Below are 144,179 nucleotides of genomic sequence, written 5' to 3'. Positions count from 1 at the left end.
AAGCATCAATTCTTCGGTGCTCGGCTTTCTTCACAGTCCAACTCTCACATCCATACATGACCACTGGAAAAACCATAGCCTTGACTAGATGGACCTCTGTTGGCAAAGTAATGTCTCTCCTTTTTAATATGCTATCTAGGTTGGTCATAACTTTCCTTCCAAGGAGTAAGCGTCTTTTAATTTCATGACTGCAGTCAGCATCCGCAGTTATTTTGGAGCCCATGGGGATGGCAACATGTGTGGTTTACAGAAAGGACCTGGTAGGAAGAAGAGAGAGAATAGGCTAAGAATTGACATACTCACTAAGTCTCATGGCACCACTCCATAAGCAGAACTGATTCCAGAAGAAAATAAACAAAACCCTGTGAAGAGGGTTAAGGCACTCTCTTCCTTGGGTTCTTTTTCACCCTATTATCCTCCCATTCATAGTTCTTTAGTCTCCCCACCTGAACTTCCATTGTTCATACTTCCCAGTCCCCAACTCCCATGCCTTGGAAACATGAAAACATATTTAGTCAAACAACTGAAATTAGATATTCTTAACCAGAGGTTAATACATAGAATCAAGTGTCTGGAAGTCACCTTAAAAGTCTTTTTCCCCTAATTTTCCACCCTCTGCCTCCATTCTCCTATAATAACCCCCACACATGGACTCCAGTCTCTAAGTAAACACCTCCCCTGGTTGTAAATCAAGACCTCCTGGAGCAGCTCATTCCATTTCTGGACTGCTCAGATCATTAAAGGTTCTCAGTCCTGCTAGCCCAAATTAGCCCCCTACAGTTTCTCCTCACTTGAGAAATATGAAACAAGTCCTTCTCCTCCGGGCAGCCTTTCACTTCGTTTGAAGGCAGCTGTCATTTCCCCACTGAGTGTGATGTCCCTGCAGTCTGCATATGCCCAAGTGCTTCTCCTAGGACATGATTTATAAGCATCTAATCATCTTGCTCATCCTCTCTTGGACATGCCACAGCTCTCAATAAAGTCCCTCTTCAAAAGTGTTGCCCAGAATGGAACTCAGTATTGCAGGAATGGCCTAAATATAGAATGAGAATCTTTGTCTATGTTAGATCTAAAGACAGCAAAGATCGTAAGGACAGAAGGACTTCTGTTGTAACTACCAAAGTTTGGTTTGGTTTTTTCATTTTGGGTTTTGTTTATTTGGAGTTTTTTTTTGTTTGTTTGTTTCGGAGAGGGGTGGCTGTGAGGCAGGTGGGGAAGAGTTCACATTGCTTATTTGATGATTCTAGAACTCAATTTAAAAATACAGATGAGACTCTGCTATGTGTTTGGCTCTCTGCTAGGGACTTTTGGAGAAACAAATGAATAAGATCCAGCCCTGAAAGAGTCCACATATTATTGCCTGACCCTTGTCATCTATCTTTCAGGCAAATCACAAGTACACAGAGCTTTCTGATGAGGTGGGCTTGTATTAGTCATCCATGGTAGAACCCTGGTTGGGAGTAGGGGACCCTCACAAAGACGTATTTGACCTGGCCTCAGAATAGCTGTTGATAGTTGTCAGAATAGTTGTCTGTTCCCTGGAACCATGGAAGTACGTCATATACTTGCATCACTAGTCCCAGTGACACCCTCGCCACACCAACCTGGCTCTTTTGCACACTCTGTCCTTTCTTCCCAGTTTGAGAGCCCTTCCTGCTTCTCAAAACACAGCCTCTTCCCTTTTCCTCTGCTTAGATTTTTTTTTTTAATGCAACAACTTTATTGAAAGAAAAGTACAATGTAATTTATCAAAAGCTTAAAAGGGAGAACTTAAAACACCTCCCCTCAAGCACAGGACCAAGTGCAGAGTGGACTCTTTCTGGATGTTGTAGTCAGACAGGGTGCACCCATCTTCCAGCTGTTTCCCTGCAAAGATCAACCTCTGCTGGTCTGAGGGGATGCCTTCTTTGTCTTGGATCTTGGCCTTGACATTCTCGATGGTGTCACTGGGCTCCACCTCCAGGGTGATGGTCTTACCAGTCAAGGTTTTCACGAAGGATCCATTCTCCCTGACTTTGAGGTCAGGAATGGGCTTCTCCAGTCCCTGCCAATGAGAGCTCCTGAACAGAGAGCAAGTCTTGCCACCACACTGGCCCAAACACCTCTAAATCTCTTTGCCACAGTGACTGCTGCCAAAGGAGTGGGAGGTTTGCAGCCATCACGTGTGATTAAGAGTGCACAAACTGAGGCTGTTCATCACTACCAGACTGCCTTTCATAAAATCACAGAACTGAAAAGTGCTGGAGATCATCCATCCTACAGTTGACACAATGAGGGAAGCCCAGAAAGTTTCCTGACGTGTTTGAGGTAACAAAGGGACTCTGCTTCTGAGAGTGTGGACTGCCTTGACTCCTGACTCAGTGCCCTTTCCACTGGAGGATGGTTTTGAAATCTAAATACTTTCTGTGTATTTAAAGTGGCCTAGAACTGGATGCAACCCTATCTCTTCTTCTTGATATTTTAATAAAGACATTTTTTAAAAACTGAACACCCACCACACTTAAAAGATATTTCCCTTCTTTGCTGTGTAGCAAAAGCTGTGACAGAGTACTGGTCTACCACCTCGTCCTTGTCCAGAGAGCAGGGAATCGTAGCATGGAATTTGGTTGTCTTAGATTTTCTGCTCATCTGGGCCAGCCAACATCCTGGACTCACTAGCCTTAAAACCAGGGGAAAGGGTTAGAGGGGCAAAGTTGGGTCTGACAGCCTGTGGCCATGCCCTTCTTGCGTACCCGAACCAGCCTTTCTAGGGATAAAGGAACACACTAGTTCAGGAAGGACCTTGGAGCTCTGACTTCACCCAGGGGACATGCACTGGGTAAGGAAAGAGGCTGAGCCAAAGGACCCAGGACCAAAGGCCTCCTGCCATACCCATCCCAAGCCCCGTCCCTGAGTTCGAGCAACTTAACCCTCCTTCCCCTACCCACCCTGCTCTCCTGCTCTTGCACTCATTCCTGCCCTATCCTTCCTCCCCCAACCTGCAGTACTCCCCTCTCCCAGTGTTATCCCACACTCCCCAGATACTCCCTGGCCTCCCCTTCTGCCTCCAGGCCGAACAAAAAGGGTTAGAGAGCCCCACCATTGGTACTGTACTGACAAACAGGAAGTCAAACTCTGCTCTGAAAGTTTTTGGTTTGAGCCCCTTGTGATAAAACATTTGTACCACTGTGAGTAGATAGATATAATAATATGAGCTAACAGAGCTTAATAGGTGCCAGACTCTGTTCTAAGTAAATTGCCAGTATTGTGCCTACTTTACAAACTGCGAGACTAAAGAACAGCATGGGCTAAAAGTTTAAGATCTATGGATAAAACAGAAAGTTGTAAGTCCATACAATGGGATACTACTGAGCAATAAAAGGAACAAACTACTGATACACTCAGTAACATGAATAAATCTCAGAAACATCATGCTAAGTGAAAGAAATCATACCCAAAAGAGAACATATTCATAATTGCATTTATGTGAAATTCTAGAAAATATAAAATAATAGCAACAAGAAGCACATCGGTGACTTTAGTGCTAGAGATGGAGCAGGAAAGAACTTTGGGGAATGATGAACCTGTTCCTAAACTTTATTGTGATAGTGGTTGTACAACTGTGTACATTTATCCAAGCTCATCAAACTGTATACTTAAAATGGGTGATTTTTGTGATATGTGTATCTCAAAACACTGCCCAAAAAAAATCAAGAAGGAAGAAAGACAAACAAGTACCCTGGACAACACCAAGGATGAAGAGACAGGAAACAGGGAAGGTAGAGAGAAGTATGAGAACTCAGAAAGAAAGATGCCCAGAAGCCAAATGGAAGGACTAGTGCTTGGTGTCTGGTAGGTGCCCAGTGAATTCTTATTGAGTGAAAGAACAGCAGGATCCAGAAGGAATAAGTATCAACAAGCTACAGAGAGGTCATGAAGGATGAACTCTCTAAAGATGCAGTGAAGGTTGAGCTGGAATTAGGGGGAGCAGCCTCAAGAGGAAAAGTCCTCTGGTTTTCTCAGCTTCAGCGTTCTGAGCCTTTCCAGAAAGAGAGATGTAGAAGCTTGTTGTTCTACCAACAGATAACCCACCCTAGAGTTCAGTTCATCATACATAACAGAGTTGTAAGAAAAAGAATGGAGGTCTTCCCTGGTGGGTCAGTGGTAAAGAATCCTCCTGTCGATGCAGGACACAGGTTCAATCCCTGATCCAGGAAGATCCCACATCATGCAGAGCAACTAAGCCTGTTGTTGTTGTTTAGTCACACTAAGCACGTGGCCACAACTATTGAGCCTGTGTTCTAGAACCCAGGAGCCTCAACTACTGGAGCCCGCGTGCCCTAGAGCCTGTCCTCCGTAACAAGAGAAGCCACTGCATTGACAAACCTGCACACCACAACTAAAGAAAAGCCCGCATAGCTCAGCCAGAAATAAATAAATAAATAAAAGTGCTTAATATGTTCAAAAATGGAATATTTGGCTCATTTGTGGTTTTTCTGTTTACACAATACATCATAGTTTTTATCTATTTATTTTATTTTATTTATTTCTTTTTAGGCCAGGCTGTATGGCAAGCAGGATCTTAGTTCCCCAACCAGGGATCACACCTTCCAATGCCCCCTGCATTGGAAGCGTGGAGTCTTCACTACTGGACTGCCAGGGAAGTCCTCCTCATAGTTTTTTAAATGTTTGAAACGTTTATATAATACAGTTCAATTATAAGAAAACAGTTTGAAGTATTTTTAATACTCCTTGACCAGTGGCTTGAAAAAGGAGTTAACAATGATCAGTCCCACATTCTGACCTTTTGGGAGACAGGCTCAAGGCCTTTGAAGAGCAGCAATCATAGAGTCCATGACCTCTGTGGTGTGACGTTCCTGACACCGGTTTGCATGGGTAGGAGAACTGTGTGTTGTGGTATTCAGCAAAGCCAGCCCCCAGTGTTGGCTTTCCAAACCCCATGCTCTGGCTTGCAGGACTTGAACCACAGTGACTGATGGGAAGAGGGTGTTGCCTGAAGGTCAAGGGCTGGTAGGCTGATTAATGGCCTCAGCATGAAGCTGTGGGCCTCTAACCCTGGCATATCATTAGCTCCCAGAAAATGTTCAGCCTCTGGAGGTCATGGTTATTATTACAAACTAATAAATACATGAAAACATAAAGCAGAGCAAATGGCCTTTTTATATGCTGGGGATATTTAAAAGCTAAGCTGCATGTTCCATGCATACAGATTCCTGTTGATAGCATAAATCCAACCTTAGCTTTCACAGAGCAGGAGCAGGGACCATTAGAAGAGCCATACTTCACCATTAATGTTGCATTAAATTTGAACCATTATGGTCATGGTTAAGAAGGTCCTGTCATTATAATCTGGTATTCTCAGGACTTTACAACTTAACCTAGTTCAACAGTCTTTTTCAGCAAATTGATTACATGCATGTTGGTTTCTCACTCAAAGGATGTCTTAACTTTGATAAAAATAATCAGTCTTTAAGATTATTTAAATGATAAAAAGGATAAAAGCCTTAGATGCAGAGTAATAAATATTATATGGGAAAAATATTAAACCCCTGTAGGAAGGAAACATTATTTAGTCACTGTTTCCTTGTTTTTAAGTACAATATGTTCCAGTAAAAAATATATGAATAGTACCTCTATAAAATGATAGTATAAAAAAAGGAAGCTAGTGAAGGGAATCATAGTCTAGTTCTTTAATTTCTGCTTTATATCTTCTTGAAAAATAAATATAAATGGGCTAACATAAAAGCACAAAGGGTAATGGGAAAAAGATCAAGGAAAAAAGGGGCAGAAGGGGAAAACCACCACAATATTGTAAAGTAATTAGCCTCCAATTAAAATGAATAAATCAATTTAAAAAAATTATTCCAATAAGAGGGTTCACTTCAGTTATTGAGATGGGCCCAGGGATCTGTACTCCCTATACGAAGGCCCAGAAGGCAACTAGATAACTGAGCAACTGTCACCAGAAAGAAGAAAATGTGAGTGGAGTCTTCCAGAAAAACAAGCGATTAAATTGTAGAAACCTGTGAAACGTGAATCGGGTCTCATTCTCTTTGGCCATTATACTATATCTCCCTAGTGACACTCTGCTATGAACTGAATTGGGTAACCCCCCCCCCCAAATTAATGGGCTTCCTGGTGGCTCAGAGAGTAAAGAATTTGACAATGCAGGAGACCTGGGTTCCATCCCTGGATCAGGATGATCCCCTGGAGAAGGGGATGGCTACCCACTCCAGTATTCTTGCCTGGAGAATCCCAAGGACAGAGGAGCATGGTGGGCTAAGTCCACGGGGTCACAGCGAGTCGGACACAAATCAGCAACTAACACTTTCACTTTCTCTTTACCCAAATTAATATTCTGAAGCCCTTACCCTCAGTGTGACTATACCTGGGTAGTGTCTTGAAAAGGTGCATGCATGTGAAGTCACTTCAGTTGTGCCTGACTCTTTGTGACGTTATGGACCATAGCCTGCCAGGCTTCTCTGTCCATGGGATTCTCTGGGCCAGAATACTGGAGTGGGCTGCCATGCCCTCCTTTATGGGATCTTCCCAACCTAGGGATAAAATCTTTGTCTCCAGCATCTCCTGCATTGGCAGGCAGGTTCTTTACCACTGGCGCAGCCTGGGGAGCCCCTTGAAAAGGTAGTTAAGGTTAAATGATGTAATAAGACTGGGGTCGAATTCCAAAGGACTATGGCCTTATAAGAAAAGAGAGAGATTTCCCCCACCCTTCTCTCTCTTCACCATGTAGGACACAGCAAGAAGGCAGCTGTCTGCTTGCCAGGAAGAGAGTTCTCACCAGCATCTGACCATGATCTCAGCCTCTAGAACTATGAAAAAATACATTTCTGTGGTTTAAGCCACCCAGTCTATCGTATTTTTGTTAGGCAACCCAAACTGACTTTGGCCCTAACACTTTGGTCCTAACCCGTGCTATCTCCCTGAAGACATGAGAACACAGCATGCAATCAGGTGTCAGGAAAACTGGATCTGATCCTGGCTCTGTATCTCCTTCCAAGACTTGTCAAAGTTGAAGACAGATCAAATCAGGCATTTTCACTTGTCCAATAAACTATAAAATAATAATAATTGATAAATAAATAAATTTGACTCTTCCTCAATGTCATGTAGTAAAGTCATGAGTTTTCTTTAATAAACTATATGGTAAGTCTATTTGTATCAGTCTGTTTTTAACAAGTTTAAAAAAAAGCAGGGAACCTAAATAAATGTTCAAAAATAGGAGACTGGTGAATTAAATTATGGTGCTTTGACTACACAACAATGAACTCTTGTTTTAGGAAATTTTGAAAACTATTTGTAATGTAATAGTAAGTAAAAAATTAAAATAAAAAGATACTATGATTCGAATGACATTAAAAACTATAAGGCTAATGTAAAAATGAGAATAGTAACAGAATAGTAACGGGTGATTGAAACATGAATCACTTTTGCCCTACATTTAATTTTCTGAAATGTTGCTAAATTTATTATTTTTAATTATTTACTGTTTCAAAAATAATTTGAAAGCACCTATGGGTATCTTCTGTGGGGAACTGTATTTTATTTCCAAACTGATTGTGCCTTTTGTTAGTTATTGAAGATTCCAATTGTGATTAAAGTTTCATTTGATTGATAGGAGTACTATTATTTTAAATACAGAGTCAAAAATTACTAAATTGAAACAACCAAATATTTCAATTTTAATGAGCCCTGAGAGCTCTAATTTAGCTAAAAGCTTTCAAAAGACAAAGTCAAGATGAATGTTGTGGTGATTAGATATATTCATCTCACTATAAATATCAAGACTGGCCAATGTTTCAAGATGAAAATGAGACGGTATTCTTAGAAACATTGAAAGCATTCAACCACCACCAAAGCAGGATCCTGTTCACTAAGCATGAATGAATAACAACGGCCTCTTATGATGTATTCATTCATTTAGTCAATTAACATTTACTGATCACTTATAGGGTAGTGATTTAAAGCAAGGGCTTTAAAACAGACGGTCTGATATTAAAGCTCCACTCCATTACCTGCCAGAATTCTGATCCTGTGTATTAGTCAGGTTAAGTTAGGTTTCTTACCATGTTTGAGCATCTTTGGGCTGTCATAACAAAAATACCATAGACTGGGTGGCTTATAAACAAAAACTGTGTCTCAGTTCTGGAGGCTGGGAAGTCTAAACTTGAGATACTGGCAGATTCAGTGTCAGATGGGAGACTGCTTCCTAGTTCACAAACAGCTGTCTTCTTGCTGAGTCCTCACATGGCAGGAGGGACAAGAGAGCTCATTGGGGTACACAGCCCTCCTCTGTAAGGGCAAAAATCCTACTCATAAGGGCTTTGCCCTCATGACCTAATCACTTCATAAGGATCCTACCTTCGTATAACATCACGTGGGGGATTAAGTTTCAATATACGAATTGGGGAGGCAGGTATGCTACCAATCTCAGTCTGGAGCAATTGTAACAGATCAAAAAGCAAAGTCTCAAAGTCTCAGTGGTGTGAATCATGAGGATTTATTTCTCATTCGTACTACATTTCCATTGTGAGGTAGAGAGAGCTATACTCACAGAATCACTCAGAGATCAGAATGATGGAGATTCTAGTGTGTTGTAGCTGTGTATGCACTTCAGCTTTTTGATCACTGAAGAGTCTCATGGTGTTGTTGTTTAGTCCCTAAGTCATGTCCAGTTCTTCTACGACCCCGTGAACTGTAGCCGACAAGGCTCCAAGGTCTGTGGAATTTTCCAGGCAAGAATACTAGAGTGGGTTGTCATTTTCCTCTGCAGGGGATCTTCCTGACCCAGGGATCAAATGCACCTCTCCGGCATTGACAGGCAGATTCTTTACCACTGAGCCATCTGGGATGCCCATACCACCTGGGAAGGGTCTCATGCCAGCAGTTAAATGCTTCAGCAGACAAGTGACCCACAGCAGAAGAGTGATACATATCAATTCTATTCTTAGCATATTGACCCTTTCTGAGCTTACTCCTTGGAAGGAAAGTTATGACCAATCTAGATAGCATATTAAAAGGCAAAGACATTACTTTGCCAACCAAGGTCTGTCTAGTCAAGGCTATGGTTTTTTCCGTGGTCATGTATGGATGTGAGAGTTGGACTGTGAAGAAAGGTGATCGCCGAAGAATTGATGCTTTTGAACTGTGGTGCTGGAGAAGACTCTTGAGAGTCCCTTGTACTGCAAGGAGATCCAACCAGTCCATTCTAAAGGAGATCAACCCTGGGTGTTCATTGGAAGGACTGATGCTAAAGCTGAAACTCCAATACTTTGGCCACCTCATGCGACGAGCTGACTCACTGGAAAAGACTCTGATGCTGGGAAAGGTTGGGGGCGGGAGGAGAAGGGGACGACAGAGAATGAGATGGCTGGATGGCATCACCGACTCTGTGGACATGGATTTGAGTGAACTCCGGGAGTTGGTGATGGACAGGGAGGCCTGGCGTGCTGTGATTCATGGGGTCGCAAAGAGTCGGACACGACTGAGTGACTGAACTGAACTGAACTGAAGAAACTCCAGTGTTCTTGCCTGGAGAATCCCAGGGACGGCAGAGCCTGGTGGGCTGCCATCTATAGGGTCACACAGAGTCGGACCCAACTGAAGCGACTTAGCAGTAGCAGCAGTCACAAAGCTATCTAACTGCAAGAAGATAGGAAAATGATTCTCCCACAAGCTTAGGAAGGTAAGAGACCAAGGAAAGTGGCCACTCAAAGCTTCTGTGACATCTTGGGTAAACTACTTCATCTCTGTGGCTCCATTTCTTCATCTATAGAATGAAGATAATGATAGAATCTTGCTTATAACATTGTAAGGATTCAGGTAATACACAAAAAGCATATTTAATACCTAATATTCCATGAATACTATTATTAAGTACCAATCATTGTGCTAAGAAATAGAGTGGAACGTAGGCTGTGGAATCAGGTTTTTCTTGGTTTGACTCTTGTCTTGGCACCTACTGGATGTGACTTAGACAAGTGGCTTGATCTCTCTAAGCCTCAGCATCCTTCTTTTAAAACTGCGAACTCAAAAACATTCACCTGCAGGTAGTCACGAGGATTAAATGTGAAGCAGGTAGCATAATGGATAATACATAGTTCAATTAGTAGGAATCATTATCTAGAACATACTCTTCAACATCCTAGACAGAAACTGTTTCTACTGTTCTATTCATTTCATCGATAAACATGCACAAGGTACCTATGTGCTTACCTAGATTCACTGGGGAAAATTAACTTAGCTAGCTTGTCTTTTTCAGATTACATCAGTTTAAAGAAAAAATGAAAAATGAAACAAACAAAGCCTTACATTATCCAGAGCAATACATTTCTGAGCCAACCCTCCCCCTTCTTTACTTGCACTCATTCCCTCCAAAATCCAGCCCCACTCAGATTTTTCCCAATCATTTTTCAAGACCCCAAAGGGCATCCTGTGGTTTCCCCAATAATTAGTCCTCTTTCCTTCATCTCTTTTGATCTTCCTGCATTGAACCACTAGAGAGGGCTCCCCGGGTCCCACCAGCCTCATTCCAAACTGGCAGATATGAATAAGATGGTGCACAGAGGGCATATTCTGTTGTAAGTCAGCTGATTTGCAAACAATAAATTCTCAAGCCATACACCATATTCCTATGACTACCTGTCTTCAGTCAAGAATATTCACTATAATCAAACTTTTCTTTTACATAGTAGTACAGATCTTAGCACAATCAGGATGAGCATTCACTGTTAACTAAAAGTTAAGTTACAAATCTGCCCAACCAGCTGACCCCACTTCTACTACAGGTTCAGAAAAACAACTTCAAGTACCACAAAAAGATAGACAGTTGGTATTTTCCTTAAATATGAATTCCTAATAATTATCTAGATACTTTTCTAGTGTTTCACTCTAATATCCTACAGACAATCAATAAATACCTAGTGACAGTTTATATATAGTGGTGGCTGAGAGAGAAGTTTATAATCTCCCCTAGCTCTAACCCTGGGCATTGATACACAGCAAAAGACCCCACATGTTGCTTCTGCCTGGTGTCCTTGGCTACCCTATCCACAGCACAGTGCTGCTCTGGGGCTGCACTGTGCTTAATCTGGAGAGGACCCCAGGCTTCCCTGGTCTCAGGAACCTTGTGTGTCCCAGGAAGGTTTACCTGTCTCTCTGCCTTTTCAGTGTCAGCCAAATTCACCGTCGTTCTCTTCTTGTCTGTGAGAGGCAGCGTGGAGGATCCTCCAGGAGAGAGGAGCCCCAGTGTACTTGGCTAGGATGAGGCTGTGTCTCCTTCAGTTGGTTGGTGACCAGTCTTCAACTACTCAGCCACCTGATCTAAGATATTTTCTGCTTCCTTCCTAAAAAAAATCTCTCTCATTGGGCCTGCAAATCTTTTCTTTTCATCTTGTGTGTGTGTGTGTGTGTGAAGAGATATAGAACATGTGTGTGAGTGTGAGGTTCTATGTACATGTGTTTTAATTTAGGGCAATGTCTAGTTCTGTTTCTCAGTATTTATATTATGTTCACTTAAAATATGAACTCATGATTGAATTTTCCCTTTTGTAACACACACCTTTGATTTTTTAAATTATTCTTATTTATCCATTCAACAGATATCTATTCCTGCCAATACTGTGACAGTGATGGGTAAAATAGGTCTTATAGAAGTTATATTTTATTGGGGTTAATAAACATTAAATGACTAAACACGATTATTTAATTATAGTTATGGTAAATATCAAAAATGAATTGCTAAGAGAGAATATGACACAGCACCTAAGAGGGAGGAAAGTCTTTCTCTCATTGGGAGAAAGTCTTTCCTAAGGGTGTACTGATGGAGCTGGACTCTGAAGGGTAAGCAGAAAATAACTGGGCAAAGAAAGCTTCTGGGGTGAGGAAAAGTGCAGTAGCAGAAAGCATTCAAGGAAGTTGAAACAGCATGTGCAAAGACCCTGGGGGAAGGGAAAAGCTGAATCCTCTCAGAAATTGAAAGAATGTGGCTGAAATGCAAAGATCTAGGAGCAGAGTGCCCAAGAGGAAGCTGGTAAGCAGGGGCGAGATCATGAGGGGCCTGTTAGTTACACTAAGGACTCTGGTCTTTACCTTATGGGCTGTGGGAAGCATGAAAAGATTATAAGCAAAAAAAAAAACAAACCTAGCATGATTCTTTTTTAAAAAGATTATTCTAACAATTGGGTGGGAAAGATATTGCAGGAAGGGAGTAGAATTAAAAGCTATTTCACTAATTCTCACAAAGATGATAGCCTGTGGCAATGGAGATGAAGAAAACTAAGCTGTTTTGAGATATATTAAACAACAATTAAGGCTTGAAAACTAAACGTAGTAGATATTTAAGTTGAAATTTAAGTGCAACGTTTAAAAGGGGATGGGGAAACAAGTTTCAGGATGTCCTTATTTAGAAAGGGTGGCTGGATTACTTCAAGAGAGTAACATTTATACAGAAGCTAAAGGGTACAATGGCAAGGTCAAATTATACATATGTATATTATATATAAAACATAAACATAGATTACACATTCATATCATATATCTTCCTATATATATGAAAATCTTTTCATATTATATTGAGAATATGTATATTCAAATATGCCCTTAAGAACAAATAAGGAACTCTGAAATGTTCAGGTCATACTCCTGTAGAACACTGGACTACACAGAATGTATCACTCAGCCCAGCTGGTTTACTTGAGAAATAATGGATGAAGTTAGAGTATGCATTTATATTACATAATTTAAATTGTGCCTACAGACTTAATGCTACTCTCCCTCTTCTTCATTCCTGAAAGAAGGATTTAAGGCCATTGAAACCACGGGTTTTGGGGAAGCCAGGCACAGACACAGCAGCTGGAGAGAAAAACCTCTAGCTGTCTTCATTTCCTTCAGGCTTCTGGAATCAGAATCTTTCCTGGCTCTTGAGAAGGTACGAATAATGAAAGATGATTGTGACCATCTGCTAATTCTGGGAAAGTGCCATCGGATTGTGAAGAAAGCACTGAGCTAAGAGTTAGGAAATTAGAGTTCGCATTCCAATTCTAGACCTGGTCCTGGAGGGCCTTGGGCAAATTACTTGCCCTATCTGGCCCTTGGTTTTCCAGCTATGGAATTTGAACTAGTTTATGTCTGGGGTCCCATTCTCCAAGCCAGGCTTCAGCAATACATGAACCGTGAACTTCCAGATGTTCAAGCTGGTTTCAGAAAAGGCAGAGGAACCAGAGATCAAATTGCTAACATCCGTAGGATCATCGAAAAAACAAGAGTTCCAGAAAAACATCTATTTCTGCTTTATTGACTATGCCAAAGCCTTTGACTGTGTGGAGCACAATAAACCTTGGAAAATTCTGAAAGAGATAGGCATACGAGACCACCTGACCTGCCTCTTGAGAAATCTGTATGCAGGTCAGGAAGCAATAGTTAGAACTGGACATAGAACAACAGACTGATTCCAAATAGGAAAAGGAGTACGTCAAGGCTATATACTGTCACTCTGCTTATTTAACCTATGTTCAGAGTACATCATGAGAAACACAGGGCTGGAGGAAGCACAAGCTGGAATCAAGATTGCTGGGAGAAATATCAATAACCTCAGATATGTAAATGTCCCCACCCTTATGGCAGAAAGTGAAGAACTAAAGAGCTTCTTGATGAAAATGAAAGAGGAGAGTGAAAAGTTGGCTTAAAGTTCAACATTCAGAGAACTAAGATCATGGCATCTGGTCCTATCACTTCATGGCAAATAGATGGGGAAACAGTGGAAACAGCGGCTAACTTTATTTTTGGGGGGGGACTCCAAAATCATTGCAGATGGTGACTGCAGTCATGAAATTAAAAGACGCTTACTCCCTAGAAGAAAAGTTATGACCAACCTAGACAGCATATTAAAAAGCAGAGATATTACTTCATCAACAAAGGTCTATCTAGTCAAGGCTATGGTTTTTCCAGTGGTCATGTGTGGATGTGAGAGTTGGACCATAGAGAAAGCTGAGCACAGAAGAATTGATGCTTTTGAACTGTGGTGTTGGAGAAGACTCTTGAGAGTCCCTTGGACTGCAAGGAGATCCAACCAGTCCATCTTAAAGGAGATCAGTCCTCAGTGTTCACTGGAAGGACTGATGTTGAAGCTGAAACTCCAATACTTTGGCCACCTGATGCGAAGAACTGACTCATTGGAAAAGACCCTGATGCTGGGAAATATTGAGGGCAGGAGGAGAAGGGGACGACAGAGGATGAGATGGTTGGATGGAATCACCGATTCAATGGACATGAGTTTGGGTAAACTCCGGGAGTTGGTGATGGACAGGGAGACCTGGCATGCTGCGGTTCATGGGGTCGCAAAGAGTTGAACCTGACTGAGCGACTGAACTGAACTGAACTGATGTCTGGTGTCCCATTTTATGATTTGAGGAGACAAAATGAAGCATCCTACCTAATATTTCACAGACAGTTTCTCTAATCATTCATTAATTCATTTGACAAATGAAAACCACAGACTTGTGGTATTATCAGAAGCAATTCAACAGCTTCAGGTATACATGCTCATGGGATTTAGATTCTAGTGTCTGTAGTGGCTTTATACAAATCCTGGCGCATTAGCAATAGCATCTTTAATAAACAGTTGAGAGAACTTTCTTGTTTGTTTTGTTTTTTAACATTAATGGAAGAAGGTTTGTTCTTTCAGTACTTATCTCAGACTTCACCTCCTTACTCCAGGAAGTCTTTTGTCTGAAGACTCAAATGGAGCTGAGTAGCTTCTTCTGTAAGTCAGAGCATTTTGTGCTGTGGGATTTATACATAACTTGTACACGTATTCATATATTAATAGACGTCATACCTATTGAAATTCTACATTGGTGTTAGTCATCTCAATCAGACCATAAACCCCCTTGCAGAAGTGACCTTTGGACCCACAGCACAGTGCTGCGCCCTTGAAGGTGCTCGGTGCACACTGGCTGATCTGCTCTGAGCTGCGGAAATACAGACGGGCTGAAACGCTGAGGCCTCACTGACTTGCTCAGAGAGTCCTTAGAGAAGGATTATGGCCCCAGTTCAAACTTGACTTCTAGGCTTTTGCTAGGTTTTCTTGCTCTTCCTGACGCTTTCCACCATCCCAGGGCTCAGCATTGCTAGGGTCTTGCTTGCACCACTATAAGCTCTCCATTGGGTCGGTGCTTCTATTCCTGGAAACGCAGCCCCCAGCATAGCTGGCCCCAAGGTGAGAGCATACATTCCAGAGAATACCCTAGAAAACACCTTGAGGTGTGAGAAAAAAATAGAACACACACACACACCTACATATTTACTTTTTATCCAAAAAATAAGAAAAATTAAGATTTACTGACTTGCTATGTGTGGGTGACATGCAAACCTGCTCTTGACTCCCACCTCTGATGGCCTCTCTGCACGTACTGTACCTGGGTCACTTGGAGGAGTTGATAAGGGGAGCTGCCACAGCAGAGAGGGTCACTGAGGGTTCAATGAGGTAGGTTTGTAGATCATGTTATTGGTTTTAACTAATCTGCCCTCACAAAATAGAAAAGTGGCTTCAAAGGACTCCTACAAAAAACAACAGTGGGAATATAATGACAACAATATCAAGCACTTACCTGGCATTTACTACACACCTAAGTGCTTTATTAATGCATTTAACCCTCACAAAAACCCTGGGAGGAAGGGATGACTTTATTACCATTTTAAATTTGAAAAAAAAAAGTACAAGGTCATAGAGAGTTTAAGTAAGTTGCTAGTCAATAGCAGAGCCTCAAGTCATCCCAGGCAATCTATCTCTAGTACCTGTTTCAATGTGATGGTCCTTGAAAACATGACCACACAAGAGGATGGCAGGTCAAACATTTTTCCTCTTCCTGGTACAGCACTTCAGACATATTAGGAAGCTAGAAGATTGACCAGTGTAATCATCAAAGGTATTTGAAATACAGATTTCCGTTGACTATCCTTATTGATCAACTTTGCTTTAAGTTGTTTATTTATTTATTTATTTTTAAGCTTTCTGGGAGGATTCAGTTTTAAGCAGGCTCTCTTGGTTTTGTCTTCCTGTTTTGTTTTGTTTTTTAATTGGTTTTGCCGTACATTGACATGAATCTGCCCTGGGTACATGTGTTCCCATCTTGACCCCGCCCCCACCTCCCTCCCCATATCATCCCTTCAACATAATAAGTTGTTTTTTATGTCTTAGGATATCAGTCAATAATACTAGGATGTCAAGGAGCAACAGTTAGAAGTGGACATGGAACAATGGACTGGTTCCAAACTGGGAAAGTAGTATGTCAAGGCTGTATATTGTCACCCTGCTTATTTAACTTATATGCAGAGTACATCATGCGAAATGCCAGGCTGGATGAAGCACAAACTGGAATCAAGATTGCTGGGAGAAATATCAATAACCTCAGTTATGCAGATGACACCATCCTTATGGCAGAAAGTGAAGAGGAACTAAAGAGCCTGTTGATAAAAGTAAAAGAGGAGAGTTGGCTTAAAACTCATTCAAAAAACAAAGATCATGGCATCTGGTCCCATCACTTCATGGCAAATAGATAGGGAAACAATGAAAATAGTAAGAGACTTTATTTTCTTGGGCTCCAAAATCACCACAGATGGTGACTGCAGCCATGAAGTTAGAAGACGCTTGCTCCTTGGAAGAAAAGCTATGACAAACCTAGACAGCATATTAAAAATCAGAGATATTACTTTGCCAACAAAAGTCCATCTAGTCAAGGTTTTGGTTTTCCAGTTAGAGAAGGAAATGGCAACCCACTCCAGTATTCTGCCCTGGAGTATTCCATGGACTATCCACGGGGTTGCAAAGAGTCGGACATAACTGAGCGACTTTCACTTCAGTTCATGGTTTTTACAGTAGTCAAGTGTGGATGTGAGAGTTGAACTATAAAGAAAGCTGAGTGCTGAAGAACTGATGGTTTTGAAGTGTGGTGTTGGAGAAGACTCTTGAGAGTCCTTTGGACAGTAAGGAGATCAAACCAGTCCACCCTAAAGGAAATCAGTCCTGGGTGTTCATTGGAAGGACTGATGCTGAAGCTATGATACTTTGGCCACCTGATGTGAAGAACTGACTCATTGGAAAAGACCCTGATGCTGGGAAAGATTGAAGACAGGAGAAGAAGTCGATGACAGAGGATGAGATGGTGGATGACATCACTGACTCAGTGGACATGAGTTTGAGCAAGCTCCGGAAGTTGGTGATGGACAGGGAGGCCTGGCAGGTTGCAGTACATGGGGTTACACAAAGAGTCAGACACAACTGAGTGACTGAACTGAACTTAAATATATAAATAAATAAATATCAACATGTATTAGTGCTTTATTAAATAAGCACCAGGTTAAAAGGAATTTGGAGATCATTGCCTTATAGACTAGCAAATAACTACTTGCTCTGAAGACCCAGAAGCTTACAGTCCAAATTGTTCGTTATAGTTGCTTTCTAGGAAACAAGATTGTATACACAAACTAGTCATAAGATAAAATTTCTGTATATTACCTTTAGACTTAAATATTATTGGAATTTCCCAAACTATCATCTAATACTGTATAAGGAAAAGTTAAAGAACAGAATTTATGTCTTTACCAATAACCCCAAAAGTGCCTAACTTCTTAGCATGGGACTTGATCTTCCATGACGTTTCTGACCCACTTTTCCAGCTAGAAATGCCACCTCTTGGTTTTGTTTTCCAGGAATCTCTTCTCCCTGAGGTCTCTATTGGGCTCTCAGCACTCAGCTTCCTCTTTGGTCATTGTATTAGGCACGTGACCCAGTCTGGGCCAGTAGTAGACAAAGGGGCTTTTTTTCCCTCGGTTTTTTTCTCATCCTATCAATCATCTGAGATCAAATGCCATGATCTGGGGGAATCTACTTCCCTAATCACTCAGGACTTTATGCATAATCTATTATATCTTTTTACCATTTGTTTTAATTATGAACAGGGCTGCCACATACAGTTGTGCAAGTTATTCACACGGATGTCCAGCGAAGGGTGAATGGAGGCTGAAGTCTGCCCATGCACTGCTCACCAAGCTCTGAGCCCCAAGAAAACTCCCTAGGAGTAGAGAACATTCTTGTTCATCTCTCTGGCACAACTCCTGGCAACACGCCTTGTCGGAAGACTCTCAATAAATATCTGTTGAATTGAATTTCAGAGTACATTTTCAGACATAAAACTCTTACATGCCCCATCATTTTTAATCTTCATTACTCAATTATGCAGGAAATCAGTCACCACACTGACTGTATACTCTCCTAAGCATCTATCATCATGTCAAGCACCTTAGGGATATTTAGTGGGGGTTAATTTATTATGATAAATGACCCTTGCTCATTTTATGTTCTTTTCATTGCATTTAAAAAATCTATTTTATGATCTACTTTCTAGGTTTTATTTATTATATTTTATCTCCCAAAGAGACTTGTATGATTGTAATGCTCAAACACATCATAAATTTTTAAGTTTTTGTGGTTAAATCAGATGAGACGTGGAGTCTGGTTAAGAATTTTGCCTTCCTCATAAACTGCTTTGTATAAAGCAATGCCATGTACATTGCAGGAACCCAATAAATGTTGATTATTGACAAAAAGTCTGATGATTATTGAGGTTAAAAATTTACACTCTGTCTGCAGTTAAGTAAATGAGTAAGTAATAGTTGAAGTTTCTGAATTGTTTTTAAGTTAAAAAAAAAAAAGTGACCTAATCCATGCATGTAGAAAATTCTATCAACAACTAACATCCAAGTATCAATTTTAATTTTGCCTTCCAAGGGACTCATGTAAAGCAACGAGAAAATATTTCTTTACTCACTTGTACTGGTCTTTGAAAGGTCTTGATAGACAAATCTTGATGAAAAACTACCTGCTCTATAAAAAGAGAAAAGAAGAGGGAAAGTAGGAAAAGAATAGCTGCTTTGTATCTTTATTTGGGGGCTGGGGAGAGGAATGGGGGTGAAAGCAACGAATCCTAACCACTGGATCCACCAGGGAATTCTACTTATCTTTTTAAAGAAAAGGTTCAGTTTTAGTATTTGTAGAAAGAGATTGATAATCTTTAAGGAAAGAACAACTACAAGGATTAAATAGCTAAATTTAAAAAAAAAGATTAGAAAGTGGAATCAATCTAGTGAAAAATCATTAAATAATTGAAAGACCAGTTAAAACATTTAAAATGTGAAAGATCAAGCAGCAAAAATTATTTGCTGAAAAAATTTTTTAAAGGCCCAGAGACTTTGAATTACTAACTTAGTTAAAAATTAAAAGTAGATTGAGATTCCCTGGAGGCTCAGTGGTAATCATCCACCTGCCAATGCAGGAGACACAGGTTTGATCCCTGATCCAGGAAGATCCCACAAGCTGTGGAGCAGCTGGGCCTGTGCTTCACAACTACTGAGCCTGTGCTCTAGAGCCTGGCGGCCACGACTACTGAGTCCACGGGCCACAACCACTGAAGCCCACACATCTAGAAACCATACTTCATGACAAGAGACTCCACCACGATGAGAAGCAACTATTGATTAGCCCCCAGTTGCCACAACTAAAGAAATCTGCCTGTGTGCACCAACGAAGACCCAGAGCAGCCAAAACAAAAAAACAGAAAGCTGGTGATTCATTGCTTTGTTCCACTAAAGGTAAATTATACTTATTACTTAACCATGAACAAAGTTAAAATATATTCTATTAAAATATTTCTCTGTGTTAAAATATACTCTATAGTATCTACAGAAGCAAGCTTTACTTGTAATGAATGACTTTAGAGTCAGACTTCTTGGGTTGGAATCTTGGGTCCACCATTTATTAAACTAGTGACCTTGGCAAGTTACTTAACTTCCTGGTTCTTTCTTTAATTGTTTGTAAAATGGGGATGGCAGTTGGACCCAACTCAGAATGTTCTTGTAGGGAGTAATGCGATATTAATACTATGTGCAAAGTATTTAACACAAAGCCTGGGCCATGATTGGAGAAGGCAATGGCAACCCACTCCAGTGTTCTTGCCTGGAGAATCCCAGGGACGGCAGAGCCTGGTGGGCTGCCGTCTATGGGGTCGCACAGAGTCGGACACAACTGAAGTGACTTAGCAGCAGCAGCTGGACCATGATAAATAATAACAATTTGTGATTGTTATAGAGATATAATAAAGGACTCATGAACCAAAGCAGACAATAAAAGATCATAAAAGTTTTCAAGCATTGAGCATCTACATTGTTTTAGTCACAATGTTAATCAATTCCATACCTTATTTTTAATTTAGTTGTTTCAAAATTATATAAGACAAACATGCCCCACCCTGGTAAAAGAATTAAAAGAACACAGTGTGATTTAATGTGAAGGTGAAAAATAAAAGATCCCAGCTAAACCTGACATTGCCATTGACAGCCTTTACTCTAGGCACTCAGAGATAACTAGTATAAACTTCCTTTATGGTGGGGTAGGATCATACGCTACTAGAGACTTTGATGTCTAAATAGTATATATATATATATATATATATAGCCCCCATCTTTTAGAATACAAATGCTGTATGTATTATCTGCAACTCGGTTTTTTTTTCATTTATTTTATCTTGATTTTCATTCTATACCACTTTTTTAAAAACATGAACTTTTCATGTTTTTGGATTTGTAGAAAGTTATAATATGAGCTTACATGAAGCATGCGGTGTTAAACATAAAGTGTGAGAATATTATATAACCCAGATACATTTGTCAAAAATAAGAAATTAACATTGGTACATTAATATTAACTAAACACTAGACTTCATTCAGATTTCACTAAATTTTTGCTAATGTCCTTTTTCTGTTTAGGATCTAGGCCAGTACACCATGCTGCATTTTCCATATCAATTTAAATTCTCCACCCTACTTTAACAACTACATAATATTTTACAGTATGGGTGTACCATAATTTACCTATACTACAGGCAGATTTTCATATTGCTTCTCATTTGGAGTTATTACAAACAATACCATAATGATTATTATGTGTATAGCTTTAATAATTTGTGCTGTAGGAAAATCTTACAAATAGAATCGCTGAGTCAAAAGATGTACACATTTTGTCTATAATATATATGTATTTATATAGCCATATTTCCTTCAAATAAGTTTACATTAATTCACATTATACAAATTTAAGAGAATTCTTCAGTTCAGTTCAGTTCAGTCGCTCAGTCGTGTCCGACTCTTTGCAACCCCATGAATCACAGCATGCCAGGCCTCCCTGTCCATCACCAACTCCTGGATTTGAAATAGCTCAACTGGAATTCCATCACCTCCACTAGCTTTGTTCGTAGTGATGCTTTCTAAGGCCCACTTGACTTCACATTCCAAGATGTCTGGCTCTAGGTCAGTGATCACGTTTATCACGATTATCTTTGTCGTGAAGATATTTTTTGTACAGTTCTTCTGTGTATTCTTGCCACCTCTTCTTAATATCTTCTGCTTCTGTTAGGTCCATACCATTTCTGTCCTTTATCGAGCCCATCTTTGCATGAAATGTTCCCTTGGAATCTCTAATTTTCTTGAAGAGATCTCTTGTTTTTCCTATTCTGTTGTTTTCCTCTATTTCTTTGCATTGATCGCTGAGGAAGGCTTTCTTATCTCTCCTTGCTATTCTTTGCTATTCCTTGCTATTCTTTCGAACTCTGCATTCAGAGTTGCATGCAAGTACTGCATTTCGGACTCTTTTGTTGACCATGATGGCTACTCCATTTCTTCTAAGGGATTCCTGCCCACAGTAGTAGATACAAGGGTCATCTGAGTTAAATTCACCCATTCCAGTCCATTTTAGTTCACTGATTCCTAGAATGTCTATGTTCACTCTTGCCATCTCCTGTTTGACCACTTCCAATTTGCCTTGTTTCATGGACCTAACATTCCAGGTTCCTATGCAATATTGCTCTTTATAGCATCGGACCCTGCTTCTAACACCAGCAACATCCACAACTGGGTATTGGGTTTGCTTTGGCTCCATCCTTTCATTCCTTCTAGAGTTATTTCTCCACTGATCTCCAGTAGCATACTGGGCACCTACCGACCTGGGGAATTCCTCATTCAGTATCCTATCATTTTGCCTTTTGATACTGTTCATGGGGTTCTCAAGGCAAGTATACTGAAGTGGCTTGCCATTCCCTTCTCCAGTGGACCACATTCGGCTGTGGTCCATGTGATCAGATCAACTAGTTTTCTGTGATTATGATTTCAGTGTGTCTGCCCTCTTATAGGGAATTTTTATTTCCCTATAAATCTTGCTAATCTGAGAGTAAAGATGGCAGTTTGTTACATTTGCTATTCTTTAATGATGAGTAAAGTAGAATATCTTTATGGACGTTTATTGGCAATTTGTATTTCACTTTTTATTACCAATTTATCTTCTTTATGCATTCTTCTGTTGGACTGTTCACCTTTTCCTTATTGATTTATAAGAACTCTTTTATATTAGAGAAATTAGCCATTTATCATATTTGTTGCAGATATTCTTCCAGCTTATATTTTGTCTTTTGACTTTATGTTAGTAGTTTGTTATTCACAGGTTTAAATGTTTAATGACCATCTTTGTACCTCTGAGTTTTGTTTTTGTTTCGTGACAATATTATAAAATATTCACCTTTGTATCTATTATTCTTAATCCTCACAATTCTGTAAATTACAACAATGAGCCCCTGAGATTCTCAAAGAATATTGAGATCTATTCAAACACCAAATTTATAAATACTACTCTGTTGCAAAGAGCTTATGAAACTGATGCCTAAAGCTCAGCTTCTGTGTTCACCAGTGCCAAATCAAATCTCAGTGAAGTTGAAAAGGATAGCTTTATTCCTTTGTCACGAAAGGAAGACACTGTGGGTTCATGCTCTCAAAACCATGTGTCCTAACTTGGAAAAGATGGTGAGAAGTTTTATATTAATTGTTCAAAGAGGGCATGATCAGTTCATGGACATTCTTCAGATGGATTGGTGGTGCGGTAAGTAGAAATCAGCATTATCAACCTTCAGGTCCAGCTGATCTGGGGTCTACATGTTTGTGGGCAGCATACCATTATTAACTGCTAACTTCTCCCACCTGGAGGGGGTTTCCGTATCTGCTAAATGGCTCCAAGATATTTTTGTGTGACTCTTTTGATGGGGAAACAGGACCCTGCCCCAAGGCTTTTTCTCTTTGGTCTCCCAATCCCTTCCTTCTCTAATTAACAACTGTTTGAATCTGCCCATTGGAACTCAGGGAAGGTCATGGAGTCTGAGTGAAGGCTGTTTCCTATAATCAAAGAAATGGGGGACACAAAGGCCATGTGCCCTGCACACCTCCAGAATCACTTCAAAAGATTAATGCCATCGCTTCAGCTTCATGAGATTCCTCCTTTTTCTTCGACCTTGAAATCTGAGCATTTGCAGGACCCTAGAGAAAGTTTCGGAGAAGGCGATGGCAACCCACTTCAGTACTCTTGCCTGGAAAATCCCATGGGCGGAGGAGCCTGGTGGGCTGCAGTCCATGGGGTTGCAGAGAGTCGGACATGACTGAGCGACTTCACTTTCACTTTTCACTTTCACGCATTGGAGAAGGAAATGGCAACCCACTCCAGTGTTCTTGCCTGGAGAATCCCGGGGACGGGGAGCCTGGTGGGCTGCCATCTATGGGGTCACACAGAGTTGAACACGACTGAAGCGACTTAGCAGCAGTAGCAGCAGCAGCAGAGAAAGCTTGGATATATCATGGGCAATTTGTTTTTGCTTGTTGTAAGCTCTGATATTTGTGTCTCCACCTTCGACATGTTTGTCAGGGTGTTTTCTGTTGATGTGAGTTTCTTTTTATGCTGTTGAACACATTGACCTATAAACCTTTTCTTTTATAAACTTCCTCAGCTTAGAAAGAAACAAGCACTTCTACGGCAGTAATTCTTTTTTAGTTTGTGTCAAAGGAAAATGCTACTTCAAGCCCTCGAACAAATCTTTCTTTGAGGTCAAGGTAGGTTGAGAGCTCCACTAATGTCTTTACAGTATTACTTAATAGAAATATTTGCAAAAAATATATATTTTTCCTAGGTTTTTTTCTGGGTTACATTTTCTAGAGCATCATGTTTCCTGCACTTTTTTAATAATAAGTTTATTTTATGTATTTACGGCTTGTGCTGGGCCTTTGTTGCTGCGCAGATGTTTCTCTAGCTGCGGAGAGCAGGGGCTGCTCTCTGGTTGTGGTGCACAGGCTTCTCACTGTGGTGGCTTCTCCTGTTGCAAAGCACAGGCTCCAGGGTACACAGGCTTCAGCAGTTGTGACTCCAGGGCTCTAGAGCACAGATTCACAGGCTCAGTAATTGTGGCACACAGGTCTCTTCGCTCTGTGGTACGTGGGATCCTCTTGGATCAGGGTTCAAACCTACATCCCCCACCCTGGCAGGCAGATTCCTCACCACTTCCCTGAGCCACCAGGGAAGCCCATCTGCTCTTATCTTTACACTAAAAGTTAGTTATCTTTTCAGTGTTTACTACATTTCTTACTCAGTTGATGACTTTTTCCCCATAGTGGTGCAAACAGTCACTGAAATAAGTTCCAAATTGCTTTTTCATATTTCTTTAATGATGCTGTAATTTTCATTACAAATATAAGCCCTGGACTTGGAACAACAGATTGGTTTCAAATAGGGAAAGGAGTACGTCAAGGCTATATATTGTCACCCTGCTTATTTAAATTATGCAGAGTACATCTTGAGAAATGCTGGGCTGGATGAAGCACAACCTGGAATCAAGATTGCCAGGAGAAATATCAGTAACCTCAGATATGCAGATGATACCACCCTTATGGCAGAAAGTGAAGAGGAACTAAAAAGCCTCTTGATGAAAGTGAAAGAGGAGAGTGAAAAGGTTGGCTTAAAGCTCAACATTCAGAAAACTAAGATCATGGCATCCGGTCCCATCACTTCATGGCAAATAGATGGGGAAACAGTGGCTGACTTTATTTTTCTGGGCTCCAAAATCACTGCAGATGGTGACTGCAGCCATGAAATTAAAAGACGCTTGCTTCTTGGAAGAAAAGATATGACCAACCTAGACAGCATCTCAAAAAGCAGAGACATTACTTTGCCAACAAAGGTCTGTCTAGTCAAAGCTATAATTTTTCCAGTAGACATGTATGGATGTGAGAGTTGGACTATAAAGAAAACTGAGTGCTGAAGAACTGATGCTTTTGAACTGCGGTATTGGAGAAGACTCTTGAGAGTCCCTTGGACAGCAAGGAGATCTGACCAGTCCATCCTAAAGGAGATCAGTCCTGAATATTAATTGGAAGGACTGATGCTGATGCTGAAACTCCAAAACTTTGGCCACCTGATGCGAAGAACTGACTCATTTGTAAAGACCCTGGTTCTGGGAAAGATTGAAGGCAGGAGGAGAAGGGGACAACAGAGGATGAGATGGTTGGATGGCATCTCCGACTCAATGGACATGAGTTTGAGCAAGCTCTGGGAGTTGGTGACGGACAGGGAGGCCTGGCATGCTGCAGCCCATGGGGTTGCAAAGAGTTGGACACGACTGAACAACTGAACTGAACTGAACTGACTAGTTTAACATTTCACTCTCTAACTTAGCCAGATAACCTAGTTCATGGCTAAGACCCATCACTTTATTAGTTTCTTCAATCTCATTGCTAAAAATTGAATTTCTTTTCAGAGTCTTTTTTCCCTACACAATGCAGCTTGCAGGATCTTAGTTTCCCTAGCAGGGATTGAACCTGGGCCATGGCAGTAAAAGGGTCACGTCCTAACCACTGGAGTGCCAGGGAATTCCCAAGGTGGAGCTATTATTATCTTTATTTTACATAAGAAAACTGAAGCTTATGAATTTAAGAGATTTAGCCAAGGAAGGCCATCAGTTAATATTCATAGAAGTAGGATTCAAATTTAGGTAAACAATTTTCAACTTCATTCTTTCAATCATACAGCTATACTGTCTCCTCTCCTTGGCTAATGTATAAAATCCAAATTTCCTCTTTGGCTCAATTATAAAGTGCTACATGTCATGAGGCCTGGAGTGCTGTGATTCATGGGGTCGCGGAGAGTCGGACACGACTGAGCGACTGAACTGAACTGAACATGGTCATGAACTTTTCTGATCAAAACTGCAAATGTTAAATTGGTAAATGCCAAGAGTCTTCTTTATTCTCTCATTTTCTAATTGAGAACAGAGAGGTTCAGGGAGGCCTTATATGGAGAAAGTGACAGAGCTTGAATCTCAAAACAGATCAGTGTGGCTCCAAAGTCACATCACACTGACTAAAGATCTTTTTACCCCATTAAAACAGAATCAAGGCGAAAACCTCCTTTCACATTTACAAAATACATTTAACTGTATTACTAATAGTTCTAGTTATAGGAAACATTATCACTAGCTCTTAAATTGTATCATATGATTTTGACCTTAGGGCTTTTTAAAAGTCATTTAAAACATAGAAATGCTCACACATGGTCTTGAAATATGAAAGAGGACAGAAATACCTTAAGTATTACCGTGAACATTTTTAAATACACTTTTTATCTTGGAATAATTTTAGAATTGCTGAAAAGTTGCTCGGACAGAACAGAAAGTACACATATACCCCTTCCAGCTTCCCCCATGGTTAACATCTTATGTTACCATTGTATATTTGTCAAAACTAAGAAACTGATATTAGAACATTAATAACCAAACCACAGATTTTATTTGCACTTCACCAGTTGCCCACCGATATGCCTTCGGTTCCAGAAAGCTAGCCGGGGTATCACACTGCATTTAGCTGTGATGTCTCCCCAGTCTCCTCTGGGCTATGACAGTTTCTCAGTCTTCCATTGTTTTTCTAAAGCTTAACTGTCTTGAAGAATGCTAGCCAGATATCCTGTAGAGTGTCCTCCCATCTGGATTTTTCTGATGTTTTTGTCATGTTTTGACTGGAGTTACACTATGAACATTTTCGAGTGACTGGAAAAATAATCCAAAAATGTTATAAAGAAAACAGTATGTTTTTAAAAACATGAATCTCATGTAAAAAATGTTATTAATTCAACAAAAATTTATGAAGCACCTATCATGTGCCAGGTACTGAAGAGTGGTCATTAAAGACCTCTTTGAGAAACTGAGAGAGCCCCAAATAACAAGGTAGAACTAGGTAAGAGCAAAGACTTGGGGGAAGAACATCTTAGAGAAAGGAAATAACAAGGCAAAGGAGTTATAGCAGAGGTAGGCAATGTATTTTAAAAGCTTCGATAAAGGCAGAGTGGCTGGGTCACTGGTGAAAGACAAAGAATGGTAGATGAGATGAACAAGGCAGACAGGGCTAGATAACATTGGTTTTTACCATGACCATAGCAAGGAATATGGGTTTTATGCTGAACGAGATGGGCAGAGAAAGATACCATCTAATAAATTTTTAAAAGATCACCACTGTGGAGTGCTGCATGGAGCATAAACTCTTGAGGGAGTGGGGGCAGAGTAGAAACCAGGAGCCAGGAGTTAGGAGACAAATGCATTAGTTCAGGCAAGAAAAGATGGTGACTGGAGTGAGATGGGCAGCAGGAGATATAAAGAGAAATGGTCAGAGGCTACCCTGGTGTTCCAGCGGCTGAGACTCCATGCTGGATTCAATCCCTGGTTGGGCAACTAGATCTTACATGCTGCAATAAAGACACACACAGCCAATTTAAAAAAAAAAGGTTGGATTGGGATACATTTTATTTCAGAGTGGGAAGCAATAGCACTTAGCAATGAATTGAATATAAGATGAAGATCCTCAAGATTTTGGTTTGATTGAACTGAGGATGGTGTAGGCTATTGAGATGGGGAGAACTGACAAAGTAAATATTGTAGGAGGTAGGTGGGAGACTTGGAAATCAAATGTTTCACTTCAGTCAAGCTAAATGTGAGACACTTTGAGTCATCAAAAAGGTAGATGGATGCATGCATTTGGAGCCCCTGGGAGACGTCAAGGCTGGAGACATAAAATCTATATGTAAAACAAACAAACACATATACATGTAATAGCAATAAGTTTATTTACTAGGAAGGTGGCCATACCTATTTGTTCATTTATTTATTAATCAATTCTGCATTCATATACTTATCCACAAATGTTTATTGTATACATACCAAGACATCAGGCTCTAGTACATTCATGCCAATGGCATTTAAAGAGAAGAGTGTGAAACCAGAAATGGTGGGTGATGGAAAGAAAATACTAAAACTTTTTAAAATATTTATTTTTTATCTAAAAACAAAAAAGTTAAGTCTTTCAAATATTTAATATATAGATTGACACTGGCATCTCACTACTGAGTGAAAAGTGTGAGACAACGTGGAGAATAATTTGGAGATTTCTTCATTTTCTTTTGTCTTAATATATTGTGATTTCCTCCAGTTTAGGTGTGCTGGGTTAAGTAGATTTACCAATTATATTGTTATTTCATTAAATTAACCCTCACAAAAATGAAATTAGCTAAAAAAGATTTCTGGAAAGAAAACATGAGTTGGAGATAATAAAGCAGGAGTAAAGGGGAAGATGATAGAGATGACATATCTGCTTCTAGCATGAGCTCTACAGAAGCCATCTTACTAAGCAGTTGGCATGACATTTTGAAATCAGAGATTTGAGAATATTTCCATTATGTGATTTTGATGTAAAATGACATATTGTGTGCTATCCAAGGCTGGGGCTATAGTGAGGCAAGTGAGGCATTCACTTTGGGCCCAAAATTTAAGACAATGCCCCAAACTCAGCAATCAAGATGAACAACTACATGCAATATTTTAAAAAGTCAAAATTAATGAAAAAATCTATGACACACAAAATATCAAAAATTTAAATACTCACAAGATCAGTATCCAAAAGAAAACACCATATATATATATATACTAAAACTTGAAGGCATAATTTTCCAAACTGTTAGAAGAAATCTTCCAAGCAATGCATTCCAAAGAGTTTTGAAAATATATAAAAATGAACCATCTTCTGACTGACATCAGGGAAGATAGAAAGTTACTAGTGGAATTTCAAACAAAAACTTTTCATGGTTGGTGGATGGAAGTGACAAAAATGGATATGTATTAGTAAGAGCAGCCAAAGATATATTTCTTCCATTAGGATCTACATATCTTTGTGAGTTATCTTTTTCAGCTTATGATAGCAGTTAAAATGAAGTACAGAAATAACCTGAACGTTGAATCAGATATTTCAATAATTGTTTCATAAAGTATTGCAAATTTTTAAAATCACTGAAATCTAGTCAATCATATTGCTTTCACTATTTTTAGTGGAAATAACACGGATTTTTAAAAAGATGATTAATATAGAAAATAACTTAGCTACTTCAAATATTTATTTCATCTTTATCTTTTACACTTGAAAAAGGCTTTACATCACACACAACAGGACGTGTCTAAACTTACATAAGTATAGAGACTTTTTTTGTAATAAGGAAGCGCAATAAAAAAAAATGTTCGGAGAGCACACAGTTTAGACAGGTAGTTGATACTGTGGGTGTTAGGAACGTATCAAAATTATATTATCTCAGTGCGAAAACATCGCTGTACCACAGAAGTCTTCGAGAAGGACATCCCACCAGGTTTTCATAAGGGGAGGTTTGAGGAATGAGCAGGATTTGGAAAAACAACCATCGGAAAATTTGCTGCCCATAAAACAGTACAATGCTTACTGCCAGAGGAGATTAACGTACTTTAAAAACATTTTTAAAAGAGGATCCTAGGTCTAAACTGCAGCGCTACTCTCTGAAGCTATCTCAGCCCCAGACTTGAACCTGTCCGAGAAGGAAGTTCCCCGAAATGGCCCAGCAGTGTTGGTAGGAGGGCCAGAGGTGAGGCTTTAGGGTCGAGTGGTGGGCGGGAGAGTGCGAAGAGCCCTGAAAGGCACGGAGGACCTGAGGCCTGGTCCTTTCCCTGCCGGCAGAGGGAGTCCCGAGATGGACAGTCTGGAATCCCTCTCCGAAAAGCGTTTCCTCGGCCGCTCAACCAGTTTGATACATCTCGAAGCCGAGTGAGAGCTGAAGTAATCAGTTGCGAGCGACAGCTGTCTGGGCACCTTGGGCGCCAGGCGCCGGGCTCGGAGCCCGACGACCGAATTCTCGCGAGAGCGGCCGCCGCCATCTTTCCATTGATTGCAGCGGGCGGGGGGAGGGGCCGACGACGAAGGCGACGGCGGCGGCGGCGGAGCCTCGGGTCGGTGTCTGCGCGTTGGTTTCTGAGGCCTCCGCGATAGCCCGAGCGCCGGCGGTGGAGAGGATGACTTCCGCTGCCGTTTTTCTCCTCAGCTAGAGAGGCGCCGCCACCCTCCCCCTCCTCCGGCAGGGCGGAGAGGAGCGGCCGGAGTCTGAGCAATGGTGCCCGGTGAGGAGAACCAACTGGTCCCGAAGGAGGTGAGGGGCCGGCGGAGGAGGCTAGGCCCGAGGCCTGCGGCCGCTGCGAGCAGCGCAGGCCGGGGGCGAGGGGCGGGCTGCGGGCCCGGCTCGAGGGCTGGCCCGGCCTTGGGGGAAGGAGGTGTGAGGTACGGGGTTGGGGGGTGGTGCGTGGTGGGCGCGGCGAGCAGTTGGGAAACCGGGCTGGGTCTCGGGGGCCGGGGGAGCGGAGACCTCTCCCCTCGGATTTGTGGTGCTGGACAAAAAAACGGAGCGGACTGGAAGGAATCTGGTCCTGCTCTGGGGCGAGAAGGTAACTTAAGTATTTAACATATTGAGCCACGGTGGAGAGGTAATTTCTAAGAAAAAATTCTGCAGCGGTGGCCGATGTGCACGACAGGGTGACGGTGCTGCTTCTGGTTTTGACAGTGGCACAGCTCTCAGGGCTTGTGAAATCGACGCCCAACTTGAGCTTTGTGCGACGGCAGTTAACTGTTGCGACTTTTTTGAACTCCTGTTTCTTTCTTGGTGGTACTATGGGCCTGCCTAAATGGGGCCTACCGAAGATCGTTGATAAGTATTAAATGTGACTTTCAAGTAAAGGTAAGAGGTAGCGAAGCATTACCATATGGAGAGTTGAACTACTTTTTGTAGTTGGGTTGGGTATGCCAGTTTGGGTGACTTCTTACATTCTTAAAAGCAAGTGATACGAGAAGGCTTGACTTCTTGGCTTCTCTTGAATAGCAGAAGATTAATGATAGAATCCAGCACTGGCCAGTGAATTTCAATATATTAATAGTATCTGTGTTGGCTTTATAAATATCTTAAGGGTGTCCAAATGTGTATTTTTAACTGGCTGATCATCAGGCGAATGCTTTGGATTTTTATTTCTCATATACCTCAAATAGATGCAAGTGTCGGTTGAAATTAGCTATATCAGATCTTGATAGTTTTGGGTGATGTTCTTAAAATTTTTTAATTCTTTTTTTTTTGCCTTTTTTGATTGCTTTGTAGCTGTTGTTGCTACTTGAGCAAGCTCTGACACTGCAAAAGTATTACTGGAGTTGTGTATAAGTGATAGGAATATTTCCCCAACTTTATCAGATGATTCTTTTGCAAGGACAGTTTTTTAAAACTCAGTTCTTATGTGTCATTATTCATCAAGCACCACCTGCACAGAAAATAATAAATAGATGAATTAATCAGAATTCTTGCCTTGGGATCTTCTAAGGCTACTAAGAAAGGTAGCACCAGTATTCATTGAGCTCCAAGTAGGGACTAAGCAATTTTCTACAAAAGTAACTCTTAAGCAAGGATGAAAGTGACAGATACTGTGAGATAGATATTAAAAATGAATTTTCTTTTAGAGCTACACAGTGCTGGTTTTAATTTCCATGAAAAGCAAAGTTAGTCCTTAATTTTTTGAGCATTAGAAAATATTGGTGGAACTTTGCTTTATGAAAGCTCAATATTAGGTTTATTTCCCTAATAATTTGGTTTATAGAAGACATGATATTTATATACACTTCTACAGGAGCATCCCTGCAGTGCTGCTTTTACCTTTGGATTTTAGAGGTTAAGTGCCTCACTGATGGGTGGGAAGGGATTTGGTGGGCCGGAGGGAGATCCAAGAGGGGAGGGATATATGTATACATACAGCTGATTTACTTCCCTGTACAGCAGAAATTAACACAATATTGTAAAGCAACTATACCCTAATAATTTTTTTTTTTTAAGATTAAATGCCTCTCCTTTAAGACTAATTTGTTTACCTGAGGCTTCAAACTCATCCTGAGTTCTGACTTTTTTATTTCTTACTCCTTCTGGATCACGTGCCTTTATTTTTCTATTCCCCAGACTCATCTTCAGTCTTTTCTTTTTCCCTAACTCCTTTCATGACTCCTGGGAGCATGCACAGTACTCTCAAATCTCAGGTCTGTCATTTTTTTTCACTAGTTCAGTGGTTCGTTCTTTTTCATGGCCATACTCCCTGCCATACTTCTTGCCTGCTTCTCTTCCTTGAGTTTTCTTTTGCATTTGATACTTTAAAAAAAAATCTTTGCTTTTAGTAATACTGTATTTTGGGGCCTTTTCCTATACCTGTTTGTCCTATCTGGTTACTCATTTGGTCAGTGTCTTTGTCTTTTTCTGTGTCTTTAATTATCACTTTTGTCTGATCTTTGTCATCTTCTGTCTGGTAGAAGTAGAATTGTATACTGTTAAAGCTGAGAGAGCACATAGTGATGTGATCGTCTAGTATTATGCTCCTTCACTTTTACAGATGAGGAAATTAGGGCCAGAGGATTGAAAAGGACTTGTTCAGGGTCACATAATGAGTAAATAAATGACAGAGCTAGGACTGGAACTCACATCCCCTTGATTGTACTCTTATTTTACACATCCCTCCATGTAACCTAGAGGCTCTGTAAGAATGGTTTGTAACTCTCTATATTTATTATGTGAAAATAAATTACAGAATTTTTAAATGTCTTGGTTCTGTTCTAATGGCTTATTACCAACTATGCTGCTAAGTCACTTCAGTCGTGTCAGACTCTGTGTGACCCCATAGATGCCAGCCTGCCAGGCTCCCCTGTCCCTGGGATTCTCCAGGCAAGAACACTGGAGTGGGTTGCCATTTCCTTCTCCAATGTGTGAAAGTGAAGTTGCTCAGTCATGTCTGACTTGTAGCGACCCCATGGACTGCAGCCTACCAGGCTTCTCCATCCATGGGATTTTCTAGGCAAGAGTACTGGAGTGGCTTGCCATTGCCTTCATTACCAACTATATGGAGAGCTTTATCTTTTTTTTTTTTAAAGGGAACCTCTGACCCTTACTAGATTTAGATATAATGATAAAGTATATGCATTCATGTGTGTGCAGTTGTTGAACGAATATTATTCTGGTCCTAGAAGCTCAAGGACAAAACTGTACCTTAGACTGCTGAAGAAGGCAGCTAAGTGTCATACAGGGCTTGGCAAACTACAGTCTCTGGGCCAAATTCAGCCTGTAGCCTGTTTTGTTTGGCCCATCAGTTAATAATGATTTTTACATTGTCAAATTGTTGAAAAATATCAAAATAATAATAATCTGTGATACATGGAAGTATGTGAAATTTAGATTTCAGTATTCATAAATAAAGTTTTATTGGAACACAGCCATGCCTATTTTTTTTCTATTGTCTATGGCTATAGTAGAGTTAAGTAGTTGATACAGATGCTGTGTACAGGATACATTTGAAGTTACTTAGCCTGGTGTTCAAGACCTAGTATTGATACCGTTTGATTCTGGCCACAATCTGCCCTTTCAGAAAGCTTATCTCTTCTCCTTCAAAGCAAGTTTTTAATGTAGCCAAACAGGTTTTTCTTTAACTTGCTTTTCACTTCTATTTATGCTGCCTCCTCTTTCCTGCTTCTGCCCACCAATTCAGAACATTCATACACATCTTTCCTTAAGTAATTCATATCTCATTTATTCTTAAAAAACTTTTCTGACCATTTAACCTTAAGGATTTCTCCTTCTTAGAAGACTTATATATGAACAGAATTCATTTGCCAATTAGTAAGTAGTGCTTTGTGTCATCTATTATGGGCTTCCCTCGTGGCTTAGACAGTAAAGCATCTGCCTGCAGTGCGGGAGACCTGGGTTTGATCCCCGGCTTGGGAAGATTCCTTGGAGAAGGAAATGGCAACCCACTCCAGTACTCTTGACTGGAAAATTCCATGGATGGAGGAGTCTGATAGGCTACAGTCCATGGGGTCGCAAAGAATTAGACGTGACTGAGCAATGTTACTGGTTCACTGGTCATCTATTATAGTCTCAGCTGTATTTATTAGCATTCATTATGGATGTCTTGACAGCAGAGATCTTTATGTGCCTCTCTCACCCGTGCTTCTTTTTTTTAATATAACTCTTGAGAGTCCCTTGGACTGCAAGGAGATCCAACTAGTCCATTCTAAAGGAGATCAATCCTGGGTGTTCATTGGAAGAACTGATGCTAAAGCTGAAACTCCAATACTTTGGCCACTTCATGCAACGAGTTGACTCACTGGAAAAGACTCTGATGCTGGGAAGGATTGGGGGCGGGAGGAGAAGGGGACCACAGAGAATGAGATGGCTGGATGGCATCACTGACTCGATGGATGTGAGTTTGAGTGAACTCCGGGAGTTGGTGATGGACAGGGAGGCCTGGAGTGCTGTGATTCATGGGGTCGCAAAGAGTCGGACACGACTGAGCGACTGAACTGAACTGAACTATAGGTTTAAGTTTGTCTGGGTTGTGAGGATATCGGTTAGTACCCTGTCTAGGTTTGTGTAGGTCTGGTTTGTCTAGGTTTGACAGACCTAGACAGTGTATTAAAAAGCAGAGACATCAGTTTGCTGACAAAGGTCCATATAGTCAAAGCAATGGTTTTTCCAGTAGTTATGTATGGATGTGAGAGTTGGACCATAAAGAAGGCTGAGCACAGAAGAATTAATGCTTTTGAATTGTGATGCTGGAGAAGACTCTTGAGAGTCCCTTGTACAGCAGGGAGATCCAACCAGTCAATCCTAAAGGAAATCAATCCTGAATATTCATTGGAAGGACTGATGCTGAAGCTCCAATACTTTGGCCACCTGATGAGAAGAGCCAGCTTATTGGAAAAGGCTTGGATGCTGGGAAAGATCAAGGGCAGGAGGAGAAAGGGACGACTGAGGATGAGATGGTTGGATGGCATCACTGATGAACATGAGTTGTGCAAACTCCAGAAGATTGTGAAGGACAGGGAAGCCTGGTGTGCTGCAGTCCATGGGGTCCCAAAGTGTCGGACACAACTGAATGACTGACCAACAACTACTGTAGGTCTAGGATAGTGTCCTTTCTGAAGCAGATCTTCAGTAACATTCATTGATCTGATTACAGGGTTGCACGGAAACCAGTTTCTAAGCAGTTTCCCCTGCTTGGATGTTTTCCATAACATCCTTGGCAAGCTGTTTTCCAACCTTAGCTTGAATACCTTCATGACATCTCGGGTAACTTTGTCTTTTAAGAGATCTGTTTTTAAGTTTTTGAGCTGAGAGAAGTCTAAATCTCTATAACTGCCATCTTTCATTGTTGGCTCTGGACAGCAGAAATTTTAAATCTTTTCCAAAGGATAGCTTTTTTCCATTGTTGAACATGGGGGAAGGGAGTAGGAGGACCAAGCTCTGTTCTAAAGTCTGAGCATCCTCAGTTCTTTAAGTGTTTCTCAGCTTGCTCTGTTTTAGACATAATCCAGTGTTTTTAGTATTTCTCCTAATTGTTATACCCAGAGGAGAGCAAAGAGAGTGTGGTCTATTGTGTGGTTAACAATAAAGCTTTTCCCCTCACCTTTTCACTCTACTCTATGTCTTTGAATTGTTGTATATTGATGTTGACTTTGAGATCTTTTGCTTTTAATATCATTCCAATTTTTATTTATTGCTTTTCTTCTCTTTCCTTATAAGGAATTTGTGACATTAATATTTGTTGAGTACTCACTGTACATTGCTGTATGCTGCCATACAGGGAATATTTAGAAAAAGTAGAAAAAAATTATTTTTTCCTCAAGTATCTTATGGTATAATTAAGGATATTACAATGTACCTGGTGGTTTTAAAATAATACTTAACTGCAATACTTAAAGTGGTGTCCAAGGAGAATATAAATGTAGAAAGGATGGAAAAGTGAAAGAATAGGTGGTTCCATATCTCAGTGGATTTTTTTTCGGCCTCTCTTTTCCATGTAATAATCACTACTTCTCTTATTGTGGAGCACGGGCTTAATTGCCCCACAGCAGGTGAAATCTTCCCAGACCAGGGATTAACCCATGTTTTCTGAATTGGCAGGTGGGTTCTTAACCAGGGAAGTCAATAAACACTGCTTCTATCTGGAACTAATGATGATACTAATAATCCAAAATTTATTGAGCATTTATTAAATATCACATACTGTTGTATGTGCTTTGTGTGTTAACTCATTTGAACTTCACAATGACCTCATACCTCTATCAGGACCATTGATATTGAGAGGCCCCAAAACATAAAAACAGCTTGTTTTTCATCTCTATTGTCTTTTTTTTTTTTTTTTTAACTTTTTTAAAAAATCAATTCCATCAGTATCTATTATGGAGCATGTCAAATGAATACTCTTTTAATTTGTATGGCTTCAACCTTTGATTGTAATTTACATGTTTTTAATATCTCAAGCCCTGACCTCTCTTCCAGTTTCAGATTTCCACATGTATACTGGATATCTGTAGTTGGTTGTACTCTAGGACCTGTAGATTAAATACGTGTAGTATCAACCTCATTTCTCTTTCCTCTCTTCTTAGTCCTCCTCCCAGCATAATTCTTTGTATTCCCTTATTCAGTTAGTGTCATCATCTTCTGTTTGCTTAAGTTAGAACATTTTTTTAACTCCTCCTTTTTGCATATATAGTTAGACCATCACTTGCAAAATGTCTCTTGTATCCTTACCTTTCTCTTCATGATTCTGCCTCTATCTATTGTCTCATTCCAATTTAGGCCTTTTAAATGGTCTCTGTGCTTCTAGGCTCTTGTCTTCCCCACAGTAGCCATTACTTTCTAAAACACATGAGATTATGACTTGCCTGTTTTAAAATTTATAATTATTACCCTCTGATTGCAGATCAAATACTAGATATAATTTATAAACACTTTGTGCCAGACACTGCTAAACAGTTTACACTCTTTTCTCATTTAATACATATAAAGCTCTTTCAGGCAGCTCTTTCACCGTGTATTTTGTAGATAGATAGAAAGTATGCTTAAAGAGTAAGTAACTTCCTCAAAGTTATATAGCTGTTGGTTTCTGAGTCACTGTGGCCTTAACCAGTAGGAAAGTCTTTCATAATATAGTCTCAACTGATTTGGTTTTTACAATTAATTTTTATCAAAGTTATACATGCACATATTTAAAAGAGTTGAATAGCTCTGCTGTACAGATTCCCCTCCCCTTCCATTTTAGGCTCTCCAGAGGCAACCACTTTCAACTCTTTCTTCAGATATTTATCTCCATATTTCAAAGTAGTGTTCCTGTCGTTTTCCTTTGTGATTTTTCAGTTGAAGATATTGTCTACTGACTTCCCACGGTGGAAGTTTGGGCTTAACTACTATCCCCAAACACAGAGACACACTTCTCATTTCTGCCCAGTCACCCCAATATTGTCAGATTGCAAGTTGTTCGGATACATAAAATTTCAAAGTTTATGTCAGTGTGACTATATACATAGTTGAGCTTTGTAGTTTATAGTGATTATTTTCCCTTCCTATGTAGTATTTTGTGTTTTCCATGAATTAATATTTTGTAAAAATTATGCTTTTGCTTAGTTTTCTGTGTACTTATCATTAATTTCACCAGGTGCTTCTCAACTAAGGATATTGGCGATCTTGGGTAGGTGAGCAAGGGCGGGAGTGTGCGTCTGATGTCTAGTGAACAGAAGCAAGCTATGCTGCCAAGCATCGTCCTAACTGCACTAGACAGCCTCCCACAGCAAAGATTTTTGTGGTCCAAAATGTCAATAGTGCTACTGTTGAGAAACCCTGAGTTAGTCCAAACTCTGAAGTGTATAAATCTTCTCCTTATTATGTTCAAACCTACCAGTTTCTTTGGATGAGTTTTCTTGAATTGCAGCTCTTGTCTTCGATTTACATTTATAATCATCTTAGTTTCCCTCAGGTCTCTCTAGGAGTTCCTGGTTCTGTATTTGATGCCTTCATCTTTCTTTGTGTTCTCATTTTGGAGGACCACCTTCAATAGCTTTCAGGATGGACTGTAATTTTTTTTGAGACTTCACGTGCCTTAAAATGTTGTTTCTATTCTCTTTGTAGATAGTTTGGTGGGCAGGGAATTCTCGGTCAGAAATATTTTTTCTCAATTTTGAAAACATTGCTATCTTTTTTTCAGTGTTGCTGTTGAGACATCAGATGCCTAGAAGATTTTGAATCTTATTTTTCCTCTGGAAGCTTGGAGAATCTTTTCCCCTAGAGTTCTGAAATTTCTGGATTATGTGTAAAGGTCTGTTTTTCTCCATTTCTGCTGGATTCAGGGTAGTCTTATTCAATCTGAAATTTATCTTATCAGTTCTAGGAGATTTCCTTAAGTAATTTCTTTGGTTTCTTCCCCTTTGTCTTCTCTGTTTCTCTTGAATTCCTGTTGTTTAGGTGTTAGGCCTACTGACTGACTTCTCATTTTCTTCTGGGTTTACATCTGTTTTTCATTTCTTTCTTTTTCCTCTGCTTTCTGGGAGATTTTTCTCAACTTTATCTTCTAATTCTTCTAGTAAGGTTTTACTTCTGCTATTATGTTTATAATTTCCTAGTACTTTTTTTTTCCTAAAAAAGTTTAAATGATAATATTCTTTTGTTTCATGGATACAGTATCTTTTCTCTCTTAGGGAATTATTGATATGTTTCTTCTCTGAATATTCTCTCTTTTCTCCAAATTTCCTTTTTCTGTTTGTTGGCTTTGGGCTTTGTCTTTTATATTAGATGTTTTTTTTTAGATGTCTGGTATTCCTTGGAAGTCAGTGCTTATTTAGAAGAGGGCCCTTAAAAAACTGAATGGAGGCTCTGCCAGTGTGATTATGGTTTTCCTTGTTCATTGGATATGTCTGGATAATTTCCTTGCAGACTCCCAGTGACAGGTTTTTCTCTTGTGCTGACTTATTTCCCAGAAAAGATTTCTGGTCTGTTCCTTGAAGAGAACAGGTTTTGGAGTTGAGTAGGAAAAGGGAATGTGGGTTTTATCATGAAGTACACAAGTACACTTTCATTTAATTCTGCAGTTTTCAGTATGCATGCCTGCTGAGTTGAGTCTGACTCTATGACCCTAGACTGTAGCCCGTAAGGATCTTCCTGTCCATGGAATTCTTCAGGCAAGAATACTGGAATGGCGACTCAGGGATTGAACCCAGGTCTCTTCAGTCTTCTGCATTGACAAGTGGGTTTTATACCACTAGAACCACCAAAGCCACTTTCCAGTATGGCAGCCTTCAAATTCAATTGCACCTGGCGTCCTCTTGTCCAGAGATACCGTGTTTTATACTCTCCTGAGATCATTTAGTCGCTTGCCAAGAAGGGGTCAAAGAGTAGAAGAGAGAGGATCTGGAAGTTTTGACTGTTTCTTAAGCAGACTTTGATCTCCTGTTCTAGCTTGGACTTCACTCTTGCTCCCAGAGTATCTGAAACAGCTAGTTCCTGAGCCTTTTAGGTTTTTCTTTTTAATGGAAGTCTTGAAAAAAGAATACACGGAGTTCCCATATACCCATCACCAAGCTTTTCCTTATGATAATCTCTTTATATAAATCATAGAACACTTATTAAAAGTAAGAAACTAACCTTAGTACAGTACTACTAAAACTATACTATAGAATTTATTTAGATTTAACTAGCTTTCCACTAATGTTTCTTTTTATTCCAAGGTCCAAATTCAGAATACCTCATTAAATTTTGCTTCCTTAGTTTCCTTTATTTGTGACACTTTCTCAGACTTTTCTTCTTTTTCATGACTTTGACATTTAAACTAGTATAGTCATATTTGCAAAATGGCTCTCAATTTGATGTTTTCTAAAGGTTAGACAGAGGTTGTTAAAGAGAATGATGTCACAGAAGTGATATGTCCTCGGTGCATCATTTGGAGGGGGTGGAGGTGACATGATGTTGACGTGTCCTACTGGTTATAGTAACCTTTGATCACTGGGTTCAGATGATTCTGCTCGGTTTCTCCACTGTAAAGTTACTATTTTCCTCTTTAATAATTACTAACTACTTTGAGACCACGCAGATATCCTGTTTCTGCTTAATCTTTTGCCCTCTAGTTTTAGCATCCATGTATAGATCTTGCTACTGGTACGATTTTCTCTTTCCCTCATTTCTATGTTTATTAATTGGAATTCTTTTGTGAGCAGAAGCTGTCCCTTCTCCCCCATTTATTTACTTATTTATATCAGTATAGACTTACATATTTTATTCTTTGTATTATAACCCCAAATTATTGTTACTAATTTTGTTGCTCAAGCTGTTCCAGTCTTGGCCAGGGAAGCTCTTTCTGATTGGCATCTGTGCTCATCCTTGCTTTTTGAGCACGTCTTTACTTTGTGGCACCGCATAATGCTTCAGCCCATCTTCTGTTTACGCTGCCTCAACACTACGATCAACCACTTCTCCAAAACCACTTCTCCAAAGAGTTTAGAGGTCTTTGGCTGTAAATGTAAATGTGGTATGTGCTGTAAACCAGGTGTCTTTGTTTTTCGTCTAGGCTAATATAGGTTTCAACCTTCTCTGGTGTAAGAGTCATTACCACGTGTTCTGCTTTCCAACTTCTAAAATCATGTTTTTGGTTTCCTATGGATTTATGCTCTTTAAAAATTTTCTTTATTCTTGTTTCAGAGAGATTTTGGGACGGTTTAGAGCTAAATGCTTTCATTCAATCTGTCCTCTTTAACCAGAAATTCTTAATGTTTTTGTTGTCTCCTGCCCCAAGCCGATTTTGTTTTAGCCACATTCAGCTACATTAGTGGCTCTTCTCTGATGTGCTATATGCTCTCGTGTGTCACTTGCCCTGAGTGAATAATACGAAGTATTTTTTTTAACATCTGGTTTTTCGGAAGTTTTAAATGGGTGAACTTTGATTTTTACATGAAAACTACTATTTAAGTACTTTCTTAAGTACATTGTTAGGATTGTTGCCTCTCTTTAATTTTCTGTTCTCTGAATTAGTCACATAAATGTTTTGTTTCTTAGTGCCAAATATTGTAATATTTTGCCAAAACAAAGGGCAGAAGCACAATGCGTTTCCAGAGTACTTGTGTACCATCACCACTCTAGCCCAAATTGAAAGAAAAGATTGGGTTGAAAATAGGGAGTTGTGAAAAACACAGCTTTAAATTTATTTTCGAATACCTATTGTAAATTAAGGTTCCAGAAGACGTCTACTTTAAAAACCAATTCATTGGTATTGAGGACCTTACTTAGTTAAGACGGCGTGATAGGTGTCATGATATGCAGAGGCATGTTCTTTTATGAGGCTTATTGCACAGATTTTAAACTGTTCTATCCAAGTATTGCTGCTTACAATCTAATTTTCTAGATTTTCTTCTCTGTTGTTAAAGTCTTAGCAGGACTTCTCTTGGTGGTGCAGTGGCTAAGACTCCGAATTCCCAATACAGGAGACCCAGGTTCAATCCCTGGTCAACGTGCTAGATCTCTGCATGTGGCAACTAAGACCTGGCACAGCCAAATAAATAAAAATCAACATTGAAAAATAATTTTTTTAAGTCTTTGGCAAAATAATTGTGACTGGCAGTGATGGCAGATGATTGGCAAAAATGATGTGATCTTTTAGATCAAGATTTTTAATGTATATTTTTCCTGAGCCTGGTTTTCTGTTCGTATAATGGAAGAAGGGATGGATATAGTTGTAGTGAAAGTAAACGGATATCTCCTCTCTACCGCATACTTCTGTTTACTTCGTCTATTGCCCTATTCTTTTGTTTAATGAAACTATACTGAACCAAGCATACATAAAGTAGACATAGAGGGAATTCCTTGGTGGCCCAGTGGTAAATACTTTGCCTTCCCATTAATGTAGGGAATGCTGGTTCGATCCCTGGTTGGGGAGGTGAGATCCCAGATGCCTCATGGCCAAAAAAACAAAACGTAAAACAGAAGCAATATAGTAACAGATTCAATGAAGACTTTTAAAAAAATAAAGTAGCCATGGATATGAACATTTTCATTGGTATAAGACTTGTCACTGAAACCTACTGTTGAGAGTGTTGAGAGATTACTCTTTGTATGGACATTACTCTTTGTATGAAATTTACTGAGATCTGTGTCTTGAATTTGTTGCCTTTCTGGTTGGTTTGTTGTCGTTGTTTTGGCTATGCCATGCTGCTTGCAGAATCTTAGTTACTCTTCTGCTGCTGCTGCTAAGTCGCTTCAGTCGTGTCCAACTCTGTGCGACCCCATAGACGGCAGCCTACCAGGCTCCGCCATCCCTGGGATTGATTCTCCAGGCAAGAACACTGGAGTGGGTTGCCGTTTCCTTCTCCAATGCGTGAGAGTGAAAAGTGAAAGTGAAGTCGCTCAGTCGTGTCTGACTCTTAGCGACTCCATGGACTGCAGCCTACCAGGCTCCGTCCATGGGATTTTCCAGGCAAGAGTACTGGAGTGGGTTGTCATTGCCTTTTCCTACCAGGGATCAAAACTGGGCCCTGTCAGTGAAAGTGCTGAGTCCTAACCACTGGACTGCCAGGTAATTCCCAATACATTTAAATTTTATTTTTAAAATTAAAAAAAAAAAAAGTTTTTTGGCCATGCCATGCAACTATCTTGAATTTTTTTTTGCTTTTTAAAAGCGAGCTGTTAAAATGCTACCTAAACAGCAAAATCTAGCCCTTGTACTAGTATAAGAAACCTTTTCTGATTTTCCTCTTCCAATCTAATACCATTTTACAACCCTGAAATGCCATAATGCTGTAGCTTTTGATATTTGAAAAATTACACCTCTTTATTATAAGTTAATTCAAAGTCAAGACACAACAGGCAGAGTGCCTGGGTTCAAATACCAGTTTTGTGACCATGGTCAAGTTATTTAACTTCCCAGTACCTAAGTTAAATGCAGATACTAGTATCTACCTCCTTGGGCTTTTGGGAAAATTGAATACGTTAATACATATAGAGTGTCTTCTACTTAATAAGCACTCTTATAGGTGTTATCTGTTACAATAAATGTTACTACCTTCATTATTGTTATTACCTTCATCCTGTATTGGTATAGGGGCCAGCATAATACTCTATATATGAATATGTATTGATTAAATAAAAATGAAGTCATGTTTTAGTTATTAAATATGCTTAGTTGTTTGAAGTCATGGATCTGATATGACCTATCAAGTAAGACCTGTTTTTACTTCTTTTCAATAATTGAACCATGTAACAAAGTACAGCTTTTAAATGAAACTTTTTAGTCTAATAAGATCCTAAGAAAAATTGATTTAGAATATATAGATGGTTGTTGAAATATCTTTCTAGATTAACAAGTTATTTGTTTATAAGATTCAGTGTGAAATGTTACTTTAAAGCAGGATTCATGTTAAGAATGTCTGTTTCTGGGAGAACTTAATGTGTTTGATAATTCTGACTTTCGAAAACTCTATAACCAGTTGATGTGAATAGAAGAACCAATTAACTTGTCTTTTTTGTCAGTTGTATTACTGATTGTGGGCTTCCCAGATGGCTCAGTGGTAAAGATTCCACCTGCCAAGCCGGAAACATAGCTTGGATCCCTGGGTCAGAAAGATCTCCTGGAAAAGGAAATGGCTACCACTCCAGTATTCTTGCCTGAGAAATACTCTAGCTAGAGGAACCTGGCGGGGCCACAGTCTATGAGGTTGCAGAAGAATGAGACACAACTTAGTGACTTAGTTCGGTTCAGTTGCTCAGCTGTGTCCAACTCTTTGAGACCCCATGGACTGCAGCACGCCAGGCCTCGCTGTCCATCACCAACTCCCGGAGTTTACTCAGACTCATGTCCATTGAGTCGGTGATGCCGTCCAACCATCTCATCCTCTCTCGTCCCCTCTTCTTCCTGCCTTCAATCTTTCCCAGCATCAGAGTGTTTTCAGATGAGTCAGTTCTTTGCATCTGGTGGCCAAAGTATTGGGAGTTTCAGCATCAGTCCTTTCAGTGAATATTCAGGACTGATTTCCTTTAGGATGGACTGGTTGGATCTCCTGCTGTCCAAGGGACTCTCAAGAGTCTTCTCCAACACCACAGTTCAAAATCTTTAGGTCTTCGGTGCTCAGTTTTCTTTATAATCCAGCTCTCACGTCCATACATGACTACTGGAAAAATTATAGCTTTGACTAGATGAACCTTTGTTGGCTACACAACAACAACATAACTGTGCTTTAGATTTGATGCTGTGTGATTGCTGTAAGACTTGCAGAGCTGCTCACATATTAGCAGAAATACATTGGCTTTTCGTAGAGAAAAATTAATGGCTAAGTGACATAGTTAAGAAAAAAGATCTAGACTTAAATCTTTCTGTACAGCAGGGGTCCCTAGAAACTCCAGGCCAGGGACAGGTACCAGTCTGCTGCCTGTTAGGAACTGGGCCACATAGCAGGCGGGGAGTGCCAGGTGAAACACAGAGTCTCCCCCGTACACCCCTGCTTCCGTCTGTGGAGAAATTGTTTACCATGAAGCCGATTCCTGGTGCCCAGAAGGTTGGGGACCACTGGTATACAGTGAGTCTAGCACCTTTGGTTTAACTTTGGGAAAACCATGCCCTTCATTTATTACCTAAGTGAAATTTTCTAGTGTAACCAAAGCGTTGTAGTTTGACTATAAATATCTTTCTTGTTTCAGATGATATTACCTGTTTTTATTTCATCATAAATATACTTTAATTTTTCTTAATGTAGATTTCTATAGCTCCTAATACTGTCGAATTCATTCAGTTAAGCACTGAGTTAGTAGCTGCCATGGATCAGAGAATCAAAGATGAATAAGAAATCTGACCTAGTTCTAGATGCTACTCTAGTTTAGTTTGGGAAACAAAAATTTGTAAAGAGACAAATGTATAATGTGGAAATAAAGTGGGACCCTAAGGGAGGGAGCCACCAGCTTTACTTAGGGGATTCCGTGAGAACACCTAAATTGGGTTGCAAAAGATGACTGCCAAGTAAAGAGAAGATAAGAGATTTTAGTTAAGAAAAATAACATTTCAAATACTAAAGTCTATAATGCATTTTAAAAGTGACAGAAAGTTTGGGGTAAATGCATGGCGTGCCTGGGCTGAATGAGAGATGATAGTTCTGGCAGATTGTGTCTTAAAATTCTAAAGGCTTTGTGTGCGTAAAGGAATTTAGGTTTTTATTGTGTGGACATGAGTGGGCAGGAATTTTTTTTTTTTGGCAGAAAAAGTTAACAGATTTGTTTATAATTGTTATAAGCAAATTCATTGAAACTGGTTCGTTGAAACATTGTTTACTTGCATGAATGTTTTGTGTCCCTTTATTAATATTAAACATTTACACACAAATGAAAATGGGGCAATGTGGAATTTGCTATAATACCTATTCTCTCACCTGGTTTTTTTTCCCCCTCATTTGCAGTCATATAACTAGGTACTTTTTTTTGGTTGTTTGTTTTTTATAAGAATAAAATGTTTGCCTTTGTAATGCATCTTAAGTGCATTCTCCACATATGAGTCATGCTGGCAGCATATCCTTTGGCATAGTAGTTACATATTTGATATGGATAACACACAGGTAGGCGTTTTCAAATAGGTTAACTAGATAGGTCTCATTTGCCTCCAGAAATATGAAGGTATCTGCACTTAGGTAGTGCAGATCTGGTTTGAAGTCCTGACCATTTTCTCACACTTGATGCTGGAAGGGAAGTTTGCAAGTGAGAAGTTACATGTGCTTCCGATTTTCAGCGACAGCCACTGTATGATGCTTATGAAAATGTTGTTTCTTCACCTTTTCAGTATAAGGCATGTTCTTGTGAACTGTGTTTGTAGCCGGTTGCTTTCTTGAGTGCTTTACAGGCATTTGTCTTGGTATGTATGTATGTGAAAGTCGCTCAGTCGTGTCCAGCTCCTTGCGACCCCAGGGACTGTAGCCCGACAGGCAACTCCATCCATGGGATTTTCCAGATAAGAATACTGAGTGAGTTGCCATTTCCTTCTCCAGGGGATCTTCCCTGTCCAAGGATCGAACCCAGGTCTCCTGCATTGCAGGCACACTCTTTACTGTCTGAGCCACCAGGGAAGCTCTAGGAGCCGTAGTATAGAGTACTCCCTATTTACCTAGCTTTTTTTCATCAGGTTTAGCAGGCTAGAAGTGGTACTGATACTAGACTGTTGACTGGCAGCAGACCCTACAGCAGCAGCTAAGAACACTAACAAGGAGTGTTTTTAATTAGGGAATTAATTAAATCTTCCCAAGGGTTTCCCCAATGCTCCAAATAAAATTTTACCAGAAGGAGCTCTTGATTATAACCCCAGTTCCCGGTTGCATTAGAAAGTAGAATTTTTGTATGACTTACCTGATAAAAGATACGTATGGCTTTTGTGAATATAGAAAAACTCTATGAATTCATGTACATTTCTTTCATTTTATAGCTAAAAATGTCTGCCCTTTTAGGTGTGTAGGTATTTTAATTTTGTTGCCTTCAAGTTTACACAAAGTTGTGTAATTTATTACTTTATTTATAGCACTTTGTGATAATGAAAGGAAATAGGTGAAAAATTATATACATAACAATGAAATCTCTTATTAAAAGACATATAAGAAATATCTTTGCTTTAATTTTGACATTCTAAATTCACATCTTGAAATATTTGTTTACTATTACATTATTTACCATTAATATAACCCAAATGTGATTTAAATAATTCTAAGAAAAATAGACATTGATGCAGAAAATTCTTCTACAACTCAGAATAGGGTTTAACATTGGAAGGGCGGTAATAGTTAGGTATTATAGATCCTTCATTTTTAGGAAAAGAAGCATGAAGGCTATAAAAGCTCTATAACGTAATGTCTCAGGTAGTGGAAGAGCTACAATGAGGCTTTTTAAAAAAAGTCAGGTTTATTAATGTATAATTTATACACAGTAAAATTTTCCCCTTTAAGCTTACACACTTGTATAATCGTCATCACAATCAAGATATAAAACATCTCCATCACCTTAAGTAAAGTTTTCTCATGCCTTGTACTCAGCCCCCTCTGCCACCTCCAGGCCTTACAACTGCTGGTGTGTTTCCTGCCCTCATGTTTTACTTTTCCTTATGTAACTGGGATTCAAGTAGTATGTAGCATTTTGGGCCTGACTTCTTCCTAGCATAAAACTGTGAGGTTAATCACTTGTGTCAGCAGGCTTCCTTTTTATTGTCCAGTGCCACAGTTGTTTATCCATTTATTAACTGATGGACATTTGGGTTATTTCCAGTTTGGGGTGATTCTGAATAAGCTGCTACAAATATTTGTGTACAGCTTTTTCTTTTGGTAGACAAAGGTCTTCGTATGGTAAGTGCATGTTTAACTTTGTAAGAAACTCCCAAATTCTTTTCTGAAATGGCTGTACCATTTTGCATTCCATTCAGCAATGTATGCATGTTCTAATTGCTCTGCCTCCAGGTTGGTACTTGGCAATGTCAGTATTTTTCAGTTTAATTTTTTAACCATTCTAGTTAGTGTGTAGTGATATCTCTGTGGTTTGAATTTGCATTTCTATAATGACTAATGACTAGACGGACCTTTGTTGGCAAAGTAGTGTCTCTGCTTTTTAATATACTATCTAGGTTGGTCATAACTTTCCTTCCAAGGAGTAAGCGTCTTTTAATTTCATGGCTGCAGTCAGCATCTGCAGTGATTTTGGAGCCCAAGTTTGAGTGAACTCCGGGAGTTGGTGATGGACAGGGAGGCCTGGCGTGCTGTGATTCATGGGGTCGCAAAGAGTCGGACACGACTGAGTAACTGAACTGAATGACTAATGATGTAGAGTTTCTTTTCTTGTGCTTGAGGTTTCTTTACTAATTCTGAGTTTTTAAAAAAATCATGTTTTAATTATTACATATTTAAAGTTTTGCTAGTGCTGCTGCTGCTGCTAAGTCACTTCAGTCGTGTCCGACTCTGTGTGACCCCTTTAGACGGCAGCCCACCAGGCTCCCCCGTCCCTGGGATTCTCCAGGCAAGAACACTGGAGTGGGTTGCCATTTTCTTCTCCAATGTGTGAAAGTGAAAAGTGAAAGTGAAGTTGCTCAGTCGTGTCCAACCCCTAGTGACCCCAAATGGACTGCAGCCTACCAGGCTCCTCCATCCATGGGGTTTTCCAGGCAAGAGTACTGGAGTGGCTTGCCATTGCCTTCTCCGGCTAGTACTGCTGCTGCTAAGTCACTTCAGTCGTGTCCGAGAGGCGTAAAAAGAGTACCTATTCTTAAGAGAGTTGGTAATTTACATAGAGAAAACTAGTCGTTGTATTAAAAGTACGACTGTAATTTTGATAGACTCCTTAAAGAGGTTCATATGTTAGCTTATTGGTGGAGAGGATAACAGTTTGGGAATCAGAAAATTCATTGGTATGGCTTTGCCTTATTAATTGCTTATCCTTTCTGGGCCTTTTTTTCTTCTTTTTTCTTCATCTCAGAAATGAGAGATTTGTCTCTAAATTATGGACTTCCCTGCTGGCACAAATGGAGAATCTACTTGCAATGCAGGAGACCCAGGCCCCTGGGTTGGGAAGATCCACTGGAGAAGGGAATGAGGGATTTGTCTCTAAATTATAAATCAACATAAACTTTTTGGTAGTAGGGTTTTTTTGCTGCTTTTTTAGCAGTACATTTTTAAACTTTGTAAGAAGGCTGTGCAATCAGAAAACAAAAGATCTTTGGAGATTTTCCCTGTCTGATGAAATTTCTATTACTCAGAAAAGATCTTCTGAAATTGTAAATAATATAAATCATAAGTATTTTTGTTCTTGAGATTATATAGTAAGTCTGTTATAAGGATGGTAACTGATAGTTCTAGGATAATATATTTTGTATGATTTTATGATATATTTTATTATTATAATTTATAGAGCATTTTCAACATATTCTTTTGATTTTTGGTAAAACTCTTTGTGGACCCTGTGAGTCAGAATAAGTGACTTGCATAGGATTACACAGCTAAAAGGAAAGTAGCCACCTTGACTTAAGGGTTCTAGACTAGCATTTTTGCATCTGCACCACATTACTCTGCACTGTAGACTAGTCCAATAGGAAATAGTCTTTAAATAGTATTAAATAACCTTAACTTTTTTTTTTAGTTGAAAATTTCATGTTCAGAGTATTATAAAATTTATTATCCATGCTTCTGAATAAAAAGCATGATTATAGATAATATAAACAAACTACTTTGATTTAGTAATAATGCAGTAGAACATTTCAAGACTTGTAAACAAGTCAGTTGTACCACAAGCTGAGTCACTGCTTATCAAAACAGCCTACTCACAGAAGAAAACTTAGCTGTAATCAAAAATAAAGATAACAGGAATAGTAAAGGACATACTGTACATCCTCCAGAGAGTAGTTTGTTTAGTTTCTAAGTTTAGACACCTAAACATTAGTGGGTTACCAGTTAACAGTAGTATAGCAACAATTAAATGAGTATGGCAAAAGTGGGAATAGTTTAGGATAAAAGCGAGAGGAAAAATAACTATTATTATAATTTTAATGACACAAATATTTCAACATTATGAAGTCACCAGAAAATTTGTATTTCTTAAGATATGTGTTCGTATGGGACCTTAGGCATGTCACTTAAGGTTTCTGAATTTCTTGTACATCTATAAAGTAAAGAGCTTGATCTGATGTCCAAAGGTCCATCCATCTTTAAATATGTATTGTAGTTCCATGTCATGTGTGATGAATCATCTGACTGATTGCTTCTTAACTGTCAAATTAAATATATTATCAAACTTCCTTTTAAATAGTTAAAAGCCCTTGCAGTAAATAAATTTTTTTACATTTTTTAAATTTATTTATTGTCTTTTTAAATCAGTTTGGAAACATTTCAGAGTTTACAAAATCAATTCAACTTTTAAAAATTTACTTAAAAGTTTTAAGAGCACACTGTGCTGCCAAAAGCATCAGCTATAATATATTATGAAGTTATTTTCCTGAATGAATATATTTTATTTCGAGAATTCCCTAAAGGACTTAGAATAGGAAATGTGGTATATTTGAATGATAGCTATTAAAAGTTTCAGAATACCTATATATACATGAGAAGTTGCTGAAGAACTCAGCACAGTTGTTAGGCATTTGAAGCAAATTGGAAAGGTGAAAAAACTTGATCAGTGAGCTGACCTGATGAGCTGATGGAAAATTAAAAAAAAAAAAAATGCTGTTTGAGTTGTCACCTTATTCTGTGCAACAGCAGTGAACAATTTCTTGATTGGATTGTGAAGTGCAGCAAAAAGTGGATTTTATATGACAGCCGGTGGTGACCAGCTCAGTGGTTGGACTGAGAAGCTCCAGAGCACTTCCCAAAGCCAAACTTGCACCCAAAAAAGGGTCATGGTCACTGTTTGGTGGTCTGTTGCCCATCTGATCTATGACAGTTTTCTGAATCCTGGTGAAACCATTACGTCCGAGAAGTATGCTCAGCAAATCTCTGAGATGCACCAGAAACTGCCAATGCCTGCAGCTGGCATTGGTCACCAGAATGGGCCCAATACCTGACTGCATGTTACACAACCAATGCTTCAAAAGTTGAATGAATTGGGCTGCGAAGTTTTGCCTCATCTGCCATATTCACCTGACCTCTCACCAACCAACTTCCATTTTTTCAAGTATCTCGACAACTTTTTGCAGGGAAAATGCTTCTACAACCAGCAAGAGGCAGAAAATGCTTTCCAAGAGTTTGTCAAATTCCAAAGCACAGGTTTTTAATGCTATAGGAATAAACAAACTTATTTCTTGATAGCAAAATTTGTTGATTGTAATGGTTCCTATTTTGATTAATAAAGATGTGTTTGAACCTAGTTATAATGATTTAAAATTCACGGTCCAAAACCACAGTTACTGTGTCACCAACCTAAATATTGTTGTTAGTCATCAAGTCATGTCCACCTCTTTTGTGATCTTATGGAGTGTAGGCTGCTAGGCTCCTCTCTCCATGGGATTTCTCAAGCAAGAGTTCTGGAATTGGTTGTCATTTCATTCTCTAGAAGAATCTCCCATCCAGGGATCAAACCCACGTCTCCTGCATTGCAGTAGGATTTACCACTAAGCCACCAGGGAAGCCCTCCATGTATGTATATATACACTCAAATTATTTAAAAATCCTTAATCAATAGGCAAAAATGATTTTTTTGTTTAAAAGAAAAAAAATAGGAATTAATTTCATGTTCATATATATATTTACATATATCCATAGTATATTTCTGGAGAAGGCAATGGCAAGCCACTTCAGTACTCTTGCCCGGAAAATCCCATGGACGGAGTAGCCTGGTAGGCTGCAGTCCATGGGGTCACTAAGAGTCAGACATGACTGAGCGACTTCACTTTCACTTTTCACTTTCACTTGTTGGAGAAGGAAATGGCAACCCACTCCAGTGTTATTGCCTGGAGAATCCCAGGGACAGGGGAGCTTAGTGGGCTGCCATCTGTGGGGTCGCACAGAGTCGGACATGACTGAAGTGACTTAGCAGCGGTAGCAGCATAGTATATTTCATGCATATTGTGTGTCTGTAATACAGAACCATTGGAAATCCAATTTGCAGACATTTTTGTTGCTTCCACAAATCATAGTCATAAGTTCTCTTTTAATTCTTATATTTTAAAAAATTGTGGTAAAATATACATAAAATTTCCCATCAAACGTTTTTAAGTGTACAGTTCAGGGATATTAACGTCATTGTGCTACTTACCATCATCCATCCACAGAAATCTTTTCATCTTGCAAAACTGTGCTCATTTAACAATAACTTCTATTCCCCTACCCGCTTCCCCTTCTCAGTCTCTGCCAACCACCATTCTGCTTTCTCTCTCAATGAATTTGACCATTCTAGGTACTTCGTGTAAGTGGAAACATATTGTATTTGTCCTTTTATGACAGTTATTTCTCTTAGCATAATTTCCTCACAGTTTGTCCATTTTGTAGGATGTGTCATACGTTTTTTAAAGCTTAATAGTCCTCTGTTCATATGTATTGCATTTGTTTCCACTCATCTACCGGTGGGACTCTTGGGTTGCTTCTACCTTTTGGCCTTAGTGAATAATGCTGCTCTGAACATGGGTGTGCAAATATCTGAGTCCTTGCTTTCAGTTCTTTTGGTTATATACGCAGAAGTGAAATTACCAGATCAGTAGGCAGTTTTAGAACTCATAGAAGGTCACATTTTTGAAAAACTGTGTGTGAACCAAAATGGTGTAAGTTAAATTTGATTTTGCAGCCTAGATAGTGGAATGACAGGAGACTTGACATTCATGATGTCTGGCTTTTTATGGAAACAAGCCAACCATCACATTGAGTCGGTTCTAAATTATTAATGTAGTTTAGAATTTTGCATGTGTGTTGGCAGCACTAGTGGTAAAGAAACCACCTGCCAATGCAGGAGACATAAGAGGCTCGAGTTTGATCCCTGGGTCAGGAAGATCCCTTGGAGGAGGGCATGGCAACCTCCAGTATCTTGCCTGGAGAATCCCATGGACAGAGGAGCCTGGCAGGCTCCATAGGGTTGCACAGAGTCAGACATGACTGAAGCAACTGAGCATGCAAGCATGTAATCAAGGTAATACTCTAATTACTTATATAAAATAGCACATATGTTATCATAGAATATGATATTCATATTTTAAATACAAAATGACTTCTTAATATTCTAATCATTTCTGTTTAGAGAATTTCCTTTAGCAGTTCTTCTAGGGTAGGTCTCTCAACAATAAATCCCTTAGTTTTCCTTCATCTGAAAATGTTTTGGTTTTCCTGTCATTCCTGAAGGATATTTTTGCTGGAAACAGAATTCTGAACTGGCAGTCCTTTTCTTTCAGCACTTGGAAAATGTGTCTCTGTAATTTCTGATGAGAAACATTCTACATTTGATTATTTTGCCCTCATAGATGATGTTTCTCTCTCACTACTTTCAAAACCTTCCTCTTTGTCTTTAGTTTTCAAGGAGCTTGATTAAGATGTGTCTTTGTGTAATTTTCTTTGGGTTTATCCTCTTTGGGATTCACTCACCTTCTTGATTATGTAGTTTTATGTCTTTTGCATTTTTTCATTTTGGCCATACTGTACAATTAATTCGTGGAATCTTAGTTCCCCCAACCAGGGACTGAATCCAGGCCCAGGCAATGAAAGAGCCAGAATCCTAACTATTGGACCACAGGGAACTCCCTGTCTTTTGCAAATTTGGGATGATTTCAGCCATTACTTCTTTGAATGCTTTTTTAGGCTCACCCTCTTTCTTCTTTGCTTACAGGACTTGGGTTATACAAGTATTATTAGATATTTTGTTTGCAGTCCTGCAGAGACAGATCTTTTTTCTAGAAGTTCTGTTTGATGCTTTTATAAGTCTGCTAATTATCCATTCATCTGATGATGGAGATCTGCATTGCTTCCATGTCCTGGCTATTGTAAATAGTGCTGCAGTGAACCTCAGGTACATGTGTCTTTTTCAACTATGGTTTTCTCTGGGTATATGCCCGGTAATGGAATAAAGAAGTTGTGGTATATGTATGAAAATGGAGTATTACTCCATTTATAAAGAGCTGTAAAGAGGAACAAATTTGAGTCTGTTCTCATGAGGTGGATAAATCTGGAGCCTGTTACACAGAGTGAAGTAAGTCAGAAAGAGGAAGGCAAGTATCATATATTAACACATATCTATGGAGTCTAGAAAAATGATGAACCTATTTGCAGGTTAGGAATAGAAATGCAGACATGGAGAACAGACTTGGGGACACAGCAGGGAAAGGAGAGGGTGGGACAAATTGAGAGAGTAGCATTGAAAAATACATATTACCATATGTAAAATAGAGAGCTAATGGGAAGTTAGCTATATAACATAGGGAGCTCAACCCAGTACTCTGTGACATCCTAGAGGTGTAGGATGGGGTAGGGAATGGGAGGGAGGTTCCAGAGGGAGGGAATATACATATGTATACTTATGACTGATTTACTTTGTTGTATGGCAGAAATGAACACAACATTGTAAAATAATTATCTTCCAGTTAAAAATAAATTTTAAGAAAAGTCTGCTAATTGCTAATGTGAGAGTCGGACACGACTGAGCGACTGAACTGAACTCATGAATTCAAAGGTCTTTGTTATTTCTTGAAACATGTTATACATGTTTCTTTTTATAATGTTGCTGATAGTTTCAAACTTTCTTTTTTTTTTTTAAAATTTATTTTTTGGCTATGCTGGGTCTTCATTGCCACATGGGCTTTTCTCTAGTTGTGGTGAACAAGGGTTACTCTTTAGTTGTGGTGTGTGGGCTTCTCATTGCAGTAGTTTCTTTTGGGCTCTAGGGTGCACGGGCTTCAGTAGTTGGGTCATGTAGACTCAGTAGTTGTGACTCCTGGACTGTAGGGCACAGGTTCAGTAGTTGTGGCACTCAGGCTTAGTTGCTCTGTGGCATGTGGGATCCTCCCAGACCAGGGAAAGAACCCCTGTTTCCTGCATTGGCAGGTGGATTCTTTACCACTGAGCCACCAGGGAAGCCCCTGTTGCTGATAGTTTTAATATTGAAAATCTTTTTAATATCTCATTGCTGTGTTTTATTCTTTGCTGATCCTCATGATTCATTTTTCATTATATATTTAGTGGTTTAAAATTTTTTTGGAGCTGTTCATTTGTCTTGTGATTGTGAGAATACTTTTAAAAAATTTCTTTATTTGGTTGTGCTGGGTGTTAAGTGTGGCGTGCAGGATCTTTGATCTTTGTTGCATCAAGTGGGGTCTTTGGTTGTGGCATGTGGGATCTAGTTCTTTGACCACGGACTGAACCTAGTCCCCCTGCATTGTGAGCACAAAGTCTTAGCCACTGTTTCGATAGGGAAGTCCCGAGAATAATTTTTATGGAAATTATTTGAGCTTTGGAATACAGATAGCTTCTTCCAGAAGAAAATTGTGACTGTTTCTGCCATTTATCTTGGAGTACTACTATCCTAGAACCATTTTCAAAGTTGTTTTTTTTTTTTTTTTTACTGCCCAGATAGTGTGAACTGGGATTGTAACTAGCCTGAGGGCCAGTCTGTGGCTACATGTTCTCAGGAATAAGACCCCTGTGCCACTCCAAGGTATAAAACAGGCCATCCTCTTTTAGTATCTAGGAAAAGAGAGGTAGAAGAGTAGTAGAATAGGCAGGTGTATTATTTTTAAATTAAACTTTCAATTTAGAGTTAATTATAGATTCACCTGTAGTTCTGAGAAATAAAAAGGAGACATTGTGTGCTCTTTACCCAGTTCCCTCTAATGGTAATATCAAGTAAACTATAGTACAGTAAAACAATCAGGATATTTGCATTGATACAGTCAAGATACAGCACATTTTCATCTCCACAAGGATCTCTCACGATGCCCTTTTATAACTACACTCACCTTCTCTCCCACTCCCAGCCCCTCTTTAATTCCAGGCAATCACTGATCAGTGTTTTCCATTTTTATGTTTGATCATTTAAAAAATATGGTATAGGCTTACAGTTGCTTGCCCTTTGTATTTCTGTGGTGTCAGTTGTAACTTCTCCTTTTTCATTTCTAACTTTATTAATTTGACCCCTCTCCATTTTTTTCTTAACTAGTCTGGCTAAAAGTTTATCAGTTTCATTTATATTTTCAGAGAACCAAGTTTTAATTTCATTACTCTTTTCTGTTGTTTTCTTTGTCTAAATTCTTTTATTTTTGCTTCATCTTTATGATTTCTTTCCTTCTGCTAACTTTTGATTTTGTTTGTTCTTTCTCTAGTTGTTTTGGATAAGGTTAGGTTGTTGATTTGAGATTTTTCTTATTTCCTAATGTAGGATTGTATTGCTATGAATTTCCCTCTTAAAACTTCATTTGCTGTGTTCCAAAGTGTTTGGATCACTGTGTTTTCATTTTCATTTGTCTCTAGGTATTTTTTTATTTCCTCTGATTTCTTCAGTGACCCATTAGTTGTTTAGTAACATGTTGTTTAGTCTCCATGTGTCTGTTTTTTTCTGCGGTTTTTTCTTTTAGTTGATTTCTAATCATTAGTGTTGTGGTCTGAGAAGATGCTTCATATGATGTCAGTTTTCTTAAATTTACCAAGATTTGCTTTGTGGCCCAGAATATGGTCTATCCTGGAGAACGTTCCCTGTGCACTTAAGAAGAATGTGTATTCTGCTGCTTTTGGATGGAATGTTTTATAATTATCAATTAGTCCATCTGATCTAATTCATCATCTAAAGCCTGTTTTTCCATATTGATTTTCTATTTGTATGATCTGTCCATTGATATAAAAAGCCCCCCACTGTTACTGTGTTACTGTCAATTTCTCCTTTTATGGCTTGCCTTATATATTGAGGTGCTCATATGCTGGTTGCATAGATATTTATGATTGTTATATCTTCTTAGATTGATCCCTTGATCATTATGTAGTTTCCTTTTTCTCTCACAGTAGTCTTTATTTTAAAGTCTATTTTGTCTGATTTGAGTTTTGCTACTCCAGGTTCCTGGAGCTTGTTCTTTCTTGTCCCTCTGGTGGGTATGGCTGTGTTAGCAGGTGTGTTTAGAGGTGGCTGTGCATTCAGGACAGACTTTAGGCAGCCTGTCTGCTAATGAGTGGTGCCATGTTCCCACCCTGTTGGTTGTTTGGCTTGAGGGGTCTCAGCATTGTAGACTGCAGGCTGTTGGATGGGGTCAGGTCTCAGGGCCAAAATGGTGACCTGCACGAGAGTTCACACTGATGTATATTCCCTGGGGCCTCTGCTACCAGTGTCTTTGCTCCCACAGTGAACCACAGTCAACCTGCACCTCCCCAAGAGACCCTTTAATATCTGCAGGCATATCTGGCGCAGTCTCCCAGGGAATCATTGCTTTGCCCTGTTCTGCTGCTGCTGCTGCTGCTAAGTCACTTCAGTCGTGTCCGACTCTGTGTGACCCCATAGACGGAAGCCCACCAGGCTCCCCCGTCCCTGGGATTCTCCAGGCAAGAACACCGGAGTGGGTTGCCATTTCCTTCTCCAATGTGTGAAAGTGAAAAGTGAAAGTGAAGTCGCTCAGTCATGTCTGACTTGTAGCGACCCCAAGGACTGCAGCCTACCAGGCTCCTCCATCCATGGAATTTTCTAGGCAAGAGTACTGGAGTGGCTTGCCATTGCCCTAGTGCACGTGAAATCTTGTGTGCACTGTCCCAAGAGTGGAGTCTCTGTTTCCCCTGGACCTGTGCAGCTCCTGCACTCAGGCCCTGCTGGCCTTCAAAGCCAAATGCACTGGGGAATGCTCCCAATGCCAGACCCCCAGGCAGAGAAGCTTGATGGGAGGCTTAGAACTCACTCCTGTAGGAGAACCTCTGAAATATAATTATCGTTCAGTTTGTGGGTCATCACACGGTCGGTATAGGATTTAATTACATTGTGAAAGCACCCCTCTTACCATCTCACTGTGGCTTCTTGTTTGTCTTTGGATGTAGAATACCATTTTTTTTTTGTAGGTTCCAGTCTTTTTCGTTGATGGTCACTCAGCAGTTAGTTGTGATTTTGGTGTTTCCATGAGAGGACGTGAGTGCAATTCCTTCTACTGTGCCATCTTGTCTCCTCCTGAGTTGAATCTTTAATATATCTTTCATTTGTTTCCTTTTACATACTTCCGTCTGCCTTCTTAAAATATAGAATATAGTTTAAAGATATTGATTTTTCTACTCATTAGGGATGGGTCATCATTTCCTACTTTGATGCATGCCTGTTAATTTTAAATCGAATGGCAAACACTGTGATTTTTATGTTGATGAGTGCTAGGTATATTATTTCCATAGATATTCTTGAGCTTTGTTCTTTGACAATGTGAATTTACTTGTAAATATTTTGAGCCTTTTGAGGCTTGCTTTTTAGTATTTTAAGATTGTCCCAGAATAGCGTTTATTTTATTTTTATTTTTTTATTTACTTTTGGCTGTGCTGGTACTTTGTTACTGCTCTGGCTTTTCTCTAGTTGTGGCAAGCAGGGGCTACTCTTCATTGCAGTTTGTGGGCTTCTCATTCTTGTTGCGGAGCAGGGATTCTAGGACACGTGGGCTCAATAGTTGCGGTTCCCAGGCTCTAGAACACAAGCTCAGTAGTTGTGGCACACAGCCTTAGTTGCTCTGCAGCATGTGGCATCTTCCTGGACTAGGGATTGAACCTGTGTCTCCTGCATTGGCAGGCGGATTCTTTACCACTGAGCCACCAAGGAAACCCCCCAGAATAACCTTTAGATTAGGCCTAATTTGGTTCCACTACTGAGACAATACTCTTCTGTCTGCTCTTATCTGATGCCTATGTATTATGATTTTCTTTTCACTGTGGCTGGTGGTAAGTGAAGTGAGCTCAGGGATTCTTTCCTTGGTTCTTTCCCTTGCCTCGGTAGTTTCTTCACATGTATATGCTGATAAGTACTCAACTGAATATGCAGGGAGGACCATTACATATCTCTGGAGCATGCTATTTGCACATCTTTCTTCTCTTCAGTATTCTGCTCTGTAAATTCTAGCTGAATTGACCCACTTGAATTTCTAACCTCTTTTCAGCTCAGGGAGATTGCTGAACTCTAGCTGCGTTCTTCTGCCTACATTGTAATCTGGAAGGTAGCTTACCTTGTTTGTTTCTATTTCCACAGTGATCACTGTCCTGTGTTATCTGTTACTTAATATTTTTAAACTATTGTTTCATATATTTCATCTCTTCTTTTTAGTTGTTTAAGGTGGAGAAGGTAAATCCAACCTGCTATTTCATTTCGGCTCATAGTGGAAGTTTTTTGGAGTTAACAATAAATAATAACATAAACAAATATATCAGGTGGCTAAAGTGCTGTGGAGAAACCTGAAGCCAGAAAGGGAGGTGAAGTGGATTGCAATTTTAAATTGAATGGTGAGAAGAGAGTTTGAGAAATTGGCTCTTTTGATTATCTTTTGTGTACCCACACACTTAATGACTTCTGCTCATGGATGTGCAGTTTGGGCAAACCTGGACAGGGTCGGCTTGTTCTGCTCTGCATGGCGTCAGTTGGGGCATCTGAAAGTCTGGGGGCTGGAATCATCTGAATGTTTCCTCACATGTATGGTGCTTGATGCTAGTTGCCAGATGGCATCTCAGTTGGGTTGTGGTTAGACCATCTACACATGACCTTCTCATATGGCTACTTGGCTCCTACACAGCATCGTGGCCAAATTCCAAGGATGAGCATCTGAGGGAAAGCCAGGAAGAAGCTTTATTGCCTTTTCTAACCCAATCTTGAAAGTAATGTTATGTATCATAGAAAGTCACACAGGCTAGCCCATATTAAAAGGAGCTGGAATTAGACTCCTAATCTTGCTGGGAGGCATGTCAAAGAATTTGTGGACACTTGTTTAAACCACCACATATCACTTCCTGGCCTTTCGGCTAAGATCAAGTGTAAAGCCACCACAATGATAATTTGTGAAAAGAAGGTAAGGATATCTAAAGGAAGAGCATCACATGTACAGTGTACAGAAATGGAAAGATTCTGAGGCTAGTGGTTACTTGATGCCTTAGATTTGTTTATTGCTGAATTCCCTTGTGCAGTGTCAGCTCCTTGAAGGCAAGGGCTTTTATTCACCACTATTTTCTTAGTACCTAAAACAGTGTTTGACAGATAGTTGTAATTTAATTCTTATTTGTGGAAGAAATACTCAGCCTATTGGTGCCAGGTAATCAAAAAATCATAAAAATGAATATGTAATCTTTGATATACTAATTCTTTCTTTAGGAAATAATCTTCAGGGAAAACTGTACAAATAAGCAAAGCTATAGCAGAAATTTGAAAGTGTCTTAATGTCCGTTAACAGAATAGTTAAATAAATTTTGATTGGACTGTATAATGGAAAACTGCAGTTTTCAAACTCAGTGTTTTGGCCCAGAAAGATGAGTGAGTGTTGAGGGGAAAGGAACAGAATTTAAATGATGGTGTTCACAATGATTCTTTTGCATAGAATGGAGAGGATCTAATAGGATGTATATCAAATTGTTAATAAGTGCTATCAGAGAAGGCAATGGCAAGCCACTCCAGTACTCTTGCCTAGAAAATTGCACGGACAGAGGAGCCTGGTGGTCTGCAGTCCATGGGGTCGCTACTAGCCTGAGCAACTTCACTTTCACTTTCACACATTGGAGAAGAAAATGGCAACCCACTCCAGTGTTCTTGCCTGGAGAATCCCAGGGACAGCGGAGCCTGGTCAGCTGCCGTCTATGGGGTTGCACAGAGTCGGACATGACTGAAGCGACTTAGCAGCAGCTATAGGAGTTATTAGACTTGCTTGTCAAAAAATATGTACTACCATTATAGTAGAAACACATTTCTATTGTAAAAGAAAACTGTAAAAATTTTTAATTGATGTAGAATAGTATCTAAGCTACTGTGAATGCCTGACTCTTTGCGATCCCTTGGACTGCAGCCTACCAGGCTCCTCTATCCATGGTATTTTCCAGGCAAGGATACTGGAGTGGTTTGCCATTTCTTTCTCCAGGGGAATCTTCCCAACCCAGGGATCAAACCTAGGTCTCCTGCACTGCAGGCGGACTCTCTACTGTCTGAGCTACCAGGGAAGCCCGTGAATGATAAAAAGCACCTTTTAAATTAATATGTTGGTTTCCTTTTATTAATTAAAGAAGGTGGAGAAAAACAAAATTTATACAGAAAAAGTGTGGAATGTTAAACCAAGATTTTTCAAGAGATTATGTCTTGATTATAGGTTATCCTATAGATAACTGGTATAGACTTCTACTTATAAGTTCTGAATGTAATATACAGTGTGATGACTGTAGTTAACAATACTGTATAGTGGAAAGTTGTTAAGATAATAGGACTTAAAAGTTCTCATCCCATGGACAAAAAAAACTATTGTCAGATGATAGGTGTTAACTAAACTTATTGTAGTAATTAATCATTTTGGAATATATACTTTAATCAAATCATTATGTTGTACACCTTAAAACTATTACAGAGTTATATGTTAATTATATCTCAATAATACTAGGAAAATATGTGACTTAGAACATTTGATTTATACACAGTTCTGAAGCTACCACTCTTTGTTAAAATGTGGTTGTTTTCCATGTTAATATCATATTTATCACCATAACATAGGCTTTCCGTAACTTTCAAGAGTAATTGAGGTTTAAGGTTAAAATTACAAATATAATTTATGCATGAAATCTTAGATGGTGTAATAATACTTAAATTCACACATATTTTGTTGCAAAAATGCCTTTAGGTTAATTGTTCTCATTTCACTGTCTTATCTCTTTATTCTAAAGAAATGATTTGTAATTTATTTTGTTCTTATATACCATAGGATGTGTTTTGGAGATGCAGACAAAATATCTTTGATGAAATGAAGAAGAAATTTTTACAGGTAGACTGCTGATGTAATTGCTTTAGTGTGATAATCAGCAGAGCAAGTAACAGCATGTTAGTATTTTTGTTTAATAACAAGGCATGTCTTAAGTTTTATGGTTGTTTGCCTATTTTATTTCTACCTGATTTTAATAATAAGTCACCTGAAATGAATATATGTCTGATAGCACCTTGTCTTTAACAAATGAATGAGGTGGGAAAATGATGTAAAACACTATAGAACACTTTGTTTTGACTTTTGGGTATAGTAGTTGTCTATTTTATAAAGATATATTTATTTTATGAAATATTAATTGTTCTGAGATTAAGTCCTTTAATAATTTACAGAGTCAAGACCCACAAGTCTTAACTTGAAAAATTAAATAGAAATTAAAAACAACCTGTATGCACTAGAAACTTAAACATTCCTCTGATGTAACATCCCATTCTAACCTTTACTTAATACCTCATTTCACCCAGACCCCTTGATCTCTAGGCTCAGGTTCTTTATTTAATTTCTTCTATTCTCTCTAGGTGATCTGTGGCAAGAGACCACTTAGAAAATACATTAGAGTTTGGTGGGGAGTTGGAATAAAATAGAGGGAGGGTCTTAAAAATAAAGTAATCTTTTTCTCATTTAAGTTAAGACTCCCAGGACTACCCCAGGAATTGTTACTTGTTGAGGTACAAACGGACAATCTGAAGAGGCTGATAAATTTAATAAATTTCAGTCAGCAAAAATGTTTACACCGTCAGTTGTTTTTTCCAGTTTGTGGCAGTGTATTAACCATGAACTGTGGATACCCAGAAGGGTAATTTTCTAAGGCCTCATTTCTTGGTTCATAGCAGTTTCTTTATCAAGAAGTAGATAAAATGGACTGTGTCTGTCTGTGTGTGTGTGAGGGGATGTATTTTTAAGTTTATAACCATAGTATTATTTATAATAACATTGAAAAGAAAGTCCTGAGAGAAAATGAGTTGACAGATTTAAGAGGTGAAGAGGTCCTTTCTTAATGTTTTAAAATTCTTCTTAAATTAGTTTTTTTCTTAGAAAAATCTTAATCTTGATCGCTTTGATTTTGTTTGATATTAACCTTTCTGCGTGTGAACACCGTTTTAAATATATGCATTAATTATGCACCTTGTTTTGTGTTTCTTTAGTAAGAAATACCTAGGAATTTTTTTTTATGAAACAAAAGTTATGATATTAACTTCAGAGAACACAGATTTGAACTTAAAACTGTTCAGAATACCAAAAATAGGAGATAAGATGACTTGAGAGGCACACATCCCTTTAATCAGACTCAGAGACTTCTTAGGCGGAAGGACCATCTGTGTCGACCACTTCTAGATGTTCCAACAGTGATCCTATCTTTGGGCGGACCATATATTTGCAGTGTTTTTATCCCAGTATATTTTACCTTTTGTAAATAAGACTATCATTTTTTGTTTGTTTTTTCAAGGATTCTTTTTTTCAGGATTTGCTAGGAAATCTGTTTCTATGGAGAGCATAAAGACAGATTACTCTCTTAGCTTACGGTGTTAATATAACTACTGTTGACTGTCCCCTTTTTCTCACAAATGTAGTATTACTGTGAGTTGCCCACAAAGTAAGTAGTCTTAATTTTATACTTTGTACCTTTTTTGTAATTGACTAGATTTTCTTTATAGAGAATTTTATGCCCTTCTAATAGCTCACCAAATATAGATTAAATATTTTCTCAAGTGGGACATGCTTTAGGCTTTTCTAAAACTTTGCACTTTTTTTTTCTTAACTATTGTCTCTTATTCATTATAGAACTTTAACTAACTTGAAAATTGTGCTCACTTCCCTAAATTAAGATGTATATTCAGATGCTTTACCTTAATGTTGGATGTAATATTTAAATGGACACCCTCCCACTACCAGCCACCATCACTAATGCTATCACATATTTTTTCCAACCAGCGCTTGCATGTGCTTGAATGTGTTTCTGTTATCTATTACTATGGAACAGTTTACCCCAGAACTTTATGGCTTAAAACAGCTAGTTTATTTGTTCACAATTCTTTGAGATGGGATTTGGGCAAAGGCTTAACCAGTCAGTTTTCCGCTCTACATAGCATTATCTGGGATCATTACTTGGCTGCATTTGGGTGGTGACTAGCTTTGGATGGAATGTCCAAGAAGGCTTTTCTCACTTATCAGGCACCCCAGTGCTCCACTAAGTGGTCATTTTCTGTGTGGTGGTCCCAGGGTAAATGAATTTTTTTTGCTTGGCTGAACATTCCAAGAGATCCAAAAGCAGACGTTTGCTGCTTTAAATCACACAGAATCACTTCTGTCACATTCTGTTGGTCCTAGTTGGTCACAAGGCTGGCCCAGATTCATTGGAAGAGGAAAAAGAAAAAGAATAGCAAAGAATTTGTAGCCATCTTTAATTCACCTCAGTATGGTGGTGTTTTTTGCTTTGGGCATAAGTAAGATCAATCAGGGGTAGAGCTCCAAAGAAATTAAGGAAAAAAAGGACACCCCTATTTTCCTAATTCTAAGAAATACTTTTTACCTTTTAAGTGTTTTGGAAATGTGTATGATTAGTATAATATTGTAGAGTTTTGTTTTTTTTATCCCTCTTGGAAAGCTAAGATTGGTACACCTTATTGATGAAACCTTAAAATTGGGGAAAAGATTTTATTTTCTTATTAGTTCCTAAATTGGGAGGCAAGAGGAGGAAAGAGATTTTGCTTCAGTGTAATTAGTGTTGGCATTCATGGTAACAAAAATTCACATGTAATCCATGGATGATAGCCATATAATAGATTAAGTTTGGACTGAAAAATGGGTCAAGAGGTTGAGTATAAAGTAATAGAATTTACTTGTGACTGTCTTAGAACCTTAAAGAAAACCAAAGCTTGTTTAAGTTATCCTAGAATTGAATTTAAGAACAATATGTGATTGACCCAGAAATTCTTATAGGAAGCTTAAGAAAACAGAAAAATGAACAAAATTTTATATAGGTATTCATCACAAAATTACTGCTAGAGTGTAAAAAAAGTCAGTAAAATAAAATTGATGGAACAAATTATTATTAATCCATGTAATAAAATACTATTGTTAAAATGATGAGTTAGAAAAAACTTGACAAGGAAAGATTACTTATATGTATATAAGTTAAGAAAGACATTTCAAAACAGCATATATATTCTATCTGAACATTTGTGTTTTAAAAGCATGCATGTATATATCTGTTTGTGTATGTGTAGTAAAAATATTTGGAAAAATATAGACCAAAATGTTCAGTTACCTGGGTTATGAATTACAGTTAATTTCCACTTTTTCCTTTGTGCTCTTTTTTTTTTTTAAAGGAACAAACATTCTTAACATGCAGTGAACAGAAAAGAAAGTTGTTGTTATTAAGAAGAATAAAAGACATATATAAAATTAACTTTTGTGTTTACTACAGTTCATTTTGCCTTCAGATGAGATTCCATTGGGGCTAATTTTACCAACATCTGGATGTGGGAGAGGAGGCTGGAGTGCCTGTAGCTTGTACTCACTTATTTAGGGAAAGAACCAGGAATTGCTGATGGCCATATAATGTTGTCATATCACCATTCTTAGGTATACTGCTATGCCAGTGCTTCTGATTCCTGAATCCTTAGGTAGAGTTCTCTTCCTTGGACCCCTAACTCGAACTTATCTGAAGCTTTAAAATCTGGCCACAATGGTGCTTTTCACCTGGAAGACTTGAGTCTACTTCTGAAGTATACTATTGAAACTGTAAAAGCAGATCTTTTGTAGTTGAAATTTATTTTGAGTTTCTCCTTCCTTTATTGTAAACCAGAGTTTAAAAAGGGTCTATTTTTTATTTCTCAGTTTGACATTAAAATGTGTAAAACCATCTATTGCAAGTGTTAATATAACATCCTAAGTTTTCAGCTAAAGACTTTTTTATTATCCTGTTTATTTGATTAAAAATGTATTTTTCTTTGTTTTTAAAGGGGTATTATTGGTAATTAAATATCTTGCTTTGTGTGAAATATAGTGCTAGCCAATCTTAAACAATGAACTTCTTTTATGGCAACTTCTGTTCTAAACTATCTGGATTAACCTTAGTTTAAGTAATCTTTTACAAATCCTAAATTGTATTGATATATGGCAGAAACTAATTACCATTATATTACCTTGCCAAACAAAAACTGTGGCTGTTCTGTCTACAGTACTCGTCAGTGATAATAAGTATTCTTATTTTAAAATGGATAATCCAGAAGCAGCAGAAGACTGAGGTTGATATTATTGTGTTTTGTTTTGTTTTTTTTAAGAAGGAAAGAAATACATTCTTGTATACAGTACCAGTTCATATGGTTCACGTTTGTGCAAAAGCCTTTTGTGGGGATGGTGAAAGAAAATGACTGCCTCACTAGACTTGGAGGGAAAGGAAGAGATTTACATAATCAGACTTGCATATTAAAATGTTGTTCTGGATGGAAGGAAAATAAGAGTGAGAGAAACTATTGCCATATCTTAATGTAAAATTCTGATTACTGTAGGCAGGAATAAAGAGGAAAGGAATAGTTCAGGAGATATTCAGATGGTAGAAATGATAGAATTTGGTAATTATGTGAGATGAAGAAGAGGGAAGAAGTGAAGAATATGCTTACCTATCTGGTTTCGGCAGTCTGTAGATGATGGTACCATTCGTTGAGTTGGGCATAACAGGAGGAGGGAAAGAGCTTATTTCACTACAGTGTCTGATGTAGCCAACTATCCCTGTGGAATATAGGAAAAAAGTCTCTAACAGCTTGAGGGAATGCATAGCTTCCTTGAGAAAATCTTTTTCAAAATTTTTCTTCTCAGATTTATGGGCTAGATGAAAAAGAATGAAAAAAATTTGCGATCCTAATTCCTTGTACATTGATGAAAGAAAAGTATTTTTTTCCTGGCTTACCTTTACCCCTCTGCTGGCTAGTCTGTTTGGGTAAGCTTGTTAGCTCCTAACACACTGATAAATGGGGTAAATGGGGTTTTTGGACATTCGATCTTCAGGTATGACAAGGACAACATAAAGATCAGGATACTTGATTGCTTATATCCTTTAGTTATGGATTTTTTGGTCTGAGATAATCCTTATTGCATTTCTATACAGTTCCCTTTCGGTTTCCTCAGGAAACCCAGAAATGCTAGATATAACTGTGCTAGCGTAGTAGTGACACATTTTTAAGGATCAAATTTTGTTGTTTTCAACTGAAAATTGCTCAGGTAAACTATCTTTATGGGCTTGTTGGTCATTGATTTGCATCCTTAAAAGGTGAAAGCAAATATCCATAAGAACAACAGCTGATTCTTATATATTCCCCAGTTTTCCCAAAACAAACATACATGGTGCTTTATATGTTTGACATATCCAGTAGAGTGTATTTCAGACATAAAACAGTAATATTCACACAGAATAGTATTTTGTGTTGTTTTGCATTTAATGGTAGAAAACAATAATTATATTTTTACTTTAAAGATAAAAAATATATTTTTTAAAATTTCAGATAGAAAATGCTGCTGAAGAACCAAGAGTCTTATGTATAATACAAGATACTACTAATTCAAAGACGGTGAATGAACGGATCACTTTAAATTTACCAGCTTCTACTCCACTCAGAAGGCTCTTTGAAGATGTGGCCAACAAAGTAGGCTACATCAATGGAACCTTTGATTTGGTGTGGGGGAATGGAATCAATACTGCTGATATGGTAAAACTCTAAACCGAAAGCATCTTTTCTTAAGCTGCTAATAATATTATAGTTGCTGTTATTATTAATGAGTATATTAAATTCTGGAACCCTTCTTGATATCATAAGCAAAACTCTAGAGTGTTTGTGCAATTCATCCCTTTACCTTCATTTGGAATTCAGCATTTGATTATCTTAAAGTCTGCACAGTGTTATTTTGTTAGTTTTTTTTATTCGTGTGAGTTGATTATCACAAGATTGTGTCATCTCTGAAAAAATTTCCAACATTTACTGAATTGGATAATACTCATTTTAAATATTTAAATGCCTCTATAGAAGAATAAGAGGTGTGGGATATTGCTTGATTTGCCTTTAAAATTGATGATATTTTGCCTTCTATTTCATAATGTATTTTTTTAAAATATAGAACTAGTGTTTTTAAGAAGGCAATGGCAAGCCACTCCAGTACTATTGCCTAGAAAATCCCATGGATGGAGGAGCCTGGTAGGCTGCAGTCCGTGGTGTCGCTAAGGGTTGGATATGACTGAGTGACTTCACTTTCACTTTTCACTTTGACACATTGGAGAAGGAAATGGCAACCCACTCCAGTGTTCTTGCCTGGAGAATCCCAGGGACGGGGGATCCTGGTGGGCTTCCGTCATGGGGTCACACAGAGTCGGACACGACTGAAGTGACTTAGCAGCAGCAGTGTTTTTAAATGGGAAAAGAATCTGAAAAAATAATAGCTATATATGTGTAACGAATCACTTTGCTGTATGCCTGACACTAACACATTGTAAGTCAGTTATACTCCAATATAAAATAAAATTGTATTTCAATGTGTACTTACAGAAAAACCTAGTGTTTTAAATTAGCCAGCCTTTCCCCTGTGAAATTGGTCAGTAAAATGAGAAACGATATTTAATCTGAAACTTTGAATACTATGTTTTACATTACTATGTAACTTACAGTGTTGCCTGTTTTTCAACTTAAAAGAGTCCTACACTACCATATATGTTTGCCTAAGTCCTGTTTATCTTTTACTTTTAAGAAACTTTACTTGATGTTTCCCCATGCCACTTTAAAAGTAATCTTTGTCTTTGTCCTCTTACTGTGCTTTTTCTTCTACTATGCCACTTATATAGGCTTTTTATTATGATTGTTATTCATTTGTGTTTTCCCACTTGATAGAATGTAGTTTGATGGCTGGGACCGCAGTATTAGTTTGTATCCTCCAAAGATACTATCCCTAAGCACTCAAAAAGCATTTGTTAACATCTGCAGTAGTTGCAAATAGCACTGTTCCAGGATTAACTATTTTTCTTTTTTCAACTGTGACTGTTTTTAAGTAGTTAGTTTTTGTGTTTTAATTTGCCTACCGGGCATTTCTACAAGTATACTCTTACCTTACTGTGCAGTGCCGCATGTATACTTCTCTAAAAACCTAATGCATTTATCTACTCTCCCTTTTATACACACAGACTCATATTTATTACGTTAAACCCTCCCTCCCCATGTGTTCTAGCTATATCACCTCATCTATTATGCCTAAGAGGTGCTGAGCATTCTGGTTCCTGTCAGAATATAAAGGAACCAAAGATCCCTTTCTTTCTTTCTTTCTTTCTTTCTTGTGGCTTCTCTTAGCTTCTAGTTCTCTGTGTCATATTTTTCTCATGGATTTCTACATGTGAGCCAAAGTTAAGTGAGTTTTGATAAATTTATTTTATTTAACTATTTATTTACATAACACTTACTTTGTGCTTATTATGTGCCTAGTTTTGTTCTGATACTAGACTTTATACAAATATAACCTTATTTAATTCTTTAAACCATCCTATGAGGTAAGTACTATCACAGCTTTGTATTAAGGGTGAGGAAACTGAGTCATGGGGAAGGGAAGTAACTTGTGCCAAGTCACACAAATAATAAAGTGGCAGAATCTCTTAGAGTAAATTTTTTTGTCCTTAATACCTATACTTTTGTATAATGTTAATTTTCTAAGAAATAAAGGCATCTCCATAAAATAAGGCCTTCTGAAGAGAGAATCCTCATGTCTTTGAAACATTAAAAACATCTCTTAATGAACAAAACAGTTTTTTTTTTTTAATTGGTGGATAATTGCTTTACAATTTTGTGTTGGATTCTGCCATACAACAACGCAAGTCAGTCATAATTATATTAATATATATATCCTTTCCCTCCTGAGCTGCCCTCTCCTCCCCATCCTGCCCCTCTAGGTCATCACAGAGTAACAGGCTGGGCTCCTTGTGTTATTTAGCAACTTCCCACTGTCTGCTAATATTTAACACATGATAGGTATACATATCAACGCTGCTTTCTCAATTTGTCCCACCCTCACCTCCCCCCATTGTGTCCACAAGCCCGTTCTCTACCAGATTCTCAAAATAGTATTAAAACAAAAGAGTAGGGCGTTCATCCTGTCCTTCATTTTTCTCAGCAGTAGACTGGAGTGTTGGGTTAGTAGGGCTTGGGGCATGCAGAGTTCTAGCTCTAATCTACTAACGAGTGTATCAGAATGACAGCTAGCATTTAAATTGCCCTGCCAGATAAAAGAGGTAAAGAATAAACATGTTAGATGTTTATTTTTCAGAGGATTGATCACTTCTGTCTCCCTGGGATCCTCTGAATCCTGGCAGTAGACTTGAAGTGTAGGTATCATTTATTAGGACAGGCTTTTCCGTCATTTCTAAAAGCGCCCTTTTTTAAATATTACATGATTATGTAAGTTGGGTTGCTTGTGCATAGTGTTTCCTTATATGGGAATTCTTATTATATTCCTATATCAAAACAGGTTTTTAGTTATATAAAATATTCTTTAGTTAGTTTTCATGAAAACCCATTGAATACTGTTTTGCATACATTTTAGAGAACATCGAAACACAAACGCTTATAATTCCTTTGTGTGTGGCACTTCAGTGTTTTTAGACTTTGGGAAATGTGAACAGATGGGATACCTGTCAGTATGTACCCTGTCACTGGCCTTAGCCATCCCAGTTCACGAATAGATGAATGAGTTCAAATCTAGATTGACAGAATTTATCAGAATCTTCATTTTTAAAAAATACTGCTTACGCCCAATAATTGTAGATACGTGTCTATTTACATGTTACTTATTTTATTATTATCATTAATGTTTCACATTATCTGAGTTGTTTTTTATTTTTTTTTAATACCTGTAGGCTCCACTGGATCATACCAGTGATAAGTCTCTTCTTGATGCTAATTTTGAGCCAGGAAAGAAGAACTTTCTGCATTTGACAGATAAAGATGGTGAACAGCCTCAGATACTGCTGGTAAACTATTTAGAAAGCCCTATACTCATAATTTTTGTGCACTGTCACCTACTATTTGTGAAGCAGTTTTTCAAAGGAGAGAGGAGAGATGTGCTTTATATAACTTATGTATAATAAATAATTTTTATGTTTTCTTTTGGTTTGTTGTAAATATGTATGTTAACATGGTTGCACTGGGTGTCCATAGCACCTTTGTTTGTGTGCAGTCTCTTGCCACACTGATAATCACCACTACAACAAGTATGGCGATGGGTCTAGGATCTCTTACTGCATTTCAGTGGCTTTTTCTTTGGTTAAGCATTTGCTTGTCTGCTGTAAATCTTTGGCAGTTTTGCCAGGTTTTCTGGTGTTTTGGTAGAGAAACAGACCCCCAGAATTAGCTACTCTGTTGTTTTTGCCCCCACTCCCACCCCTCCCTTTTTTAGAATGACTAGTTTGTAAAGTTATGATTTATTTCTGTTCTCTTAGTGTTTGCTGCAATTCATATTTCAATAGGATTTCCTGTCTAGTTCAGTGACTTTAGTGATCATTGAATCTAGTAACTCCTAATTTGAGAGGCATTCACTGAAAAAACCTGGTCTGATTTAACTTGCTGCTTTACAGACTGAGTAAACTAAGGCTCACAGAGTTTATGAACTTTTTCAGATCCCTTCTCTTTAATGAAACTTTCCTCAGGAAAAGTTCTTCTGTTTGATGCTTTTCATTTAGGAGTCTGTTGTGAATTAGAGTGCCTCTCTGGATAGTAGACAGTAGTTAAACATAGGGCATCCATTTCAAAGCAATACCAGAAAATGTTCTAACCTACCTTAATCTCACTGTTCATCTTTATGACATCATGAGAAGATTTAGATTAGTCTGAGTAGCATTGAAACTAAACTAGCTATTAATTTGGGGATTCTTGTTTTAAAATTCTTAGTAATTACTCTTCAACTCTGTCTTAGTTGCTTGTGCTGATTTTATATCCTTTATTCCCTTTGCACATTTTCCTCATTGATAGAGGACGTTTGTTACTGGAGATAATAGGAACCTTTCCATTTCATTCAATACTTATTGAGTATTCACTACCTTCCAGGCCTACTTAGCAAGGATGATAGAAAAATAAATGATAAACTCTGTCATCAAGTAGTTTATAACTGTACTTTTGATTGATTAGTAAGAAATCGCTCTCATTTAAGCAAAATTGAAAAAGAATTAAAGAAATTTGAGAAAGTAAGAACTTTGGAAGGAGACATAAGCATTTCTGTAAAGTGTTTTATATTGGGCATGTTTCAGACCTTCCTGTGGAAAATAGTCAGGGAATGTCTTGATGGTGCTGGTAATGCCTTGTCTTTTTTTCATTGCCTCAGGAATTCGTATGCCTTTTTTCATTGTTTTAGCAGTATTTACCACTCAGTAAATATTGGTTATGCTGTATTTTAGGAGGATTCCAGTGCTGGGGATGACAGTGTTCATGACAAATTTATTGGTCCACTTCCAAGAGAAGGTTCTGTGGGCTCTACCAGTGATTATGTCAGCCAAAGCTACTCCTATTCATCTATTTTGAATAAATCAGAAACTGGTAAGATTTATGATTGTTGTATTTTCATAAAATCATAGGGCAGTAAACCTAGAATAATCTTAGCCATCTAAACCTTATCTTCTCATTTTATGGATTAGAAAACTCAGACCCAAAACAAGATCACTAGTGAGCAGAAGCAAAATTAGAGAAAGGATGGTTTCCCTTTCCCTCATCTCGTTGTTATCTTTATTGTTACTGCTGCTGCTGCTGCTAAGTCGCTTCAGTCGTGTCCAACTCTGCGATCCCATAGACGGCAGCCCACCAGGCTCCTCCGTCCATGGGATTTTCCGGGCAAGGACACTGGAATGGGGTGCCATCGCCTTCTCTGCATTGTTTAGTAAAAAAAAAAAAAAAGATTTTGAAAGAAATAATTTCTTTTTGATAATTTTTCATCTTGAATTTAATCTTAAGTTTTTCTCTGGAAAGGAATGTATAATATCTGTCAGTGTGGATTACAGTAGATTTATGGAGATAACTCATCTGGAAACAAATGGGTCAGGCTTATTTTATTAGAACTACTGTGTTATCTTCTGCTTGAATCTAATCATATGTTTGACATTAATCATGTAATTTAAAAATTCCTGCTAACTTATCTCTCAATATGTTATTTTTAAAACTAACAAATTTTTGAATTTTTTTCAATTTTTTGAGCTAGTAGAATTGCTTTATTTATGCAATTTTTATTAATATATAAGACTGGTTAATTGCCTGAAAATGTAATCTGAATCATTTTACTTATCATTTTGCTTTTGCTTGTATAGCTAGTTAATGTTATTTCATGCTAGGTATAGTTTCAGAGTGTTTACTCTTAGAACTTCAAGACAGAATTGATTGTAAATATAACACACAGTTATCTAGTATAAGGGCTTCCCTGGTGGCTCAGCTGGTAAAGAATTCGCCTGCAATGCGGGAGACCTAGGTTCGATCCCTGGGTTGGGAAGAGAATGGCTACCCACTTCAGTATTCTGGCCTGGAGAATTCCATGGACTGTATAGTCCATGGGGTCGCAAAGAGTTGGACACAACTGAGTGACTTTCATTTTCATCTAGTATAAAAAGAGAACTATATAATTACATGTAGGTTTTGTTATAATGTGTTCTGGAGTTTTCCACTTACTATATTTTGTAATTGCAATATAGAATAATGTCCTCACAGCTAAGCATTTGTACAAGCTTAATGGCATATTTGTTCTGGAAATAGTAAAAACTTGTCAGGTTTGGTATTTACGATCAATTTATATAAATAGAACTTTTTGTAGCTAACTACCAAGAATAAAAGAGAAAGCAGAAGTATCTTTTATTTCAGATAATAGCAAATAAGAAAGTTGCTTCTCATTACACTGTCAAGAGTAGTGATTCTCAAAATTTTATTTCCTTAAAAATCATTTTGGGATACTTGTTAAAAATGTAGGTTCTGAGGCATTAGTCCCAAAATACTGATTTAGTTACTCTTGAGTAGACTGGATAAATTGCATTTTGTTTTAAATAAGTTCCCTTAGATTTTTGTAAGATAGTTGAAATACTTTGAGAAAGTTCCAGATTTAACAAGTCAGGATTCTTGAAATTTTTGCTATGTATTCTGACAACCAGCTCAGTCCTTATGCAAGAAGTATTTACAGAACTCCTACTTTGTACTGAATAATGTATAGCTCTCTGATGCCTGTAAATTCCTAGAGACTAAAATATCCTTTTAAAAAAATGGTCTCTGATTATTTGAATGTAATACATGTTCATTGTCATATTGTAAATGAAGAAAGTGGAAATTTCTGACAGTACAATTAACAGAAACTGCTTTAATGATTTTGTTTATTTTTGTCTTCTCTCCATCTGAATACTTTCAAGAAAATGAGGAAATTGTTGTGAACAGAGTTTTAATCTATATTTTTCATGTAATGTATGAGGAGCATTTTTCAGTATTAAGTAGTATTTTAGTATGGGTTTTAAATGGTTAAAAATTAGTGTTTCATTATATGATTTAGATATTTAACCTATAATTATTAATGATGTTATAATGAACATTATTGTAAGTTTTTATTTTCATTTGTGATTATTTCCTTAGGGTAAGTTTCTAGAAATTGAATTACTGAGTTGAAATTTACTAAAGATATTTTTATAGGACTCTGATATACATCGCCATGTAATCACAGTCTTCATTGCCGACTATCGTTCCTCACACAGTTCTACTGCACTCTTCTCCCTACTTGTACATTTTCCTCAGTGTTCTGGAGTACTGCCTTTCTGAATTAAAACAGTCTGTATACATCCAAACGAATTGGTGCTCAAAAACTGTTAGTGACTTTTGAATTGGCATTTTGCTTCAGAATTTATTGAAATGCACAAAATGTTTTCATTGAAAAATACTTTCATGATTTCAACTCAAAACTGCAGGAACACTTCTCTCCATAATTCAGTGAGGTTGGGTACTTATTCTTTTCTGTCTTCTTGCCTACTGATTCCTTCTGGTGGCCAATTACTGTTAATTGGAGATGGTTGGAAGTGAGGTGCACTTAAAAAATGAAGGAGTGGATTGAAAGCTGATTGGACTCGCAGGTGATTAAAAATCACATGACTGAAGTGTTCTATCATTTAAATCTGAGATATCTTTCCTTGGCCAGTTTCTTTAACAGTTCTTTTCTTTATATCTACTTCGAGTTGGCCAGTTTCATTCTACTTCATTTGGTCTCGTAGAGTTCTTCATTTCTTATTGGTTCTGTTCAGGATTTCTTTCTGTGTTTGCTGTTATTGTTCTGTACAGAATGGCATATGTTCTTATGTTTTCTTCCCTTATTTACTTATACTTATGATATTGACTCATGACTATTTGAGATAGAGGGCCACTTGATAATAGTTCTCATTTGAAATTTTTTGATTTAGACAGTTTTTAATGACAGATTCTTATTAGTTCTGTAGCATTTTATCTTTTTAATCTCACTAAAACCTTCATACTTTTGCAAAATAATAGTACTTTTATTTGACACACTGGTCATTCTGTTAAATATGGTGCTAAATGAAGTACAAAAGACCATACATTTCTATCTGATTGTTATTGCTAGTGGTAAAATAAAGAGCAGTAGAAAAATTGTTATTACTCCCTCCTTCCCTTAAACCCCTCCCCCTGCCACTTTTTTTTAAGCCCAGGGAAGGGAAACAAGGTCACAAATAAATGGTGTATGATTGATCTTCAGTTCAGTTCAGTTCAGTTGCTCAGTCGTGTCCGACTCTCCGCAACCCCATGAATCACAGCATGCCAGGCCTCCCTGTCCATCACCAACTCCCGGAGTACACTCAAACTCATGTCCACAGAGTCGGTGATGCCGTCCAGCCATCTCATTCTCTGTCGTCCCCTTCTCCTTCCGCCCCCAACCTTTCCCAGCATCAGAGTCTTTTCCAGTGAGTCAGCTTGTCGCATGAGGTGGCCAAAGTATTGCAGTTTCAGCTTTAGCATCAGTCCCTCCAATGAACATCCAGGATTGATCTCCTCTAGAATGGACTGGTTGGATCTCCTTGCAGTATAAGGGACTCTCAAGAGTCTTCTCCAACACCACAGTTCAAAAGCATTGATTCTTCGGCGATCAGCTTTCTTCACAGTCCAACTCTCACATCCATACATGACCACGGGAAAAACCATTGCCTTGACTAGACGGACCTTGGTTGGCAAAGTAATGTCTCTGCTTTTTAATATACTATCAAGGTTGGTCATCACTTTCCTGCCAAGGAGCAAGCGTCTTTTAATTTCATGGCTGCAATCAGCATCTGCAGTGATTTTGGAGCCCCCCAAAATAAAGTCTGACACTGTTTCCACTGTTTTTCCATCTATTTCCCATGAAGTGATGGGACCAGATGCCATGATCTTTGTTTTCTGAATGTTGAGCTTCAAGCCAACCTTTTCACTCTCCTCTTTCACTTTCATCAAGAGGCTTTTGAGCTCCTCTTCACTTTCTGCCATAAGGGTACTGTCATCTGCATATCTGAGGTTATTGATATTTCTCCCAGCAATCTTGATTCCAGCTTGTGCTTCTTCCAGCCCAGCGTTCTCATGATATACTCTGCATATAAGTTAAATAAGCAAGGTGACAATATACAACCTTGACGTACACCTTTTCCTATTTGGAACCAGTCTGTTGTTCCATGTCCAGTTCTAACTTAGGGTACACAAAAGACAGTAGTACCTTGATAGTATCTTGCCTTTTAAGGCTACTGGTAGAGTGGTTGTCCCTGACTATTGAGGAATTGGGGAAGGAGGTGGAAAAGAAGCAGGGGCAGAAAACTGGGTCTCCTTGCTCAAGTGCTGTTGTTTGTGGGAAAGAATCCATTATCAGTTCAAGTAGCTTATAGATTTGTGTTGCTTGTAAGTCATACTCACTTCTCCCTCATAGGTACCTGCTACTGTGCTAAGTAGTAGGATAGAGAGATAAATTAGATTCAACCCCTCCTCTCACTGTTGGGGAACATATACAAATAAATAAACAATTATAGAACAGTGAATTAAAAGCTCTAATAAGGATTAAGGACAGTATGCTGTAAGAAAAACTCAGGTGACACGTGTTGATTAGGAATTGAAGCAGTTTATAATTATATAACAATATAGAGTAAATATATAGACATGTGTTCACAGTATTCTTAAAGATGAAGGCATTAGAAATCAAAGCTTGAACCTTCAGTTCAGTCGCTCAGTCATGTCTTGACTCTGCGACCCCATGAATCACAGCACGCCAGGCCTCCCTGTCCATCACCAACTCCCGGAGTTCACTCAAACTCATGTCCATCAAGTCGGTGATGCCATCCAGCCATCTCATTCTCTGTCGTCCCCTTCTCCTCCTGCCCCCAATCCCTCCCAGCATCAGCGTCTTTTCCAGTGAGTCAACTCTTTGCATGAGGTGGCCAAAGTATTGGAGCTTCAGCTTTAGCATCAGTCCTTCCAGTGAACACCCAGGACTGATCTCCTTTAGAATGGACTGGTTGGATCTCCTTGCAGTCCAAGGGACTCTCAAGAGTCTTCTCCAACACCACAGTTCAAAAGCATCAATTCTTCGGCGATCAGCTTTCTTCACAGTCCAACTCTCACATCCGTACATGACCACTGGAAAAACCATAGCCCTGACTAGACGGACCTTTGTTGGCAAAGTAATGTCTCTGCTTTTTAATATACTATCTAGATTAGTCATAACTTTCCTTCCAAGGAGTATCTTAATTTCATGGCTGATTTCAGCATCTGCAGTGATTTTGGAGCCCCAAAAAATAAAGTCTGACACTGTTTCCACTGTTTCCCCATCTATTTCCCATGAAGTGATGGGACCAGATGCCATGATCTTCGTTTTCTGAATGTTGAGCTTCAAGCCAACCTTTTCACTCTCCTCTTTCACTTTCATCAAGAGGCTCTTTAGTTCCTCTTCACTTTCTGCCATAAGGGTGGTGTCATCTGCATATCTGAGGTTATTGATATTTCTCCCAGCAATCTTGATTCTAGCTTGTGCTGCTTCCAGCCCAGCGTTCCTCATGATGTACTCTGCATAGAAGTTAAATAAGCAGGGTGACAGTATACAGCCTTGACGTACTCCTTTTCCTATTTGGAACCAGTCTGTTTTTCTGTGTCCAGCTCTTAACTGTTGCTTCCTGACCTGCATACAGGTTTCTCAAGAGGCAGATCAGGTGGTCTGGTATTCCTATCTCTTTCAGAATTTTCCACAGTTTATTGTGATCCACACAGTCAAAGGCTTTGGCATAGTCAATGAAGCAGAAGTAGATGTTTTTCTGGAACTCTTGCTTTTCCATGATCCAGCGGATGTTGGCAATTTGATCTCTGGTTCCTCTGCTTAGTCCTCTGCTAGAACCTTACTCCAGAGTAAAAGATAGGCAACTACTTGGTCTCTTCTTAGAACTGTACAAGTGCAGATAGTGTGGAATCTGTTCCTCTTTTCCACAACTGAACCAAAGGTCATTCTGCATTTGTTGATCTTTTTCATCACCTTAGTTAGCAATATCGTTTGTCTACAAAGTTTGCCACTATCTTACTCACAAAAGATATTTTTGTTAATTCTTGGAAAATTGAAAAATGTATTTCAGAGAGCTTCAGTGAATGCCTTTGGCATGTATTGACAAAAGATTTAAGTTTTTTTGAGATAGCTAAGTCTTTCAGTATAAAGTGGGAGTAAATAAATTTAATTATTAAGCAATGTGTTTACCACATTTTATTCAAATAATGAGGTATAATAAAATAATGAGGCTGATATGTTTGTGTGTGTGTATGCATACCTCATAAACTGGGCCTGAAGCCTACTTCAAAGGAGAAGTTCCAAAAATATTCTCAACAGTGGGAACCATTTCTAATTAGGTATATAAAGTTAAGTACTTAAATAGTTCATTTGAATTTTTAATGCATCTAAACTACTCCTTTCCTTTTCCCTTTCTCTCAATTCTCTTCTTGCATCTCTAAGTTCTCTTCTTACTTTAATAGTCACTCTTTGCATGGTGTGCTGATCTATAGGGTTTCATACTTCATGGGTGTGTACAATAGTGGAAGTCCTCTGAGTTTGTATACAGTGAATTTACGTTATTGATTATTGATAGAAATTGGTTTATTGGGCCTGGTGAACTGGTTCAGTACTGTCTTCATATTTTGGGTGTATATGATATTTAAACTGAATATGTATATACATTTTCCATTTTAATACACAGCTTTTAGATTTGGGGAACAAAGATTATTTTTGTTACAAAATACTATATTAAATGTAACTCTCTTAAAATTTTATTAAATGCTATGTAATATCTATGTATATCTCTGGACATATAAGAGCATGTCCAGAGATCCTGACTTTCTCTGAGAAATAAAGTTTACATGGTGCATATATTGACCAAAGATGTCTTTCTTAGGTATTACTGAAAAAAATTGAAATAATTTCCAATTATAACCTTAACCTCTTAATTTTTATTGTGTATTAAATTCTTGTTAAGTTTTCTTTTTATTAATTTTTTTACATAAATGCTGATTTATGTTTGTGTATTTGTTTTTTTAAGGATATGTGGGATTAGTAAACCAAGCAATGACTTGCTATTTGAATAGCCTTTTGCAAACACTTTTTATGACTCCTGAATTTAGGAATGCATTATATAAGTGAGTATTCAAAAAAAAAATTCTATCAATAAAATTGATTTAAGAATGAAATACAACTTTTAACTAATTAAACCTATTTACCTTGCACTTCTTTGTTAAGTTTGGGGCATTTCTCACTTGTTAAAACATACCTTGAATAATAAATAAGAAAAGGATTTTATGAGAGGCAGGCATGTGAAAACTTTGTGGGGAGAGATAATCAGAAATGTATAGACAGCAACAGGATAAAATTGATAAGATTTATGTTTAAGATAAATTATTATATTTGTTATATTTAAGCTTGCCTTGCTTTTAGCTTCAGTGCCTTTATGAAGAAGTATGTTATCTACTTTTGGAGATAATCTGAATTTGTAAACCATATTCTTTTTTTCCTCCACATCTCACCTTAAGAAATTAAGTTGCCTTTTTAAACTTGCAAATTTTGTTTTTAATTAAAATATAATGCAGGTGTTCTGTGTTTTGTGTGTGTGTGTGTATTTTAAAAGACTGTGTGTATATATGTTTGTATATATCCATATTTAAATAAACCCTAAAGTCAGACATTTGTTTTTATGAGTATCCTATTATAATACATTTAATACACTCTTGTATATTTCTTTACAGTATCCATAACTTTTATTTTTTGGCATTTTAAAGTACAGATAAACTGATTTTTTTCCTCCTTTTTGTGTTACTTTTGAGAAACACCTTTTAATTACTGTAAATATTTACAGTAATAAAGTACTAAATAAATACAGTATCTAAAGTACTTTTGAAACTTTTGATATTACAGGCAACATTATATTACCATTAAATTCAAATGTAAACTCACTGTCTGAATTTATTTGAAAATGTCGACATGTTTTTCATTCAGCAAGTATTTGTTACCCAGTGTTTATATGTGGGTGCTTGATAGATAAAGTTAGAAATAAGGTCTTTGTTCTTAAGTAATTCACAGATCTCTTCACAGTAGCAATATGTGTATATTTTAAAGTAGTTGAAATAACATTTAAGTATGGCTTAATGCCGTGAGAGTTTAGAGAGAAGAGAGATTAACGAAACTTAGAGAAATGGCTTAGCAGAGCAAGTAGAACTTGAGGTAGTCATGAAGATAGGTGTGGTTTGCCCAGGTAGAGAAGATTAAGAGGACGTTATAGACAGGAGGACTTTCAAGAGCAAAAATGAGTAAGTTTATCATGTAGACCTAAAGAAGGAATGGCTCCCTTAGAAGGCTGGACTTTGCTGGACTACAGACAGGATAGCAACTAGCGTGAAAGATAGGGTTCCATTTGTTTATTCTCTTCACTTGTCATATAGCAGCCAGAAAGAACCTACCACTTTTAGGTATGTAGGCATGAATTATGGAAAATTTCCAACATACTAAAAAAAAGTAGTGAAATGGTATAATGAATTCCTCTGTACCCATCACCCAACTTTGGATATTATCAACTCATGGTCTGTCTTTTTTGTCTATAATCCCAAATTCTGATTATTTGGAAGCACATACCTAATCATACCACCTGTAAATTATATCTTAGGTCACTGCTAAAATTTCCCTGATTGCTTTATAATTTCTTTTTTAAACAGTTCAAATCAGGATCCAAACAAGATCTGTGCATTGAAATTGACAAGACTTTTAACCTATTTAATCTGTTTTTGATCCCCTTTGATCTTTTTCCACGTTGCAGTTTATTCCTTGGAAATATATATGTGTATCAAAAACTGATGGCATTTGTCCTGTAGTTTTCCACAGTTTGGATTTTGAAGGTCAAATGCCATAGTGTCATTTAATATTTTGTTACCTCTATTATCTGTGAGTTAATAATTGGGACAAGAATCTTGACCAGGTTCACGTTCAGCAATTATTCTTAAATAACCTTTGCCTTTTATTCATGTTGCCTAAATTGCTTTCTAAATTTATGAATTAGAATATTTCATTAGATATTAATTGCTTCATTTAATTCCCAAGCTCCATAAAATCCCCAGTTAAAAATTTACATTTGTTGTGGTCTTAATGTTAATTATGCTTAAAGAATAAAAATATGTTATGAATAATTTTCAAACATTTCATTCCAATAGGTGGGAATTTGAAGAATCTGAAGAAGATCCAGTGACAAGTATCCCATACCAACTTCAGAGGCTTTTTGTTTTGTTACAGACAAGCAAAAAGAGAGCAATTGAAACCACAGATGTTACAAGGAGCTTTGGATGGGATAGTAGTGAGGGTACTAATTCTCTTATAAGTATTTGCAATAGTCAAAGGAATTCTGAGAGACTGTATTATAAACAGCACATTAACATCTTTAAACCTTTTCATTGCTTTTTGGTTGGTGTTTAAAAATAGCTTATTTTTAAAATTTAAGCTCCAAGGCATAAGTTTTTGATCTGTTAAAACTATCTTGTAAAATAAGTTTGGTTATACTCTGTTTTCATGCACTTAAACTAAAATTTTTTAAATGTGTTAGCTTAGATTTTTATTAACGTATTTCTTGACTCTCCAGTGAAAAATAATAAAAATGGCAAATATTGTAGCACCATAAAGCGTATGCTACTTATAAAGTGTTGAGCTCTCTTGGTTCTTTTTCATATGATTGCCTTTTTATGACTCTAATATATATTTTGTGTTCTTTTTAAATCTAGCATTATTTTGTGTAGATTTTCCTGTATTTCTGACAATTTGCTTTTAAACAACAAACTAATATTTCATTACACTAAGTTAATAGCTTTTTTTAATTAAATTTTATCTTAAAATAGCTTGGCAGCAGCATGATGTACAAGAACTGTGCAGAGTCATGTTTGATGCTTTGGAACAGAAATGGAAACAAACAGAACAGGTAATTTATCTCTCAAGTTGAGTGGAGTATTTTCTAATAAATTATTAATTCCTTAAAGTGACTTTATTTTATTGGAGTGTTTTAAAACTTGGGCATTAGTCCAGTTGTTAAGGTACTGAGAGTTTCCTCATCTTTAAGGAAGTTGGGCCCTGTGATCTAAATGGTCTCTTTTTAGCTGAAAACTGTGTAATTCGTGTGTGTGTGTGTGTGATGATTTTTGAACAGTATTTTCAGATAGATGCTAAGTAAATTAGATGTCTCATCTGTAATTTCACACTTAGTGAAAGTGAGATGTTCAGTCATGTCTGACTCTTTGCAACCCCAAGGACTATATACAGTTCCTGGAATTCTCCAGGCCAGAATACTGGAGTGGGTATCTGTTCCCTTCTCCAAGGGATCTTTCAAACCCAAGGATCAAACCCAGGTTTCCCGCATTGCAGGCAGATTCTTGGCCAGTTGAGCCACCAGGGAAGCCCTTTCACACTTAGGATCCTTGTTAATCTGACCCTATTCTTATCCAGTGGAAGGAAGAACAGATTAAAAGTGGGAGACCTTTAGATATGTCACTGGAATGAGGCCTTTTTTTCAAAAAGGAATAAAATAGAAAAATATAAGAGAAGCATCTCATAGTAAGGGTAAGTATTGTTTTATGCCACTTTTGTTACAGTTATATGTACTAGGTTGCAGTATAAATTATTTTCTTACTGTGGGTTGCTAGCAAAACTCTTTGAAAAATGCTGGATTGAAACACTTGGCCCTCTCAGAGAAGACAATCAGATATAGCTGGAGTAGGTTAATGAAGAAGGCTTCATTAAACAAATAGTATTAACATAGACAGTTATTGTGGATCCTAGTTTGAAGGCTTATAAATCCTCAATACTTGAAGAGGTATAAATTTATGAAAGAGGCAAACTGTGATTTCCCTCTTAACCTATTCTTACTTAAATATTGAAAAAAAAACTACATTCATTTAGTGATCTAGATTCTTTATCTATAGGATTGTATTTTTGTAACCTTATGCAGATGGTATTAGGGGATATTTTTTTTTTGTAGGTCTGAAAGTACCCTTTGTCCTCATTAACATCCGTTTGTGGGTCAACAATTTTATTAAGACCAGCTGGGGCATTCCTTCTGAGTTCCCAAGTTTTGGTACAGGAATCTTGAGGCAAGACATTCACATGCAGGGTCCTTATTTAGGAAGTTACCTGTCTCCTTTGGGTCAGAGTAGCCCCCAGTTGACTTAAATTTGGGGAGTAGGTGAGAGATTCATTCTTTTTAGGTGAGGATATCTTGAGGGAGATGGAGTGTAAGGTTTCTTTTTTAATTTCTATTCATTTAAAGTATAGTGTATTTTTCCTTCAAATTATTTTATGTGTATTACTGAAAAAAGTTTTATTTGTACTTTGAGATAGAGGATATGATTTTAAAAATCAGAATATATTATTGTGAAAATAGTGATATGTATATGTAAAGCTATAGAGCCAGTTATTTAGCTGTGTGATTATCCATATGCCTAAAATGATAGATTGTGATCTATTCCCATCCTAATTAAATACAATATGGGGCTTAGTAGTAAAGTTAGTTGGTAACTGATTTCAACGAAACATTGTAATAGTGGGACTTTTAGTGATATGAGAATTGAAATAGTTCATTTTTGCACGTTCTTAATTTATTTTGTCTTTGTTAAGCTTTGATTTTTTTTTCCTATAGAATTTTAGATAAATCGTAAAGCTTTCTAAAACTTCAATGATAAGAATCAATATCCTTTTGAAACTCATTCTGAAAGGCATAAAGTATTAACTAATTTTAAAGAAACCCTTTAAAAATTCGAATGTTCTTATTTTTAGGCTGATCTTATAAATGAACTGTACCAAGGCAAGCTGAAGGACTACGTGAGATGTCTGGAATGTGGCTATGAGGGTTGGAGAATCGACACATACCTTGATATTCCATTGGTCATCCGGCCTTACGGGTCCAGCCAAGCATTTGCTAGTGTGGTGTGTACCTTTCAGCTGATTGCTTGTGTATCCATACACAGAATACATAATAGCACAGTGATATAATATATCCTAAGGTAAGTATCATCCTAGATACACCTTCTTGGGTTGTTAGTCATTCCTGCATTTAAACTAGCAAGATCTAGAAGATTTTTGACCCTTCAGTGAGTCCTAATAGTGCATGTTTAAGAGAAGAAGTATATACAAATGTACTGCCTCATGGCTCAATCTTTTATTCTTTTGTAGAAGGGACTAGATTATTTCACTTTATCTTTTTGTAAGCCTCTATAAACAGTCTATTTTATAAATGCTGCTTTTTAACATTTATTTTTGGGGGGACTTGCCAGGTGGCTTGTGGGGTCTTAGTTCTACCAGTTAGGGATTGAACCTGGGCTCTTGGCAGTGAGAGTGCAGAGTCCTAACTGCTGGACTGCCAGGGAATTTCCTATAAATACTGCTGTTGTTACTTTTTTTTGGAAAGTATTTTTTTGTTTTGAGAGCACTGTTTTGTTCCATATACTTTTGTGAGAAGAATAACCTCCAGTTATTAAGACAAACACAGACCGTATTTTTTGAAAAAGCATTCCTCCTCTAAAATTTAATTTTAAAATGACCCAGGCATTTTATAAGCACAGATAATTTGAAGAATCAGAATTATATATAATTAGCTTATTTATATATCATCAAATTGGGTGATTAAGATTTTCTCATTTCTCCTTTTGTTCTCTGTTTTTAATTGCTTTTTGGTAATTTTATTATTGTATTTTATCCTTACATTTGTGTATTGCTTACACAAGAGGAGAGTCATGGAAGGAGTTCAATTGACATTTAAAATTAGAATTTATAAACATTTATTCAAACCTATTATGAGTCAGGGGAAACTTTCACAGCTAAGATATCTGAAAAAGTCAAATTTCATCATGATGATCTTACTTATGCTGCAGTCATGCTGATGGTGGCTTGTAGGTAAAATCATTGTTCTTAAAATTAGTCCATACTGTAGCCTCTAAAATAGCGTTTCAACTGTGCTTTAGTATTCTCTAGGACAATTGATACCCTTTGCTTTTTTCTCCTATTTTTGTATGACTGTCAGGCAATAACAGCGAGAAGTTATGGGATCAGTCAGTGGGAATCCAAAGTAAAAGGCCTTTCCGAGATAGGGGAAGATTTGGCCTCCTTTGCTCCATTTTTTTTTTTTAAGTGCATGTTTTTCTTTTTATTGAAGTATAGTTACTGCCCAATATTATGTAAGTTACAGGTGTACGATATAGTGATTCAGTCAGCTTCCTGAACAGATTTGAAAAATTCTGTTAAGTACGTAATAATACCCTTGTAAACTGCCATTACAGGTATATGAGATTGGCCTTGGCTTGAGTGGCTGGTTTTTTGTTTTTTCTTTCGTTTCTGTTTTGTTTTTGCTTTTTTGGCAGTTTAAGGTAGAAGAGACATAAAAATTGTTAAGATTTATCTGTCAGTGATTTATCTCCTAACTCATTTTAAAACTTTGGTATTTCTTTAAGGAAATGTACTAGGGAAGTGTTCCGTAGTCCCAAGTGATGTACACTGTTTTTTCTACTTTATTTATGAAAATATTTTTTATGTAAGATTTTTCATGTATATGTTTAGTTTTTTTCTTACATATTTATTGACTTTTGAGGAAGTTAGTTTTATTCGTGTTATGTTGGAATGTAATATTTTGAGTATTCAGCAATAAAAAAATAGCTAAACCTTTTTCATTATTTGCCTGCTGAATTGTTACCACTCTCCTCAGTACGTTACAGACACAGCACAGTGAAGTGAATTGGAGGATATTTTTGGAGAAGTGAAAAAAGTCACATTTCTGAATGGAATTCTCCAGTTCTTTCCTACATTAATATATGGATGATGGTGGTGGTGATTATTCAGTGGGAATTGAAAATTACAGCTATGAAGCAGGTTTATACACACATGCGCTAATAGGGCTTGCAGAAGGGAACCTAAAACTTCCTAGATTTTGCTGGAGTCTCTTGAGGAAAATGACAGCAGGTGAGACTACCCAAGATAGGGGTTCTAAGGAGGATACTTCCTTCAGAGAACTTTAGTTAGAGGTAAGTGATTTCCCTTTATTTTCTGAATTCAAACTGAAAACCTACACTTCTTAAACTGCAGAAATCACCATATAACATCTAAATTTAATGTTATATCACTGCTTGCCATTGTGGATTTTGTTAGTGCTATGTGTTTTAAAAAGAATTCAGTATAAATGTGGATTATAAATATCTAGTTAAACTAAGCATTAGAAAATCTTCAGACTATTATAATATTTGGCCTTAGTTTAAGTTGAATTCTTTTAAAGTTTATTTTCTTACTCTTACTAATGGTCTTAGTATATTTGCCTTATTGGCTATTTGTACATACATACACAAACATACTTGACTACGTGCACACATATATACACACTATACACACATATACTTACCTTCATACACAGCATTGTGGTTATGTGTTTTGCTTATTACGTATTCTGTTTACTGAGCCACAATACTATAGTTATGTGTATTCACTGTGGTTAACACTTGGTATTTAATTTCAGATCAGTAAGTATGAAATTCTGTTAAAAATAAGAGGTTTTTTGTTTGTTTGTTTCTTAATTTCATCATCTGAAACATCCAGTTTCTGAATTGTTTTATCTCCATATTTAAATAAATTAACTTGAGAGTAATATTTAAAATTAAATAAGAATGGAGTTGCCACTTAGTTAATTTATCATTATAACATCTATATATAACTTTGGTTATTTTTCAGCATGATTGATAGCAGACCCGATTTTTAAATAAGTGCTAAAAATTGCCTATATAGTTTTTTAAAATAGCTTTTCATCCTAATGTTTTCTTTATTGAATTATTTCTTAGTTGTTTGTAATATTTATTAACTTTCTAGTCTCCATTTTATCTGTCCAAGTAATGTACAGATTCTGCTGCTATTCTGTCTCTCAAATTGAGTTTTGTTCAGCACTAGTCTCCAATAGGTTTAATAGATGTTTGGAAGAAGGCTTCTGATTAAATAAAATTGGGAAACTGTATAACTGTAATTCTCTTTGGGAAGTTTACAATGCATATTTACTTTTAAATGCCCTCCGTGTTCCTGTAATAGAGAAATTAACCAACCTTGTCTCTGTGGGACATCTGTTAGTATTTCAAAGGACACTAGGATTTTGAGGAACATATTCACAAAATATTCTAGGATATTTTGTGGAGCTCTGCATTAGATTAAGGTGATTTAAGGAAATCTCTACTTTGTTACATTAACATTTATGTCCTTGTAATGTTGAAGGGAGTGAGAATACTAAAATAATACATTTCTAATTTCCTGTTATTTTACATGCCTTATTATTAATCCTGAAAAAATAATATCAGCCAAAAGATTACTTATATTAATATTTTAAAAAACTTGATTCTCACTGATTTATTAGGTAATTAGAACTGTCTATAAAAAATCAGTCTCTCTGAACTTTATAATCAAAGAAATCTTGAATCTGCTTATTGCCAAGCATATTTGAGAGTGTATTATTGTAAGAAGATCCAAATGGTGTAACCTCATATGTTTGACATTAACTAGAGGAGAGCATTATACTTAATAGTAAGTTTTAAACACTTATCTTTTTATAGGTAGTTTTACTGAGTTGCTTATTCAGTGGTAGATATTATTCTAGGCCATTTTTATTAGTATAGTTTTATTCTCTTTTGCGGTAAGTACATTTAAATAAGTGTTTATATGTCAAAATGTGTTCAAAAGTCTAAAACTGGATTTGGCTGTATGGTTCCTTGTAGTGTCTTGGGAAAGATCAGATTAGGTGAAAGACCTTTGTTCCCTAAGTAAACACAGTTTAATGATTATTTTAAAGTTTTGAATAGAAAATTGTTAAATTCATAAGCATTTGTGAAATCATAAGTGTTCCAGATATTTAGTTTATACACGTTTATATCATAAGTGCTACCCTGATTTAACAGGTAATTTGGACATTCTTATATGGGTGGCTTGGTCACATAACTCATTTGTTGGTAGAGTAGTCCAAATTTGTCCAAATATTTAAACATCACATAAAGAAAACTCTCTTCCATGGACTCTACCCTCATTTTTCCAGGAATTTGTGTGGTTGAACATAGTGGGAACCAGTTTAAAAAGTGGGGACTTTTGCTTTCAGGATGATGGAGTAGATGTACATTGCCCTATTCCTCCCGCTTAAACAACTGAAAATCTTGAACATTATATATAAAATAAACATAAGAAGACTCTGAAAGGTGGAGAAAAGGCATAAAGACTAGGGACCTCAGGACTCAAGGAATGACATGGGGTGAGTTCCTTGGGTTTTCTTTTTGCCTAATGTATCCCAAATTTGGAGCTGAAGATGCTGGCAGGCTGGAAATAGCAAATAGCACAGACTAAGTCTGCTGTCTCTAGCCAAAAGACTGGGGAAAGGACAGCCTGGCAAGGCAGAAAACTTAGCCAGTAACTGCTATGCTGTAGCCAGACACTGCCACAAAGATTGGGCCCTAACCCTAAACCCATGTCAGCCAAGACTGAGTAGGGGGCCTTGAAGTTGTAACAAGGCGCTCCAACCCCCTGCTGGGGTGATTTCAGAGAAGACTGACGAGGAGCCAGAAGTTTCTTCCCTCCTGGGCAGTACTGAACGTCTCCACTGCCATTCTCCTTTTACTGTGGTTAATTGTTTTTAGAGACCATGTGGGGAGCCTAGCCTTACACTCCCACCTAATAGTAAAAAGGTGTTCCTTTCCCTTCCCACTGGAGTAATGATAGAGGAGTCCTAGATGAGAGTCAGGACTTTACCACTTCCCACCTCCCAGATAGGGAGGCTATCCCCCTCCTACCTGTGGAATCAGTGGAGGCCACAAAGGGAGCAGTGACAGATGTTAAAATTATCTGACAAATATTTTAAAGCAACCATCATAGAAATACCAATACATCAGTGTAAGTTCCTAAGCCCACTTGAAACAAATGAGAAAATAGACAGTCCTGAGGAAGAAATAGCAGATATAAAGAAAAATGAAATGGGAATTTAGAACTGAGAAATACAGTAACCAAAATTAAAAAGTTAATGGATAGGCTCAACACCAGAATGGAAGAGACAGTGTATAGTGAACCTGACAATAGAACAATATAAATTGCCCAGTTTAAATAACAGAAGTAGTACAGTGGGCAGTGAAAATCCTTAGGGACCCATGGGACTATAACAAAAGGTCTAACATTGGTGTCATTGGTGTCCTGGAAGGAGAGGAAAAAGAAGACAGGGCTGAAAAAACACTTGAAGAAATAATGACTGAAGACTTCCCAAATTTGGCAAACGGCATAAAGCTGCAGATCCAAGAAGCTGAGCAAACCACAAACAAGATAAGCCAGAAGAACTTTACATCAAGTTCAATTATAATTAGACTTGAAAAGGAAAGACAAAATATCTTGGAAGCAGTGAGTGAGAAAAGTACCTTTTTTATGGGGGAAAAACAATCTGGTTTCTCGTAAGCAGATCTGTCATCAAAAACTGTGGAGGTCAGAAGGAAGTAGCACATTTTTTCAAGTGTTGAAAGAAAAGAGCTGTCAATTAGAGTTTTATCCACAGTGGAAATATTATTCAGGAATGAAGGGGAAATGAAGACCTTCTTGGATGAGGGAACCCTGAGAAAATTTGTTACTAGTAGACCTACCTTAAAAAAAATGGCTAAAGAAAATTCTCTAAACAGGAAATGGTAAAAGGAAGGCATATTGGAACATTAGGAATGAAGAAAGAACATGGTAAGCAAAACTTAGGGTAATACAATAGGCTTTCCTTCTCCTCTTGAGTTTTCTAAATTATCTTTGATACTTGAACCAAAATTATAACACTGTCTGGTGTGATTCTAAATATATTTAAAGGAACTATTTAAGACAATTATATTACAAAATTGGAAGAGGTAAAAAGACAGAGGTAAGATTTCTGTACTTGAACAGTTAAAAGAATGGGACCGATAGACTAAAAGTTTTGTGTATGAAATGTAACATGTAGAGCAACGACTGAAAAAGAGATACAGTCAGTTCTTTTCAGTTCAGTTCAGTCGCTCAGTCGTGTCCGACTCTCTGTGACCCCATGAACTGCAGCACTCCAGGCCTCCCTGTCCATCACCAACTCCCAGAGTTGGTACACTCAGAAGCACTATCAATAAATCGAAGTAAAGTTTAATTCAAAATTTTTTTTAAAGTTATCCATAGGAAGGCACAGAAAAGAAAGCAAACCGAAACATTAAAAAAGCAGACTTAGTTGCGTGTAAGTAGTCTAACTATAACAAGTAAAGGGCATCCCTGGTGGCTCAGACAGTAAAAAATCAGCCCGCAATGCAAGAGACCTGTACTCGATTTCTGTGTCAGGAAGATCCTCTGGAGAAGGGAATGGCAACCCATTCCAGTATTCTTGCCTGGAGAATTCTGTGGACAGAGGAGCCTGGCAAGCTACAGTCCATGGGGTCTCAAAGAGTTGGACATGACTGAGCGACCAACATACATACCAAGTAAAAGGAAGAGATAAGCATGTTAGATTAAAAAAATGTGACCCAACAATATGCTAGGTACAAAAAACAGCTTTTAGTATATTGAAATAGGTTGATAATAAAAGGGTTGAAATTTATATATCATGGAAACATTAAGAGAAATGATGGCTATATTAAAAGATAAAGCAGATTTTAAAGCAGAATAACTGGAGACAAAGAAGGGCATTGTCTAATGATTAAAAAAAGGTCAGCCCATCAAAAAGACAGCAATCTTAAATGTGTACAAACTAAGTTACAGAGCTGCAAAATATGTGAGGCAAAAGCTGTCCAAAATGAAAGGAAAAATTGATAAATCTACAGTTACAGTTGGAGACTTCAGTGCCCTTATCAGTAATTGATCGGTAGAATCTCTAGACAAAAAATTAACAAAGATATGGAACTTAACAATATCATTAGCCAACAATTTCTAATAGATATAAAACCATGCACTTGCCAACAGCAGAGTACACATTCTTCTCAAGTGCCTATGGACTACATACGAGGATAGACCATATCCTGGGCCATAATACAAACTTCAATTTAGAAGAATTAAAATCAGAGAGAGTGTGTTTTTCTGCCACACTGGAACCAAATTGGAAATCAATAACAGTTAACTGGAAGATCACCAAACATTGGAAAAATAAACAATGCACTTCTAAATAATCCATGAGTCAAAGAGGAAATCTCAAGGCAAATAAATACATATATATATATATATATATATAGAATGGAAATGCAGATGTGTAACATATCAGAAATTTTGAGACACAGCTGAAGCAATTCTACAGAGAGAAAAGTGTCAGTCGCTCAACCCCATGGCTTCTCTGTCCATAGAATTCTCCAGGCAAGAATACTGGAGTGGGTAGCCATTCCCTACTCCAGAGAATCTTTCCAACCCAGGGATAGAACCCTGTTCTCCCACATTGCAGGCAGATTCCTTACCATTTGAGCCACCACGGAGAGGAAAATTTATAGCTTTAAATGCTGGCCTTTAGTATAAATTCCTCCATAAGAAAAAAGGGAAAATGTCATGAATTAATAATGTTAGCTTCCACTAACCTGGAAAAAGAGCAAAAGAAACACAAAGCCAGCAGAAGGAAGGACATAATAAAAGAGCAGAAACCAGTGAAATTGAAAACAGAAAATCAATAAAAGCAGTTATTTGAAAAGATCAATCCAACTGATAAACCTGTAGCAGGACTGACAGAGGGGAAAAAGATAAGAATTTCCAGTATTAAGACTGAAACTACTACTATTACAAACCTTGTAGATAACAAAAGGATAATAAGGGACAATTCTGCACATATAATTTGATGACTTATTTGAACCAGTGCCTTGAAAAGCACAAAGTACTCATCTTATATGACTTAGATAATTTTAGTAGCCCCATAACTGTTAGGATATTAAGTTCATAATTTAGAATCTCTTAAAATCTGCTAAGTTGGAAAGTTTTCACTGGAGACTTGTACCACATATTTTAGCACAGTGAGCACCAGTTCTTTACAACCCCTTTTAAAAAATAGGAACCCTCCCCAATGTGTTTTATGAAGCTCCTCTTATCCTCCTGCTAAACCAAAAGCAGTTAAACAAACAAAAAACACCTCAAAATTATAACCAAGCCAGTTTCCTTAATGCATATAAATGGAAAAATCCTTGTCAAAATATTAGTGAATAGAGCTAAACAATATATAAGGAGAATTACATACCATGGCGAAATAGAGTTCATTCCAGGGATTCAAGGCTGGTCAGTATTTTAAAAATCATTGACTGTAATCTACCATATTAACAGAGACAGGAAAATTGACATGATCACATTAATTGACTTAGAAAAAGCTCTTAACAGAGTTCAATAATCCACTCATGATAGAAACCCTAAAAACTGGTAATAGAGGATAATTTTTCTTAAACTAACAAAGAACATATTCAGAAACCTACAGCTAACATCGTACTTCATGGTGAAAGACTGAATGTTTTCTGCCTAAAACGTCAAGGTTATTTCTGCAAGGATGTCTGCTCTTACTCATTTCAGTACTGGAAGTCACAGCCAATACAATAAGGCAAGAAGGACAAATATAAAGTATACCAATTAAAGGAAGAAATAAAATTGTTCCCCCTTTTTAAATAATTTTTTTTTTTTGGTATAGAAAACCCAGGGTATTTGTCAAAACAAAGCAAAACCCTGGAAAACTAATAAGTGATTTTAGAAGGTAGCCGGATATAAGATAAACATACACAAATCAGTTGTGTTTCAAAATATTAGCAAAGAGGGGAGGGCGGATGGACCGACTGACGGGAGGGACAGGAGGCGAGCAAGATGGCGCATACTCAGGGCACCAAGAGGAAAATCTGTTACTATTACGACGGGGATGTTGGAAATTACTATTACGGACAAGGCCACCCAGTGAAGCCTCACCGAATCCGCATGACTCATAATTTACTCCTTAACTATGGTCTCTACCGGAAGATAAAAATCTATCGCCCTCACAAAGCCAGTGCTGAAGAGATGACCAAGTACCACAGTGATGACTACATTAAATTCTTACGCTTCATCCGCCCAGATAACATGTCCGAGTACAGCAAGCAGATGCAGAGATTCAACGTCGGTGAGGACTGTCTGGTATTTGATGGCCTGTTTGAGTTCTGTCAGCTGTCTACTGGTGGCTCTGTGGTAAGTGCCGTGAAACTTAATAAGCAGCAGACGGACATCGCTGTGAATTGGGCTGGGGGCCTACACCATGCAAAGAAGTCCGAGGCATCTGGCTTCTGTTACGTCAGTGATATCGTCTTGGCCATCCTGGAACTGCTAAAGTATCACCAGAGGGTGCTGTATATTGACATTGATATTCACCACAGCGATGGCGTGGAAGAGGCCTTCTATACCACAGACAGAGTCATGACTGTGTCCTTTCATAAATATGGAGAGTACTTCCCAGGAACTGGGGACCTACGGGATACTGGAGCTGGCAAAGGCAAGTATTATGCTGTTAACTACCCTCTCCGAGATGGGATTGACGACGAGTCCTATGAGGCCATTTTCAAGCCGGTCATGTCCAAAGTAATGGAGATGTTCCAGCCCAGTGCAGTTGTCTTGCGGTGTGGCTCTGACTCCCTGTCTGGGGATCAGTTAGGTTGCTTCAACTTGACCATCAGAGGGCATGCCAAGTGTGTGGAATTTGTGAAGAACTTCAGCCTGCCCATGCTGATGCTGGGAGGAGGTGGCTACACCATTCGTAATGTCGCCCGGTGCTGGACGTATGAAACAGCTGTGGCCCTGGACATGGAGATCCCGAACGAGCTTCCATACAACGACTACTTCGAATACTTTGGACCAGATTTCAAACTTCATATCAGTCCTTCCAGTATGACTAACCAGAACACTAATGAGTACCTGGAAAAGATCAAACAGCGGCTGTTTGAGAACCTGAGAATGCTGCCCCACGTGCCTGGGGTTCAAAAGCAGGCCATCCCCGAGGACGCCATTCCAGAGGAGAGTGGCGATGAGGATGAAGAAGACCCTGACAAGCGCATCTCAGTCTGTTCCTCGGACAAACGAATTGCCTGTGAGGAAGAGTTCTCTGACTCTGACGAGGAGGGAGAAGGTGGGCGCAAGAACTCCTCCAACTTCAAGAAAGCCAAGCGAGTCAAAACAGAAGATGAGAAAGAGAAAGATCCAGAAGAGAAGAAAGAAGTCACAGAAGAGGAGAAAACCAAGGAAGAGAAGCAAGAAGCCAAAGGGGTCAAGGAAGAGGTCAAGTTGGCCTGAAGAGACTTCTCCAGTTCTGGCTTCTTGCCAAATCCCCACCTTTATCCCACAACCCTTCAGATTTTATATTTTCTATTTCTCTGTGTATTTATATAAAAATAAATATAAATATCCCCAGAGACTAGACAGGAACCAGGGCCCTGAGGTCAGGGCACACATTACTTTTCTAGTAGCTGCCTTGCAACCCATTCCTCCCAAACTCTTGAAACCCTAATGGGTACTGGGTAAAAGGGATCTGCTACAGCAGCCATAGGACAAAATCTTGAAGAGCCTGCTTCGTAGCTTTGAAAAAGTACCCTTACTGAGCATTTGAGAAGGGGTGGCTGGGTCTTCAGGGACTCCCTGTTGTTTTTAGGCTCTTAAGGTAACATCAGCCATTTTTAGATTGGTTCTGTTCTCACACCTGCCCTCTCTGTTTTCCCCCAATTCCGTAGGTGAAGATTGGTAGTCTAGTTTCCATTTTGAGATACTATATTCATTTTTGTGAGAATCTTTGTAATAAAATGGTACATTTCTATTAAAAAAAATATTAGCAAAGAACATGTGGAAACTGAAGTTAAAAATACAGTACCGTTTACAGTTGTGGGGGGAAAAAAAACCCTTAGGTGTAAATCTAACAAAATGTGGTCTGGACATATGTGTTGGAAACTATAAATTCTGAAAATAATATTTAAATGGAGAGACATACTCTGCTAATTGATTGAAAGATTCACATGTTGAAATGTCAGTTGTCTCCCAAATTGTGTAATTTTAATGAATTCCTTTCAAAATCTGACAAACTTTTTCAGCCTCATTCTAAATAACATAAAATAGCTAGAATAGCTAAAAGAATTTTGGAAAAAGAGTAAAGTAGGAGAAATCTGTCTAGTTGATTTCAAGACTTATACTTACAGTAATCAAGGCTTTCTCATATTAGAAGAATAAGCAATAGATCAGTGGAACATAATAGAAAACCCAGAAATAAATCCACACAGATAGCCCAGCTGATTTTTTAGAATTGCACAGTGCAATTCAATACAAGAAAGATGGTCTTTTCATCAAATGATGTTAAACAGTTGGGTACTCATATTTACAAAAATGAACCTCTACTTAAACCTCACAGCTTGTACAAAAATTAGCTCAAAGTGGATCATAGACTTAAAATGTAAAGTTATAAACTTCTAGAAAAAAATGTAGGAAAAAATTCTGTAGATATAGGGTTAAACATTTAATTCTTAGATTTGATACCAAAAAGTACAGTCCACAAAGGGAAAAATTGGTAAGTTGTATTTCAACATAATTTTTAAAATGTTTGCCCTTTGAAAGCCAAAGTGAGGAAGATAAAAAGAGAAGCTACAGACTGGGAGAAATTATTTGGAAAACACGTATCTGACAGAGGACTAGAATTTAGAATACATAAAGACATCTCGAAACACAGTAATAGAAAACGCAAACAGTCCATTTAGACAGTAGGCAAAAGACAAAAACATTCCATCTAAGAGCATATACAGATACCAGATGAATACAGGCAAAGATATTCAGCATCTCTAGGGAAATGCAAGGAGCCGGACATAACATAACCTGAACAGCAACAAAACAGAAATGCAAATTCAAACCTTATGAAGATAACACACTACCAGCAGAATGGCTAAAATAAAAAATAATAGCAGCACAAAAAACTGGCAGCTGTGGAGAAACTGGATCACTCCTGTTTTTGGTGGGAATGTGAAGTATTACAGGCAGTTTCTTATGAAGCTAAACATGAAATGACCATAACCTCCAGTAGTTATACTCTTTTGACTATTTATCCCAAAGAAATGAAAACTAATTAGGTGCTCATAATGTCTTTATTTTTAATATTCCAAAACTGGAATCAGCCCAGATGTCCTTCAGCAAGTAAATGGATTAACTGGGGTGCATACAAACCATAGTATACTACTTAATAAAAAGGAACAAACTGCAATACACACAGAAACTTGAATGACTCTCCAGAGAATTATGCTGTGTGACAGAAGCGAATCTCCAGAGATTACATACGATTTCATTTACATAACATTTTTGATACAACACAGTTTTAGAATTGAGAGATTAATCATTGCCAGAGCTTACAGAGTAGCTGAACCCAGGGGAAGGATGGGTAGGCGGCTACTGTAACAGGACAACATGAGTGATCCTTGTGGTGTAGAAACTGTTCAGTCTCTTGACTATGGTGGTAGATAGTGAGCCTGTACAGGTAATAACATTATATAGAACTTACTGTACACACATGCACAGACAAATGAGGACACTGAAACTGAGAAAATTGGAATAATATTGGTGGGTTACATCAGTGTCAGTATCCCGATTGTGAAATTATACTATAGTTTTGAAAACTAGTTACCTACCATTTGGAGGAATCGCACCATGTACCGGGGGCTTTATATTACTTTTTATAATTGTATATGAGCCTTCAGTAATCTAAAAAATTGCAATTAAAAGTAGATAGCTTAAGTAAAAGTAGAATCTTTTTCCTACTTTAAAGAGAAATACAAAGTATATATTCTGGGAAAGATAGTTGATTCTGTAAGGAAGACATAACTGCAAATCAGTAGCACAGACTTGCTAAGTGTATTAAAATCAGTTAGAAAATAGTTATCAGTGGTGGTTCTAGTTTATCTTCTGTGGTTCAGATTGAAAAATAGAATATGAAGTAGACAGTGAATGATGGAGAAAGAATTTTATATGTAAGTTAAGAGTTAAATGAGAATTTATAGGCAGTACTGTTTCTTGGTTCTATCTTTTGATTGCACTATACCTAGATTTTCTATATTTCTTAATCAAAGAACTAAAGATATGAGGATTCTCTATATTCTGTTCTGTATGCTGAAGATTAGGGTCTAAAAAACTGTGTACAGTTATACTTTGTATAATATATAAGGAGGTATAAGTGCTAGAAAATAAAGCTATTCACTCTGGAATGATAAAAAACAATCACAGTCAACCCAAAGCTAGTTTGGAAACAGGACTCAACAGTAGTTTAACATACTCAAGAGGACAGCTCATGGTAAGCATGAGCTTACTGTGTGTGTGTATTTGTGTGTGTGTGTGTGAGTGTGTATTAATAATGGCACAGTGTTTATATTTTGTTCCATTTTTATGATCCATGACTTGTTTTTTAGTATCTAGAATAGAGTTTGTCGTGATTTTGTTGTCTCATCACAGTGAAGAGAAGTGTCTATAACCACATTAGCCCATACATACTTTATTTGTTGAATGAACAGATGAATTGAAACTAATTTTTATGTCTGGCTAATCTTTAATTATTCTAGTGGCAACTTTTTAAAAAGTGAATAGGAAACTAAAGAAAATTATTAGTATAGCTTTAACTGGTTTGTGAATCTAAAGGATAATTTCAGATGTCTGAATCTACTTAATCCCACATGTCTTCCCCAAACCATAGGCAAAAAGGAACGCTAATAAAACCCAACTGACCCGAACCTTTTGGATTACTAGGAGACAGAATAATATGAACTTTAAATTACGTGAAAATAGCAAAATTATCAAGTTCCAGGAGACCTTCCGGTATTGTTGCAGGTGTGTGTGTGTGGAGAGTATGGAGTGGGATGCTTTAGAGACTCCATGAAACAGAGGAATGGGGATTGGAAGACTTGAATGAAGATGGAATACCCTTAAATGAGAAAGTACAGCAGTATGTGCCAAAATAGTGAACTCAGACTGGTACTTGCTAGTTTATAGCACCAGCTACAGAGAAGGAATTTTAGAGTGAGAAGGGTTAGGAAGTGACAGCCTAGGAGGAATTGTGCTTCTAGAAAAGGAGATAAACCAAAAAGGGATGATGCCTCTAAGTCACAGCAGTGAGGAAAAGACGAGAACTATTCTGCAAAATGAAAGGGGACACCAACCTCTTCTTCACCATTACTCATTCACAAAATTGCACTTCACTAAGTTGACAGAGTCTTTTCCAGTGAGTCAACTCATCGCATGAGGTGGCCAAAGTATTGCAGTTTCAGCTTTAGCATCAGTCCTTCCAATGAACACCCAGGATTGATCTCCTTTAGAATGGACTGGTTGGATCTCCTTGCAGTCCAAGGGACTCTCAAGAGTCTTCTCCAACACCACAGTTCAAAAGCATCAATTCTTCGGCGATCAGCTTTCTTCACAGTCCAACTCTCACATCCATACATGACCACGGGAAAAACCATAGCCTTGACTAGACGGGCCTTTGTTGGCAAAGTAATGTCTCTGCTTTTTAATATACTATCAAGGTTGGTCATAACTTTCCTTCCAAGGAGTAAGCGTCTTTTAATTTCCTGGCTGCAATCAGCATCTGCAGTGATTTTGGAGCCCAAAAAAAAAAAAGTCTGACAGTTTCCACTGTTTTTCCATCTATTTCCCATGAAGTGATGGGACCAGATGCCATGATCTTTGTTTTCTGAATGTTGAGCTTCAAGCCAACCTTTTCACTCTCCTCTTTCACTTTCATCAAGAGGCTTTTTAGTTCCTCTTCACTTTCTGCCATAAGGGTGGTGTCATCTGCATATCTGAGGTTATTGATATTTCTCCCAGCAATTTTGATTCCAGCTTGTGCTTCTTCCAGCCCAGCATTCCTCATGATGTACTCTGCATATGGTTGGGGGCGGGAGGAGAAGGGAGCGACAGAGAATGAGATGGCTGGATGGCATCACCGACTCTGTGGACATGAGTTTGGGTGAACTCCGGGAGTTGGTGATGGACAGGGAGGCCTGGCGTGCCGTGATTCATGGGGTCGCGGAGAGTCAGACACGACTGAGCGACTGAACTGAACTGAACTGAAGTTGACAGACCGTACTCACAAACTTAAAGAATGCCATCTGCAAAATGACTATGGGGAAAAAATCAAACTTACACAGCACAGCTGTTGAAAGAAAACAGAATATATATATTTAAGCATTTCAGCTGTTGAATAAGTCTAGACATACACACACAGCCCTGAAAAAGGAAACCTCAAAAAAATAACCACAAAATAGGATACTGTAACACAGTACTCTGGACTAAAGGATTCTCACGCAAGCAGAACAGAACCTGGTTTCTATTTAAGTAGAGAAATGGATTAGAAAAACAAAACAAGAAATGCAGTGTGAGCTGATCGAACTCAGGAAGGAGATTGAAGAAAAGATGAAACTCCATTAGAAATGAAGAACTAGTTATAAAATACTAAAGAGAAAATAGGATGGAATGAAAGCTAAGGAAGAATATAGAAAATGAGATAAAGTAAAAATTAGGATCTCAAAGCAAATGATTGTAAAGGAAGACTGACAAAGGAAATCAAACATAATTGGACTACGTGAAGAATAGAAACACGGTAGAGCAAAACTTATAAACTGTAATCCAGGAAAACTTTCTGGGAATTGGGGAAGTTTAATTAACTTTTTGAAAGATTCCTCCCCCCCCCCCCAACATGCCTGGAAAAACAGATCTGGAGTGATCAACTCTGAGACATATTTTAATAGACTTTTAAACTTGAAAGATAAATTGAACTGGCATCATATTTTTGAAGAGCAACATGCAAGTCATAGCAACAGAATAGCAATTTCATGGAAGTAAAAATTGTAAGCCAGGGATTTGCTATCTAGCCAAGTTTTTCTTCAATTATTATGGCAGTAGAAAATCGAACTTTAAATATTGGGGGACTCATTGATTATTTTATCTGTAAAGCTTGAGTTTATTAGAGGGTGAGCTCCACCCATCCAAGAGACCACTGGGGAAGCTTCAGCAAAAGGACTGTGAGCATTTAATATATTGTAGAATTAAGGACTAAATAAAACAAGGGTGAGGACATGATAGAAGAAAGTATGAAATACTATATCTTAGTATACAAAGAATGCATCTCTCAAAAAAGGAAAAAAAAAAGGGGATGTAGAATGAAGTCATAGACGGTTAAATGGGGGGAGACCAGATACCATTTAAAATCGGTAGTCTAAACACTAAAAACGTAAGGAAAAGGAGGAAGAAGGGTTAAGAATACTAGCAAAAGTGTATATAAATGCACTAGAACAAAATTACTAACCTTCTTAAATACCAAAAGAAAATGTAGAAAAACAGCAAAGAAAAGTACCATGTAGAAAAACAACAGTAAATATTAATAAAATAATTAAAATACACAATGGTGACTGAGATGGAACAAAACATTGGTCCTATTAGATATGGATGGGCTTAAATTCCCTATTAAAAGTAAAAGATATTCAAATTGACTTACAAAACAAACATTAAAATTTGGGTTAAACAAGAATCCAATAATGGATGCTAAACCAAGGTGGAAAACTTGTTAAGGCTCAGTATTTTTGTATGGTCTCCCAAGTGTCTCCTTACAAATTGCTTATTAGTTGGAAAGAGAAAAAAGTAATAACTATATAGTGAAGAAACTGGGCAATGCCTTGACCAGGTAATTGAAGTTAGTATCACCAATAGGGATGTTAAGGACATCATGCCCTTTGACTGTGATACCCTTTGAAGAATACATCATTACTTAGGTAGTAGTTTAGTAAGGAAGGCATAAACTGAATCTAACCGTGAGGAACATCAAATAAACCCAAATTGTGGAACATTTTATAAAATAGCCTCTTCACAAATTGTTAATGTCATGAAAGAAAGGCTTTGGAACCGTTCTGATAAAATGAATCTGAAGAGGCGGTCATCCAAATGCAGACTTTGTTCCTGGATTTGATTCTGTACTGGATGGGGAGAAATACTATAAAGGACATTATTAGAATAATTGACAGAATTGGAACATAGACTGACAAATTACCAATAATAAATTTTCCTGAATTTGATTAACTCCTTTGTTTTTATAAGAATATCCTTTTTCTTAAAAAGTCACATTGAAGATTAACAGGGAAAGCTTGTATGAACCAGCTCTCAAGTGGTTTGGAAAAACACATAATGTGAATGTAGGTGGGAGAAGGATCAAGCAAAGGTAGCAAAAGGTTAAAGGTTGGTGAGTCTGGGTAAAATGTTTAAGGGAATTTTCTGTTGTTCAAACTTTTCTCTGGATTTTAAATTTTAAAAATTATAGCTCTGGATGTGAACTATAAGCCAGAAATCAGTACATATATATAGTTTCTTAAAGTAGAATTTGAGTTACATAATTTTCTCACTCTCCCCCTTTTTAAAAAATGTATCAAGTGTTGTACCAATTCAGTTTCCATTTGGAAAGTTCAGCTGATTTTTATCAGTCTGTGTTATGCTATAGATGATGTGATTGCTCTTAAAGCTTCTTTTGCTCTTATGTTTTTGAAGAATTTGCCTTTTTCATACTTAAAATATGCTCTAGAAGGGGAAAAAAATCATTTTCTAAATGTGTTCTTTTCTATGACCTCCTGTAAAATGCTTGAATATATGGAGAAAGCCAGCTGTTTGGTCCTCCTCCCCCACCCTATTAATGCTTCTTTGTATTCTGAGGACAAAATAGGAGATGGGTGAAGTTAGAAGCATTTTGTATATTTTTTCGTAATTTTTAAATTTATTCCAAAATGAGCTATACCAAGCATTGTGTGAATTTTATACACTTGGTAGCTGTTTTTGCACTAACTCTATTTTGCCAGATCAAGCTCACTTATCTTTTGAGGAACAGCTTGTTCTATAGCAAAAAAAATTTTGAAGATATTTTGTCTTAGTGATTGCACTTCTTTTTCTTTATATGTAATAAGTATTGTCAGACCATGTCCTTAGACCACGTGTGACGAATAAAGGTTGTATCAAATTAAATTGTGTAGTCCAACCTTATATGCTATACAGTCCATGGAATTCTCCTCTCCAGAATACTGGAGTGGGTAGCTGTTTCCTTCTCCAAGGGATCTTCCCAACTCAGGCATTGAACCCACATCTCCCGTATTGCAGGCAGATTCTTTACTGGCTGAACCACCAGGGAAGCCCAAGAATCCTGCAGTAGTTACCTAACTTATCCCTTCTCCAGAGGATCTTCCCGACCAAGGAATCAAATTGGGATCTTCTGCATTGCAGGCAGATTCTTTGCCAGCCAAGCTACCAGGGAATCCCCAATCATGTATGTTGTACTAACTGAAACGTTTTTAATTGCAAAAAGTCAATGATGAAAAATTTAAAACTTTATACGTACTGATTCTTCAACAATATTCATACAGGTTTCTTGCTTCTGTCTTAAAGCTGTATGGAGCGAAAGAGAACCACGTGGTTCCATTAGGTGAACAGTCCGAGAGCTCTCACACATTTTCAAGTGGAGCAGTATCTGACAAGCAGTGAGATGGCTGCACAATGGTTTTCAGTCTTTCTAATTAGTACAGTGGTGAATTACTAACTGACCCTAAATATAGTGATGAAGGAAAATTATTAGATTTTTAAGTGTACAGATAATGTACACTTCAGAGCACTGTGTTTTTAATTGTGCAGTTTAAAATAGTCTTCTTTTACAAGAAGACTTCAGTGACGTATGCAACTGCTTTTTTAAGTGTGGAATTACTTTTTAATCTAAAGACTGAGGATCTGTTAGATTATTTAGCCAAAAACCACAATGTAAAGTCTATGAAAATTAAGCAGAGATGACTGATGTGCCAGACCAGGAAACGTAGCACTCATACAGAAGGAAATAAAGTAATTTTTTGCTGTTTTATAATGATAAAATCATTTTGTTGTTGATATTTTTCCCCTTTTTTGCATTTGAATTCTTAATTTTCTAGCCATTCTGTTTATGAGTATTTTGGTATTTACAATTTTTTTATATTCAGGATTTTATCATTAACATTATAATATTTCACAATAATTATACAACGATTTGTTTTCTAACTAGGAAGAAGCATTGCATGCATTTATTCAGCCAGAGATCCTGGATGGCCCAAATCAATATTTTTGTGAACGTTGTAAGAAGAAGTGTGATGCACGAAAGGTAGATGCCATGTAGAAATTAATACTTACTTATCTGAGATAATATTCAGGATTCAGTAGATTCTCCCCACTTTTTTTTTTAGGGACTTCGGTTTTTGCATTTCCCTTATCTTCTGACCTTACAATTGAAAAGGTTTGATTTTGATTATACGACGATGCACAGGATTAAATTGAATGATCGGATGACATTTCCTGAGGAACTAGATATGAGTACATTTATTGATGTTGAGGATGAGGTAAATACTTAAAAATTATACTTCAGTTTTGATCAGAGTAACGTGATATTCTTTGAAAAGACAAGGATATTAAACTCTGGAATTATTTATTTGAGTGATAATCTTATGTTTCATAACTTTGTCTTTAAAAAGCGTGTTTATTTATTTGACTGTGCTAGGTCTTAGTTGCAGCATGTGGGATCTTTGATCTTAGTTATAGCATGAGGGATCTCTAGTTCCATGACAGGGATCGAACCCAGGCCCCCTGCAGGAGGAGCTTGAAATTTTAGCCACTGGACGACCAGTCTCTTATATTTCATAACTTGCTTAGTTATTGAAACATAGCAGTCTAGAGATGGGCTGCATTTGTGTTTCTGGTACATGATAAACAGAGAACAAATACACTGTATTGAATGAACAAGCAAAATGGGTAATGTGACCTTTAATTTCTTGTTTTGTCTTAGTGACTTTTTCAAGCATTAAGTTTTCTGGGTTGTTCTCATTTAAGATTTTGTTGTTGGTGTTTAGTCAGTAAGTCGTGTTCGACTCTTTGTGACCCCATGGACTGCCGCCTACCAGACCCCTCTGTCCATGAGATTTTCCTGGCAAGAATACTGGAGTGGGTTGCCATTTCTTCTCCTGGGGATCTTCCCAACCCAGGGATTGAACCCATGTCTCCTGAATTGGCAGGCAGATTCTTTACCGCTGAGCCACCAGGGAAGCCACTTAAGGATTCAGTTCAGTTCAGTTGCTCAGTCGTGTCTGACTCTCCGCGACCCCATGAATCACAGCACGCCAGGCCTCCCTGTCCATCACTAACTCCTGGAGTTCACTCAAACTCATATCCACAGAGTCGGTGATGCCATCCAGCCATCTCATTCTCTGTCGTCCCCTTCTCCTCCTGCCCCCAACCTTTCCCAGCATCAGAGTCTTTTCCAGTGAGTCAACTCGTCGCATGAGGTGGCCAAAGTACTGCAGTTTCAGCTTTAGCACCAGTCCTTCCAATGAACACCCAGGATTGATCTCCTTTAGAATGGACTGGTTGGATCTCCTTGCAGTCCAAGGGACTCTCAAGAGTCTTCTCCAACACCACAGTTCAAAAGCATCAATTCTTCGGCGATCAGCTTTCTTCACAGTCCAACTCTCACATCCATACATGACCACGGGAAAAACCATAGCCTTGACTAGACGGACCTTGGTTGGCAAAGTAATGTCTCTGCTTTTTAATATACTATCAAGGTTGGTCATAACTTTCCTTCCAAGGAGTAAGCGTCTTTTAATTTCCTGGCTGCAATCAGCATCTGCAGTGATTTTGGAGCCCAAAAAAAAAAAGTTTGACACTGTTTCCACTGTTTTTTCCATCTATTTCCCATGAAGTGATGGGACCAGATGCCATGATCTTTGTTTTCTGAATGTTGAGCTTCAAGCCAACCTTTTCACTCTCCTCTTTCACTTTCATCAAGAGGCTTTTTCGTTCCTCTTCACTTTCTGCCATAAGGGTGATGTCATCTGCATATCTGAGGTTATTGATATTTCTCCCAGCAATCTTGATTCCAGCTTGTGCTTCTTCCAGCCCAGCGTTCCTCATGATGTACTCTGCATATAAGTTAAATAAGCAAGGTGACAATATACAGCCTTGACGTACTCCTTTTCCTATTTGGAACCAGTCTGTTGTTCCATGTACAGTTTACCAGCTCATAAATTGGCTAGGTTATATAGCTAGATAATAAAGATATTTTTAATCAGTTTTTTTAATTAAAACTTTTAAGATAAAAAATTTAAAGTTAAATATAGTTTGTGAATGAGACTTTGAGAGCACAGATAATGCTAATTAATTTCTTCTACTCATTGACCTCCCCAAATTCTCTGGTTCCTCTGTCCTCATCCAGTAAAGGATTCATAATGTCCCACTCTATTCATTTGGAAACTTCTCTGATTTAATTATTAGGAATATGTACAGTCACTTAACATAGTTGTTACAGAGTGATAAATCTTCCTTATTCTCAAAACTGCCATAAAGCATTTTTTTCTGATTGGAATTCATCACAATAGTTAAGAAATGCCTTTTCCCAGAGGCTCAAAAATAATTTCAAACATTCTCAAGTTTTATTTATGCTCTTAAGTACTAAGAGTCAAATTATTTCCTGAGCTTATCACTTTCCCTGTCTGTAAAGTAAGGATGATAATTGATTTTTATAGCTTTTCTAAAAAGGGATTGCCTTAGATAGAGTAAATGTTCATTGAGTGGTACCTGTGTCCAGGTAATATTTTGAAAGGTTTAATTTGAAATAATATCTCAAACACTTCTGCTTAAGCTAGGAAATCTATCCATAGTATACCAAACTTTCAAAGGAGATTTCCTACTTGGAGTTCAGTATTAGATTGGTCTTCTTGTATTCCTAATGTAGTTCTTGTAGAAGGAAGTCTTTTTCAAGAGAAAAAAACTGAGACAGAAGGTTTGACAGGAACTTTGAGGAAGTTATAGGTCCATTTCTTGGGAGAAGAGTAGGTGTTCTGGCTTAGTTAAAAGAGGTTTTGGAAATGATCTCTTTGAACTTCGTGTAGAATTCTAAAGTAGGTTTTCATTTCCATTTTTCCTTGAACCAGACTTTCTTGAAGAATGAAGACTATATATTAGATGTAATCCTTACAACAAAATTCTTGGCAAAAAGTTGGTACTTAGAACTTCTGTGCAGTGCCTTAAACATATCAAGGGCCTACATTTAGAGAAGGGTTTTCAAACTGTGTATTTAAAATATTTAAGGAGAAGGGAGGAAGGAGTTGTTTGAGGATTTCTAGGAAGAATTCTTTAAGTTAAATTTGTCTGAAAGAGATTTAAAAATCATAAAAGAATGGAAAAGTATTATTTACTGTTGTTGCAGTTCTACCTCCTATAACTGGAGTATAAAATTCTTGAGAGAGACAGTATCTTGTTTTTCTAATTGTCTATAATACCTAGCATAGTGATAAACTGAATTGAACTTTTTGTTCAAGAAAGGAGATGGTATTCTTTTGGGATTTGAGAACAACAGAAGCTCATTTTGAAGCTTAGGTTCTCTGCTTTTGTGGGTTTTGATGAAAGAAATGGTAGTTTTATACTGTTACTTTGCAACTGTAAGCATAAATGAGGTTTAGTAGAATTCTGAATCAATAATTTGTTAATAGAGGATGTTAATAAGGATGTTAACAGAAATGATTTTAAAATACACTTTTTTGTTTAAGGTCTCACTTTTTCAAGAGAAAATAAATTTGCTTAAGGTAGAATAAGTATTTTTCTTAGCAATAGTGTCTTAAATTTTGTGAAAAAGTTCATAGCATATAAATTAAAAGGTTTATATTTTCCTTTTATTTGCCTTATAATTGTAAGATAATTATGTTTTATTAAGAAATCTCCTCAGACTGAAAGTTGCACTGACAGTGGAGCAGAAAATGAAGGCAGTTGTCACAGTGATCAGATGAGCAATGATTTCTCCAATGATGATGGTGTTGATGAAGGAATCTGCCTTGAAAACAATAGCGGAACTGAAAAGATTCCAAAACCTGGACTTGAGAAGGTATTTTATAATTTGTGGTTTTTAGTTGAAAGGCAGAAAAAGTAATCGCTGAGCTGCTATTATAATTCTCTTAAAAAATTTAATTGCTACTGTTTTTAGGCATATATGTGATCAAAATTAAACTTTAGGAAAAACTGCTTACAGGTGGGAGCATTGACTTCTGAGACACTGAACTGTAACTGGCCTTTGAAGTAACAACAAGGCTCTAAATCTTATATCAGAGTTTTCTCATATAGCAGATTGAAAGCTTTAGGTTAGATTTGTTAATTAAAAAAATTCTGGCTATAGAATCCTTTCTGAAACAATAAGAATCTTTTTTAGATAGGGAACCCCTCCGTTTCCCTCCCCTGCCCTATGATAGCCCTTAAGGGACTTCAAAAAATGATACAATTCCATGGATTATAATTTAAAAACTACAAGACTGAATAATATCTAGGATAGAATCTTTTTTGTTACTAGGTCAGTGATTTTTGGAGAAGGAAATGGCAACCCACTCCAGCATTCTTGCCTGGAGAATCCCAGGGACAGAGGAGCCTAGTGGGCTGCCGTCTGTGGGGTTGCACAGAGTCAGACACAACTGAAGTGACTTAGCAGCAGCAGTGATTTTTAAGATTTTTCAAACTATTTCACATTTGTGTAATTTGCTTTTTTGAGGGTAGAAGTAAAATGAAGTCGCTCAGTCATGTCCGACTCTTTGCAACCCCATGGACTGTACCTACCAGGCTCCTCCATCCATGGGATTTTCCAGGCAAGAGTACTGGAGTGGGTTGCCATTTTGAGGGTAGAATTACAGATCAAATGTCTTGAACATAGTATGAATAATAAATCACCAGTGTGAAGACTGATCATGAATTCAAGTCTTACACAGTCATATTAAATACAGGCTTTTTTAAGGCAGTATTTAAGAGTGGAGTTTCACTTGCATAAATCTGTTTTTAGACCAAGATCATTATTCTCATCACCATCACCACTACTCTTTACCTTTTAAAATTATCTCTTTCTTTCAGGGCAGATAGATGAGTGTGAATTGCTGTGATGAATAATGTAGCAGATACATCATAACTTGGTGTAAAGATCATTGTTTTCAAGCAAGAGTTGGAAAACTGTGGCTCAAGAGCTAAATCCACCCCTTGCCTGGTTTTTCTACATAGACAATAATGTCTTACTTTTTTTTTTTTCCCCCTTTGTTTTGTTTCACTGGATAGGATTTCCCATACCGTGTTGAATAGGAATGGTGAGAGAAGACATTCTTGCCTTATTATTCCCAGTCTCAGGAGTAAAGTATTCAGTCTCTCATCATTAAGTATGACATTGGCTCTTTCATAGGTTTTATGGGTTTTTTGTAGATGTTATCAATTTGAGGATATACTTCTCTTCGTAGTTTATTGAGAGTCTTTATCATGGATGGATTTGGATTTTGCCAAATGCTGTTCTGGGTTCAATTGATTATGATCATATAATTTGTCTTTTTTAGCCTGGTTTACATTGGTTGATTTTCTAATGTTGAACCAGCTTTGCATACCTGAGAGACATCAAATCAATAGATTAGTGTATCACAGATACTACATAAATACATATGTTCGAAATCATCTTATTTGAATTTTTAAAAATGTATTTTTAAATATTTTTAAAATTTGAGATGTATTGATTTTGGTGTGCGTATCAGAATAGTCTTGTGTGAAGCATCTGCTTCTAAAATTTCAGACTATTTTCTTCTTTTTACATAAATATATAAATTGATATCTCAGTTATGCATTGTTCTAAAGGTTATAGCATAATTAAAATGTAAAGGAATATGTTGAATGAAACTTGTGGTATATAAAATTATGTGGTGAATTACCATTTTAATGATCTTGGAGAAAAGTTGATTTGCCATAAATACATAGGACAACTAACATATTACCTCACTGTGTTTTAGTAGAGAATAAGAAATATACAAATTAGGGTTTTGTGTTTCTCCTCTGCTCTGAGTTACTTTTTTTTTTCCTTAGAATTCCTTGATCTATGAGCTCTTCTCCGTTATGGTTCATTCAGGGAGTGCTGCTGGTGGCCATTATTATGCTTGCATAAAGTCTTTCAGTGATGAGCAGTGGTACAGCTTCAATGATCAACATGTCAGCAGGGTAAGGAGGAGTTTTTTTTTTAAGATTATTATTCTGAAAGACAGGAGTAGGGATGTTTCTCATCAGTAGAAGGGTTTATTAAAAATGGGAGACTGTCTGTCCAGTGAAGCATTTTAAGACACATACCTAATCAGTCTTCTGTTTTTGTTTGCAGTAAATTTCCTTTGTTTATTGTTATCTCCTTGTTTTGTTTTATTTTGAGCTTGTTGAGTGTTGTAGAGATAGATTCCCAGTTTTCTTCTTGGCTTGAGCCTTCATGTGGGCTGCCTATTTAAGAGGACTAGAAATGACTGACCATTAGTAGCCACTGATTATGATTACATTTTGAGAAATGGTATGTGGGTGGTCTGTTTAACTCTGAGGTTAAAACTTGAGTTCATATTGACATAAAGGTGTTAGATCATACCAAAAAAAGTAAGTACTATAACAACTTTTAGATAACACAAGAGGACATTAAGAAAACACATGGTGGATCTTCAGGAAGCAGAGGATATTACTCCAGTGCTTTTGCAAGGTAAATAACTTCCTGGTTTTACTGTTCATAAATTAGAATTACAAGCTTTACAACATTTTATGCATTAAAAAGATTTAACCCAGGGGTCAACAAGCTGTAACCTATAGGCCAGATTCATGCTGCCTGCAGTTTCTGAAAATAAAGTTTTACAGAAGCGCCACCATGCTCATTGGTTTAAATACTATATGTTCATCTTTCCCACCACAACAGTAGAGTTGCCCAAAAAGCCTATGGCTTTTACTATCTGGCCCTTTTCCTTAAAAAATTTGCTGACTGCTGGTTTAACTGTAGCAGTCATTCTGGGACAAAGGTTTTTTGAAGATTTTACTGTGTTACCAAAAGAAGACAGGATTTTCTCATAAATGTGTCAAAGTAGTCTTTTTTCCTAGAATGTTTAAATCTGAACCTGTTCAAGAATACATTATTTTTAATTGTTTGAAACAATGAAAAAATTTCTATTTAAAGTAAAAATTTGATGCTAGGAAATGGAATCTTTTTAGTCGACTTTTTGTCCCCATTAATCGTTTTTATGTTTCTACTAGCTCCACAAATGCTTATATGCTGATATATAGACTGAAGGACCCAGCAAGAAATGCAAGTATGTTGACATATATTTACTTGATTTTTGTCTGTGTTTTTAACATGTTTTTTTTTCAAGCTTTATAAACCTAGATAAAACTACTTTTAAATGATAGGACTATTAAATTTTTTTATGTGTAGAGAATTAATTATAAAGATAGTTTTGAGGTAACACTAATTGGTAAAAGCATTTGGGAAAAAGTTGAACTTTTCTTTGTAACACTAAGAGACAAAACTTACTCTGCATTATGTACATTGGATATTTGTTTCCAATAAGATTGTATTCTGTGTAGTTTGCTGCAGTGATAACAGTCCCTGATCTGTGTAGCCATCATAACTCACAATTTGCATGTCCTAGAAGAAATTATTTATTTAACTTTTCTAAGTCTTACTTTCCACATATGTGAAATGGGGATGTTATAGTTTTTTCTTTTTTAGTGTTATAGAAAGTTGAGATAAAATCTTAAGCATTTAGTTTCATACTTGAGTTAAATATCTTTGCTTATTTGCTTAAAAAGCAAGTAAAATTTTAAGAGTTGAGTATGCATCCTTTATTATATTTTAATTTTATTAAGAATCCTAAAAATAATGCTGTATACAAAACGTATGGATTTGCCATTCTTTTTTCCTTTTGTAATTGCTACTTTAAAAAAATTACAGTTCCTATGTGTTCTTGCTAGCTCTGATCTTGGCAGAAACAATATTTGCAGATAGGGGTATGATGTGTGTGTATATAGAGATCCATAGACAGGTGATATGTCTGCTCGTATTTTCACAATTAATAGAATCATTGTCTTTGATTTCAACATATTTCCTTTGTTTAGAAATTGCCATACTATAAGTAAGTCTTTTAAGCAGTCTAATTAATGTTTTTGTTTACATTTTCATAAACCCTCATGAGATTGTGAATTCAGTTGTTGCAAGGCCTAGGACTTATTTATCTTTTCACCAATGATATGATTCAGGGACTGCTGTATAGGGGCTGTTCAATAATTTACAATGTAATTATAGGAAAGAGAAAAAAGAAATTACAATGAGAACTCATTTCAGAATAGGGATTTCAGAGTAGAAGTGTTCATTCTCACTTTACACGTAAAGAAACTGTACCCGAAGGGTGACTTGTCCACGGTCATAGCTGTCTAGAGGTGGGGTCAGGATTACAGCTCATGCATCTTCCGTGGCACTCAGTACCCCATGTGTTTTCAGTAGTGCAATAATTCAGCTTTCTTTTATCTGCTCCCCAAAACTCTAGTTTTGTGGTAAAGCACCAGGGGGCACTGTATGTATAGTGCAGAATATTTTTTAAATTAGAGCTCATTTCTAAAAACAGTGGATTTTTACCTTCCAAAGAGGAATGTTTTTTTTTTTTTTAATATAAACTGTTCTCCCTTTTTAATGCCCAATAATCACTGGCTTTATTAAACAATGTCATAATCTCATACTGTCACTTCTAACAGTTTGAGTTACATTTGAAGTTCTTTGATTAGAAGGCAGCTGGGAACTTCCCTGATAACACAGTGGATAGGAATCCACCTGCCACGGCAGGGGACATGGGTTCAGTCCCTGGTCTGGGAAGATTCCACATGTCATGGAGCGACTAAGCTTGTGTGCCACAACTATTGAGCCTACACTCACATATTGCAACTACTGAGCCTGCGCATGTGCTGCCACTACTGACGCCCGTGCACCTAGAGCCTGTGTTTTGCAACAGAAGGCACCACAATGAGGTGGCCAGGCACCATGAGAAAGAGTAGCCCCTGTTCGCCGCAACTACAGAAAGCCCACGCAAAAAACAAAGACCCAGTGCAGCCAAAAATAAATAAGTAAATAATAATAATAAAAAAAAAGAATGGTGCCTCCCTTATTAAAAAAGGCAGCTAAAAGACTACTTTGAGAACAAAGGAAAGATGATCATATTAGTGAATAATAATAAATACCATTTGTAGTAATAGGGTATCAACAGTATTTACTACATTTCATTATATCCCAGGTAATAACTCTCTGTGGTAGGTGCTATTTATAAGCTGAAAAAAAACAAGGTTTAGAGAAGTAAACCTGCCCAAGGTTGCACAACTTTGTGACAGCACTGTTTGAAATCAGAAGTGCTTTTATTTTCAAGTTTAAGCGAGGCTTTTTCACTCTAAAAATCTTAATTTACCTGCTAGAGTTGTCAGGAGCCAAGAGGTATATAGGTAAAGATTCGGCTTTTTTGAGACCTAACCATGTGTCATTATTAACTACCTCTTCACCCTTGTCTGGAAGAACTTTGTGTTCCACGTTGAAAGATTGATGTAATTGAAGTAAATTTTAATAACAGATGTAGTAGAAGTATATTCTCTGGAAATATAGTAGAACAAAATTGTATAAAGGAAGCTCAGTCTCAGTGGCACTGTTTTACCCTGTTTTTACTATTAACAGAATTTCTAGAAGTAGATGAGTATCCAGAACATATTAAAAACTTGGTGCAGAGAGAAAGAGAATTGGAAGAACAAGAAAAGAGGCAACGAGAAATTGAGCGCAATACATGCAAGGTTAGATTTCCTGATTTACTTTTATTTAAAAAGTGCTGTTAAACTTTGCTTAACTGCATTGAGTTGTGTAATCATTAAGCAGTGTAACCAACTATATTACTGAGGTAAAGTGATTTTATTTTATGCATAAAAAATCAGTAGTGTAATGATAATAGTGCTGGTAAGGTTACAATGAGATGAACTTTGTAATATTCTTCTGCAGGAAAAAATTTATAAACTTTTCTGTCTAGCATTTGCGTTACATTTATCAAGAGCCTTAAAGCAAATTTATATTCTTTAATATGTTTCTCTTAAAAAATATTATCTAATGAAATAATTACAGTGCAGTAAAAATTTTGCCTACCACAGCATTCTCCACAGTATATTCCAAATTAGGGAAAAATTGGAAGCAACTTGAATGTATGTCAGTAGGAAAGTGATTTCATAAATTGTGGTACATGCTTATAAAGAAACATGTAGGTTTTAAAATGAATGATTTTGAATTTTTGATAGCAAGACAGTATCAGTTATTAAATGAGATAAATAGACCCGAGGGAGAGTGATCTCAATTATATTTTTTAAGAATTATAATAATTTGATTTATTTATTTATTTTTTTAATTAATTAATTTTTTATTGGAGGAAAATTATTTTACAATATTATATTGGTTGGTTTTGCCATACATTGACATGAATTCGCCCCGGGTTTACATAGGTTCCCCCTCCTGAACCCCCCTCCCACCTCCCTCCTCCCTTTATCCTCCCTCTGGGTCATCCCCGCATGCCAGCCCCGAGCATCCTATAACATGCATTGACCCTGAACTAGTGATTCGTTTCACATATGACAACATACGTGTTTCAATGCCATTCTCCCAAATTATCCCACCCTCACCCTCTCCCACAGAGTCCCAAAGACTGTTCTATACATCTGTGTCTCTTTTGCTGTCTCGTATACAGGGTTATCATTTGCATCTTTCTAAATTCCATATATATGCGTTAGTATGCTGTATTGGTGTTTTTCTTTCTGGCTTACTTCACTCTGTATAATAGGCTCCAGTTTCATCCACCTCATTAGAACTGATTCAAATGTATTCTTTTTAATGGCTGAATAATACTCCATTGTGTATATGTACCAAAGCTTTCTTATCCATTCGTCTGCAGATGGACATCTAGGTTGCTTCCATGTCCTGGCTATTATAAACAGTGCTGCAATGAACATTGGAGTACATGTGTCTCTTTCAATTCTGGTTTCCTCGGTGTGTATGCCCAGGAGTGCGATTGCTGGATCATATGGCAGTTCTATTTCCAGTTTTTTGAGGAATCTCCACACTGTTCTCCATAGTGGCTGTACTAGTTTGCATTCCCACCAACAGTGTAAGAGGGTTCCTTTCTCTTCACATCCTCTCCAGCATTTATTGTATGTAGACTTTTGGATAGCAGCCATTCTGACTGGTGTGAAATGGTATCTCATTGTGAGTTTGATTTGCATCTCTCTGATTATGAGGGATGTTGAGCATTTTTTCATGTGTTTGTTAGCCATCTGTATGTCTTCTTTGGAGAAATGTCTGTTTAGTTATTTGGCCCATTTTTTGATTGGGTCATTTACTTTTCTGGAATTGAGCTGCAGGAGCTGCTTGTATATTTTGGAGATTAATCCTTTATCAGTTGCTTCATTTGCTATTATTTTCTCCCATTCTGAAGGCTGTCTTTTCACCTTGCTTATAGTTTCCTTTGCTGTGCAGAAGCTTTTGATTTTAATTAGGTCCCATTTGTTTATATTTGCTTTTATTTCCAATATTCTGGGAGGTGGGTCATGGAGGATCCTGCTGTGATTTATGTCGGAGAGTGTTTTGCCTACGTTCTCCTCTAGGAGTTTTATAGTTTCTGGTCTTACATTTAGCTCTCTATTCCATTTTGAGTTTATTTTGGAGTATGGTGTTAGGAAGTGTTCTAGTTTCATTCTTTTACAAGTGGCTGACCAGTTTTCCCAGCACCACTTGTTAAAGAGACTGTCTTTTCTCCATTTTATATTCTTGCCTCCTTTGTCAAAGATGAGGTGTCCATAGGTGCGTGGATTTATCTCTGGGCTTTCTATTTTGTTCCATTGATCTTTATTTCTGTCTTTATGCCAGTACCATACTGTCTTGATGACTGTGGCTTTGTAGTAGAGCCTGAAGTCCGGCAGGTTAATTCCCCCAGTTCCATTTTTCTTCCTCAAGATTGCTTTGGCTATTGAGGTTTTTTGTATTTCCATACAAATTGTGAGATTATTTGTTCTAGTTCTGTGAAAAATATCCTTGGTAGCTTGATAGGGATTGCATTGAATGTATAAATTACTAATGATAATAGTGCTGGTAAGGTTACAGTGAGATGAACTTTGTAATATTCTTCTGCAGGAAAAAATTTATAAACCTTTCTGTCTAGCATTTGTGTTACATTTATCAAGAGCCTTAAAGCAAATTTATATTCTTTAATATGTTTCTCTTAAAAAATATTATCTAATGAAATAATTACAGTGCAGTAAAAATTTTGCCTATCACAGCATTCTCCACAGTATATTCCAAATTAGGGAAAAATTGGAAGCAACTTGAATGTATGTCAGTAGGAAAGTGATTTCATAAATTGTGGTACATGCTTATAAAGAAACATGTAGTTGTTAAAATGAATGATTTTGAATTTTTGATAGCAAGACAGTATCAGTTATTAAATGAGATAAATAGACCCGAGGGAGAGTGATCTCAATTATATTTTTTAAGAATTATAATAATTTGATTTAAATACGGTCTACAAAAGAAGTAATTTGATTTATGACTTATTGAGTTAATGATATTTTACTTTTACATTTTCTAGATAAAATTATTCTGTTTGCATCCTGTGAAACAAGTGATGATGGAAAATAAATTGGAGGTTCATAAGGATAAGACACTAAAGGAAGCAGTAGAAATGGCTTATAAGGTATGTTTAATTGTACTTTTGGCATTTAATTATTGATATCTTACATAATGGTACTAACATTTTCCCAAGTTTTTATTATAGTCAGTAGTAGTATAAGCACTTGCAGTAGCTTTGTTTTTTCTTTTCCCACTTGGAGTAGCCCATTAAATCCTATCAATGTATCTCTTAAGGAACGTAGTTTATACCTCTTCTTTAAAATGTGGTTCATTGCTTTTGAGAACTTTCTCACTCTGAAAGCCAGTTAAGCTTTCTAGAATTCAGAAATAGAATTTGTTGCAACAAAGATATTTATTTATTCTTTATATTCAGATCGTTTTTGTTTTTTATTGCTAAGTCGCTTCAATCATGTCCTACTCTTTGTGACCCTATGGACTGTAGCCTGTCAGGCCCCTTTGTCCATGGGATTCTCCAGGAAAGAATACTGGAGTGAGTTGCCATGCCCTCCTCCAGGGGATCTTCCCAACACAGGGATGGAACCTGTGTCTCTTACGTCTCCTGCATTGGCAGGCAAGTTCTTTGCCAGTAGCACCACTGTAGCGGATACTTATTGAATGACTACCATATGAGGCATAAGAGAACTAGAATGAGCAAGATAGCATGAGCTGTTAGAGGTACCAAAGTGAACAAGATAGGCTCACTGCCTTTATGGAGTTTGTAATCCCACTGGGGGGAAAATGGACAAGATATTTAAAAACCACAGTATTTAAATATTTAAAGATAATTTGCAAATATCTTACTGTTTAGATGCCATGAAGTAATTCAGAAGTATAGTAAGGTTATTTAATCTGAGACTTAAACCATGAGAAGGAGACAGCTGTGCAAGAAACGGGAAAGAGCATGTGTAAAAACTCAGGTGAAGAAGTGCATGATCAAGAAGCTAAAAAAGGAAGCATTGTTTTTAGGTCATCTTGAATGAGAATAGAGTGGCATAGAACAAAATTAAATGATTTTCACAGGATAGAAATTTTATTTTATTCTAAGAATAAATAGTTCAAACCTAGAGAAAAAATTGCACCATCATTTCATTTATAATTATGAATAGAACCAATGAAAAAAGGAAAAATAATTCATAAGATCACTGGCATTTATTCTCAGAGTGTTGTGTGTAACCCAGCACAACCTGCACCAGAATCACATTCCTATGAAAAAGCTAATTCTTGCAAATAAATGTGAACTTATGTTTTGGCTCCTGGGATTCATGCATTTTAAATGAGTACCTCAAGTGGAATTTTTGGACACACAGAATTTGAGAACTTCTGTTACATACCTGGTCTTTCATAGCATTTCATCAGTGTTGAAAATTTATACTTAATTGTGACTGTTTTAATTAATGTTACTATCCCTCACTAAATTGTAAGCACTGTGGAGAAGGAGATGGCAACCCACTCCAGTGTTCTTGCCTGGAGAATCCCAGGGATGGCGGAGCCTGGTGGGCTGCCGTCTATGGGGTCGCACAGAGTCGGACACGACTGAAGTGACTTAGCAGCAGCAGTAGCACAAGGATGAAGAGTGCCTTAGTTTTGCTCACAGTTGCATTTCTACTACTTTTACCTAGTCAAAATTGGATGGGTATAGTCATGAACAAATAATAAATGGATAAATGTCTTTGGTTTCACCTGATTAAAGTAAAAATCCTTTAAACATAATGGTCAACTCCAGTCTAAATAATAGTGAAACCAAATTAGACTAAAATGGAGAAAATGTCTTAACAGGTTTACACAGTAAGGTCAATCAGTGATAGTGGTAAGGGTAGTTTACAGTCCATCAGTGTTGTTGTTTTTTTTAATTTTTATTGAAGTATAGTTGCTTTATAATAGTGTTAGTTTCCATTGTACAGTAAAGTGAATCAGTTATATGTATTACATATAGCCCCTCTTTTTTAAATTTCCTTCCCATTGAAGTAACTACAGAGCATTGAATACAGTTCCCTTTGCTATACAGTAGGTTCTCATATTCCATCAGTTTTTAATGTAAGGGGGAAAAAATCTTGTCTTAAAAATAGAAAGTAAAAGCTCACAAAGATAAAGAGTTAAATAGAAGGGAGAAATTGATCTTACATAAGAAAGGTAAAGCTCCATTTGTGGGTTGTGAGTGAGTGAAGAGTAGAGGGCAGTGGGGACAAACCAAGGTTTATGCACTTTCTTTAAAGTCATACTCACAAACCTTACTACTACTGCTACTACTAAGTCACTTCAATCGTGTCCGACTCTGTGTGACCCCATAGACGGCAGCCTACCAGGCTCCCCCGTCCCTGGGATTCTCCAGGCAAGAACACTGGAGTGGGTTGCCATTTCCTTCTCCAGTCTCCAGTGTGTGAAAGTGAAGTCGCTCAATCATGTCTGACTCGTAGCGACCCCATGGACTGCAGCCTACCAGGCTCCTCCGTCCATGGGATTTTCTAGGCAAGAGTATTTAGATGAGTATTAAATACTTCTAAGCAGTCCTATCCTGTGTCGCTGGGAGGTTCATGCTGTGCTGTGCTTGGTTGCTCAGTGGTGTCCAACTCTTTGTGACCCCAAGGACTGTAGCCCGTCAGGCTCCTCTGTCCATGGGGATTCTCCAGGTAAGAATACTGGAGTGGGTTGCCATGCCCTCCTCCAGGGCATCTTCCCAACCCAGGAGTTGAATTCATGTCTCCCACATTGCAGGCAGATTCTTTACCATCTGAGCCACCAGTAAGCACAAACCTTGGATGAGTATTAAATGCTTCTGAGCATTCATACTCTGTTTCTCTGAGAGATTCCATTCCCACTTAAGTGATATTTCTTGGAGTGTATGCCATCTACAAGTGACATGGAATAGAGGGGAAATTTTTGATAGAAATTCCTATCTCTGATTTGTTGGTGTTGTTGGCTTAGATTGCAGAGGATGGATCAGAGAAGAGTGGGGTAGCACCTGTGAGACAGGAAGGCCATTGTGGTAGCTCAGTAAGGTATGCCGTCCTCCTGTGCTTAGGAAGATCACTATTAGATACATGAATTACCAATTTTTCTCCAGATTGGATTAAGATAACAAAAGATGCATGTTCTAGTTAGTTATTTTCCTCGTTAGTAGTTATAATAGCTCTCAATGCATTAATTTTGATTGCATCTGAAGTTTAGAATGTTAACTTTTTAAAAGTCTTTAAAATATATTTGTATATAGGTTGTATAATTTGAGGGATAATGAAATATGGTTATTTTAAAATACCATTTAAGTCATGCCTTTGAGCTTTAATGGAAATCATAAATATATATGGACTTTATTGTTCGTTAGGACCTCTTGTTAGTACTTGTTAGTACAAGTTAGTTGGCTTGAAGCTCAACATTCAGAAATCAAAGATCATGGCATCTGGTCCCATCACTTCATGGGAAATAGATGGAAAAACAGTGGAAACAGTGTCAAACTTTTTTTTGGGGGGGGGGCTCCAGAATCACTGCGGATGCTGATTGCAGCCAGGAAATTAAAAGACGCTTACTCCTTGGAAGGAAAGTTATGACCAGCCTAGATAGCATATTAAAAAGCAGAGACATTACTTTGCCAACCAAGGTCCGTCTAGTCAAGGCTATGGTTTTTCCCGTGGTCATGTATGGATGTGAGAGTTGGACTGTGAAGAAAGCTGATTGCCGAAGAATTGATGCTTTTGAACTGTGGTGTTGGAGAAGACTCTTGAGAGTCCCTTGGACTGCAAGGAGATCCAACCAGTCCATTCTAAAGGAGATCAATCGTGGGTGTTCATTGAAAGGACTGATGCTAAAACTGAAACTGCAATACTTTGGCCACCTCATGCGACGAGTTGACTCACTGGAAAAACTCTGATGCTGGGAAAGGTTGAGGGCGGGAGGAGAAGGGGATGACAGAGAATGAGATGGCTGGATGGCATCACCGACTCTGTGGACATGAGTTTGAGTGAACTCCGGGAGTTGGTGATGGACAGGGAGGCCTGGCGTGCTGTGATTCATGGGGTCGCGGAGAGTCGGATACGACTGAGTAGCTGAACTTGTTAGTACAGTTACGTATCAGATTAAAATTTTTTTTTATTTTTCCTTGGATGTTGTATTCTTTTAGATGATGGATTTAGAAGAGGTAATACCCATGGATTGCTGTCGTCTTGTTAAATATGATGAGTTTCATGATTATCTTGAACGATCATATGAAGGAGAAGAAGATACTCCAATGGGTCTTTTACTAGGTGGAGTCAAGTCAACATACATGTTTGATCTGCTGTTGGAGACAAGAAGACCTGATCAAGTTTTCCAGTCTTATAAACCTGGAGGTAAGCATTTTTATGGTATTTTGAATTGTAAAGGACTTATATTTTCATAAAGTTTTCTGTTTATAGAAATTATTTTAAAATTTTTTACATGTTCTCAGAATGTATAATAATTTTGATAGGTTTTGAAGTAGTGAGCCACAAACCTGGAATTAAATTCTAGACTACTTTCAAAATACTATACACAAAACTTAAAAAACAAATAACAAAGCAAAAAACAGTAAAAGTCTTCAGTAGGATTTTTCTTCTCCAGTACTAAATCATCCTTCCTACCTCTGCCCCTGCCTCTCTCTTTTTATAGAGAAGACCATGGCCCAAAAAAGTTTTTCTCATAAAGTCTCAGAAGTAGAGTCTTTCAGGGTCTCCTTGAAGACATGGTTCCATAACTCTTTCAAATTCTGTTCTTCTGTGGATGTTCCACACCTCCTATTTTTGAAGCCTCCTCTTTCTAAAGTAGATTAAGTATGGTATTCTTTCAGGAGCTTCTTCAGTCATACTCCACTCTATCCATAAAGAGTCCCTTTGGAGTATTTTCTTTCAGATTATTTTTGAACTAGACTGTAGAAATTATGATAAAAGTATAACATTGGTCAGCAAAATAACTCACGTTTTAAAAAGAGAACTCTAAACATTGTTGTGTATTATGACACTTATAATCTCCTTTATTGTTTAATAATCAATACTTTAGAATAATATTCAAATTTAGATTAGCTCCATGGGGGGGAAATGGAAGATTGACATGTATTACATACAAGAGATTAAAACAGTTAAAGCTGGAAATATCTGCTAAATCTAGTGGTTGAAGATCATTTATTTTTCTGGTGACTGAAAGTTAAGTTATATATGATTTCCTGAAAACAAACATGTAAACCAAAAGCTTTTCTATTGAATTTTCCATGGGATATAGAGAATATTATTTTGAGAAGAAATCTTTGATTATGAACAGGGTCTTGAATTGTTTAGTGAAGGTTGTAAAAAACAAGTAGGGCTGCTATGTCCCCTTTAGTATTTGTTTTCTCTAGTTATTTTATGTTAGTGTTGTGGTTTTGCTCTGTATTTTAGAACTTTGGATTTGTATTTTTACTATGCTTGAAAAATTTGACAGGGGTGGTATTAATATTTTATAAGGAAACAGCATGTATTTTTAAAAATCCCATTTTGACTTTTGCCTTGTTTAAAGAGATCTATAAGAACCTTTTTATTAGCTTTATTTTTTAGTTCTTTATATATATTTGTAATGTGATAAATTGTGAAAGAAGTGTTAATTGTATTATGCATGTTAACATATACATCTACCATCTTGACAATTAGAAAAACGTTATCTTTGCTATCTGTTAGAAACACATTTAGAATGCATTGCTAATGTGAAATGCCTTTTTTAAAAAGAACCTCCATTTGTGTTTCTGTGTTTTTCAAATGTGACAGAAGTAATGGTGAAAGTTCATGTTGTTGATCTAAAGGCAGAATCTGTAGCTGCTCCTATCACTGTTCGAGCTTACTTAAATCAAACAGTTACAGAGTTCAAACAGCTTATTTCAAAGGTAAGTTTTAAAATTGGCCAATGAATATTTTTAAATGCCTGCTATGTACAAAGCACTATGTGATAGTTATAAGATGTAGGAACTGATATTTACCTCAAGAAGCCAGTGTATTTATAGCTTGGAGATGACTGTAGTTGGGAGAAAAGGATGCTTCATAATGGAAGAAACAGACTGACCTAAATGTGAAGATGAGAAGTGTGAAACAAGTACATGTAGCAATGACATGTGTGTTTGGCTGGATCATTGTAAAGTACATGCCTGGAAACACAAGTTCACTTTATCTCATGGCAGGTTTTTTAAATGTAAACAGTAAAGTTTGGACTCTGTTTAGTGTGAGCAGTAGGAAGTAGGTTGGTTGGTTGGTTGGTTTTCTAAGTACAGCAGTGTTATGATATGAGAGCTATGCTGTAGTGTGGTAATTCTGGCAATGCCAAACTAGCATTTCCAGTAGGCTAAGGGAGGAGCCAGGAACATATTAATAGATGAGGTTGTTGAAATAATTTAGGTGAAGACATATGACCAGAAATGAAAAAAGTGGAGATTGTAAGAGTGAATCTAGAAATAAAATTGGCAGCACTTGCAATTGCTAAATATTAGAGCAAGGCAGGAGCACAGAAGACCTGAGGAGTTTCACATTGGGGTAACCAGAAAGATAGTGATAAATGAATAGAAGTGTAAGCTGCTACCAGTCACATTATGTGAGTTAATAGTAAAGAGCATAGGCTCATTCAGAATTTTTGAACTGGTAAAACATGATAATGAAACATTCAGATTTCCTTGGATAGAAAAACTGTTTCACTCCAGAGAAATGATTATAATCCTTTCAGGGGTCTTGTACTCTGTAGAACATTAAGCACACACATATAGGCAAAATTAACCCCACTTAGGGTCCTTTGGTGTGGTGGAAATTGTTCAGAAATCGCAAGTCAAAAACTTCTAATTTTCAGTCATTTCTAGTTTTTCATCTAATGGTAGTATTGTCTTTTATCTCATCTGGAATTTTTTAATGCCTATTTTAACAGGGTTGTTGTGAACATGAGTAAAATAAATAAATGCTCTTTTTGTGAAAAAAAAAAAAAAGTGGCGTATTATATAGAAGTTAGTTATTAATTATTACTATGTTAAAAAATTACTTGCAACACTTTTGCCACAGTAATAATTGGAGGAAACATCATATTTTGAAGTGATAGTTTATGATTAACTGCTCTGTTTTATAGTTTAATGTAGATATGAGCACTGACGTAGAATACAAAAGAAACACATGTGTTTTCTTCCCTGAAGAAGCTTATAATTTTGTTGCGGAAAAATGTCTGTAGAGTATAGGCAGTCAGAAAACAGGATGCCAAGAAATTTCGTGTTTATAATTAGAATGCCTCAGAATTAGTCATCATTAACTATACAAATGAGGTTTTGTAAAATGTAAATTATTTTTATTTGCTCATTTCATGAGAAATTTCTTAAGTGACACCAAAAATTAAGGACATGGAATTTTAGAATAACTTTAAAATTTACCTACTAATCTAATCTCATTTTACCAGAAAAAAAAATTGATTTAGTAGAAGTATTAACACACTACAGAAGACCCGGTCAAAAGTCAGGGAGTAATGTGGTTTGACATCATTTCTCACAGTCAGCTATTCAGTTTCTGTGGACTCAGATCACCTCATTTACTTCATGAGTTTGGGAGAAATAGAACTTTTAGTGAGTAATTGTTACTTTTAAAATAGTTTCAGAGCATATATTTCTAAGTGATACTCTGTTCTCCTAATTTACAGCCTAATTAGTGGATTGGACTGATAATGTTTTTTTTTTTTTAATTTGTAAATCTCTAGTAAGATTATTTTTCTCTTAATTTTCTTTCTGCTGTTTTTAAGAACTCAGCAGTGTCTTAGTTTCCCATATTTCCAAGTCAAGCATAATTATTTTTAAAAAGTACTTCTTAATTAAATCACTTTCATTTTAGGCCATCCATTTACCTGCTGAAACAATGAGAATAGTGCTGGAACGCTGCTACAATGATTTGCGCCTTCTCACTGTGCCCAGTAAACCCCTGAAAGCTGAAGGGTTTTTTAGAAGTAACAAGGTATGTCTTTTATTTTTCCATTACTATTTTCTTTACTGCTGTTCACCATTTGTCTGAAATTTACGTTTTAAATTCTCACATCCTTCCAGTAGTTACCTATCTTTATAGTCAGGTCAGATTATGCTTCTTTGTCTTCTGAGTGAATCTTGCTGGTTCTCCTTTTTGCCTTGTTCATGTGCCGCCCCCACATGTAGTGTTTTCCCCCATCTCCCTGCATTTATTTTTCAAGCCCCCGATTCGTCCTGCCTCTCTGGTGGAATCTTGATGATTAGTTCTGGTCACAAGGTTTGTGTCCTCTGAATTTTGTTCATTCTTGAGCTTCTCCCATAAAGCGGTACTTCATGGTGAGTCTGAAGCATGCCTAGTATACAGAAAATTCTTACCTTGGGTTCACCCCATGTTATTCCTTTGCCTACTCACTTATCTCTAGAAGGAGAGAGGAAGTTCATGTTGGTCTTTTTGTTGCATCTCTTGGTATCATTCTGTTCCCGTCATACCACTTTTCATGTGTTTTTTATTCCTAATTCTATTGGTTGACTCTGGATAAACTGCAGCAAAGTTTCCTCAATTACTATCTTTTATTTATCACCATTTACAGTTTCTTTCATCTTAGGAAAGATTGATCTTTTTCACATTTAGCCCTTTTTTTATATTGTTTTGTTAATTTTGATGTGCAGTTTTTATCACCTCTAGTTTCTTCCAGTACTTCTGTGTGCTATTTGTATATAACATTACAATATCTAATCTACCCTAATACTGTTTTAGGGTAAGGAGTGGGAAGGATCTAACTTAATTTTTTTCCTTAAATGGTTAGCTTATAGTCCTCATTTATAACATTTATTGAATAACATTTATACAAAATTCAAAATGCTATTCATAATTGCCTGATATATATGCATTTCACTTTTTAAAATTTTATTATAGAAAATTTCAAATATATGCAGAAGTGCAGAAAATAGTGTAATGAACCCTTATGTACTGACCCAGCTTCTATAATTATTAGGTCTTGATTCATCTATATGTCAGTACTTCCCCTAGATTATTTGAGAAACATCCCCAGCATCATATCATTTCATCTATAAGCAGTATTTCTAAAAGATGAGAACTCTTTTAAAAACATAACCACAATTACATTATTATATCTAAAAAATTAACAGAAATGCCTTAATATTAACCAATATCTAGTCAGTGTTCAGATTTCCCTGATTATCTTAAAAAAAATTTTTTCTGTGAAATTTGTTTAAACCAGAATCTGAATAAAGTCTGTAATATCTCTTTAAGTTTGTTTTAGTCTAAAGCTTTCCCTTCATGTTTGTTTCCTTGCAGTTTATTTGCTATAGAATCCAGTCATTTGTCCATAAAATTTTTTATAGAACTTGGATTTTGGTGTTGCATTGCCAAGATGTTTTTATGAATGTTCAAGTAAGCAAGAGATTTGGCAGGCACACACCCATGTGTGTGCCCCATCTATCATAGCACAGTTTATGGCCAGTTACAAGGAGATATGAACATAAAGTTTTATTTTAGTCTCCAAAAACAATATATATGTCCTTTAGAAACATTATCATCTCAGATTTTATAATCTATTGTGCACTGTCTTATATTGATGTGATGATATTCTTACAGTGAATGAGATTGTCCCCAAAATTAATGATGTAATGTAACTCTTTAACTTACTGTTTAGGTGTTTGTTGAAAGTTCTGAGACTTTGGATTACCAGCTGGCCTTTACAGACTCTCATTTATGGAAACTCCTGGATCGGCATGCAAATACAATCAGATTATTTGTTTTGCTACCTGAACAATCTCCAGGATCTTATTGCAAAAGGACAGCATACCAGAAAGCTGGGGGTGACTCTGGGAACGTGGATGATGACTGTGAAAGAGTTAAAGGACCTGCAGGGAGCCTAAAGTCTGTGGAAGCTATTCTGGAAGAAAGCACTGAAAAACTCAAAAGCTTGTCACTGCAGCAGCAGCAGGAGGGAGATAATGGGGACAGCAGCAAGAGTACTGAGACAAGTGACTTTGAAAACATTGAATCACCTCTCAATGAGAGGGACTCCTCAGCCTCAGTGGGTAATAGAGAACTTGAACAGCATATGCAGACTTCTGATCCTGAAAATTTTCAATCTGAAGAGCGATCAGATTCAGATGTGAATAATGACAGGAGTACAAGTTCGGTGGACAGTGATATTCTTAGCTCGAGTCATAGCAGTGATACTTTGTGCAATGCAGATAATGCTCAGATCCCTTTGGCTAATGGACTTGACTCTCACAGCATCACAAGTAGTAGAAGAACTAAAGCGAATGAAGGGAAAAAGGAGACATGGGATACAGCAGAAGAAGACTCTGGAACGGACAGTGAATATGATGAGAGTGGCAAGAGTAGGGGAGAAATACAGTACATGTACTTCAAAGCAGAGCCCTATGCTGCAGACGAAGGTTCTGGGGAAGGACATAAATGTATGTACTTCAAGGAAAAAGGCTGCTTCTTGAAACAGCCTCAGTTCTTTTTTATCAGTTCATTTAAATTTTTAGTTGAGAAGAATCAGCTAAGAGAGATGCTTTGTCCTAAGATTACCTGTAGCATCCTACATTATAAGATTATCCTCTCTTCTTTGCTTTCATTTTTGATGCAGTTGTAGTGAGCAGTGTTCTTAGACCTGTGATGGAATGATGTCCAGATTCTGGTGAGATGATTTTAAAAAAGAAAGAAATTAAGAATATTTTTAAAGGAAAGACGTATAATAACAGGACAAAATTTTAAAAAGGAAAAGAAATAGTTTAAATAGCAAATAATATACAAAAAAAAGGCCAGGCACTCTAGAAAATTTTATATTCAGTGCCTTGAAAAATTTTAATTTGTGCATTCCTTCTCTTTCCTCCCTCACCTATTCCTAGGTGCACTATTCCTATACCCCCTAAAAAGTAGATAACTAACTGGGAAAGTCAGAGAAAGAAAAGGGAACTTCCCCCCCACATTTCTTTGAAGGAAGCCTCAGGCAAGATACAAACTAGAAATTCTGAATTATATAATCTCAGAATGGAAGTGATTTGGGCACTTGGACAAACAACAACAAAAACAACATTGTATGAGACTTAATAAAAGAATTCATAAAATATCAAACTAAAACCAGCCAGAGAATTAGCAGGACAAACAGGTGCAAGATACAAAATATTTCTTCAAGTGTAAAAGGGAAATAACTGAAAACCTAAATACTTTGCATTAGTCTGAAAGGCAAATACTAATATTAGCCCTTATATTTTTATATTTTAGTTTTCAGAACACTTGTTTGTTCTCACTTGAAGCTTCTCTGAGATTAACAAAATAGACATTGATATTCTCTGATGAGAAAGCTGAAACTCATAGAGGGTGAATGACTTTCCCAAAAATACGTATATGGCTAGTAACTAGTGGGACCATTACTAAAGATTAAAGCTCTAGTATGAATGCACTTGCTCCTATTACTTTGTAAGAGAGTCCCACTCTTCATCTCTCCATTTGTATGCCTCCACAACTATTATTTCCTGAATATAAGCTGTAACCTGGCCTTAGGTATTTGTTAGAAGTAGGGATGATTAAAGTGCAGCATTATGCTTCATCTCATGGGGAGAAGGTGCACAGAAAACGACTCTATTAGTTAAATGCTATGATGCTTTTAGTCTCAAAATTGGATCTTTTAAAAGGAAGTGATAGAAATTATGAAACCAGTAGTAAAAATACATAAGTTTGTGTTTTTAAGTAGGTTCAAAAACAGCATAATTATCTGACATCCATACCTGTATCTTACGGAAACTCAAGTGGGAAAATGTGGATTGGTAGATTAAAATGGAGACAGAGAAACTCTATCATAGTAATACTTTATTTAAATTTTCATGGTTTTTTCTTTCTTACAGCTCTTGTTAACATGTTATTTTATTCAGTTCTCAGAAGCTGTGTGAAATTGATATTGTTAAACATATCTCACAGATGAAGAAACTGGCTCAAACAAGTTAAATAATTTGCCTGAGGTCACACAGTTAGTAAGTCACACTGCTGGGATCAGATTCAAGTATTCCAGTTGCAAGCCTAGTACTCCTTTCTCCACCTTCTCACTGCTAACCACTGTTTCTTTTCTCACATCACAATAGAGGAAAGATAGCTAGTACCAACACTGCTTTCTTATCATTCTCAACCCTTCAAGAGCATTGCAGAAATTAAAAATAGCTTCTCTTTGGAAAAAGGTTAGAGATTTCTTTCAAGGAGTTTGTTTTTGAATGATGTACTGGAAATTTGACTGCATTCAACTGTAGGAAAGATTCAGTGGGGATATTTAGAATTATAGTTTGAAGGGTCTCATTTCCATCTTAAAACGGTTAATGGAATCTTTACAAAGGAGCCTGCTGACCATTTTAATCTTTTCAGAAATTCATTGTGGGCTAATTTACTAGCATTCATGGAAATAGTAAAACATGTGATGAAGAGAAATCATTTTCTAAGAATTATTTAAGTGTTTAGAAGCTATACAGAAGGTTGTTTGAGAAGAAAAGGTGAAAAACCCTGCAAAGTGTCTTTCCATGTTTAACAAACTGGCTTAGGGGAAAGGGAATGGGGATGATAGCCAGCAGCCAAGTGTTTCAGGAATCTGTACTACGACTGCTTCATCACAGTTCCACAGGGATCTGAAAGTAGTTGCTTGGGAAATGTGGATAACAAGTAACAATACTAATTCTTCAGAATGATGAAATGGCAAGGTAGAATGGGTAGACAGAGAATTTGATACCTGAAGAGTGGTATGCCCTGCACTGTATAGGCAATTCATTTAGGTAATAACCAAATAACACTTAAAATGATGGTCTTGAAGCAATTAGTTATGATCCAGGAATTGTTTCAGGGAGTACTTATAGACCTCTTTGAAAATACTGTCCCAGTGTGACCTAGTTGTAGTCTGCAGGCAGTAGGTTATAAATAGGAAGACCAGAGTAATAAAAATGGTCATGTATTTGCACTGAAACTTCTTTGTACAATTTTGGTTACCACCTCTTTCAAGAAATATATAAAAGAATGAAAAAGGAAAGCTTTTGAGGGCACTTTAAAGTTGAAACTGTGAAGAGACTGAACTCTTCTGTATGAAGGCATAGATAGGAAAATAGATATAATGGTGTTCTGTAAAACCACTGAATAATTACAGCTCATCAATTAAGCCAACATTTTGTCAGTGCTGTGTTAAGCATTTTGCATGTATTGACCCAGAAACACATTATGAGATATAAAGATTGTTATCTTTATTTTATAATAGAGATCGCTGAAGTTCAGAGAAGTTAGTAGAAGTCACAGATCTAATATGTGAAGGGGAACAAGAACTTCATTCCAGCCAGGCCATCCAACTCCAGAACACTTGGTTCTAATCACCATATTGGACTATATCAATAACCAACGAACATTCATGTCTTCCTGTGATACAGCATTACTAGGAGTTACAAGAGAAACCAAAATGGCAGTGATAGCTTTTATTTGAGTGCCTTAGAATGTACTACATTTGTTGAACAAGTCAGTGAGACTGGGTAATAATCCCATGAGAAAACTAAGGCTCAGAGATTGGATAAGTACCTATAGCCATTTATCAGACCAAAGTGGCAAAACTGAAATCCATCCATAGCCTGCTCATTTCTAATCAAGAAATTTTTTCATTACACCCTTCTCTCAAGAGATTTAACCCTTCTCTGGTTAGTAAATAGAGGTTTGTTTGCCAAAAGCTAGATTGTTAATATGTAGGGACATTCCTTAAAGCTTAGAAATAGAAGTTTTAAACGAAGTAAAAGATATACTGCCTCAAAAGGTATATACAGTAAATAAAGTTCATCACTGTATGTTTTCTTCTAATTCATACTTGTCACATTTTCTCTAGTGAACCAGTATTTTATAACCAGGAAAATAGTAAATAGACATTATTTGAAAAATCCATTCAGAAAAATTCATCAGTCCTAGTTGGGATGACTTGAAAATGGAAACCAAGAGTATATAAAGGTTTCGTCCTTGATCTTTCATGTAAATTTCACAGAAAACTTGTGGTCTGCCCTACAGAGAGCCTTCGGGCTGCAGAGAGACCATGAGCCTGAGACTCTGTGGCAGCTTTTGCATTCAGCACTGTCTTATTATAAGAGAAAGAGATAACTAGTGATGTTTTTGCTCTTTAATAGAATATGAAGATCAGTGGAAGAAATATATTCCAGAAGTATTGTCATGAGTATATTCCAAAAGTATCATTATGAGTGGCTTATAAAATAAAGGACAAAAATTAAAATAATAGGCATTAGAAAAAAATAGGGAACATCAAAGATAATCCTATTACAATGCAAAAGAAAGTGAAGTCACTCAGTCGTGTCTGACTCTTTGAGACCCCATGGACTGTAGCCTACCAGGCTCCTCTGTCCATGGGATTTTCCAGGCAAGAGTACTGGAGTGGGTTGGCATTTCCTTCTCCAGGAGATCTTCCCAACCCAGGGATTGAACCCGGGTCTTCCGCGTTGTAGGCAGATGCTTTACCATCTGAGCCACCAGGGAAGTCCATATTATAATGCAAAGAGAAGTCAAATTGAAGCTTAGATGAGGTTGGAGTTTCTGATCCATGTAGGTATTTCTGTTACAGTCCAACCAACTACATGATGAGACAGACATCTTTGTATGCTAGTCTTGACATTTTTAGTAGAAATCCCAGAACTAGATTTACTAATTTCTCAGTAAATCTAAAAAATTAGATTTTGAGGTTATTACTATTATGAAACTATTCTAAAAGCATGATTAACTTATTAACCTTACTGAATTAACAGTAAGATACTATGAGATAGGTACTGTTATTATCTCCATTTTTCAAATGACAAAATGCAGGTACGGAGGCTGGTGACTTCCTCTGTGTCTTGACAGCTAGTAAGGAAGCAGAAGAGGCAGGGGTGAGATGCAGCCAGAGCCTACACTGCTGCTGTGTAGAACTAGAAATGTATGTATTTGAAAAAACTTCCTGGAAGTTTGATTTTTAAATTAGTGACCAGAATGAATAAGCAAATATCTCACACTTAAATATCTCAGAATATTTAAAGCTGTCAGATTATACGTAGCATATGCTCAGTGTCCATGTCCATTCAATGTAGTCCATTAGCTAAAAGTCAAATACCTGAAAAGGGGTGCTTTTTCCTGCTCACAGTGTAGTTAGCAATCTGTAATCTGCTATATTTACACTCTTAAGAGGTTTCTTTTACATTTTTGTTTCTGTTTTTTTGTATGTATCTGTGTGTTTGTGTGCTTAGGGTTGATGGTGCATGTTGACAAAAGAATTACTCTGGCCGCTTTCAAACAGCATTTAGAGCCCTTTGTTGGAGTTCTATCCTCTCACTTCAAGGTCTTTCGTGTGTACGCCAGCAATCAAGAGTTTGAGAGCGTCCGGCTGAATGAGACACTTTCATCGTTTTCAGATGACAATAAGGTTGATAAAAATAATTCCGAATAATTAGAGTCTGTTTTAAATGATAGATTTGAGAGCATCTTACACTACTTCCAAGTAGGGTGAAATAGATACCCTAAAAGGATTATTTAGTGATTATTGGGGTTTTTGGTTAGTGTTTTCTCCATTCATCTAACAATTATTTGTTAAATGTTAGCTGTGTGTCAGTTACTATTCTAGGCATTGGGGAATCAGAAGTAAAAGATACACCTGTTCTCAAACAGCCCAGAATCTAGAGAATTGGGGAGAGAATCCTAAACAGTTGGGGTGAGAATGGGTAGTTTATTTTACTGAGACAGTACATCTTTTACAAAGTGTGTTTAATTTGTAGATTACAATTAGACTGGGAAGAGCACTTAAAAAAGGAGAATACAGAGTTAAAGTGTACCAGCTTCTAGTCAATGAACAAGAGGTAAGTAACATACTTAAAAACAATGTGAGGTCACTTTGGGTAGTTATTAAAAACATGCAGTTTACAGATTTTATTACTACACATTTCTTTTTATCTCTCTAAAGAAGGAAAGGGCTTTCCCGGTGACTTAAACGGTAAAGAATCCACCTGCAATTCAGGAGACCTGGATTCGATCCCTGGGTTGGGAAGATCTCCTGGAGGAGGGCATAGCAACCCACTCCAGTGTTTTTGCCTGGAGAATCCCCGTGGACAGAGGAACCTGGCAGGTTACAGTCTAAGGGGTTGCAAAGAGTCAGACACGACTGAGCAACTAAGCACAGCACAACACACAGAAGCAGTGTTTCTTTTTAGGGAATGTTTCAGTTGTGTAGGCCATACTATCTCTGTTGCAACTACTCTGTGCTGCTGTTATAGCACAGTAACAGACATAGGCAATATATAAGCCAACAGCAGTGACTTCCTTCCAGTAAAATGTCACTCAGAAAAACAGGCACCAGATCTTGGCCCTCAGACCATTTTTGTCATCCCTCTAATATGAAGTGTTGCTATAAATACTGGAATGGCATACATTTTCTGCTTTTTAAAAGTGGATTTGTTTGTGCTTATTTTCTGGGAATGACTGTTTAATGATACAGAAGGATGGCAGCTGACCTGTAGAGTATATACTTTTTTAGTTCAGAAAGTCATTTTTTAACTAGCATTATATTTAGTGCCTCTTTGTTCTTTGAGTGCTTACAAATACTCCTTTAATCCTCATCAGTTAACTCTGTTATAAAAGGACTATTATTCCCACTATATAGGTTAAGAAATAGAGGCGCAGAGAAGTTAAGTAACATGCCCAAGTTCATATTGCTTTTTACAGTGGATTAAGAATCTAAACAGACTATGTTCTAGGGGAGTAATAAAATATCTTAGTTTCTGTGATATTTAAAATGATGGTAAATACCCAGAAGAATAAGACAAAGGCACTGTTTTTAAGACATTTATAACATCTCAGTGAAGACCTAGACAGATGTGAAAAACAGCAAATAAGCGGGTAATATTTTCATAAAATACCTTCATTTGTTCAACACATTTTATTAGGCATCAGTTATATCTCTTACGTGTGATTCACTACACTCATTTTGACTTATCTTTCTTTGAGTTTGGGGTTTGTGGATTCTGTATCTCTTTTGAGACAATTAATGGATGTATTTGAAAAATTAGTATTCATTTCCCTCATTTTACTCTATAAAGGTGATGATCATTGTATTATAAGAAGAGAAATATGAAAGTATTATCATATCTAATTTTCACAGTGACTCTGAGGAAGATACTGTCCCCAGTTTACAGATGAGACAACTGAGGCACAGAAATGTTAAGTAAACTTGCTCAAGATAACAGAGTTAGCCAAGATTTAAATATAGGAAGACAGACTCCTAAACCCAGTCTAGTAATTGTCACACTGTAAAGTACAAATAAAATGTTTTGTTGATCCTCATTTTAATGTGTAATTCAGGGTGTAATTGTTTATCTTTACATTCCTAGCCATGCAAGTTTCTGCTAGATGCTGTTTTTGCTAAAGGAATGACTGTACGGCAATCAAAAGAGGAGTTAATTCCTCAACTCAGGGAACAGTGTGGTTTAGAGCTCAGTATTGACAGGTAAAGTAAAATTACAGTGTCATCGCAGTTTGAAGAAAGACAGTGTGATCAGTTGACATGGATTGGTATGATTTTCTAAAACAAAGAATTTTAAATTCCTGTACCATTCAGAATTTTGTGCTATAGATTAATATGATAGAACTAAGCAAAATTATTTAGGAATTGGTCTGAGCTTCCTCTGCAGGACACTCAATTTGATGTCTTGAGATCATTGTGTTTTCCCAAAATTTTAATGAATAACCGCTTGACTTTTGTATTTGAACATTTCATTTTTCCTTGATGTCAGATTCATGTTACTTTTTTTAAGTTAAGAATTTCAGAGTATAGTAGTTTAAAATATCTTATCACATTTGTAGGTTTCGTCTAAGGAAAAAAACATGGAAGAATCCTGGCACTGTCTTTTTGGATTATCATATTTATGAAGAAGATATTAATATTTCCAGCAACTGGGAGGTTTTCCTTGAAGTTCTTGATGGTATTATTATTATTTTTGTGGAGATATATCAGAAGTTCTCTAGAAATAATAGAAGCCTGTAGCTTTTCTCAAATAATGAGCTGCTTCTATCTTTTCTCTGTGCCCCATTTGCCTTTTAAATATTTCTTCTTTTCTCTGATTTTAAGAATATGAATTCCTCCTTTCAGGGAAGTTGCAATTTCAATACAACTCTCAATTTCAAAGTTGTATTTTTAGTACTTTTTAATGAAAGTAAAAATTTCTTAGCCATGTTTGTTTTTCAGTCTCTTTTTTTCAGGGAAGTTGCAGTTCCAAAGTTTCATTTTTAGTACTTTTTACTGAAAGTAAAAGTTTCTTAACCATGTTTATTTTTTAGTATCTTTTTTCATTTTGGCTTATTTGCTTTGAGGATGTGCTGTTAATTTTTCAGAAATTTTGAGAACAATAACAATACTAGTTTTCTAGGCTATCACACAGTACCACAGACTGGGTGTCCTAAACAACAGAAATTTATTTTCTCACAGTTTTGGAGGCTGGCCATCTGAGATCACGATGTTGTCAGGGTGGGTTCCTTCTGTTGGCTGTGAGGGAGAATCTGCTCCATGCCTCGCTCTAGTGGTGGGTGGTTAGCAGTCTCGTGTTCCTTGGCTTGTAGACAGGTGCCTTGACAATGTCCTGATCTCTGCTTTCATCTTCACACGGTGTGCTCCATGTAGGTGTTCCTGTCTGTGTGCCAGTTTCCCATATTATAAGGACACTAGTCATATTTGGATTAGTACCTACCTTAATTGACCTCATTTTAGCTTGATTACTATTGTAAATTCCAAATAAGGTCACAGTCTGAGATACTGAAGTTCAAGAGTTCAACATATTTTGATGGGGGACACAGTTCAGCCCATATAATTGTGTAACAGTGACCTAGAAGAGCAATGTGTGTTATCACTTATTCCTTCTCTGAGTATCTGGGGCCTTACAGAGTAATCCCTGTGTCCAGGTAGGTCAAGAAGAGATGAAGGACATAGACGTCACCCTTGTTAGGAAGGAATATATATTGGTGGAGATGAATTAGCCAGAATATGTCACTGAATGGTGGATCCTTGCATCAGTATCATTTCAGTATATATTTTAGCATCAAAGTACTTGAGTAGGATTTAAGTCATGTGATTAAATCTAAGAAACACTGGCCTGTAATTTGCTAGACATCCTGACCCACGGTGCTGCAACAATGAACGAAGACCAGTGGTCGCCCTCGAGATGCACCGTGTATGGAGAACCAGAACTACAGACCTGTAATCCCAGGATGATAGGTGCCAAGAAACGCATCAGTGCGATTAGCTCTTGTGTGCATCAAAGAGAAAGTTGAGCTAGGTTTTGAAGAATCAGCAAGTTTGGGAGTAAAAGAGAAGGATCAATGATACCTCGAGTGAAAAAAGAAGATAAAATGAAGGCTGTTGAATTATGATTTTAGATTGTGGGATGGTGCGAGCCAACAGAAGGGCAAAGATTAGAGGTCCAAAGAGGAGAGTAGTTGGGAGAGCAGTGTCCAACAAGACTCACGAGAGAGTGAGATTAGGAGTCCCTGTGGAAGGAGAGCTTGTGGGGTTACGAATTATCTTCTAAGACTGGAGGGGAGAGAGAGTATTTTATTCTGAAAAGCTCCTTATGATAACTAGTTTCTTCTATGCCTGCTTTTTAAGAATAATGCTTGAAGGAAATCTTTTTGTTTTCGAGGCATTATAAGAAAAGGCATATTATGAATCTTTAGAGTAAATAGAATGATGGCCTACTCTTGCATATTCTTAGGGGTGGAGAAGATGAAATCCATGTCACAACTTGCAGTTTTGTCAAGACGGTGGAGGCCTTCAGAGATGAAGTTGGATCCCTTCCAGGAGGTTGTGTTGGAAAGCAGTAGTGTTGATGAGTTGCGAGAGAAGGTAAACTCATTTTAAACAAAATGAACTAACATACATTTTTCTCTGTGTTGCATAAGAGAGACCCTGTGAAGTGAGTGCCAAACACTGATGTGGCAACCTGTTTCAGTCACACCTCATGCCACATGGTCATGGTTTCTTAGGGCTGCTGATGCTTTGAAAAATTACGTTGACTTCTGGCCATCCAGAAGTGAGCCCCCGCTTTCTATTACTTGGATCAACTTTGCCCTAAGTAGTTAGGATTAGAGTTACTAGAGTAAATTGCTATATATATATTTTAAAAACCAGATGAAGTATAATTAAATAGAGAATCCAGCTGAAGGTTAGGGTTAGCAAAGGTGAGAATCCTGAGGATCCCTGGAGAAAGGTACTAGGACAGTTGGCATTTTGGGAAAAAATGTATTTCCATATTTCACACCAAAAAAATTCTAAATGTATTAAATTTATATTTAAAAATATAGTAAAATGATAAATGTTCTAGATGAATATATTGAAAATAAGTTTATAATCCCATGAGGGGAAAAAATATTTGTGAGTATAATCCCAAAACCAGAAAAGGAAAGATAGACAATATAAAAGTTAAATCTTCTGCACAGCACCCCCTCAAGAATTTTTTTAAAACAACGCATAAACGAAACTAAAAGAAAGGGGAAAACATATGAAACATATGTGCTGCTGCTGCTTCTAAGTCGCTTCAGTCGTGTCCGACTCTGTGCGACCCCAAAGATGGCAGCCCACCAGGCTCCCCCGTCCCTGGGATTCTCCAGGCAAGAACACTGGAGTGGGTTGCCATTTCCTTCTCCAGTGCATGAAAGTGAAAAGTGAAAGTGAAGTCACTCAGCCATGTCTGACTCTTCACGACGCCATGGACTGCAGCCTACCAGGCTCCTCCGTCCATGGGATTTTCCAGGCAAGAGTACTGGAGTGGGGTGCCATTGCCTTCTCTGAAACATATGTGAGACATGTCCAAATTTAAAAGGAGATACAAATTAATAAACTGGACAGTCTAATTTTAAAATAAGCAAAGAACATAAATAGGCAATTTGTAGAACAAGAAATATAAGTTAAAACAATAACAGCAGCAAAAAAATAAAAATAGAAAACAATAATAGCATTTTTTTACCTCTTAAATAGTTATGAAGATTTAGAAAATAAAATATCTAGAGCAACAGTCCCCAACCTTTTTGGCATCAGGGACCATTTTCATGAAAGGTAATTTTTCTTTGAACCAGACGGGGTGGGGGAAGGAGGATGGTTTGGGAATAATTCAAGCACATTGCATTTATTATTCACTTTACTATCATTACATCAGCTCTATCTCAGAATCATCGGGCATTAGATCTTGGAGATTGGGGACCTAGAGTCGTCATAGTTTGGGTAAAACAGGCAATATCATGCACCTTCGATTAAGTGATTAAATTGACATAAGTTTTTCAGGGTTCAGCTTGGCATTGTTTATAAACATGTCACATGTGCAGCTGCACATCTAAGAATTCAGTAAAAAGAATTTTGTAGAGATATGCAAAGAAATATATACAGAGTATACATATTATATAGAATTGTAACTGGGAAAACCTAAAAACATGCTCAGTGTCCATCAATTGGAAATAAAATGGTATATTTTTCAACTAGTGAAGAGAATGAGGTTACTCTGTATCCTGTTTTTTATAGGTTATATAAAGTTATCATTTAGATATTATTTCATAGATACAGCTTTATGTATTTTATAAATGTGTATATAGTTTATATATGCATAGGAAAAGGTCTGAAAGGAATATATTAATACTAAATTGATATTTTGAGAAATGGTACTTGCAGGTGGACTGGGGAGACAGTTCTACTTCCTGCTTTCAAAAAATTTTATATCAAACATATGTTACTTCTTTGGAAAAAAATCAAAACTATTTCTGTGTTCACAAGGTGAAAGGAAAATTACTTGTTTCAGCAAACTCAGTTTTTAGGTGAACTCACGTAAAATGTTTCCTCTTACAGCTTTATGAAATCAGTGGAATTCCTTTAGAAGATATTGAGTTTGCCAAGGTAAGACCCTGAGAGTGTTTCAGTCTGGGTACCTAGTGCTAAGTAAACATGGCCAACGGTGACATTCATTCATTCGTTCTTTTTTCCTTAGGGTAGAGGAACTTTTCCCTGCGATATTTCTGTCCTTGATATTCATCAGGATTTGGACTGGAATCCCAGAGTTTCTACCCTGAATGTCTGGCCTCTTTATATCTGCGATGATGGTGCAGTCATATTTTATAGGTAACATTCACAATGTTTTGGTTATTTCTAGTGATACCACATTTTTGTTGTACATCTTATTTTTCATAAACAGCTTTACGATTGTTACGATATAGAATAGCCCTGACCAGTAGAAATACAATACAAGCCATATATTGCATTTTAAAATTTCTAGTTGCAAGCCACTCCAGTACTCTTGCCTAGATAATCCCATGGATGGAGGAGCCTGGTAGGCTGCAATCCGTGGGATCGCTAAGGGTCGGACACAACTGAGCAACTTCACTTTCACTTTTCACTTTCACGTATTGGAGAAGGAAATGGCAACCCACTCCAGTGTTCTTGCCTGGAGAATCCCAGGGACGGGGGAGCCTGGTGGGCTTCCGTCTAAGGGGTCACACAGAGTCGGACACGACTGAAGTGACTTAGCAGCAGCAGCAGTTAGCCACATTTTAAAATGTAGAAAGGTAACATTATTTTAATAAGTATTTCTAACCCACTATATCCAAAATATCATTATGACATGTAAACAATATAAAAATCATTTCTAAGATATTTTGCATTATTTTCCTTGTAGTCTTAGAAATATTATGTGTTTATTACACTTGCCACCCATCTCAATTTGGATCATACATACTTCAGTAGACACACATGGCTAGTGCCTACCGAATCTGTCCTTATATATAGAGAGAGGAGAAAGAGTAGTCATTGGAGCCTGACAGATGTGTATTCAAATTTAGCTTCGTTATTTGTTTACCTAGGTCCTCATCTGTAAAATGGCATCAGTAATGTCAGCCTTGCAGGATTTTACGAGAATTTGAAATACTACATTAAAAAAAACTGGCCTAGTGGCTACTATATATAGATGTTCAATAAATGATAGCCATTATTATACTAATAGTAACATGGAAATTATTCTATGCTGTTTTTAGAAGTGAGTGCTGTGTTAACATAATAAACACATTAGAAATCTAGGACATCTTAGTATAAGTTATATAACTTAAGTGGTGACAATCAGATTTAATTTTCTCATTGAGGAGCATTATAGCTTTTAAACATAAATTAAAAGAGGCAGATGGCTATACTTGTCTAATGTGTCATTCCTATTTTAAATGTAGGGATAGAACAGAAGAATTAATGGAGTTGACAGATGAGCAAAGAAACGAACTGATGAAAAAAGAAAGCAGTCGACTCCAGAAAACAGGACATCGTGTAACATACTCACCTCGGAAAGAGAAAGCACTAAAAATTTATCTGGATGGAGCACCAAATAAAGATCTAACTCAAGACTGACTCTGCTAGTGTAGCATTTTCCCTGGGGGATTTTGGTTTTAATTAGACGGTTCACTGCTACTGTGTAGTGCCATGATGGCCGGACATGGTTGGGGGTAACCCAGTGACACCAGCACTGATTGGCTGGCTCTTCACCAATCAGAAGCTCAGTGCCCAGAGGGCCACTGTTTTGACTTGGAATCATGTTGTGCACTATAGTCAAGTGTACTGTAAAGTGAAAAGGGATGTGCAAACAAACAGGAAGCGAAACCTGCTACTGGAAAAGCGGGAGGGGAATGAGTAAGCAGTCTTTCCTTGCGGACCGATGTGCACATAGCCGCTAGTAAAACCAGCCTCAAACAGGATGCTCATAGCTTAATAATAAAAGCTGTGCAAAGGCCATGAATGAATGAAGTTTCTGTTTATTTCACTGATACACACATTACCTCATTGACAATTCAGAAGTAAATGCAACGTGTGTTGACTCTTGGAAAGCAGCAAAAACAGGAGCTGAAGAAAGAAAATCTTAGAACCAGCCATAACCCAGTAAAGAATCGTGGAGTGTTTTTATTTTTTTCATTTTTGGCAAAGTATTAAGAACATTATTCTAGAACATCAAAACATTTCCCTAGACCACTCCCAGCAGGTGGCAGCTCAAATTGCTGCAATGTTGTAATTATAACTGATTGTACGTAAGTTATGGATGTAGAGAATTCGTTTCACTCGTTCATTCAGCATGTAAATAAAATTGATCCTATTGAGTTACCATAATTGCAGTTCAGCTATTTCCCATGGTTATTCCTTTTACATATCATTCATGATGTACATTTGTGTACATTGAGAGGTATAGCAGTCTATGTAAATGTAACCCTCAGTGAGGTTCCTCAGCACTGGGTCCCATACGATTGTATTTGCCCTTGTTAATGAGGTTTTTCTGTTCAGTGGCTTCAATTTTTTCCTTTTGTACATTTATTTTTGAAGTTTTACTTCAAGTTTGAATCTTCTAAAACCTTGTAAGTCCCAGTTTAATTTTTGGAGTTGACACGTAGTTACATGTAGTTTAACTTTGGGGAAACGTCTTAACATCGTGTTGAATAAACTTGCTAGGAAGTCAGGTCATGGCACAGGCTAATACAGTCACCATGATTTCATTGCAGAGTCTATTAGAATCAGCAAGTTTGCTAAATAAATACAGCTATTCAGTGAACACAATTCTACGTCAGTTTTGAAAATGCCATCTAATTTATAAAAATTAATAAGGTTTTGGTAAAACTTTTTCATGCCAGATGCTGTTTACAACAATGAACATGCCAATAAAACATTTGTTCATTCTGTGGTGTTTAGTCATTAAACTTTTGTGGATGAAGAATCTGGGTTCAGAGGAGATTTGTTTTCTTTCAATATAACATTTTGTAACATATTGAATAGTTAATTCTGTGATAATGTATGTTTACAGTAAAGTTCTCGTAAGAGAGATGAAAAGATGTTAATATTTAACTTTGGAGGATCCTGTCAATATTTCAGAATCAAAAATTTACCCTTTTTTCCCTTTTAAGAAAGAATTAAAAAATAGTATTAACAAATGTTGGTTGCAGTTTGAATATAATGATTGAGAATTCCATATAAAAAATCTTTTCTAAGGTATTTTTGTGGCTAACTTTTATTCCATATAGACTGTAGCATTCTGCCAAATTGAATGGCAGTACTATTCTGGGTTTGCATTAGTAGACTTGATGGTATTCTCAGAGAAAAACACTTAAGCATTTGTAACGAGTTGTTTTTTGGATCACTTAGATTTTCTGGTGTAACATGATGGCTACTTGGTTCTGGTACAGGCCTGCTTACCTGGGATACAGGGATTAGTAAATGTGGTTTCTGATTTCAAGGACTGACTGGAACAGAGGAGACCTATTTGTTAAAACGGGCTTGGGCCCTTGTTTGGTTTGATGTTCCTGTAAGAGTAAATAGTAAACTTTCCATACTGCTCCTCATCCTGTGCCTTCTGCCCGTGTTTTGTTTGTTTCATGTTCGCTGCTTCTAATTGCAGGCATATTACAAACACCCAGAGTAAAGAGAATGTATATTTCATTATAGAAAAGAAAAAGCTTTTTGCTCTTCAGTGCCTGATAGAAAACACTATGTTGCCCTTTAAAAATCTCAGTAGAAAGGGATGGTGATTTCACACTGATTTGTAGTAAATGGAAGCAGTAATTTGTGGTATGGAGATTCATGTATCAGCCTTCCTCAGAGAATCAAGTGAGCACCTCTAAGCCAAGGGACAGTGGAGCCTGGTGATCACTCATCTGAATCTTCTGAGGCTGTGGCAGGCCACAAGCAATGCAGGGTGACCCTGCCCCCCATGGCTTACGCCAAAGTTTTGAGGTTTTACTGTGGGGCACATGAGTTTGTGTCAGCCAGGCACACTCAGTGAGAACCAAGTACTTGCATATCTGTGGCAGGGGCTGAAGGTCAGGGGTGAATTCTGGCCAAAGAAACAAGAGCTATGTTTTCACGACTCTGCCTTGTTTATTTAGCTGGTCTGTACAGAGGTTTGCTAGATAAACGTCTACTTCTCAAACTAAATGTAAGGGATAGCAGTCCATAACAAGATTTAAAAAAGAGTGAGGGAAGGAACTCTATACTACACAGTGTTTGGTAATCTCTTTTGTAACAGAATGGAAAGTATTGATCCTTTAACTTTCTGAGAAAATGGGAGTGAATTCTGCCACAGTCAGTTAGCTGTTGGTTGCCAGGCTGCACTGTTGGGAAACGGTATCTAGGCTGAAAGGAAACAGCTACAGATTTCCAACGTGGTCCGAGCTAAAGAGTGCACAGTACCAGAGCACTGCGGTGTTACTGCTGTATCTGGAAGTGACCTGTGAATGTATGGAACACAATAAAATCCTTTATTCTGGTTCATTTGCCAGTTTTTCCTTTTCAATTGGCGGCTGTTCTTCTGAATTTTGTCCCTTTGTTTAGCATCAAAAATAACCAACTTTTGCACTTGTGACTTGCAAATTATAGTCTGGACAATATGGAATAGAAGATAATCTGAATTAGTAAGATTTTTTTTTTTTTGCTAAAGTATTCCATCTAAACAATTCTAATTTTTGCAAAACAATGTTTTGGTCACTAGCAGTCAAAAGCCTTCTAGGGCCAAAAATCCTTAAATCCAAGGCAAAATTATGTGCATGTATAGTTTTCTAGGGGTCTAGTAAATGCATTTTTTAAAATCAGGTTTCCAAAGGAGTTCACCACCCAAATAAAGTTTGTAGCCACATAGGCTTGGTGTACAGGACATCAGAAGATGCTCCTGTGTCCTTTGTGGGGAAGGGGGCGCTATGAGCATTTGGCTAGATACAGTGTTAGTTTTCGAAACTTTACTTTCAGAAACAACGCTTGTCAAATTCATGAGTGCATTAAATCAGGTTTAACCGCTTAGAAAAGACTAGGGGCCAAGTTAGGAGGGCAAAAGAGTGCTGAAGAGGGGTGTTCTGCCCTTTCCCTGTGATAGTACCACCAACTGCTTCCCTCACTGGTCTTTAACTGGTCATGGCCTGAGAATTTACCACATCGGGGGATCATTAGTGGACCCCAGAACCTTGCCTTAAAGGTGAGTACTATGCTCCGCCTGCTTCCTTTGTTCACAACCTATCCCTTCCACCAGTATAGAGGGCATGCTTTGTGTTCAGCCTTTTATAATGCTGAAGCAACCAACTGAAGTATCACCTTGTTGAGATATGAATAGAGTGGTTCTGTTTTTCCAGTAACTCTGCCAGCTGTGTTTTATTGAATACAGTTTCACACTGGAAGAGGACTCGGTGCCGTTCTGTAACTTTTAAGTCACTTTGCATTATTCAAACAATCTGATCTTGAAGTTTTTCAGTCATTTGATTCAAAGGTCACCCCTCAACACACACGCACTGCCTGCTGGATGTGATGCTGGCTGTTTAGAAAGGGAAGGAGGCAGTGGTCAACACTCCAAGTCCCCACTGACTCTTTCGGCACTAGCTCTGTGGATGGTGGAAAAGGTAAGGGAGAGGGCAAACAGCAGCCTCCTGTTGGTGGTGGTGAGGTCACTGATACACACGTACATTCCATTATGGTTTATCACAGGATATTGAATAGTTTGTTGTGCTATACAGTAGGACTTCGTTGCTTATCCATTCTATATATACCAGTTAGCATCTGCCAATCCTAAACTCGCAATCCCTGCCCTACTTCCCCCCTACTTGGCAATCACCAGTCTGTTCTCTATGTCCATGATTCTGTTTCACAGGTCGGTTCATTTGTGTCATATTTTAGATCCCACATCTAACTGATAAGGTATTTGTCTTTCTGACTTACTTCACTTATGATTATTTCTATTTGCATCCATGTTTTATTGCCTCTGCCTTATAGGAAGAGAAATAACCTGTTTTCTAAACATTGTGATCTTCCAAAAGGGGATTCCTTACCAGCCCTTTTGTCAACTTATGTGGGGCAATTGAGCTGCTGCTGCTGCAGCAACACCTCTCAGTAAGCCCTACGAGGAGATGCCTAGCTCCACAGCTCTCGGCTCTCTGCCTTTAGAAACCCGGTCTATCAAAACATAATCTCTAATCTAGTCGGCTTTTTTGACTCTGGTGGGGATGCACAGACCCCAGGAGTGCTTCCTGCCCTGTATCCCTTCACCACAGCAGACCACCTTGTTTCTCTTTTTGGCTCTCATCCTTCTGCCTTACACCCCTTTGTCCTGAGTGTGTCAAAAGCCCAAAGAAACAGTAGGGAGGCTGGAAAGGACTTGGAGGAGTAAAAAGAGGGAGCAGGAAGGTAGCATGAAGAGGAAGCTGGGAAGAAGCAGCAGCAATCATTTTTGTTCCATTATACTCCTCCTCAGTCTAAGACTGGGTGGGTGGACAAGCCAGCCACTCACTTGTGCAGAACGTGGGGCTCAGACTCAGCTTGTACCAAACACCCAAACCCTTCATTTTCTAAACTTGCTTTCTCATTGCAGGTTGGAAAGCATGTGGGTTGGGATTCATAAAGCTGTATTTTGTTCGCCTTTTGCTTTTTATTTCAAACAACAGACTAACAGTACTTTATCTGTCTTGTTTGCGGTTGACTTTAGAAGAAGTCCAGGAATAGCTGACAGCAGGACTGCTTTCCTTCTCAACAAATTCAAGGACCCAGATACTTTTCATTCTGTGGTGAGCAGAATAACAGCCCCCAAAAGATACCGTATCCTAAACCCCAGACCCTGTGAATACTTACCT

At 37.4% G+C, this 144,179-nt stretch overlaps 1 protein-coding gene and 1 pseudogene across 3 annotated transcripts; both read left to right on the top strand.

The window, feature by feature from the left end:
- Positions 1-30,165: 30,165 nt before the first annotated feature.
- On the top strand, positions 30,166-140,293 carry USP47 (ubiquitin specific peptidase 47). Of its 3 annotated transcripts, none has more exons than XM_055423361.2 (29): positions 30,166-30,418; positions 61,446-61,505; positions 67,007-67,147; positions 70,390-70,503; positions 71,923-72,061; positions 79,075-79,171; positions 81,230-81,375; positions 81,905-81,984; positions 83,832-83,981; positions 103,078-103,173; positions 103,256-103,408; positions 106,774-106,941; positions 108,933-109,064; positions 109,502-109,578; positions 110,121-110,176; positions 112,576-112,688; positions 115,517-115,621; positions 119,669-119,876; positions 121,299-121,414; positions 123,378-123,497; positions 125,182-125,959; positions 130,781-130,956; positions 131,306-131,386; positions 132,914-133,029; positions 133,386-133,504; positions 135,287-135,417; positions 137,407-137,454; positions 137,546-137,676; positions 138,771-140,293. In XM_055423361.2, exons 1-29 carry the CDS (start codon positions 30,380-30,382, stop codon positions 138,943-138,945), a joined length of 4,065 nt encoding a protein of 1,354 aa, XP_055279336.1. In that variant the 5' UTR covers positions 30,166-30,379; the 3' UTR covers positions 138,946-140,293. The 3 variants fall into 3 exon arrangements, with proteins under 3 accessions (XP_055279336.1, XP_055279334.1, XP_055279335.1); XM_055423359.2 differs by having other exon boundaries at positions 67,007-67,210; XM_055423360.2 differs by lacking the exon at positions 61,446-61,505 and having other exon boundaries at positions 30,167-30,418; positions 67,007-67,210.
- LOC129554506 (histone deacetylase 1 pseudogene) lies at positions 83,990-103,071 on the top strand (annotated as a pseudogene).
- Positions 140,294-144,179: the final 3,886 nt, after the last annotated feature.

This window comes from Moschus berezovskii, chromosome 14, assembly GCF_049115385.1.
Source record: "Moschus berezovskii isolate FMDL1 chromosome 14, NW_MosBer_1.0, whole genome shotgun sequence".
NCBI classification, from domain to species: Eukaryota; Metazoa; Chordata; class Mammalia; order Artiodactyla; family Moschidae; genus Moschus; species Moschus berezovskii.
The sequence above is the reverse complement of the archived record's forward strand: the minus strand, read 5'-3'. Positions and strand labels throughout refer to the sequence as shown.

Bases quoted from the DNA above. Each gene is read 5' to 3' on its own strand.
- USP47 (XM_055423359.2), top strand. From the start codon at position 30,380: ATGGTGCCCGGTGAGGAGAACCAACTGGTCCCGAAGGAG. The intron at 67,211-70,389 runs GTAAAACTCTAA...TAATACCTGTAG, and splicing joins GAATCAATACTGCTGATATG to GCTCCACTGGATCATACCAG. The intron at 109,065-109,501 runs GTAAGGAGGAGT...AACAACTTTTAG, and splicing joins ATGATCAACATGTCAGCAGG to ATAACACAAGAGGACATTAA.